Below are 143710 nucleotides of genomic sequence, written 5' to 3'. Positions count from 1 at the left end.
GGTAGAGGGTGAACCTTAAGCCAGGATCCCCTCCTGCAGCTGCTGCCTCTTGCTTGCAGTATTCCTGCATCTCCGTCTTCCATCTCTTCACTTCCTGTGCCCCAGGGAGCCTGCAGCACCAAGCTAGGTCCCTGAATAAACTGCACACCTGCCTTAGCTCATCAGCTTCCTGCTCTGAGAGAGCTTGTGCTTGGGACTGCCAGGGGCGGTTCTTGTACCATTAAGGCTAAAGCCAGGGATATACCACTATGTACAGGCAACAGTGTGCGCCCCAGCCACACACACCCAGGGCTAACTCTGAACACTCCCATAGCCATAGCTTTCCTGAGGCCCCATGTTGGTTTGGTTGTAAATGCGGTGGATTTTCAGACCTCCCTCTCAAGAGTTAACATAGCTTATAGCCAGAATTAAAAGCTTAAGGGAAGCCAAAGGGAGCTGTAGAAGAACCGGATTTTCCTTTATTTGACATTTTTTTAAGGATGCCGTCTTGAGCCGACCATGACAAATATTCCTGGAATGTTTGCCCTGGGGGCCTGGTGTGAACCGGAAAGAGCCCAGAGAAAGGCACCCGCCAGCACCTTATCGAAACAGCCCGCGCCACTATTTGTGTAAAAACAAGCATATGATCCAGTGTCTCTCCTGGAGCTACAGTCCACCCCCACCCCCTGAGGTAGGAGAATGAATGTGTGCAGAGCGTGTCGTGGAGTGCCTGAGGTCTCTTGTGCTGGAGTCAGCACATTCACCAGCCAGCAGCTGTCAGAGATGGTGGCGTCCCCGCCTCTGAACTTAAACACCAGCAACAGCTCTAGGATGCACAGCTCCAACTGGAATGCACGGGCCCCACAACACGTGGTCAGCGCCCACTGGGGCAGGGATGGAGTCCAGCTGATTGCACTGGAGAAGAAGCTCTCGGGGACCTGGAAGCTGATGAGGGGAGACACAGGCATGAAAGAGTGCCAGCAGGCCATGCAGGGAAGGAATCTGCTGAACAGCACAAGGTAGAGCCTGGGTTTGGGGGTCTCTGCATAATGACAGCAGCATCAAGTTTCCTCCAGTAGAGGTGAGAGGCAAGCACAGAAGCCAGGCCTGAAACCAGTGCAGAAGTAGTAGAAGCAGAGTTGCTCCAGTGGTAGCAGGCTGGGATATGCTTCCATCTAGGGTGGGGGTCCAAGCTGAGTGAGAGCAGGGCTTGTTTCTGCACAGGTGGTGGAGTCTGTGCTTGATGTCAGGGAGTGACCATAGTTGTGTATAGGAAAACATGTACTGCACAGAGGCACCCATGCACATAATTGTCCTGGGGGACAGCTCGCGAACCCTTCAAGCAGTGGGAGCAGATGTCTCAAACACTCAGGACAGGATACAGAACCTTTCACTCCTAAGCTCTTGGTTCAAGGCCAAGCCTTCACCACATGCTTTCTATGAAGTGACTCTGGCAATCTCAGTCTGGACTTCAGGGCAAGTCCCAGGAGTAGCATAGGCAACTGCATCTTGCATACTTTCTTGGGGCCTCTCTAGCAATTGCACTGCAAAGGGGCACCACCTGAAAGCAGACGCATGACCATCCCCCACCCAGAAGTTTGCCTTCATTGCTATGACACTCACAGCTGCTCACAATGGTTTAGAACATTGCAAATATTATATTCCCTAGGCAGTTTCCAGAGCCAGACTCTTCCACCTTGGCAGAGAGGCATTTTCATGCTGTCCTAACACTTCCTGCTCTTGCTGGAGTCCACTAGCAGCTTGTCACTGAAGCAGGCAGCCTCTTGGGTAAGAGTTTCTCTTAAATACACCTTGGGATTCATTTGGGTCCAAATGAGTCTTTCTGATCAGGTTTCCTTTCATGATTAACAGAGGCCAAAGGAATTCATGCCCCAGGTTAAATAACAGAAACAGAGGCCAAGGGGGAAGGGAAGAAGCCATACTAATGTTCTTAACTCCTTGGTGTATTGAACAAAAGCCAATATATATTGGTGTATATATATACACAAACACACACACACCAGTATACGTCCGTACACAGTTGAACACCCCTAGTCATAAAAGGCCTCAAACTCTGCCTTGCCTTGTATTAGGCCTCTTCTGGAGGCACTGCCTTCAAATGAGCTTTCTTAATGCCTACAAGCTGAAGGGCTTTTTCCATGCCTTACCTTTCTGTGGGAACTTCCTCATCTTCCCCACAGTTTTTCTGAATCTGCAGGCTATTTAGGTGCTGGACTCAACTAGGCAGATGAGTCGGGAATAGAGATCAGCAGACTGATTCCCTATTATACATTCATTAAAGTCTGATTGGCGATCCAGGCTGATAGGAGAAACACACTAATGTAGAGAGACAGAGGGGTGCTCCCTTCAGGCCTGCAAGCCATTCGGTCTTCTTAGCTATTGAACCCTGTGGGAGTCTGATGTCAGAACCACCGCCTTGCATTCTGAAGACGAAGAAGCCTCATAAATAAGCCCAGACACCAGTCAGTATAACACACAGCTCATCAGTGCCCTGTGTACATAGAGAGTATGAACCATTCCCCGTGATTCATTTCACTCTCCTCCCTCAAAAGGTACCCAGGGGCAAGCCCCCATTCATCACTGTAATTTATACCAGCATGATTAGAGCAACCGAGCTTTTCTGCACTAACAGGGGAAGGAATGGAGCAGGGAGGGAAGGTGATAGTTTTTGTTAAGCTTGGCAAGTCCATTAATCAGAGACCTGTCAGATCTCCCTAGCTCAGAGCCACATTGTTGGAATTATAAACCTAGCAATGTCTTCGTTCCAAGACAAAGTGGCAAGAAAGTTCTGTGCCATTCTCCTCTCTGAAGTGGAATAGCAAGGGGATGAAGGTCACTGAACCACAGGGCTAGAAGGGATCTTAGCAGTCAACTAGTTCACCCCCCCCGGCACAGATACAGGATGGCCAATTCTTAAACCATCCCAGATAGATGCCTATCCTTCTTCTTGAAAATCTCCAGTGAAGGAGGTTCTGCAGCTTTCCTAGGGAGCCAGAGCCTTAAGCCCAGCACCTTAAACCACTTGGTAATTCTGACACATGGGCCAGGGCCAGGACTAGGGTATAGCCGAGAGAGGGTAGGCCCAATACTGCACTGTACCATGAAATCAGATTACAACTGCAGACCTAGGCAGGGACATGTTCCATATTCTTGTGAGAGGAAGTTCATGCAGGGCTTGTCCAAGCTTTGTCAAGCCATAGATTCCCCTCAGGCCCTAGGTTCCCCTTGCAGGTTTTCACCAACATCTCCATAGGTCACTCTGCAAAAGCTTTACAAGGGAGAGGAGAAACTGGAGATCATTGCTTTGGCTTTGCACAGCTTCTAAACTCTGCAGAACTCACCATGACCATGGGGTGGATTTTCCAAGAAGATCAAGGCCAGATTTTCAAGCAATGAGTTGTAAATCAGAGGAGCTAATGACTTCATCTCAATTGAACATCCTTGCCTATGACCTGCATGTTCTCTCTACAGCTTGCCGCTGGACCTCTCCATGGAGCCTGTCCCTTCCCAGTCACGCAGGGTGTGGGGCTGCTTATCATTCAAAATGTTGCCCAGCACTATACTCAGGGCCCAGCATTTCTGCTAACCATTGTGAAGCCATGGCACTGGGAGGGGCAGTAATACCAGAGAAGAATCTGAAGAATCAAACAGCTCTTCCGAGTCAAACTGAAGAGGCAAGAATCTCAGCATTTCATCTGGACTTGGGGTCTTTCCATGTATTGCAGACAGGATGAATACAGCACTGCTCACTTCATTTCACCAGACCTGGGCTCAAAGACTCCCGAGGCTCAGGGAAGACTCTCACCCCACAGAAACCTGCTCTAACCAATATCCAGATGGAGAGTGGGCTGGAAAGTAGGTGCCAGGCACAGGTTGGTGCTGAGCCCCCATGCTGCCTGGGGCCGCCTCTGCCTCCTGACCCTGAGATGGGTGCATTTCGGCTGAGCAAGCTGTTGAGATGACAGCTGGGAGTTCCCGGGGCAGGCACACTCCAGCAAATACTCTACGAGCCCCTAGTACCTTCCACAGGCAGGGCTCAGAGAGCTTTGCAAACAGGGAGGAAAAGAGACTTGCCCAGATCACACGATGAGTCGGTAGCAGGACTGTTTTCCATCGAGGCCTCAGCTGTAGCTGCTAGTCCAGCCCCCTCTTCAGAAAGAGAAGACCTTTCCGTTCCCTTTCTCTCTACCAGTGCAGAGCTTTCTCTGCTTCCCTTTCATACCTGCATTCGCCTGCAGATTCTCTTTTCTCCCCCCCAGTTCCTTTTCCTCTGAGCCCAGCAAAATACCTCTCTCTCTGAGATGCCTTCTTTTAAATGGCAAGTTTAAAGCAGCAGGGTTCCTGGGGACTTAGGTGTCTCTGTTCTGACTAAGAAAAGAGCTCCTTCCTCCCTGACGTGCAGCTCCTGACAGCCCCGCTCTGGTCTGTGTGGAAGCAGAGCGCAGGGGGCTGAGGCCGCAACTAATTAACAGCCCTTGTTAACAATATATTGTGCTTGGCTTCGCTGAGGTTTCCCTGAGCAGGGGAATGCTGGGACTGAGAGATATGTAGCGAGGAAGGCAGTGGGGGAGGGGGCAGGGGATGACAATATTCATTTCTTTCTTTACTTCCATTTCTAAAATCAAAAAAGTGCCTCTTTAGCTCTAGGCGCCCTGGCGTCTATTAAAATACCACATAGGAAATTGTAAAATAGAGGAAAACAACCCAATCAGCCTGACCCCGTAACAAACTCCAGCCACAGTCAAAGTCACAGCATAAACAAACTGAGGCCTTGCTCCACCGCAAAGCCTGGCCCGTCCCCTCCCTGTGCCCACCCCTTCTCAATGCCTGGCAAACTGGATGGACCCTGTAGCCAGCCCTGAAGGCTAATAGCAGATCTGAGCCATTTCAGAGGGTGAGAGGTGATGGCCCTCCTCCCTGCACCTTCCTCCCACGGGAACGCAGGAAGCTCCAGCACCTCTGTTCAACGTAGCCAGTGCAGTATCACGGCACGTGGTATGTTGCATGGTGTGTATCGCACCGTGTTGTCAGCAGGTTTTAAACCCTATCACCAGAGCGTCTTCCCTAACCCTGCAAGCAGCCTCTTGTGCTCAATGAACAAATGAGACAACGCTTGTACCCACAAGAAGACACCGAAAACACCATCCGCTCCACAAGCAACTTCCTCAAATAGCCCTCTGAGTCTTCTCGATGGGAAGGGAGAGGAGCCACTCGAAAGCAGCTCAGCTCACTCCTGCCAGAGAGACTGCTGGTAACAAAGGCAGCCAATACATTTAGTGATATCAGCCTGATGCCTAATATTCATCCAGCTCCGGGAGGTCATCCACTACAGCAACCAGAGTAAGCCCGGCAACAAGAGTGCTCTGTATCCACATAAGGTTCAAGAAGCAGAGGCATCTCAATGCTGAGAGTCATCTCATTGCAAGCTCCCAAGTTCCCTTGCCCATAAAGGAAAGATTTACACTAACTCAGAAGCTGGCCAGACCTTCAAGGCCAAAGAACTAATGTTTCCTTCCAAGTCAAATGCATCCTGTGCTCCTTGATGACAATTTCAACCAACAATAGGCCCAGGACTTCCCCACCAACCTTATACCAGCCAGGAGGGACCTGACTCTGAATCACTGGTTTTGGTCCGAAGGTTACTAAACACTTCTAGTCCTTTGGTGCAGACACTGGCTGAAAGTCAGGCAGAGAAGCCCTTGTGTTTATCCCATTGCGATCTCTCTCTGTTACCCTGGACACAGATATTTCAGCTGGAGCCTCAACAATTTTCTCTGCATAATAGCTTGAAATTTCCTCGCAGCAGCAGGCACTGAAATCAGCATCCCAGCAGAGACAGCCTGGATTAATCAGGCTGGCCACAACTCAGAACAAACCTGCTGATTAAGACTTGGCAGAGGCTCCAGTGTACGCTAAGGACCTTCCCTTGCCTCCTGCACAGCCACAGCATGAGAGCTCAAGAATCTTTATGAAACAATTGAATGCATTCTCCCAGAGACTCACAGCTCTGGTCTCCAGCCTTTCTTCCCCACCCCACCCCCCACCCTCCCCCCGCTCCGCTCCTTTCATCTGCTGCAGGTCTCCTTGACAGCAAAGTGAACAAGGTGGCATAGCCATGTGCAAGAGGGCACGTAGCAGCCACGCTACCAGTCACAGAGGATGAAAGTGTGTCAAAAAGTCATTTGTAGCCATCAAGAGAGTGGTCCACTGGGATGCTCTGCATGCATGATTAGATGGATACTAAAAACCTTGTGAAGAGATAAGAGCCTGCACATCTGGGATGGAGAAGGAGAAGACAAGAGAGATGTGTAATGAGGTTTTAATTCAGGGTTTGGATTCTTTATTATATTTCCATTGAACCCTAAATTCCCCATCTGGGTCCTTTTTAGGCCTTTGTTTCTACATCCTGAGACCCGGGCAAATTCATCCTCATTTACAACAAGAGTTGGACCTTTAGCACAGTCTTCCGAAGGGAGCAGATGCACTTTTTAGCAGCATAGGACAACATTCCCAACATGTTCTGTGTTAGTAGGGGTTTGAATGATAGCACTTCTTAGTAAAAGAATTATACTGGGTGGCTAACTCTAGTCAGAATCATCCCTCCACCAGAAGGCCAGCATACCTCTGCTTGGAGAGTGAGACGACAACTCCTGGCAGGGGGTTAGAAGCAGACCCCATGGTCTCCATCTTACCCCCTGCAGCACAAAACTCTCCACATGAATTTAGCTGGTCCACACCACTCCCGTTCCCCACCCCTGCCCTGAGGTTTCCCAGTCCTGGTCCCTGCCCTTCCCACCTCTATTTCTTCCTTTATACTTTGCACTCTCCCTAACCCAGCTTCAAACTATCCTTGCCTTTAACAGCTACCCCCTGCATTCTGCCCTGACCCTCAAGCCTTGCCAGCACCAGCCACAGTCCCAAGAGCTTGGCAAGAATTCCCAAGGCATCACCCTAGTCACTGAGGTAGAAGAAGAGAAAGTGGGGTTTACCAAATCATTTGAAAAAGCTTCCAACATAACCCTGTTACTACCAATGTCTGGGAGGATGCTTAAGATGTCTCTGGGCCCAGCATATGCTTTGCTTGAACAGTGCACTCCATTTGCATATGTCTTGGATACATGTATAATTCACTTAATTACATTATAATTTTTTGCCTGTTCCTTATATTATAATAAATATGGATTATCTTCATACCTGTTAAGTACACAAACTACTGAAGTGCATAGGAACCCTTTGGCCCCATGGCCTGTTTTATAATCGAATTGTTCTCCCTTTAATTGGATAACTGATGAAAGTAGGAGCCCTCACCCTTGATTTGATGAGGCCTTGGCAATTTCAAGGGAACTGTTAGAGGCATATGGCCTTTTGAGAATCAAGGCAAGGAGCACTAATGAGGTGCACAGAACTGAGTTCCAGCTTTTCCTATAGTTAACAATAGGGCTGTGCAAAGCTTTGGGTACTGATTTGATTAAGAGGAGATTCAGCCCGATTCGGCGGCTGAATCTCCGAATCAGAATCGAATCAGGAGGCCAATTGAAAGGTCCAAATCAATTTGAAGCTCTCTGAATCAATTCGGGAAAGATTCAGAGAGCTTTGGAGATTTGGGCAGTCCCTGCTCACTGCCACAGGGAGCTAGACCCGGACTCCATGAAGGTAAGTAGGGGGCAGGGGGCAGGGGGCTGAAGGAGTGGGGAGGAGACCTTGGGGGGACCCCTGCCAGACCCCATACCCTGGCTGCTCCCCCAACCCCCCTGAGCACCCCCCGACCCCTGCCCACTCTCCCATTTCCACGCCCCCATGGCTGTCCCACTGGGCCCAGCTCCCAACTCTTAAAAAAAAAAAAAGCCCCCACTCATCAGTTGCTGCTGCAGACGTCGGGGCTTCTGGGGGCTTGTGGTGGAGCCCCCCCACATAGCGTGGGGCAGTGGGGATTGTCTTCCCCCCCCCCCACCTGGCAGGAGCTGGTGAGTTGGGGCTTTTTTTTTTTTGAAAGAGACTGGAACTAGGGGTGGGCGGGGCAGTCATTGACAGGGCTGTGAGAGTGGGTGGGGAATGGGGCCAGCTTGGAGATCCAGCTGATTCAGTGGCAGCCGAATCTCCGAATCAGATTCGGCTGAATCAGTTGGGTACAAATCACCATATCGAATCACTGTTCCCTGAATTGGCTGAACCCAAATCTGAAGCAAATACTAGCCGCTTCATACAGGCCTAGTAAACAAGTATTACATGCACTGAGTTTGGGTTAAGTGTATATCCCAAGTCTGTGCATAGACTTTTTCAGTCAGGACACTATACAGCTAACAAGAGTGTGCTGTATATCCCCACCCCCCTGGCAAGCATTACTACTGATATGCCCAGCTCCCTGCCATCAACCACCAGGGTTAAGGACAGACGTTACACATAAACCGGTTTAAGTGATCAGAAGCTGGTTTAAACCTGTAACAGAACAGATGTTCAGTGCACATAAACTAGTTTGAGGTAAACCTGGTTGAATGTATATCAGACTTAACTAATTTGGGTCAAACTGGTTTATGCAATATCTGTCCCAGACCCCTTGCTGGTTTAAGATTAACCAGACTCCCCCCGCATCCCGGCATTCTCTCTGAGCTGGGCGGGACTCTCAGTTCCCCTCTGCTCCCTGGCTGGAGCTCCGGCAAAGATTGCAGGCACATCAGGGTCTGCCTGGCCTCCCCCTGCCCTACCCCCCTACCCACACTGCTCACTGCTCAAGCAGGAATTCCCCCCCCCCACTTCCATCTCCCACAGCACAGACTCCAGCGCCATGGACCCTAGGCTTGTGGTATGCTAGCTAATGCCAAGAGGGTGGGTACGCGCGCACGCACGCATGTGTGTGTATGTGCGCGCGCGCACGTGCGCAATTCCACTGGGACAGGTAGATAGAACAGTGACTGCTTAAGGCTTTTTGGAGCTAATCAACAGGTCAGCTGGTAAGCTGTTTAAGAGTTTGAACTAATAAAGAGAGGCTATTGTTTTGCTGATGAGGTGATAAACAGTTATCAGCCCCCTGCTAGCTTGCTTGCCTGTCAGCTTGCTGCAGACAGTATAAAAAAGCAGGGAGGGAGATTGAAAAGCTGCATTTCATCAACAGATGCATGCACTGCACATACACACCCCTTGCCTCAGAGTGCTAGCCGGGGGCTGGGGGCTGGCAACACTCCCACCCCTTGAGCAGCAAGCGGGGAAAAGCCTGGGATGATGCGGGCAGACCACCCTAATCAGAGCATCCTGTCAGGGCCTGGCCATGCTCCCCTCAGCTCAGGACTGTAGAAGGGAAGGGAGGGCTGCTCTAGTACCCTAGGCTTCTAGCTTGAGGCACTGCAGGCATGTGTCTGAATTTTTTCAGTCCAGAGAGAATATCTGTCCGGTTACAAACCCGTGCAACCTAGGCAAGTTAGATTAACCTGCAAAGATTGAATCAATTCAGGCTCAGGCTTTTCAAATGTCTGTCCCTAGCCCAGATATCTCCCAGCTGACACCATGCCTCAGAGGTATCAGCATCTCTCAGTAAGTGCTGAATGTTACCAGCAGATGTTGGCAGGAGGGGCTGAGTGTCACCAGCACTGACTGTATATTACCAGCAGTACAGTCAGTGGGTACTGAGGATTGTTAACTAGTACAGCCATCAGATAATGAATATCACCAGCAGGAACGGTCAGTGAGTACTGGGTACTGCCAGCTGGTACAGTCAGAAGAGACTGAGTATTGGCAGCAATAACAGTCTTACCTGGTGAGTTGCCAGACTGCTTCTGACCAGGGAATTAGAGAAGTCCATGTCCTACACTCTAGGCAGGACTTGGCTGGGAGCTGTGGCACTGTCCCCCCATGTTGTCCAAGCAGCAGGTACTTGCTGTGCAATGGGACTTGCCAAGCGTGTTGTGAACTGTATCATATGCACTTGACAACAGGCCTTGGAGGCATTGAAAGGAACAGGCCTCACTGGCCTGCAGCACAGAGACTGAGGCACAGAGAAGCTTTACTCCTCTGCAGCCCCTGTGGCAGGCTTTGCTGATGTTTACCTTGCTCAGTTACAGGAACCCCTCGCTATTCGTGGGTTCAGCATTCGCAGTTTCAAATATTCGTGAATGCTGAACCTGCATCTTAAATACGCTTACAGGAGCTCCTCGGGAGCTCCGCGCTTACCACCGCTGGACTCCCGCCACTGGGCTCTCGCTGTCGCCAGGGCAGCCATGCCCCCCCACCCTCCCAGCCTCTGGGGGCACTGCATTCATAAGCGCAGGCGACGTTCATGAACGCAGAGCCGTATCGCGGATTTCGCTATTCGTGGGGATCTCCAGAACATATGCCCTTCGAATGGCAAGGGTTGCCTCTATTTCCTTCCAGGTTCCTGGCTGCCTGACACTGCTGGGTAGGAGCATCCTTCCCCTCAACACACCCCCTGTACATAGTGTCAGTCACCAGCACCTGCACTAAGCACAGGTGAGAAGTTGTTAGTGAACGGCTCTGGGCTCATCTTTAGCAGATCCCATGGAGAATGCAGATTCCACTGAGCCTGTTATAGCAGGATTGTGTTCATGCCTCAAACCCACTCCTCCAGGCCCTGCAGCTCACATGTTCCAGAGTCTGTCTCTTGCCACCACCAGGGTCAGACTTGGGAAGAGGACGATTCCACACCTGTAGGGACATTGGGGCTCTCAGGGTGGGAAACCCATCCCCGCTCCTGTTGCTTGGCCACAAGCTGCAGTGCACGCATGTGAATGCACACGTGTGTATGTGTACACTATGAGAGGAAGCAGCCTCGTGAAGAGGAAGAGAGCAGGAGGATGCTCCCTCCACCACAGCGCTCTCTTCTCCTTGCTCGGCTTACAGGATGTTTACACGAACATTTCTGGCTGGTGAGGGACACACGGAGCCTCTGAAAAAAAACCTTCTGTTGTTCAATCACCAGATGGAAAGTAAACACAGCTGCTCCTCTAGCACAGCACAGCACAGCCCCCACTTCTCATCAGTCCGCCCACCACCCTGCCCCCTGCCTCGCTCCACTGGTGGGTCCCCAGTAAGGAGCACATGTTCTTTGGCTTTTGCTGCCAAGTGTGAGAGAGACTTCCAGAAACATGTATCATCACTTCCTACCTAGTATGCATAGCCCTTAGGTCATTGGCTGGCTTGAAGTAGATGTTCACATCCAACCTTCATCCTTTGCCCGCTGTCATCCAAGCTCCTAGGTCATGTCCTACTCCAGTATCCCTTACATAGCTAGTACTAGCTAAGCAGCTGGAGCCCTCGTGGGCTAAGGAGAGGCTGCTGCCCTCTCATAGCAGGCCTCAGGTAGGAGATCCAAAGTCCTGAGCAGAAAGCCAGACCTAGAAGCAGCCACAGAATGAAGAGCAAGGAGAACACAGCCAACCTCAGCAGCTCTGGAAGGATGAAGTTGGGGAGAGGCTTGACCGGCACGCTCCTGAAAGATGGATTTGTGGAGATTTCAATTTCTAACCTGGCCACAAAAGCAATTTTAAGCATCAGCCTGTAGGGACAGAGGCCTGAGCATAACCATTGCCTACACCTCACAAACCACATCAGAGCCCAGAGAACAAATACAGGTTTCCCTTAATTTATGCAGGTTCTGTATATGCAAATTCACTCATGCAATAAACCTTTTTATACCCAAAATTTGTAATATGTGAGGTAAATTCACTCTTATGCAATTGGCATAGGTGCCCCCCAAACAGGTAAGTTTGTGGGGGGAGGGGAAAGGGCCATGGGGCCGGGGACCCACTCACCCCAGCCCCTGTTGCAGCTGCTCTGGCAGTGGCTGACGCCAGCTACCTGCGGCCACTGGGCTGCTATGTGCCTCAAACTCCCAGGGGTTTCACTTGTCCCCACTCACCCCAGCTCCTGGGCTGTGCCATGCCATTGTGCAGGCAGGTGGCGTCTGCTGCTCCTGGGGACATGGCAGCAGGGGCTGGGGTGAGTGGGGAGAAGCAGAGGCCCAGGGTTGCAGCAGGGAGTAAAGCAGAGGGAACTGTAAGCAGGTGTGGGGCACAGAATGGGGGGGTGCAGCTCTTGATGCTAGGCACAACCCAGAAGGGCTGCAGGCTGGGAGGCAGTGCCGGGCGCTTACCAGGGCATGCATGCCCCCGGATCTGTGCATGGGATGAGAGCAGGCTGCTGCTGCAGGCTGGGGCCAGCAATGGCATTGGGCTCTTCCCGGTGCTCAGCGGCGGTACTGGAAAGGCAGGTTGGGGAGGGGGGGCTATGGTGAATTTTGGGGTGGCAGCAGCCCCCCTCCCAGCACCACCACCCACCCCGAATGCCAGGAAGAACCTGGTGTCACTCGTGGCCCCAGCCTTCAGCGGCAGTCTGCTCTTGTCCTGCACGCACATCCAGGGGCACATGCCCCCCAGAAAAAACCCAGTGCGGACCCCCAGCCTGCAGTCCTCTTGGGGTGCGCATAGCAGTAAGAGCCGCGCTCTCCCCTCTCCCCCCACTCCGTGCCCTGCACCCACTTACAGTTCCCTCCGCTTTGCTTCCTGCTGCAGCCCCAGGAACAGCCAATGGGCTACACTGCATCCCTACCCCCTCCCTTCCCTAGTCCCAGCTTTACTCCCTCCCTCCCTCCCTCACCGCTGTGGGAACGTATCCTTATTTCTTACATTATAAACTGGGTTCCCTTTATGCGAATTCGATGTGTAGTTTTCTGGGAACTCATGTACCGCATAAATCGAGGGAAACCTGTAACTTAGGGAAGGACATGCTTAATGTCCACAAATGCAGGAAAGCTATTCCAACACTGCCTAGGGTGATGGATTCCCATAGGTTCCCAGACACAGTAGCTGCAATGGGCTGCACCTGCAATGTGGCAAGTTGGGGTTAAATGCTGGGAAACATTTCCAAACTTAACCAAGAGTCTGGACAACAGAACCAGCTCCTTTGATTAACTACGAAACTGCCTTTGCTAGAGGCATCGTCTGCTGATGGTGGCTTGGGGAGAATGACATGAGCCCTGCTCTGAAGTAGGAATAATGGCCTGAAAGGGCCTCTAGAAATCTGCCCAATTTTAGTATTTTTCTGAAATAAATTTAGCAGCCTGGGTTCACCACTACCAGGTCATCCAGGCAGGAGTGTTCTCAGGACTGTAGGCCTGGCTCTGGGGAACAGCTTTTCCTAGTGTAAGGTGAATACTTTTAATTATGCAGAGTTGGTATTTTTAAGCATATTATATTCAAAGCCCTCTTTTACTATCTTTTTCTTCATTCCTTCTTTCTCCCTGAGCCCCTCCACAGGCAGCAGGAGATGGTTCCCTTAACATCATCTTCCCAGACTTGGTCACAGCTGGCCCTGTCCCCTCAGGGTTATACTCCACCCAGACACGTGAGAGCCAGCCCATGGGTTTGAGTGTGCACATGTGCTTTGTTGATACAGCTCAGAGACCTGAGGCAATCAGAAAGAAGCTCCAGCCATCCTACTGCCTCTGGGATTTTCCCAGCATCCTTTCTTCCCTACCTCATCCCAGACTGATGAGCAGCACCTGGCATGGGGGGGCTGGCAATGTGCTTTTCTTCTCCAGTCTCCTAGCCAGGGATGTGTTGCCAAGGTCCCACATCCAGCCTGGCTCCAGGCTCAAGGGAAATGAAGCATTTCCCTCCTTTAACAGGCCATCTCATCAGTGGCATAGCACAGCCACTAATGAGAATACTCAATGCTGTTTAAACTATTCCCCATGGATACAGCCAGGATTTGGGGTTCAAATAAACCTCAAATTTACAAACAAAGCACAAAGAAAACCACCCCATTTTTCCGACTAAATATAATGAATGTTGCCTGATTTCAGTGTGTTATCCAAGGCTGTCCTATCTCCAGATCCAGGAGCCTCTGAGCCCTTCCCTTTCACTGGGGCTGGGCTCTCGTTTAGTAGAAAGCTCCAAAGCAGGTGAGTTGCACAATGCACATGGCCTTGTGTTTTGTTCGGTGCATCTCACTCCAGCGCAGCTGGGGAGCCAAGGCTGTTTGAGTGGAGCTCTAGTGCCCTCGAGTGGGCCGTGCACTTCATTTCAGCTCTACAAACTAGAAGGACACATCCAAGTAGGCAACTACACAAGTCAATTCCTTTCACTGCTTCCCAGACAGATTTTACAGCAGCTCATGGTCACTCCGGCTGTTCTCTCAGCTGCTAGTAAGAGCCCTAGAGGCTTGTGCTCCGTGGATGATCAGCCCAGGAGAACAACTGCTGACAGGAGCCTCGGACTTCCTCTCTGGATCCTGACAGGGTTATGTAAGGCCAGGAAGTGCTCTGAAGTTCCCCCTGTCATTTAATCCAGTGTTATGTGACTGCCTGGCATGGCCAGAGCATCGCATCTCACTCAAATGCTCCAAAATCTATGGTGTCTCAGTGGGGAGGGATCTGGAAGACATCACATTTTTGGATCAAGTCATTTGCAGTAGAGTTTCTTTCCTTCCCTCCCTGGTTGGACTTTGCATCTCCACTGGAGTTTCTTGCTTCTGGTTGCTAGCAGGAATCAGAACTGGGCAGCATCTTAAGTCCCAGACTGGCACAGGGCTCCTGTCCCAGCCTCCTCTCATCAGAAACCGCAGTGACTCTCTATGTCCACAGAGCACCTCTGTGTCCCCACAGCAGCTGGACATGTCAGAAGGTGCTTTGGAGGGAGTTGGGGTTTGGGCACCCCTTCTGTGCTCCAGCACACAGTGCAGCCCACAACGGGGGGTTGGAGTGATGGCAGGATACAAGGGCACTTCCAGAAAGGAGGGGGTGGATGAAAAGACGTAACCCCCTAAGCTATAGCAATTGAAGGCAGCTGGCTGGGGAGAAGCTGAGCGTTTCAGCCCTGTGGGAGCCCCAGGGTAAAGTGTGCCAAAAGGACGTGTAGCAGGACATATCAGCTTAGCTCAAGTGCTCTACATCAGAAAATACCAGCCCAGCAGGGCCATGGCTCGGGGCACCCCTGCAGCACCAAGCAGCCCTCCCAAAGCACTCTGTGGTCCTAGGGTAGTGTGTGGTACCTGGCTGACAGGGACAGGGCAGCCACCACAAAGCCTGCAGGCAGGACACCAATGCACAGCAAGAGACCCCTGCTTCCTGTCACAGGGCACTAGGGTGTCCTGCTCTTTTTAAGGGCTGGAACTACTAGGGAGAGAGCCCTAGCAGTCAGTTGGGAGCCCCAGCTGCTGGTTATCAGGGCAGCCAGAAGGAGTTAGTTGGCCCACACCTGCCAGCAGTCAGCTGACCAGAAGGGGCAGGGCCTGGCTCATCTATAAACCCCAGGGCTGAGGCTAAGCAATCAGTTCCCTGCTAGCAGATAGAGGGGAAGGAGTCTCTAGGGAGGAAGTGCCCAGTGATGCTACAGCTGCCTGATATACTGCATCTAGGGCTAAGGGGGCTCTATGAGCTCCACAGGTACCCTTGCGTACTAGTCACTTAGTGCTAGGGCTGAAATCTGATTCTCTGAAAGAGTCAGAGCACACCCTGATCTTTGTATTAAGTTATAGCCCAGGGGCTTATGTTTTGTTTGCTTTTGTATAACACCAGTGGTTTGGGAGAGGCTGTTGGGGAAGGAGGCGGCCTCAATGGGGCCCTGCTATAGTGTGGGGGTCCCAGCACTAGTGAGGACGCTGTTCAGGGGTGCACAGATCCCAGTGCCAGTGTGGGCACCCTGAGAGACAGGGCTGCAGTGGCAGCCTGAGATCAAGGGAAACCAAGGCCTCGGAGGGATGCTGTGGAAGTACCACGCCCCAGACCTTGCAGATGGTAAAGGGGTGGTTTGGAGCCATGCATATAGCCCATAAGGCTGGGGTGTCCCATGACATCTACCTTGGAACAGGACCCACAAGGGGTCCAGGAACCCACGGGGTTCAAGAAAATCCATCATGGGATGTGAAAGCAGCCTCCCTGTATCATAAATCCATGAAGACATGGTGGGCAAGAATAGAGGGTGCCCATTGTGCCGAATTGGCAGGCTCAAGGGGCCTTAGGGGTAACATGGCCATCCTTAGGGACCCTATCCTGTGACACTTCCAAGCTGGTGGGCTGAGCTCCATGCCTGTGAGTGACCCTGCAGAGGGAATGATCCTGCTGGGATGCAGAACCATCACTTCAACAATATAACTTCAGTACACAGAACAGCCTTGAGAGGATCTCGCTGTGCCCAGGGTGCATAGGCAAAGGGAGAAAAAATTTATTTTGGGGGGCTGAGCACATGAATGCTCCCCTCTTCTCCCCCCCCCCAAATGGGGTGTGGGACAGAGCTGTGAGTGGCTTGTCAGGGGGGTGCCTGGCATGGGGAAGGGGTGGTGGCTCCTGCTGCTGTGTGCACCCTGGGTGGCATAGGGGTGTGTGCCCCTGGATCTGCGTGTGGGGAGGCGGACTGCAGCTGTGGGCTGGGGTAGGGGCTGTGCCAGTCTCTTCCCGGTGGGCAGGTGGGCTGCACTGCACTCAGGGTGAGCAGCACCGGCACTGGGAGGAGGGAATCAGAGGTGCTATGGTGAATTTTGGGGTGGCTGAATCCCTACCTATAGTCCCACTCCCAGTGCTGCTTCTGCTGCCTGCCCCAAGCATAGCCCAGCCCAGCCCCCTTGCTGCTGGGAAGAGCCCAGCTTGGCCCCAGCCTGCAGCTGCAGCCTGGCTTGCCCTGCGCAGATCCAAGGGCATACATGCACCCCCTCCCCACACTGGGCACTGCTGGACAAGCTGCTCTCAGCTCTGTCCCACAGTCCAGCCCAAGCCCCACTCTCTCCCCACCCCTGTTGGGCTGCCTTGAGGCCCTACCACTGCCCCACTGCTAAGCCCTGTTAGCCCCCCCCCCCCCTTCCACTGCCTATGCCAGGGCCTGTTCCTGACATCCCCACTGCAGCATCTGCTGGCCCTTCACACATGGGAGCCAAGAGGGTGAAATTGCCTGAGGTAGTGTATCACAGGCAAGGCACAGGCCCATGACATGTCACCAGGGTAACGTTAGCTTTGCAGCCCTTTCTCTTTCCCTGCTCTTTGAGCCAGAGGCTAAGCTCCCCATCCCACTGGTTATCAATTCATAGAAACAAACAAGGCGAGGCCAAGAGGGGAGCTGGGGCTGAGGGCTTAGATTTGGGTTTGATAAGAGTAACTAATTGTATACAGCACTCCATGAATGAGCCAGACCTGCCCCAGGTGAGTGTACATGGGGTGAAATATTAACCTAGAACTGCTCTGCTGAAAGAAGGGGGTAGCTTTACCAGGTCAGGGTTGTTTTACAAGCTCTTTCAGTCTCTCAGGACAAGAGGGGTCTGATCTTCTCCCTATACCTGTGCTCTCATACCAGCTTCTTCTGGGGTAGTTAATTCCCCTTTGAATCCAGAATGTGCACACATCTATACTATGGTTGTGTTAGTGATGTTGTAACCATGATGATCCAGGAATTATGTGAGAAGCTAGGATTTTTTAAGGGGTGATATCTTCTATTGGACACCCTGCATGGTTGGAATAACAAGTATTAATTACTCCCCTCCTTTTTGATGGGTCTTGATCTCTCAGTAATCAACCTGTTTTCTTCTGCTAATTGTTTGTCTGCTACCCCTGGGAATTTCCCTCCCTCTCCATTTTCACAGCTATACTCTCTGATATTAACATTCACTGTGCTTGCTTGCTTCCCTCTTCAAACCTGATGAAGGATGTCTTGCATTGGAAAGCTTATCTAACTTTTTTTCAGCCATGCTGTTGGTCCAATAGAGAAGATATCACACCAAAAGGATCTTTGCCTCTCACACCTCCATATGCAGGCACATGCATACACCCAGGTGCTTGCATACACCGTGTGCTTGTCCTTGCTCCAATCCATTTCCTGCCCCCGCACCCCTGCATTCGCCATGTGGCCAGCTTGGCCTTACCTCCCCACTGCTGTAGCTGGGGCAATACTTGGAGTAGCGGTGTGAGCATGGCATGGTGAAGGGAGCTCATTAGAGTGGCTTCCTACTGCACACAGCTTAACCCATTAGCTGTGGGGTTAAGACAAATCAGTGCTTGGGGTGAGGCCCTAGGGAGAAAAAACTCATTGAGGGGGTCTGCAGTTGCCACCGTCACACAGAGAGGACAGGAGTTTGGTATCCTTCTTCTTTGACAATCCCTTGCAGTTAAGGGTGATTGCCTTCCATGATTGTCTTATTTGTGGGTCCAAAGGTGGCTGACAAGGCCAATCTTGGATCAACAGACTCTGCTATAACTTGGGCATGTGCTTCCATGTGAGGTGGGTGGCTCTGGATTCTTGATTCAGTCTGCAATACATGGTTTCTGCTGCTTCTGCTTTCTTACAACAACAGGAGATAGAAAGGTTTCAAAGTACTGAGATCCTTGCAGTAGACACTTTCTCCATTTGGGGTGGCCCTGGATGATAATCTCCCACAAATTGATGCTGATACACATTTTTTCAAGTTGGTCTTGGGGTCCTTGAAGTGCTTTCTCTGCCCTTCTCTTGAGCATATGCCTTGACTGGGCTGGGAGAATAAAACTTCTTCATGAGTCTGGAATCAGATATCTGAATGACATGGCCAGCCCAGTGAAGTTGGGTGATGTTGGATGATCAGCACCTCAGTGCTCCTGGTGTTTGCTTGTGAGAGGAGGCTAATGTTGGTGTATCTTTCTTCCCACTGGATTCAAGGGATCTTCCTCAGGCAGTGTTGATGGTACTTTTCCAATGACTTGAGGTGTCTCCTGTATATTGTCCACATCTCAGCTCCTTACAGGAAAGTGAGGATCACAACTGCTTGATAAATCATGAGCTTGGTTTCAGATCTGATGTTGCAAATGTCAAACACCAGTTTTTTCAAGTGTGCAAAGGCTGCATTTGCATAATTGAGGCAATGCTGGATTTCTTCATCACTGTCAGCCTTCTGTGAGAGATGGCTTCTGAGGTCCAGGAAATGCTCAACATTTTCCAGAGTCTCACCCTGAATCAGAATTAGAGCTGGGGACTGCTTATTAAGGGCTTATTAATGGAGGATCTTCTGGGGCATCTTTACAGGTGCTCCAGGAGTTGGGAGGAGCACTTTAATTAGAGTGGTGCTCAAGAGCTGTTCCAACTAAAGTGCCTGAAGCATCTTGTATATTCAGCATCCCATGCTTCAAAACGGTGGCACAGGTGCTTTAGCTAAAATTTGTTTGATGAGCTTTAGTTAAAGTACCTCCACCACCATTTTGAAGCATGGAGACCCTGAATATGTGAGATGCTGAGGCTGCCAGAGCATGCTAATTAACACACTCCAGCAGACTCAATTGATCAAGTCTGCTCCAACACTCTGTAATTACAGCGTGTCAAAGCAGGCGTCCCACATACATCTACAGGCTCCCCTGAGCGTTAAGCGTCAGTCCTATTTTCTTGTATTCCTCGGTAAAGATGAAGGTTTGCTTCTGAGTGAGCACAGATTAAAGCATTATCAGCGTACTGGAGCTCAATGACTGAGATTGGGGTGGTCTTAGTTTTGGCTCAGAGTCGGCCAAGATTAAACAGTTTACCATCCTTTCAGTAATTTAGCTCCACTCTGACTGGAAGCTTGTTGGTGGTCAGATGTAGCAACACAGTAATGAATATCGAGGAGAGTGTTGGAGCAATGGCACAGCCTTGCTTAACTCCTGTCTTAACCTCAAAGAGATCTGTAATAGGTCCATTCCTGAGAACCACTGCTCGCATACTGTCATGGAGCAGGCAAAGAACGGAGACAAACTTCAGTGGGCATCCATACTTCAGAAAGATCCTCCACAGCACTCCTTGGTTGACAGAATTGAAGGCTTTTGTGTGGTCAAAGAAGGCCGCATAGAGAGGTTTATGTTGTTCCCTGGCATTTTTCCTGCAGCTGGCAATCTGTGAAAATCATGTCAGTTGTGCCTCAGTTGCACAGCACCTGAGAGAAGGACCTCTTAGAGATGGAGTTGCCTTGATGGGCCTCCTATATCCACCATTTCATGGGTGAGGTCAGGACCATTCCCTTTGGCAGATATTCATGGGGGTTTTTAACACCAATACTAGAGTCATGTAAAAACTGGTGAGTGTACTCTATGCATGCCTCAGAGCAGGCCCTGTTTCCTTCAGGCGGTTTATGCTCAAATGTTTTCTTTTTCCAATTCTTTTTTACTTCTCTGGAGTGATTGTGACATTCTCTGTGAGCATTCACAATCTGTGCCATCCTGCTTGGCTCTTACGGATCAGGAGACGCACACATTGGTGTTTCTGTTTTTTAACGGGGTTTTGAGGCAAGTAGTTGCACCACAGGAGTTCACCCAAATACAGTTTCTGTGTATAGTGACATTATTCTGTGCACATTTTCTCCCACATCACACAGCTGGGTATAGAAAGCAAGCCCAACCTAAGCCAACCCACTGAGAACCTCTAAACAACTACAAGTAGGAGATGAAGAGTGGTGCTGCTGGCCAAGCTATGACATCCAATTTCCTTCCTTAGCCATTTCCATCTCTGGTATGCCAAGCTGATGACATACTCCAAGCCCCCAGACAGGTAGGATAGCATTCTCATCCTGCAGAGAAGGAATATCCATCATGGATGGGTAGGAAACATTTTTCTCATCCCAGAAAATGTTCAAGGTTTTGAAGGTTTTTCCATTCTGCACTGAGACAAATGCAAAACTTTAAGCAAGAGAGCGAAAGTTGGCCTCATCTGTTCCCAAACATCCAGTGGCCTGGTATGAAAGGCACTTGCCTAAGCTAAGGGTGATCCCACTTCAGAAGAGGTGACTGCTTTACCTACCAAGCTATTGGCTCTTTCAGGGGTGGAACTCTTATGGTCTTTCCCATTGGAGCATTTCCATCACAAATACCCAATTAAATACACATTGGGCATGTCTACATGTGTGCTCGGGTGCACAGTAGCCTATTTAACTGCACATTAAAAGCATCACATAAAAAATGTGCAATTATGCTAATGTGCAGTATAATAGACTACTGTACATTAAGTATCACTTAAACACTGTGCACATTTGTTACTGCACATTAAGGCAGCCTAAGGCACATTTCCTTAGTACCTCACACTGGAGGTACTAAATTTGATGCACATTAGAAAAAGCACCCTAATGCGCATGTACACGTGCCCACTGTATTACCAAAAACCCAATAAGTACCATTTAGCCTTTTCAGAGACGAGACTAAAGCCCATCTATGATCGAGACTTCTTTGCAAGTTTAGATGCAGAATTAAGGGACAGTTACAAATGCCTTAATGATTACCCTTTTTGTACACCAAATTAAGATACAATTATATTTCCCAATAATCCTCCATTTCCTCATAACAGGTAAGATATTACTACCAGTGAAATCAGAAAAAGAGGCAAGACAGGTCTATAACACAACCTTTTATTGCTTAAACTGCAAAGCAGCCTCCTTGGCTCTGCAGGGAACTAGCGGACCTCCTGCGTCTAAAAAGAAAGGCCTACAAAGGATGGAGGACGGGATCAACCTCCAAGAAGGAATGTTCTGCACTGGTCCGAACCTGCAGAGAGACAGAGAGCGAACCAGAAAAGCTAAGGCTACAACTGAACTCCAACTAGCTACAAGGACAATAAAAAGTCCTTTTTTAGATATGTGGGGAGCTGGAGGAAAAGCAAGGGCAACATTAGACCCTTGCTAAACCACATGGGATAGTTGACTACTGACGCCCAGGAAAAAGCCAACTTGCTAAACAGGCATTTTGTGTCAGTCTTTCACCAGTCCCATGGGATGTCCCTGCTCATTATGAGATGGGAAGGCCCGGGTGAGGGAGATTCCTTACCCTCCATCAATGCTGACCTTGTGAAGGAACACCTTGAGAGGCTGGACACCTTCAAGTCAGCCAGCCCTGACACCTTACACCCCAGGGTACTCAAGGAGCTGGATAGTATCATAGCTCAGCCCCTGGCATGGATCTTTGAGAACTCTTGGTGCTCTGGTGAAGTGCCGGAAGATTAGAAGAAGGTCAATGTGGTGCCTATCTTCAAGAAAGGGAGGAAAGTGGATCTGGCAAACTACAGGCCCATCAGCCTGACCTCTATCCTGGGGAAGATCCTAGAAAAGATTATCAAAGAGACCATTCTTAACAGACTGGCCAATGGCAAAATCCTGAGGGATAGCCAGCATGGGTTTGTCATGGATAGGTCTTGTTTGACCAGTCTTATTTCCTTTTACTACCAGGTGACCTATCACCTGGACAAGGGGGAAGAGATTGATGTCATATATCTTAACTTCAAAAAAGCCTTTGATCTGGTATCCCATGATCATCTTTTAGCAAAACTGGCCAACTGCGGCCTCGGCTTCACTATGGTCCGCTGGCTGGGGAATTGACTCCGTGGTCGGACCCAGCAGGTGCTAGTTGATGGAAGTCAATCGTCGTGGTGCACTGTGACCAGTGGGGTCCCTCAAGGCTCTGTCCTTGGGCCTATATTATTCAACATCTTCATTAATGGTGTGGACATTGGTGTCAGAAGCAGACTGGCCAAGTTCGCTGATGACACCAAACTTTGGGGTAAAGCATCCACACCTGAGGACAGGAGGGTGAGCCAGGCTGACCTTGACAGGCTCAGGAAACAGGCAGATGAGAACCTGATGGTGTGTAACACCAAAAAATGCAAGGTTCTCCACCTTGGGAAGAAAAACCCACATCATGCTTATAGGCTCGACAGCGCTACGCTGGCTAGCACTACAGACGAAAGGGACTTGGGGGTCATGATTGACCACAAGATGAGCATGAGCCTTCAGTGTGATGCTGCGGCTAGAAAAGTGAGCAAAATGCTGGCTTGCATCCATAGATGCTTCTCAAGCAAATCCCAGGACGTCATTCTCCCCTTGTACTCGGCCTTGGTGAGGCCGCAGCAGGAGTACTGCGTCCAGTTTTGGGCCCCACAATTAAAAAAGGATGTGGAGAAGCTTGAAAGAGTTTGGGGAAGAGCCACGCACATGATCAGAGGTCAGGAAAACAGTCCTTACGACAACAGGCTGAGAACTATGGGGCTCTTCAGCCTGGAAAAGTGCAGGCTCAGGGGTGATCTGGTGGCCACCTTTAAGTTTATCAGGGGTGACCACCAGGATCTGGGGGAATGTCTGTTCACCAGAGCACCCCAAGGGATGACAAGATCGAATGGTCACAAACTCCTCCATGACTGTTTCAGGCTGGGCATAAGGAACAACTTCTTTATTGTCCGACCCCCCAAGGTTTGGAATAGACTGCCACCCAAGGGCAGTTCAAACACCTACTTTGAATGCCTTCAAGAGGCATTTGGATGTTTATCTTGCTGGGATCCTATGATCCCTACTAAGTTCCCACCCCTGGGGAAGGGGGTGGACTCAAAGATCTTCCAAGGTCCCTTCCAGCCCTAATGTCTATGAAATGTATGTGTCAATGTGTCCTCCCTTGGGACCTGCTTTTCCCGCGATTCTCGCCTGCCACGACTTTTGATCTTCGCTAATTTCTGGGGAGGAAGAGTTATTAAGCGCCAGTACACGCGGGAAGGAACATGCTGGCCTGATATCCGGTTAATGAGCCTTTATTGTTTGCAGCCGGTTCTACTTTGACTCTGAATACCCAGCACGAGGGCCAATTACAGGGATCCACCAAGGAATTCCTTGGGAATGGTCACAGGCCGCACGTTGGCTCTTAATTGACCATCTGCCGCTAATTATCCTATTAGTGGTCAATTAGCGCCAGAACCAGGAATTCCCCCTGGCCACGGCTTGAGTTCGCGAGCAGAGAGTCTTTCTCTTGAGCTCTCCACTAGCTCCGCTTATCTCTCTCCCTCTCTCTCTCTCTCTCTGTGCCAATCTTGACCACCTCAGGACCGCCGTCTATCGCCTCTTCCCTCCTTCGTCCCCGTGACTCACCACTGGAGTGGGTTCTTCAGGTATGTGGCAACCTGCTGAGTTGTGGTGATCCTGGCGTCCTGTCATTGGAGGGGATAGGAGTCTCTATCCCTGTCGGTGCCTCTCAGTCTCCCCTGAGAAAACTCCTCGGTCTGACTTCACTCTCAGTCTGTGCCTGCAGGCAAATCTGGGCAATCTTCTCCCGCCTCTTATTCTTCCTTCTGGGTCCTTATTGGTTTACCAGGGTACGGTGTTTCCTGTTTCCCAGCTGCGTTACCCCTCCTCAGCTGTTACTCTTTCTAAGTAACAGAGTCACAGCCGGGACTCTGTTACACTGTGAAATGTATAAGAATAAGCACTTGTATCTGCCTAGCTACCTGCAACAGCACAGTATAGAGTCTCACTTTATACCAGCTGGGTGAGACATAGGAGGGAGGAGGAAAGTGGCATGCAGACTGGCAGCATGTTGTCTTGAATTTGCTGAGGTCTTCCCCCTATTTACACCCCATTTACATGTGTAGCTTATTTTAATCAACGTTCTGATTGGTGCTATTCAAATGTATTTGTTTCACTGAAACTTCAGGAACTGGACTGAACCAGTCTTCCTGTGGACTTGGCAGATGCCAATTAGCTGGGGTCTGTGTCCTTGTGAAAAGTACATTTCTGGGAGAGAGGACTTCTTATCTCTCTCCCTCACCATTGGGGAATGCTACTTCCCATGTTCTGTTTCTTTTACTTTGCTGACTAGGCCAGTTGTAACATCTGCAAACGGTTCTTCTGAAACAGGCTTTGGGGCCTGCTTTAGCCACACTTTTGCAAATTGTGGGGAGCAACCAAGGACAACACCAGTGTAGCAACGATTCTAGCTGACTACACACAGCTCAGTTGTTATCAAAAGGCAAAACATCAGTCGTTACTTTTAGCTGCTTGGTACGCACTTTTCTGCAAAAACAGTTACTGAATTTTGGCCTAGTCTAATATTAGTGACTTCATAGATTCATAGATTTGATACACAGATATTTTATTCTACTTTCCCAGGCTACTCCTTATGATTTTAGTGCAAACTTATAAATTAATGATGGTATAGCAGCTTAAGCACGTATCATTCATAACTCAGGCTGTTGCTAGGCCCAACTGCACTGGTCAGTGTGGTCTGTCAGTCATTGATCATGTTCACAACCTGAAATTGGGCCACAGAGGAAGTGACTGAATATAGACCAGCAGTCAGGAAGATAGCAGCTCAAGTCCCTATTCCAGTAAACTTTTAATTATTTGTACAAAGTGGAGAAGCTCCAGCAGGAGAGAGCCTCATCCCACCACAGCCACCAGCCTGCTAACTCTGCCTCTGGGGAGGGAGGGTCAAATCTCTTTTTTGAGCAAAGCAGAGCAAGCTTGAACCTGGGTCTCCAGCATCCTTTGAGAATGTCCTAAACGCTGGGCTCTTCTGTGATGGGATGAAGGTTTCTCCCTTTCTAGTTCTGATCATAAATTCCAGCCTGGGTCTCAAGCCCCTTTCCTGTCAACACTGGTAGGCACGTTCTCAGGAAAAAGACTGATTTTTGACAAATCAGGTTTTCCGGTGAAAAACTGTGTTGAGAAATTCCTGGTGAGCTCTGCCCCAGGAGCACAGATGGAAAGCGACCTGTCCTAGGTCACAGAGGCAGCACGTGTCAGAATCGGAGTCAGACTCTGCAGTTCCTCCCTTCCCTGCTCTGCCCTTCAGACTACACCACCTCCCCTACACAAGCTGGGCACATTGTGTGCTTTATAGAGGGAAACAAGCCCAAAGCAACATCCAGTGCTAAGGTCCTACCCCTGAAGAACTGGCACATCAGCACAAGGATCAGGGTGTCTGGGCTATTTAGAGCCACTGGGTGGCAATAGCAGCGAGGTGGTGCCCGGCAGGAAGGGAGTGGGCAAAGGATGGTGAAGTCAGGGAGGCCTGGGCAAAGCAGGATGTGCTGGGGGGGAATCAGGGCAGAAGGGTGAAATGGAAAACTTGAGCTGAGAGCTAAACAAACTGAGGCCCCAAGCTTTTGTGCCTGCAGTTCCCTTCCCCCATCTCCCTTCTCTTTGCTTATACCTCCCCCGCAAATCCTTTCACTCCCTGACCCACTCTGACACAGCCCTTCCTGGCTGTATTAGCTCCCATTGCCTGCACCGCTGTTTGAGTGATGGTTTGTTTGACAATCTGTCTCCTACCTATTTAAAAATGGCCCTGGCTGGCAAGCTCTGGTGTGCAACCCACAGGGAAGGTGGTGCCTTATCAGTGCAGGGTGGGGTGCTCAGCACCAGCTTTCATGGTTGCTAATCCTCAAGTCTGACGGTTTATTTGGAAAAGGGAATGAAGGAGAAGAAAGTTCCCATATTCTCTTCTCCTCACCTGCTAATGCACCTGTCCAAACAGCCACACCCCTTGCAGAGCCCCTTCAGTCCCAGCTACAGGGCTTTTATCAGTCTCAAGATTGATTTTGGATGTTTGAGGATAAGATCTGGAGAACAAATTTTAAAGTGACCCTAAGGAGCCCTGCACATATCTGACTCCTTCCCCCTCCCCTCCTCCTGACACACACAACTTTCTCTTCCTGGTGACTGGTATTGCACTACCAGAGTCTGGACCATTTCCAGAGCCTGTTCCAGGGTGTGAAGCCCCCACTGCCACTGTGGGTATGAGTGCAGCATGGGCCAAGGCTGCATCTCCATCTGATCTACTCAGACATGGCCACTGCTTCCTGGGTATGGTATCTGGACACTGGGTGGAGGAGTGCGTTGCCTGGTCACACTCATGACTGTTGTCGGACAACTTTACACAGCCCCTGACCCAGCCAGTGCCACATCAGAGGCCCTTGCACAAGATATCTTTGCTGAGAGGATCCGTTCAACGTTCCCAGCTCCTTATGAGGCAGCACTGGGGGACTGTGCTCTAGTCTAACCCATTCCTCTAGTCTCTCCCATTCAGACTAGGGACAGACATTACACATTAACTGGTTTAAGTGATCAGAAACTAGTTTTAACCTGTAACAGAACAGGTGTTCAGTGCACATAAACCAGTGTGAAAATGGCTGAAACCGGTTTGAGACATGTCACAACCCAAAGTTGTGGTTTTTGTTTGTGTGCTCTTCGGCACCGCTAAATTATTGTTCCCGCCCAAATTGTAGCTTTCTTTGCACGGTAGAGTTCTCTGCTGCGGGAGAGAACTCTGGTGCAATGGGGGATTTCCCGCCAATTTACAGCTTCTTTGCAGGGTGCATTTCTTTTGCATACTAGTGATGCACGTTGCAAAGGAGTTCCTGCCATTTGTATTTATATTCGCACCACATTATTGGCCGATTCTAAATGTAGGCACACGTGGCGGCTAGCTATTGGCTTGCTAGCTGTATAAAAGGCTTGAGTGGTTTCCGCTCAAGTTGGAGGACTCCACGAACACCAGGAGGAGGAGACTTCACGCTGTGTGAAGATCTCTAAGCGCTGCGGATCCTTACGGACCCAACGCTTTTTTCAAGCAGGCAATAGAGGCTTAACAACCGAACCCACGGAGCTTTAATTACTCCGGAGGGGAAACAAAAGAACGAATCGCCTCTAGCCTCTCCCCGTCACCGATCGCAATCCAAGACGTATCCCTTTCCTGTAAACCCAATTTTCGAACCCACAGAGCCTTAACGACTCCGGGGGACCAGGGAACCTAACCGGACCCGCGGAGCCTAAACAACTCCATGGGAAAGAATTACCGGACCCGCGGAGCCTAAACAACTCCATGGGAAAGAATTTGTCGTAGTCCTCCAGTGAGGATTTAAGCAGAGCTGCACCTGGAAAACTGTCCAGCCTACACCACTACCATCTTTGGGTGTAAGTAAATAATCTTTTCAATCAACCACTACGCGTTTGTGACTAATTCTAGCTTGCCACCGGTTTTCTCTGACCCCGCGTGCCCGGGCTGCTGGCCACAGCCCACGTGCTCAAAGACGGGCTGCGAATCGCCCCTCCCGACTCGCACTTGGCGGCGGGATCGGGGCCCGGCCCGCACATGGCGACGAGGATGGGATCAGGAGAGAACACGCTAGAGTTGGTTCAGAACTGCCCTTGGCACGATAACCAACACCAAGTGAAAAGCTTTGAGGAACTGGAGGTGCATATTGCTTACCACCAGGCAGGCAGAACGGGTGAAAGGTTTGTGAGCGGACGTCTGTCACTAAAGGGAGAAGAGGGAATCTCCGAAGACGGAGCCCCGAGAGAGAGGGAAGTGTACTTGCTCCCCACGGCATTCGGGTGTATAATGAGAGATAAGCGGGTCCTGTTTAGGCCCCTCGATACTGTGTCCCTCGCCGGACCCAAGCTGGCGGGCGAAACGAACCCGACTTTCACCCGGGAGTGTGTCCAATGCCTACGATATGCTCGGGAGAGTGAAGAACCGGAGCCAATCGGCCGGTTCTCCCCGTGTATGGTAATGCCCAGTTTACGGGGTCGCGAGCTTCCATCTGAGCTACGCGAAGCTCTGGAGATGGAGGAACGTGCCGCGGATGAAAGAGTGGCCTTGCGGTACGACAAGGGGGGAGAATGTGGTACAACTTTTCGTACTGTGATGAACCTAATGCAAAAGAACTTAAGTTTGAAAACCCAGCTGCAGATGGCGATCCAAGCGGTCAAAGAAGCGGCTGAGAGAAAGGAGCTTGAAACGCCGATCCAAGATGGCGCCGAGCATCAGGGAGACTGCGTGGAAGAACCGGAAAAGAAGGGTGGAGCTTCTGAAGAACCCGCGAGAGTTCGGTCAGCGACTCCGCCCATCGACGCAGCGTCGTCTCCAGCAACCCCGCCTAGCGACGCAGCGACGCCCCTACCGACCACGCCTTCCTGCCGACGGAGAGAGTCAAGCGGAGGAGTGCATCTGCCCCTCCTGCCTGAAGCAATAACAGCAGCAGTAACCCCCGCGGCAGCAATTCAGCCTTTAACAGCATCATCTCCCGAAGGAGCAGCTTATTCTACAACAACAACTAACCGAGTTGCTACTACCTATTATGCTCGCACCAGAACTGAGTTGCAGGATTTATGTAGAGCATCAAGAATTCAACCTGAAGAGACTCTAGCTGTATGGTTAGGATGTTTAGTCATAGAACTTGGATCCGACCTGCTGAACCAAGAAGAAGCAAGCTTCTTAGTCAGACAAGCTTTGTGGAGTAGAGGACATGTCACCGACATTGACATGATAACATGTAATACTCACTGGCCTATTCCACTGCCAGCGCTTGTTGCAGGACTGATTAGTCAAAAGGCCCACGTGTGGCATGCAGGACAGCCAGAATATACCGGCGCAGAGCATCTTATGCTAGCAATTATCGGCGTCTCGTATTGTGCTTGGAACCCGAGAGCATGTGCGCTGGGACTGACATCACTCCAGCGAATAAGACCATGGCCTCAGCGTCACTTATGAGATCCTGGAACCATTCCACTAACCTCTCACAGCCTAGACAGTTGCCTCGAAATTTATGGGCAAAAGAACATCGTCGTCCTTCGGATTCTGCTCAGTCCAATGGTAAATCAACCTGTGAGTAATCTTCTTTGTCAGTTGCCGAGACTGCATATCCTGATGGAGCCAAGATTGTCTCTTGATCGGGACTGTCAACACCCAACCAGACCTCAAGGCACCAGACGTCGTGGATCCGATCTTCCACCACTGCCACTGAGAACCCTAGAGGAGCGATACATGTTTGGATTTCTCCTACAGCGTTCCAGACTTAACAAGCGGCAGCTTTGGATTTTAGGAGACGCAGGCCAATGGCAGTTAGCTTATGAGTTAGGTTTCCGTTATTTAGAAGAGCCAGATGATGAATCCTCAATGATTTCATCTAATTGAGCCATAAAATTTGTTTAAGTTTGTTGAATAAGATCATTAATCTGTTTTTTTGAGAGTTTTCTGTTTACAGATCCGGGATTCAGAACGCGTGGAAAAGAGGAGCCCTGAGAGGGATGACATCACCGAGAGAAGTGAGGGCCTGACGTATGACTTCGCCACGACGCCCACTGAAACCCTGATCGTGCAATTTTGTTATGAATCAGATTATAGATTCATAGATGTTGGGGTCGGAAGGGACCTCAATAGATCATCGAGTCCGACCCCCTACATAAGCAAGAAAGAGTGCTGGGTCTAGATGACCCCAGCTAGATACTCATCTAACCTCCTCTTGAAGACCCCTAGGGTAGGGGAGAGCACCATCTCCCTTGGGAGCCTGTTCCAGACCTTGGCCACTCGAACTGTGAAGAAGTTCCTCCTAATGTCCAATCTAAATCTGCTCTCTGCTAGCTTGTGGCCATTGTTTCTTGTAACCCCCGGGGGTGCCTTGGTGATTAAATACTCACCAATTCCCTTCTGTGCCCCCATGATGAACTTAAAGGCAGCCACAAGGTCGCCTCTCAACCTTCTCTTGCGGAGGCTGAAAAGGTCCAGTTTCTCTAGTCTCTCCTCGTAGGGCTTGGTCTGCATGCCCTTAACCATACGAGTGGCCCTTCTCTGGACCCTCTCCAGGTTATCCGCATCCTTCTTGAAGTGTGGCGCCCAGAATTGCACGCAGTACTCTAACTGCAGTCTGACCAGCACCCGATAGAGGGGAAGTGTGGAGCCTGCGCCTCACTCCGCCTGGCCTATCGGGGTGTTGCCCCTCCCCTCAACTCACCTGCCACGACTTGGATGTACTCAATTACCTTCAGAGGGGTCTCCAGTGGAGATCTTTATCCTGGGTGGGGCCTCCCGATAGACGGTGTTACTCAGGGTTATCGGACGTGGTGATCCATGGGGCTCTGCCTCCCCTACACCCCGTCCACACGCCTACCGCTGGGCGATGTCTTCCAGATGTTGCCAGGCCCAGTATGATGGCCTCTGACCGGTTCCCCGGTTCCCGGTCATCCTCCCTCCTGCTGGGAGGGGTTTCTCCTTTCTCCTCCCTTATAGATAATACTCCTCCGAACCAGGGGGAGCTGGTGGGTGCTTCCCCTGGTTCCAGCCCCCTCCTGGGGCCTCCGCTGTCTCCCCTTTCCTCCCATCCGCAGGGCGCTCCCCTGCCTCCTGGGCGTCTGACGCTTCAGGATGCAGAGAGAGTGCCTCGGCGTGCACTCTCTGACTGCCTCTCGCTTGGCTGCTTGCGAAAGGCTTCCAGCTCTTGCCTAAACTGCCTGCTTGAGACCCGCAGGTGGGGTCCTCGCCGCTCCGTGCGAGAGCCTGCAGCACAGGCAGCACACCCGTACTCTCTCTCCCTGGCTCTCCCCCCTTCCCTGTCCTGCCAGCATTTTTAAATCTTCCCACAGCGGCTGCTCCGGCCGCTGGGATTGGCTCAGCTGTTCGCCGCGTGGGGAACAGCTGTTGCCAGAGCCGGCGTAATGGCGGCTCACGCGGCTGCAGCCGCGGATGCGGCTCTTCCTCCCGCTGCCCCTCTGCCGGTACGTATGCCCTTCTGGGGGCTTGCTCTCGGGGTCTGGGGTCTGTGGGTCCCCTCTTCTCTCCCTCACTCGCCTGTGGGGGCGCTTCACCGCCACAGACCTCCCCCCTTAAGTTGCCTTGTGGTGGCTGATTTTCTCTCATGACGGCATGTGTCACCTGCGGCTCCTCCCTATGGATGTGGCCCATACCTTCCTCTGCGTCGTCTGCGCCTCCCCACCTGGACAAGAAGTCAGCCACAAAGTTATCTCGGCCCGGACGGTGTATCACCGTGAATTTGAATGGCTGTAAAGCCAAAGCCCAGCGGGTGATCCTGGTGTTCATGCTCTGTTTCTGTGTTAACCACTGTAGTGGTGCGTGGTCTGTTACTACCACGAATTCCCTCCCCATCAGGTAGTACTTAAAATATTCTATTGCCCAGCGTATTGCCAGGCACTCCCTCTCGATGGTGGCATACCTGGTTTCTGCATGACTGAGTTTCCTTCTGGCAAAGGCAATTGGGCGCTCCTCCTGCCCGTGTTTCTGCAGTAACACTGCTCCCAGCGCCCGTCCTGATGCATCCGTCTGTAAAATGAAAGGGGCGTTAAAGTTAGGCGTGTGCACAACAACGTCATGGCGCATTGCTTCTTTCAAATTCTGGAAGCTCTTTCGCATCCTCGGTGTCCATTTCAGTGGCGTCACAGATTTCCCAGCTAACGCGTCTGTAAGTGGTGTGGCGAGCGTCGCGAAGCAGGGTATAAATCACCGATAATAGTTAACGAGTCCCAAGAAGGAACGCAGTTGTTTGCAGGTTCTCGGTTCCTGGAACTGCCTTATAGCCTCAATCTTATCTGTGAGTGGCCGAACTGTCCCTTGGCCTACTCGAAATCCTAGGTATGCTGTTTCTTTCCCCGCCAGTTTACATTTCTTCGGGTTGGCGGTCAGCCCTGCTGCTCGGAGTTCCCCCAGGACTGCTCTGAGGTCTTGGAGGTGTTGTCGCCAGCTGGCAGAAAATATAATGATGTCATCAATGTATGCCGCCATGTATGCTGCGTGGGGTGCCAATAGGTTGTCCATCAACCTCTGAAACGTTGCAGCTGCTCCGTTGAGGCCGAAGGGCATCCGCGTGAATTCGAATAGGCCCCATGGGGTCCCGAAGGCTGTTTTGGCACAATCCGTGGGTCGCATCGGGATCTGCCAATATCCCTTTGCCAAATCAAGCGTGGTTATATACTGTGCTTCACTAATTTTCTCAACGAGGTGAGTGACATGTGGCATCGGAAATGCATCAAACGTAGTCAGGGCATTGAGCTTCCTGTAGTCTATACATATGCGCAATGACCCATCCAGTTTGACGACGGGGACTATGGGGCTCCGCCATGGACTGTGGGACGGTTGTATAATCCCTTGTTCTTGCATTCTCATGATCTCTTGCCGTATTTCCTGTTGCCACCGCTGTGGTATCGGCCTCCATCTCTCCCTCACCAGTGCTCCCTGAGGGGTCCTGATTTCATGTTCTACTCCCGTTACTCGCCCCGAGATCTCTTGGAACACTGCCCTAAATTCCTCTATCAAAGCTAGTAATTCCTGCTGTTGGTGATGGCCCAACTCCTTGCCCATCTGTACTGACCCCTCCTTCCCAGGTCTCCCTAACCCGGGACACATCGGTCCCAGGTCCTCCTTTGTATCCTCGTCTAGGGCCAACCAGCCCTGAGGAGTTTTCCACTCCTTGAGCAGATTTACATGGTAAATCTGTCGTTCCCAGCGGTGACCTGGTTTAAGCAATTCGTAATCCACGGGCCCTACTTGTCTCACCACGGTAAATGGCCCCTGCCACATAGCCAGCTGTTTGCTGGAGGAGGTTGGCAGCGATACCAAAACTTTGTCCCCCGACTGGAACGTCCGTATTTTCGCCTTCTGATTGTAATGCCTTTCCTGTATGCCTTGGGCGTCCCTCAGGTTTTGCCTGGCAATCCGTTGGGCCGTGGAGATTCGGTCTTGTAGCTCCTCCCGGTACCTCTCCACCGACATCCCCAAGCCTATTGGCTTCTCCCATTCTTCCCTTACGATTTGTAGCAGTCCCCGAGGGCTATGGCCATACACCAACTGAAATGGGGAGTACTGGGTTGACTCTTGCGGCGCGTCCCTTATGGCGAACAGCAAGGGTGTCAAGATAGTATCCCACCTCCGCGGGTCTTCCTGGGCACACCGCCTGAGCATCCGCTTAACCCATTTAACCTTTCTACCAAACCGTTAGTTTGGGGATGGTAGACCGAGGTCTTTAGCTGGGTGATGCCGAGGGTTTTACATAAAGCCTTCATTACCCCAGACATAAAGTTTGTTCCCTGGTCTGTGAGCATCTCCCAAGGTATGCCCACCCGTGCTATCCACTTAAGAAGTTCTTCCGCTACTCGAGTGGCAGTTATGGACCTTAGGGGCACGGCGTCTGGGAAACGGGTGGCATAATCTACCATCACCAGGATATATTGGTATCCGTTATGAGACCTGGGGAGGGGTCCTACTATATCCAGGGCGACCCGCGAGAACGGTGTCTCTACTATTGGCATGGGCTTCAGGGGTGCCCTTGGGGGCTTCCATTCCTGGGCCCTCTGACACTCTGGGCATGCGGCCCCCCACCTTTCCACATCCTCTTGGAGACGAGGCCAAAAGAATTCTTGGGCCAGCCTCGCCCGGGTCTTGTTACGTCCCAGATGGCCACCCAGGGGTGAGTCATGGGCCAGTCTCCACACCACTTGGCGAAGTGAGGTCAGGACCACTAATTGTCTCCCCCGTATGGTACCCTCCTCACCCCGTTGGACCCGATATAATAGCCCCCCTGTTACCTCAAAGCCGGGACGCCCCTGTGAGGGTCCTTCCCCGGGGTCGGCGTCCCACATCCGCTGCAGTTCCGGGTCCTCATGTTGTGCCCTACGAAATTGGGCCGCGCTCACGAACTGTTCTAGGTCGATGTCGCCTGTCATTGTTTCGTTGCGACGGGCTGGGCCCTCGCCTGCCCATCCGTCGCCCCTCTTGATCTGGTTCCTCGCCTCCTGCATAGCCCTCACTCGCTCAAGGACTGTATAGAATGGGCCCCATTCTCGGCCTAGTATCATCTCACATGCCAGGGTCGGGGCAATTCCAACTAGGAGCTCTCCGCTAAACTCCATTACCCTAAGCGGGACATAGCAAGTCTGGAACCGCATCTCCCCCCCTAGTATGCAGGTCATCGTCAGGGGCCCCTCACTCTTCCGTTCCCTCTGCGGAGCGAGGTCTGCCCGAAGTAGGGAGTGGGAACACCCCGTGTCCAATGTGGCCTTAACCACCCTGTCTCCAACCCATGCGGTTACTACGGGCCGGTTCCATCCCTCGTTCTGGGTTGCCGACCCGAAACTGCAATCCATGGGTTCCCCTCTCTCCGCCTCTTTGCCTCTATCCCGGGAGGGTGGATATCCTGTAGGGGTGCGACTCAGCTCGCTCAGGCCTTCCCCACATTCACGGGAGATGTGTCCGGTTTGCCCACAGCGGTAACACACCACCCCTTTCGGTGGCCCTCGTTTGGAGACCGCTCGCCTTTCCCCTTCGCTTTTGGGTCCCTCTTTCGTGCCTTGGGAGCCTCGTCCGTATCCCCGTTCCTTTTCCGAATTCGCAAAGGCCTCCGCCAAGCGAAGTGCCTCCTTGCTAGTTTGCGGCTGGTGTCTGTGTACCCACCTCTGGGCATCCTCTTCCAAATCCCATAGGAATTGTTCTAACAGGATCTGGTCCATCACGCCCGCCCGGTCGAACTTGCCAGCTGGCAACCATTTGTTGAGTGAGTCCCTTAAAGCTTGCAACAACCCCCGGGGTTGCCTGGCCTCCTTGGACTTTCGGGCTCTAAAGGCCTGGCGATGACTTTCTGGTGAAATCTCAAGCCTGTAGAGGATTGCCGCTTTCACTGTCTCGTAATCACGAGCTTCGTCCCTTGATAGCGCTTGGTAGGCCGCTTGGGCCTGATCTATCACCAGCGCCCCCAGGTGGTGGCCCCACTGACCACGGTCTAACCCTGTCTGGATGGCTGTCCTCTCGAATGCCTCGATATAAGCTTCTGGGTCATCCTCCCTAGTCATCCGGGGCATTTTAAATAAAGCAGCATTTCACTGTATCCACTCCTGCTGGTGTGCGCCCTGTTGTTGCTGCACTGCCAGCACCTGCCCTATGGCCTGGATAGCCTGTGTAAGCAGCTCCGTGGGCGCGAGGGCTGGCTGCTGCATCGCTATCAGGTCCCGGGTCGGGACACTGTCCCTTTACTACCGTACGAGAATGATGTCTTTCCCGGCCAATGCACCACTGTGGAGCCTGCGCCTCGCTCCGCCTGGCCTATCGGGGTGTTGCCCCTCCCCTCAACTCGCCTGCCACGACTTGGATGTACTCAATTACCTTCAGAGGGGTCTCCAGTGGAGATCTTTATCCTGGGTGGGGCCTCCTGATAGACAGTGTTACTCATGGTTATCGGACGCGGTGATCCACGGGGCTCCGCCTCCCCTACACCCCGTCCACACGCCAACCGCTGGGCGATGTCTTCCAGATGTTGCCAGGCCCAGTATGATGGCCTCTGACCGGTTCCCCGGTTCCCGGTCGTCCTCCCTCCTGGTGCACATCCTGGGGTGTTTCTGAGGGGGTTAGATAAAGCATGGGTGTTCTGCAGGACCAGGGCTTTATACTGCATTAGCCCTACTGCTTGGGCCTCTTGCCTGCTTTCCACTTTGATCCCTGCTTCCAGGTTAGGGCCAGAAAATGTCCCTCTGCCCTGGAGAGCTATCTCCCTGAATGAACCGGCGTTATGTCTCTCCTGAGTTTCCCTGTCACATAGCAGACAGGTCTTCATCTTGCCTCTCCCCCTACAGCTTGATGCAGTCTTCTCCTATTGCAGCTCACCAGCAAACTCTCCCAGTCCCAGGGGCACAAAATCCCAGCAATCACCAGCTCCCAATACAATTCATGCCCCAGTCCAGGTGCTTCCGGAGCATTGCATGCCAGCTGTTCTACTTCTCTCCAAACATCCCTGTGTCCAGGGTTCACATGTTAGTAGCCACTCCAATGCTAACCCCTTTGCCACCATGCTGACTTCTTCTGTGCCAACCCTGCACAACTCCCAGCCCCCATAGACAGGCCCAGATGAACAGGAGTTTCTTTCCTTGGGTTATTAAAGGAAGGGGAGGAAAGGCCCCAGCAGAGTTTGGAGAGAGCTGTCAGGCCAGGCTTAGGAGTGAAATATTGCTGCTTGGGCTTTATCAGCTTGCTAATCTCCTTGGGCTGAAAGGCAAGACGTGATAAAGGGCCTGGCAGTTCCAGCAGGCCCTGGATGTTCTTCAGCAGCCCTGGGAACAATGGAAACTCTGTTCCTGCTGCTATTGCTGGGTAAATATAGGGAGATCCCAGCCCAGCAGACAGGGAGAGCTGGAACTGTGACAAGGGGCTGAGTCTGCACCCAGGGGAAGGAAGGCAGGAATAGGGCCTGCTGCCCATGGGAGATGTGACAGGAAAGGAAGCTCCTTTTTCCCCCCCAAGAACCATTTCAGGTAGTCTTTACCCCTATGCTGCAGCAGGGTGATGGATGTGTTATATGGGTTTCCTTTCAGATGCCAACACACGTCACATCTTTGTTTGAGAGACAGGCTATAGATCACCCACCCGACTAGCCCAGTCCGAGGGATGTTTTACCCCCACGCTCAGTGAAATAAGTCTGCTCCTGTTCTGGGGCTGGGCTGTTCCAAATTGCCAAATCCCAGCTCCCTGAGCAAGGTGTGGGAAGGGGGCATGGCAGAGTGGCAGGGGGCGGCATCAAGTAACTACTGGTTCCCTGCCCTTTGTGTGCACTCTATACTTATCTCTGGAGTTCATACAACAAACTGGGCCCCAAATCTGCCCCAATCTGCTGGTGATTCATGTTGGCTTTTCAAAGAGGCTGTTTATTTTAGCAGAAGCCCTAACCAGGAAGCACCAGGTGCTGTTTACATGGGGCTTTGGCTGGAGGCTGCACCCAGGTTTCTGCAGAACAGAAAGGGGCCAACCGGGCAGAAGAAAAGCAGCCTAATTTATCACATGGACTGAATGGAGAATTAACCCTCTGAGGCCTGGATTACTGCAGGAGAAAGAGACTATTAGCTGCAGAGCGGGGAAGCCTGTCACCCAGAAAAGCCCTATTGGTGAAGTTCCCTGGGAAGTCCTGCCTTTTCAGTATCCCAGCTCCATACTCACAGTGCAGTGCTGGGGCTTCTCTGTCTGCCCCTTCTCCCTGCTCTGAGCTCTGTCCCCAGCCCAGTGCTTGCCAGGCCATCACAAGAGAGCTCTTCTCTTCCACAGACCTAGGCTTTTCTCCTTGCCCGGGCCCTGCCCTTGAGGTACAGGAGTTGTTCTGTGTCCTGTGGACACTTCTCTAATGGCACTAGTGTTTTATTCCTCAGCACTCTAGGCAAGAAGAACCTCCTCAGAGTAAGCCCCAGTTCTTGTGGGAAGTCACAGGACCAGAGAGGAGGTGCCAGATGAGTGATGCAAAGGGCCATTGAAGAGAAATCCCTGCCATGGCCATGTAGCAGGGAGAGTGCAGGAACAGAGGGGAAAAAGCCCAGAACGAGCTGTGAGTGGGAGTCAGAGAAAGACGTGTGGGAAGCAGGCAGCAACATCCAAGGTAGGAGAAAGGCACAGAGAGAGGAAAACTCCTAGTGTGGAGATGATGCAAACAGGTATGCGTGCATGTGTGTCTGCCACTGTGCATGTGCAGATATCACTCTGAGCACCTGTCTGTGTGCACGCGGTGTGCATGTGTGGGAACAGCACGTGTGCATGCAAATGGACTCTGAGTGCATCTCTCTGTCCATATGCCTGCTTTGTGTGAACAGTAAGGGTGCATGCCTCTGTGCATTGTGTATGCATGTGTACTTGTATTACTCCATATGTCTGCTGTGTCACTCCATATGCCTGCTGTTTGTGTGCATGCCTTCAGTATGTGTGTGGGTGCTGCATATGCTACACATGCATAAATGGGCACATGTGCTGTGTGTGCATATAGGTACTGTGTGCACACATCTGCAGGTACACTTATTTTCAGGGGTAGTATAAAATAAAAAGGAAAATTGCTGAAAGCAACTGGAGACAATATCAGTGAGGATTTAGGTACATAAGGAAGATGCAATGAGGATTGAAGACAGCTGGGCCCCGGCCTCTCCTGCCTCTGCCTTCCACCATGCCACACCACACTGGGGACAGTCCCACAAGGAACATCACTTAGCAGCAGCATGAAGCTCTGACTTGGGGGCAGGGGTGTAGGTTGTACCCGTGCTGGTCTAAGGACATAGGCAGACGAGGTTCTTTGGGTGGATCTGATATCTTTTATTAGACCAACTTAAATAGTTGGGAAAAAATTCCAAGACTTAGGGGCAGGCACTTGTGCTGGTCTGGGAAGCCCACAAGAGGGCAGCAGAGTGTAAGAAACGTCTCCCTGTGTCCATCCTGCACAGGGTGGGAGAAGACAGGAGATTTCTGCAGTGGCTCCAGAATTTGCCTCTGCACCAGCTTCAGCAGCACTGCAGGGCAGGTCCAGCTCAAACCTCCAGCTCTTTTCTGTTACTAAAGACAGTCTCTCTTCACACATTTCCACTCTCCCTTTCTAAACCACCTTTGTTTTGCTGTTGAGTTTTACTTTTAATTTAGCAATGTCGGTGCAAATTCTTGTTTATAATCCCAGAGAAATGTCTGTGCTTTGCATGGGAGGGGAAAGGCCTTGGAAGCACACAGGGAGGTTCGGGAGCCAACTGTTCTATCTCTAGGCAGCTCTCCTGCCTGCTGCATCCCCAGAGCCCCAAGATGGGTAAGTCTGTGCCATCTCCACCCTCAGAGTGCAGCGTTCCTTGCTGGGGGGATTTTCTACCTAATTCTCAGCCTAGAGGGACTGTATTTGGGCTAGATTGTCTGCCTCCCTGATGCTGTTGCCGATCAGCACTGAGAGGAAGCAAACACATCTCCTCCACTTGCTGGTCACACAGCCGTGTTCACAGAGGAGGTGGAGATGGGAGGAAAGTAGTTGGCTTTGCACTTTGAGTCCAGGTTCCTCATGGGCGAGAAGATCTAACAGGTAGATGCTAGTTCTGCTGTTCGCTGAGCTTGATGGCACGTTCCTCGGGCAAGCAGACAGCTTCACAGCAGAATCCAGCTGCTACTTGAGCCCTGGCTGTATGCAGAGACAGTCTTGCTAGCTGAAAAGATTGTGTCAGGGTAATGTGGGTGCAACCCAGAGGCCTTGGGATCTGTCACTTGAAACCCTTGTCAGTGGGTTTCAGCTCCATCCATGATGCCAGGACAGTGCTGGGCTCCTGCTGCCAGTGGCTAGCAGGAAGGTGTCTGGGCTGGGCCTTTATGATCTCTTAGCAGCCCACCCTGTGAGAAGGCTATAGACTTAGCCAGAAGGACCTGGTATGGATCCTGTTGTGCTCCTGCTTTCTGTCCAGGAGCCCCCAAAGGGGAGTGCTGTGCTGCTCCTTCATCCCAAGGGCCCTTTTGGGCAGGGGGTGCTGGGCTCCGTCACCTGCCCTCTTGTCCCACACAGGCAGACAGTGGAGCAGGACACATCACCCCATCAAGTCCAAAGACGCTGGGCTTCCTCAGTTCCTGCTTAAGACATGGGCCTCGGTGAGAGTTCAATTGAGGTGGAGGTGAGCTTTACTGCATATGGAAAATATATGGAAAGAGGCTGGAGGCTAGATCTGCTCCTCATGAGATTGACTCACCTGCTGGGATCAGTCCATCAGAGAAGCAACCTATGATGCTCCCATTTACCTGAGTGGAGAGAAGTGTGGGAGCTCCTTCCATCCGCAGGGGCATTTCCTAGTAACTTAGCGAGCTCCATCTCCCCCTAAGCAGCAACACATTCATCAAACTCAGCATATTTCTATCACTTCTGGACAAAATGTCCCTCCTTCCTGGCCTGGACCATCACCCACCTGCTGGGTCCGGGCAGGGGTAGGAATAGCCAAAGGAACATTGCTCACGAAGGATACCAGGTAAATTGCTAGCACATAGTCTTTTACCCTCCCCAAGTGGTTCCTTTCAGCTGATCCCTGTGCTATCTATAGCAGTCCTAACGCATTACCTCAGAGTCTCACAGCATGGTCAAATGGGCAAGCAGAAAAATCCCCTCAGATAAGCCTAGCCGATTCAAGGGGTCAGTACTCAGCAATTGTATACAATCATAACAGGTTGTATGATTGTGTACATCATACAACCTGCTGGGGTCAATGGTCCAGAGCCTGGTGGAAAAAAGAAGAAAATCCTTGAGTCCAACACCTAAGAAGCTTCTCAAACTAATGACAACAGACCCTGCCCAACCTGCAGGCCAGCAAGAAAGGAGCACTACAACAAAAGTATCACTATGAAAAGACTATGTAACAGTGACTCCAGCTCCAATTCAAAAGGGTGTTTGGTTCCAGCAGAAAGCGTGTGGCAACCTGCTGCAGTGGCACCAAGGTAAACAGCAGACCTCGGGGAGAAATAGAGCCTTTCTTCCCAAAGCCAGGACAGGCAATGATTCTCTTTCTTGGGAACAACAGGGTGCTATGGCAGGCCACTGCAGGAGGAACTGTTTTCAGATGGAGAAGTGACTGTGTGTAGAAAGCTGGGGAGGCCAGGAACAGCAGCTGCTGGCCAATTTTTAGGAAAATACAGAATACACTTCTGATCAGTTGGAAGATGTGGCTTGTGTCCCCTGATCTCCATTCCCAAGGTCTCCAGTGGTGAGTTTTGGCTACTGGCTGTAGTGATCTGGGGTGGCTAGGAGTGATTGGTGCTAGGGCTGATAAGCATTTGGTTGTAGAAGAACATTAAAAAGGAAGCTGGGATAGTCACTAGAGTCCAAGACCATGACACTGTCACATGGTGGCATCGACTTGCTTGTAACCCTCATCCTGTACAGTGACTAAGCTCAGGACATACAAATCAGTCTCTTGCCAATGCTCCCCTGACACAGAGGGGAAAAATTCACAGCCTCCTCATGGCCTGCTGGTGCAAGCAGAGGAGGATGTTGGTTCTGTCAGTTTAGTTGCAGTCCCAAATGCCAAACTGAATATGCACGTGTGGTTTCCCCCCCCCAGCAGCCCTTTCTCCCACCAGATCTTCAAAGCCAGAGACCTGGCAGCCATTCTGAAACCCAGGCAGGGCTTCTATGGCATAGCTTGGCATAGAGTGCAAAGGCTTGATTAGCAACATCTGCTTTGTAGGATATAAAACTTGCTCCCTTGTCCCTTCCCTCCCTTCTGAGCACTCACAGCTGGAAGCAGCATGGTGCATCAGCTAGCAGTATTGAGGAAGGCCCATTAGCCCATAGCAAATTTCCCTGATACCAGGCAGAAGAGGAGAGAAGGAAAATTCAGATGCTTCCTGGAGGAGAAGCAGTCTCACAGAGGGATCCCCAGGTCCCACAGAGTTGAGGCCCATAATTCCAAGTGAAAGATCATTTAGAAGAAGGAGAAGTAGTCAGGGACCAGGGCAGTTGGAGAAATACTGCTCCAGGGGCCTGGAGAGCAGCCCAGATGGGCTGCCATATTGTAGCACAGAGGCCAGGCCTGTAACTGGGCTGAGAGAGTCTGTGCTCGGGGAAGGCAGTCTTGTGGGGCTCTGCAGAGGTCTCCAGCCTGACTGAGTCTGGAGAAACAGGCCCCAAGCCTTCCTCAGCCAAGTCGGGGTGGTAGGTCTGCAAGGAGGCAGGGTCTGGGGAGAAACCCCTGGAAACTACAGAACAAAGCAGGGTGGGGGCTTGAAAGCAGAATTTGGAGACCAGGGAGCAAACATGCCAGGCACTAGCTGGCTGTTTGCTGCCTGGCTTGGGAAAAACTAATGTCCCTCCATCCCAGAGCTCTATAAGGTGAATTCCAGAGGCCACTTTTTTCCCCTGTTCCCCTCCAGGAGGCGGGTCATTATTTTTATCACCAGGAAGAGAGGGGAAGTGGCTTGCCCAGGTCACACAGTCAGTCAGTGGCGGAGCTGGGATGCACAGATGGCAGTTCTTCCTCCCCCACAACGCTGGGATATAGTAGGACACAGCAGAGATGAAGCAAAGCAGAAATCCCTTTTTGGGGTGGGTGAGGATGTTACTGCCCCCCTCCAGCCTCCTGGGCAGGAGAACTTATGGGAAGAAGCCCTTCTCTCTGCCCCTAAAGCAGGAGACATAGGCCTCATGAACATGGTCCTTTCAGGTCACCCTGCTTAGGTACAATCTGTGATTGACTGTGTTCCATCCACCTTCATTGCATCCCCTTTAAGTAGGATTCCCAAGGCCTTTTAATAACAGCTCCCTAAACTATGCCCAGATTGCCTCTGGGTGTGACAGAAAAGCAGAACAGCTGTGACTGGGACAACAATAGTGTCCTTCATTTCCCTAGGACATAGTGTTGCCCCTGTTGGTGGTCTCCTTCCCCCTCTGAGGGGGTCTCAGGAGCAGCAGGCAGAGCCCAGCCCAGCCCTGGTAATCTCCATGGAGAGGTGCCAAGGCAAATTGCTTGGTCACATCCCAGGTTTGACCTGAAATCAAAGCAGAAAAGCTGTTGCAGGCTGGGGAGGGGAAATCCTTCTCCTTAATCAACAGTGATTAGGAGCCTTTGCTGAAGGAAATCCTTGAAGTATGCTGCTAGGCATCAGGCACATTGACTCCCATCAAAGAAATGAAGTTATGGGGGGGGGAGCAGAGAGGAGAACCAGCTTTTCTCATGCAAATATAAAACAGAAATTGAAATGAAAGCCTCCCTCATCAATAATACAATAAAGGGAGAGGGAGAGATAACAGGAAACCAGCCAGATAACAGGCAGCAAGCAAAGCCCTAGAGAGCTTAGCCACACCCTGCTCTTGAACCCAGCACAGCTCAGCTCTGGGGTGACAAGAGCTTGTAAGGCCTCTCTCAACCAGTGTCCTCCTCCTACCATGTGGGCAGGCTCCTCCTGTCACTCATAGCATGAGCATTGCTGCCTTGTTCTGCTGGAGGGCGGTCAAGAAAGCTCTTACCCTGCTTCAGTCGGGATCCCAGGGGCTCCTCCCTGCCCTCCCCTTTCCTGCACCCATTCTGCAAGTCCACCATAGCTGCAGCCAGATTGGGAGACCTGTTGACCAGCTGTTCCACTCTGTGTTCTAGGTGGGGCACGTTCCCAGCTCCTATTAATGTCTAAGATAGCTGAGACATCAGCTTAGTCCTGGATTCCTGTTAACAGCTGGTCCCAGCTCCATCACAAGACAGCCATGTTGTAACCAACTCCTTGATGCCGTAGCAGAGAGTTCCTAAGAGGAAGACTTGGGAATGTCAGTCCAACATCTACAGAAATCAGATCCAAACCCTAAGGCAAGTGCTACAAATATCAGAGGTCACAATTGCAAAATGATGCGAAGCCACAGAGATGACAGGGAGTGCCAGCAAATGCAAAAGAAAAAGTGAGAGTTCAAGGGTTCAGGGACCTCTGGCCATTCAGATAGCCCAGTGAGGAACACAGTATTGCTATATTGTAAGGTATTAATGTTGGCTATCTCTCCCAGACCAGTAAAAGTCAATGCATGCCCTTTAGACTGAATGACAGAGCATTTCCTTTGTTTAGTAGTGTTAGAGTGATGTAGCCATGATGGTCCAGAAATTACGCAAGAGCCAAGGATTTATGTGGGTGATATCTTTTACTAGACGAGTCGCACAGCTGGGATAGTTAGACAAGCTTTCAAATGTGAGACATTCTTCTTCAGACTTGAAGAATGCCTTGCATTCAAAAGCTTGTCTAACTCTATCCCAACTATGCAGTTGGTCCAAGAAAGTATATCACCCCAAGAAATCCTTGCCCCTTTTTTATAACAGCTGAAACAACAGAAGCTTTCACCAGAGGAATAGGTCAGCAAGTTAAAGCTTGGATAGAAGCTATGCCATGTAGCCTAAGGGGTTTCCCTGGAGACTGATTGCAAAAGCAGGGGCATGGATTGGTTGCAGCTGCAGGTGTCTGTGTGAGAAAGGAACAGGAAAACCAGCAAAGAGCAGTCAGGGGAGCTAGGTGAATAATGGCGTCGGTCTGCCAGCCAAACCAAAACATGAAAGTAAATATTTTCAGATCAGCCCAAGATGAAAAGACTTGGGTTTTTTTTATAAAAACATGAAAAAAACAAACCCCAAAACAGAAAAATGTGCTTTGGATTAACCAAAATGTCTTGTTTGAACCATACATTTCCCTCCCATTCAGGATGTAAAAAAAAATTTTTTTTTCATTAAGTCTTAAATTCAGGCAAACTTTGTCTTGAAATATCATTTGAAAACAAAAATTCTATATCCATGCAGGGCAAAAATAAATTCCGTATCCAGGTGCCCCCCCTCCCGTTTTTTTCCAGCCCCACCAAAACATGATTTTAGGCATATACCCTCACACGTTCCTTTTTCCTGCATCTGATCTACTCTTTCCAAAGAACATGACATTCTCCCTAAGCCTAGGTAGAAGTCAGGTGTGTTCTGACCTCAGACGTCAGCAAGGCTCTGCCTTTTAGGAGCGAGCTATTTGGAAGTTCTCCTCTCCTTGGACCGTAACCATGTTGTGGTAGAGACTCTTGTGTGTTCCAGTGACCCTCGGGGCTATGTTATTTGGAGTTTTGTACTCCTGGTAGGGTCTCCCTTGGTGAACAGATTTGAGGCAAGGTCCCAGTTTAAGCATGGTCCAAACTCCTGAAGACCCCAAAGGTGGAACAGGCATGCTTAAGGACCTGCTGGTTCTCTGTGGCTGTGAAGACAGACAAGGGCTGCAGCAGGATGGAGATCTTCAGTTGTCTTGGACATCCTTGTCACTGGGTTCAGGGCTCCTTGTCAAACATGTGTAGTTGTCACTTGCGCACTGGCTTCCCCATGTTAAAAGATGTCATGCACAGGCCTCTACCAAGGATGTTAACATCTCCCACAAACCAAGTCCTGTGGCAATGGATGAGTGGTGGTGGGAACAGGAACAGTGATCTCTGGGAGTCCCTAGTCACAAATCGTCATGTAAGCAGCAGTCGTGTGTCATTTTGTACTTACCAGGACAGAAGTACAATTCGGCAGCTGCGGCCATGACTGAACAGTCCTCTTTAGGATTCCCTCTGTTCACTTTGAATGGGGAAGGGGTTAGAAAAGGTGCCCTAAACATAGTCTATCTCAAACCTTCCTGGCTGGATTGCCGCATCCAGTGGTGTCACTCTACCTGCAGCTAAACCCAACAAAATAAAGTACTGAAATTCGCACATTGAATCTCCACACTCTCATGGACTCCCCAAACAGTGAGTGTCCTGAAAGAACCACCAGAGCAGCTAGAGAACTGGCAAGGTATGACATCAATATTGCTGCCCTAAATGAGACTTGCTGGGCAGATGAAGGCCAACTGAAAGAAGAAGGAGGTGGCTATACCTCCTTTTAGAAAAAAAAGTTACCTAAAGAGAGGTGCATTCACGAGGTTGGCTTTGCCATCGAGAACAAGATTGTTAGTCAGCTTTCAGAACTCCCTGTGAGAATTATCGAACACCTTATGACTCTTCACTAGGCCTGTGTGAAGTGGCTACTATTCGCTTCGGATTCGGATTGGCCGATTCGGGGGGACAGTGATTCGATTCAGTAATTTGAATCACTGTCCCAAATCGATTCAGCCTAATCGGATTCAGAGATTCAGCTGCTGCCGAATCTCCAAATCAGCTAGGCCCATCCCCACCTGCCCCGCCTGCCCCAGCTCCCTGCACTTGTTAAAAAAAAGCCTCAACTCAGCGGGTGCTGCCAGGCAGGGGGGTGGGGGGGTGATGCCTGCTGCCCCCCGCTACCCCATGCTGCATGGGGGGGGGCTCTGCATGAGCCCCCTGACTCCTCCCTCCACTGTCCCAGCCCCCCCCACCCCATGGCTGCCCCGCCCACCTCGGCTCCAGCCCTTTAAAAAAAAAAATGAAAAAACCCTGGACTCGCCACTCCTGCTGGCGGGGGGTGATCCCCCCTGCCATGTGGGGGGCTCTTCATGAGCCCCCTGAAGCCCCTGGCTGCTGCAGGAGTGGTGAGTGCAGGACTTTCCTTGGGTTTTTTTTCCTTAAAGGGCCAAAGCTGGCCCAGGCCACCTGTGGGTGTGAGTGAGGGGTTGAGGAGCCCCTGAAGAGACCCCCATTCAGTGTGGGGCAGTGGGGGGGGGCAGCAGGGATCACCCCCCACCTGGCAGCACCCAGTGAGCACCAGGTCTTTTTTTAAAATGATAGGAGTTGAGCGGCTGGGGCACTCGTGGGGGGCTGGAGGAGTGGGTGGGGATCAGGGAGGCCGGGGGGGCAGGCAGGGGATGGGGCTTGGCAGGGATCCCCCCCATGGTCCCCTCCCACAGCCCCCCTGCCCCTCCGACCCTAGTACCAGCTTGGAGTCAGCTGCAGCTCCCTACTGCAGCCGACAAGGACTGCCTTAATCATCAAAGCTCTCCGAATCTTTTCCAAAGATTCAGATAGGTTTGAATCAATTCACACCTTTTGATTGGTCCCCTGATTCAATTCGGATTCAGGGATTTGGCCACCGAATTGGACTGAATCTCGTCTGAATCAAATCAGCACCTGAAGCTTCACATAGGCCTACTCTCCACCTCAAGCGCAGTAACAAACATTATGCAACAGTCATCAATGCATATGGCCCCACATTTGACAATGAAGTCAACAAGGAACAGTTCTACTGTACTCTTGACACAGTCCTGACTGCCACTGCCAAGGAAGACAAGCTCATCTTCATGTGTAACTTCAACACAAGAGCTGAGCAACACTCTGAACCCTGGAGTGGCACCAATGGGGAAGGAGGGGGTGGGGAAAGTCTATTCCAATGGTATCCTTCTTCTCAGCAAATGTGTAGAGCATGACTTGCTCATCATGAATACTGTCTTTAGACAGAGTGATAACTATAAGACCACTTGGAAACACTCACACTCCAATCACTGGCACCTTCTTAACTATATCATTGCCAGAGCCCATGATCATACTGATGTCTGTATCACCCAAGTCCTGAGAGGTGCAAATGACTGTTGGATGGACCAGCATTTAGTCAGAGCAATCATGGACATGCAGCTTGCACCACACTACCACAAACAACCGAAAAGAATGCGAAAGAGATTTAACATCAGGGTACTCCAGGACCAAGTTAGGTATGAGGCTATTCAGCAATGCCTTACTGAGAAGCTCTCTGACCTATCTGATGATATCAAGGACATCCAGGCACAGTGGGAGGAACTTAAGAACATTATTCACCAGGCCTGGGCTGAATCAATTGGATACTCCCAAAATAGGTTTGATGAGAATAATGAAGAAATCCTAGCACCTATCCATCAGAAGAAAACCTTATTCTGCAGCTGGCAAAATGAACCTTCCAGCCAGCAAAAATGAGAGGCTTACCACCAGCTTAAAGCAGTAGTTCAGAGGAGGCTACGAAACATCAAGAACTAGTGGTGGCAAGCGAAGGCCATGGAGATCCAGAGTTTCACTGGTCAACACAGTGCTTCTTTCGAGCAATAAAAGCCATCCACAAGCCACATTCCAATGGCCCAACCCCCTTGTGATCACAGGACAGCTCCATGCTTCTCATAAGTAGTGTATTCATCAAACAATGCTGGCAGAAGCACGCCAAGATTCTGAAGAATCTGAGGTCTCAGCTGCCACCATTGAGTCCATCCCTCAACACCCAGTAGTAGAATCTCTTGCTGATCCCCCATTCTTCAAGGAAATCTGGTGTGCCATCACTCAGACCAAGAACAATAAGGCACCAGAACCAGATGGCATTCCCTCAGAGGTCATCAAAGCTGGTGGAACAGTGCTAATGCAAAAACTTCACCAACTTCTCATCAAAATACGGGTTAACGAGGAAGCTCCACCTGACTTAAAGAATGTCAATATTGTGACCATCTTCAAGAAAGTCAGTGCATGGGAACTACCAAGGCATTGCCCTCCTCTCTGTTGGCAGGAAGATTTTTACTCACATCCTTCTGAATCGTCTCCTCCCCCTTGCCGAAGATTTCCTTCCAGAATCTCAGTGTGGCTTTAGACCATCATGGGGTACCACCAACATGATTTTTGTTGCATGACAAATCCAGAAGAAGTATAGAGAGCAACACCAGAAGCTGTTTATGGCATTCATAGACCTAATCAAGGCCTTTGACTCCATCAATTGTGAAGCCTTAGGGAAGATGCTGGCTAGGTTTCATTGTCCACTGAAGTTCTTCAGCATCCTCAGGCTACTCCATGATGGGATGACTGCCATGGTCCTTTTCAGTGGATCAGAGACAGGCCCATTTACCACCCATACTGGTGTTAAGCAGGGCTGAATCATCACCCCAACCCTTTTCTCCATCTATCTTGGTGTAATTTTGAGTCTCATACGTAACCACCTTCCTCCCAGAATTGTTACCAAGACTGGCATGACCAATTTTCAGTACACTGATGACTTTGTTATCCTTGCACACACTAAGACCGATCTGCAGTTCACCCTTGACCTTTTTTTCGGGTGCCTATCATAGCTTGGGACTCTCTCCTAATATTGGGAAGACCAAGGTGCTCCCTCAGCCTGCCCCAGCACAAGCTGTCCCCCTCCCCACACAAATTACCATTGGTGGAGAACCCCTGGAAAACGTTGAGCATTTCCCACACCTTAGCAGCCACCTCTCCCAGTCAGTCTTGATGTAAAAATTGAACATATGATTCACTGTGCCAGCACACTCTTCAGAAAGCTGTTTTGCCATGTCTTTACCGACCAAGATCTGCAAATGGAAACTAAGATCCTGGTTTACCATGCAGTGGTTATCTACTGGTGTGAGATGTGGGTGACATATTGAGACCATCTTAAGCTCATGGAATTGTTCCATCAGTGTTGCCTCAGGAATATCTTTTGCATTCAATGGAATGACCACTGCACCAATGCCAGCATCCTCTCTGCAGCTAACGTAACCAGCATTCAGGCAAAGATCATGCAACATCAACTCTTTTGGGCTGGAGACTGTGTGGATAACTGACATTCATCTCCCAAAGAAAGTCTTCTCTCAGCTCAGTCATGGTAAGAGGGCTTGTGGAGGACAGAGGAAGAGCTACAAGGACACCCTGAAAGCATACCTTAAGAAGGGTGGCATTAACCTTACAGACTGGGAAGTGCTAGCTGGTAACTGGTCTCAGTGGTGCTGCACTATACATCAAGTTATAGTCAAGAAATGGCAGATGAGGAAGAAAAGTACACAACATCCTGGCTGTGGCCCCCCAACGTACCACCTGTCATATCTGTAGAAAAACTCGCCAAGCATAGATTGGACTCTTCACCCATCTTAAAACTCATCAATGATTCCGCCCCTGCCCCACCCCCCAGCAGACATCATCCTCGTATTGAGGGATAGCCAAAGCAGATTTGGAAGCTCTAGCCATTTCCAATCCTCAACTTTGTCTAGCTCCACCAGAAGAAGAATTCTTTGATTCTTTCCTGGCCAGAAGCTGCTGAGCAGGGAGATTTGTATTCCAGTTTATTACCCAGTCATGTCCCAGAAGGGTAAGACTCAGCCCCAGCAGTGTGGTAATATCCATCCCAAACCTCCATGCAAGTGGCAGAGGACTTCACTGCTAGTTCAGCCTGGAGTCTCCTGGCCATGGTAGCTAACTGTAGCTGAGGCTTGAAGGTCTGTGCTTTAGTATTATTTGTTTTAATGGGGTGGGTTTTGAGACAGGGAGAGATACCAGCCCACTCCCGACATTTGCTACTTTTGTTTGCACACCTGAGTCTTGTTGTGGGTCCAGAAGAGAATTCAAATGATTTATTAAGGTGCTAGGCAGACAAGGTTCCTTGGGTGAATTTGATATCTTTTATTAGACCAACCTAAATGGTTGGAGAATAGTTATTAAGCAAGCTTTTGGGTTCAAAAACCCTTCGTCAGGCTAAGGAAGCTTTAGCAGTTGGTATGTGCTCTTCCTGGATGGAATGAAAAGTAAAGAAGCCAGGGGCTGGGCTGGGCTGGGGAGTCAGGTGCCAGGCAGATTGTAATGTATCAAAAATCCAGTGTCTATGTTTAGTCCCTGATCTCTAGTATCCAGCAGGTTGATGAAATGGAGCTCATAGGCTCGTCTCTGGGAAGTGTTGTGTAAGTTTCCCTTGAGGATCAGGACTGAGAGATTGGAGAGAGAGTAGTTTTCTTGTGAGAAATGTGCCCCCACCTGTAATTGGGTGTTTCTGTTTTTGATGGATTTCCGGTGTGCGTTCATTCTAGTGCGCAGTTGTTGTCTGGTCTCTCCTACATATCTTCCATCAGGGCATTTGGTGCATTGGATGAGGTATATTACATTTCTGGAGGTGCAGCTGTAAGATCTTGGGATGCTGATGGCTCTGTTGTGGGGTGTAGTAATAGTGGAGGTGGTGGAGATGTGGGGGCAGGTTTTGCATTTCTTGTCCTGGCACGGTCTGGATCCTTTTGGTGTGTTCTGGGGTTGAGGAAGTTTGCTTCTGGGGATGAGGTTGGCGAGGTTCGGTGCTTGTCTGAAGGCTAGGATGGGTGGCTCTGGGAAGATCTTTTTAAGAATAGGGTCTTTTTCTAATAAGGGTTGCAATTTTTTGAGGATTTTCCGTACAGGTTCAAGGGATGGGTGATACGTCATAACCAGCGGTGTGCGATTTGTGGGTGTTTTTCTTCTGTACTGCAGCAGTTCTTCACATGGTATCCAGGTGGCACTTTCAAACGTGCGATCTACCTCTCTGGAGGAGTGTCCTTGCTGGGTGAAAACCTTTTTAAGATTGGTGAGGTGGCAATCCCGGGTGTTCTCTTCAGTACAGATGCGGTGGTATCTGAGGGCTTGGCTGTATATCACAGCTTTTTTGGTGTGTTTCGGGTGATTGCTGGTTCTGTGCAGATATGTATGTTGGTCTGTGGGTTTCTTGTATACTGTGGTCTGTATTTTACCCTTCTGGATACTGATCATCATGTCTAAAAAGGGGATGTTGGTGCTGGAGTATTCTAAAGAAAGTCGGATGGAGGGATGGTGACTGTTGAATTTCTGGTGGAACTCAATCAGAGATTGCAGGTTCTCACTCCAAATGATGAAGATGTCATCGATGTATCTTAGGTATAGTAAGGGTTTGATGGTGCAGTTCTTGAGGAAGTCTTCTTCCAGGTGGCTCATAAAAAGGTTGGCATACTGTGGGGCCATTTTAGTGCCCATAGCTTTTCCCATCATCTGGAGGAAGTGTGCTAGCATTTGAAAATCAGCCCTGCCCTGAGCACAAGAGAATTGCCTGTACAGGATGCGGCCCCCTCTATGCCTGTGACTGTGTAAAACTGGGGACGTGTGTTTCCTCACTGCTACCCATGGATGCAACTCTCCCAGCCCAATTTCATTATGTTTGTACACCACTACAGTTGTTCTGTGCCAGTCTTCTCTCCAGCTTTTCCCCTTCTCTTGCCCTGGAAAGGGCCAGACAATGGCCTATCCCCTCTTCTGTTCTATCCAGACAGTGGATCAACAGCCTTGATGACAAGAGAGACTGCCATTTGACAAGGGTGTCTGCAGTGAGATAAGCAGCAATCAGAGAGGGATCATGAGCAGCTGCACAACCAGTTGCAGAACACAATGGGGGGGACAGGCAGAGAAGACACACACGCACACACACACACTCTCTCTCTCTCATTCTCTCTCTCTCTCTCTCTCTTTGTAGTGATAGAAGTTGTAATTTAAAGATACCCCTAACTAAGGAGACTGAGGACATTTGTAATTGGGAAATGGTCCCTTAGTTAAGTAACTAGTCAGAGAAACCAAGAGATTGCAGAGGTTTGTCTACAGCTCCACAAATAAAGGTTATTATTAATTCTTCTCATTTGTGTATGCTTGTGCTCATTGAACCTGGTGATCACTATGCATCACTACATACTCTCTCAGCCCTTCAAGAAGACAGGTGTTCAGGATGCAAAATGGTCCCCTGTAACTCCCTGGCAGAGCTGCAGGGCCAAAAGAAGGCAGTCAGCCCAGACTGCTCCCCACTGCAATAGATGTCTCAGAGAAATCCTGCCACAGTTACTTTGGCAATGAAAGGAGCTACTTTTGAAAGCCTCAAAGCCTTGTGATAAGTTATTCTCACTTTTCACCCCCTCTCCCACCTTTTCTGAGGGTGCTCGTCATCAGCTTGTTTTTTACATAAATTATATGATTTTTAAGGTAAAATCCTAAAAGGGTGGTCCAGGGGGAAATTGTCGTATGTACTGGGACAAGTGATCCTGAGCTGCTGGGTCTCCAGAGAGGAGTGGAGGGTGGATGTTTGCACAGTGGAAAGAACCTCCCAATACGAGAGCCCTCTCTGCATGGTCTCTACTATGCTGGTTTCCTACCCAGTCTGCAGGGAAAGAGCAACCCCCTGGGCTGTTGTGAGTCAAAGGGGCTAGACTGGCTGGGATGCACTGCCCAGGTCAAGCAAGCTCCAAGCTTCCTCCTCCTCACGTTTGAGTTTGCTGGGTTTTGTCTGCCTTATACTGTTCCCCCCTGAAAAGTGGCTTCGTGCCATGGTGTGGTGAGGTGCCCAGCTTATTGTGCTGTACTGGTTTCCAGAACAAATGGGTTCATTTTACTAGTAACAACATGAGATAAATATTTTTCAACCTGCCAGAAATTCTGGGTCCAGGTTTGCCCAAGGCTGCCCCACACAATGCCAAAGCCTTCACTGAGGTTGCACAGGTGTAACTGAGGGAGCCTGGGCTAGATCTCCGCTGGTATAAATCAGCACAGCTCCATGTATGTCAGCAGAGCTTGGCTGATTTCCAGCAGAGAAGCTGGCCCAAGGGTTTACATGGGTGGAACTGCCATTAGAACTTGGCTAGCATCCACATTGTGTGAGCCAGAAAAAAATCTGGCTCTCCCCCACCCACTTTCACTGCATTGGCCTTTCAGAGCAAACAAGAATGCAAAGCAGTGCATTCCTCCTGCCTTGACTCTGATAAACTGGAGGGGAAGCAGGGACCACTTGTAAGTACAGAAGCAATCTTTAAGGAGCCTTTTTTTTTTCTTTGAAGCCCATCCCCAGAGCAGGGAGTTCAGCTCCCCTTGGTACCCTTGCATGCCAGGAGCCAGACTGGTCAGTTAGCCTGTATCTCTTCTCCAGCTATACTAACCATATAAATTAAAAGTTTCCCTGCATTACAGTCAAGGCTTTAATGCGCTTAGAGGTCCCATTGCAGAGAGTCAGTACAATAAATCAGCATTCTGAATTTAAACCTTTCTACACCTTTCAAGTGCTTGGATTTGCCGGCTTTAACTGCACAGGCTGCTGCCAAGTATTGTTTACTGTGCCAGCAGCAAGAGACATGTGCTGTCTGGGCCATAACATAGACTGAGGTCAGAGCAGATGATGGAGAGGAAACAATGTTCTAGGGCTTAGCAGTGAACAGCAAGGTGCTCACACCAGTGTGAGGTGTCAACCCCACCCTGGCATTTTGTGTGGGGAGAGCTTCCCTCACAAGCAGGAATCACCCCATTTCCACTGCTGTGAGTTCCATCAGCTTAGCACAGAGCAGCAGAAACATCCCCTGTATGGGATCAACCCCAGAACTTGGCACTTAATTAGGCTGGCATACTTCCATGGAGGCTTCTTCCTGTCCAGGCTTTTCTGGGTGGCAGTGCACCAGGATCCTGAGGGCTAAGCTAGGATATTGTTTAGGGATGGTGTTGCTCTACAGGTTGTGATTATACTCCTTGGCTTGCATAATATATTTGTTTTTTTTCTGTTTTGTTCGCTTTTTGTAAGTTACTTTGCTCTCTTCTGTAAGCCACCTGAAGCCCCCTAGTGAAATGTCAATAGTACTTCACTTCCACGTAACCCCAATCCAGCTCTGCCAAGCAAAGCATCCCTGGGGAGTGATACATTGACCATGGTGCCATGGAGCAAGCACTGATCTGGGAATCCCTGTGAGAACAAAGACTATCACCTACCTGGGCACTGCTGCCTCTGTCATTCCTTGATGGTCAGCCTGTCAGTGTGTTTCCAGAGCATCTCATCCCCATAGTAGAGAGGTATCATTAGTCCAGAATGAAGGGATGCTCTGCATGATTCTTGCTTTCTACCCACCCATGATTCAGGCACTTCCTTGACTGTAATACTTTTATAGACATCTCCTCCCCAAGAGAGATCACACACAGCTCTCAAACTCCACATCCAGGCTGCTGAAGAGCCATCTCAAGAATGGTCTGGGTCATTACTGAGGTTGCTTGGAACTGAACTAGGGACCTGTGCTATACTCATTATTCATCTGTGGATCCTCTCAGTGTCCCTTCTCATTCCCTCTCTGTGGTCCCTTCTGTCTTGTTTGTAATTGTATTCATTTGTAAGGTACTCCTTGGTACAGTGTCTCAGCACCATCTGAAAACACATCATCCACAGTTCCACAGAAAAAGGCACCAGGCCACCCCTTGTCATGTAGATGCAGCACCTTGGGAGAAAATGCTGTCATCACCTCCCTCATTTGATTTCCTCTATAGAATTCCCACTGGCAGTGATTAGAGTCTGGCACGGATGGAAAGGCCAGGATCCTCAAATCTCTGTGGATCCAATTTTGAGGCTTCAGACAAAGTCAGGACTAGAACATGGGCTTCCATGATGAACAGCCATGGCTTTCTGTGCCAGCCCAGGTTTCTCTGCTTGGAGTAATAGAAATGTTAATAAACCAGATTGCTTCCTGAATAGCAGCAGCAGCAGTAAAAGGAGAGAGTGCCAGGGAGGGCAGAGCAAATGAATCAATTTGCCCATTAAGAAACATGTGTAAACCACCATTTTTTTTAATGAAAGGACTGTGAATGGGAAGAATGGGTAATGTTCTTCTGATAAAGTCCCCAGTGAAAAGAGCACAACACCCAGGAAGCAAATCTATTCCTCACACCAGGTCAGCCACACAGTATCTGCACTGGCCTCATCTTCACTGCAGCTTGGCGGCAGTGGGGCCAAAGGGGAATGATAGTAGAAGTGAGTTCTCAGCCAGAAGCCCAGCTCTGTACCCTGGGGAGTTGTGGGAAAGTTTAGACCCAGCATGGCTTGGGCCTGTGTCTAGAACACAAATGTGTAGCAAACAAGGCAGCAAGGGATAAGAACTGTGAATAATCTTCTGTATTCAGGGCTTTAGATGCAGTAAAGGCTGTGATGCCTTTGTTTTAGAGTTCTGTACATTTACAATGCTAAGCATTTGTGCGGAGGGATAGCGGAATGTTTTCCAAGTCACTGTGGCCTGTTAGAAAGGCAGCGCACACACACACACACACACACACACACACACACACACGTGTCTCCTGAGAATTTGCTTTGGTTCATTCTTGTAGCTGTTTTTTCCTTGTCCTAAAGTAACTCTTTCAGACAGAAAGTCCATGTTTTCAGCAGGTTCCTAGAAAAACGTAAAGGAGCAGACCTTGTGCTACCTACTAGGCACCTAAGTGGTACTTGGGCAGGAAGGGCGTGTCTACAACAGGGTAGGAGCATGCTGCTTCTGGGACAGTTTCCAGCATGCTCAGTTCACCCACTCCCACTGTACCGCTCCAAACCCAGAACTGTGCTGGTGAGGCTGCCCTGGGTTTGTACTCAACAGGCACTCTGAAGCACCCTGGAGACTGAGCTCTCAAGAGCAGCCATAGAGAGAGATGTGTGTGTGGCCTTGCTAGCCCACTTCTAGGTTAGGAGCATGTCAGCAGGAGCCGATGGGCAACACATGTCTTTCCCTGACATCAGAGAGAAAGGTGATACATGTGATGTATATTTGCCAAAGGAACTGGATGAGGTGGCATATCCCTTGCCCACATATCACCCTTATATCACCCACTGTGTCTTTCAGACAGTGTCTACCATCCTGCTACTAAGCGCATCAGCTAGCAGGCAAAATACTCACATACACTGCTTATCACACAAGGGAGAAAACTCCAGTGGTTACCAGGCCCCCCAGAGCTATTGTGGATGAAAGCAGAGCAGAAGTCAATGGCAGAGAAAAGGCAAAGCAGAACTTTCCTGACAGAGCCTGGCTTAAAAATTGATTTGGGAAATTGGCCTCAGCAGATTAACTGGCAGCCAATTTAGGAAATGAAGGTGACTGAGATGAAATAGATGGAGATTCAGCGGGAGACCAGGGGAGAGGAAGTGTGAAAACTAAACCAAGACACATGGCTCCTGCAAGACTACAGCATAAAGGTCTTTTCTTGCAGACACTGCTCCCAGAGGGACAGTTAATTGATCCTTTTGGAAACAACATCCAGGCATCACTAAAGGGATCTGTAATGCAGAGCCACTGGATTGACTAATTACCAAGTCTTAAGTATTCTGATCCTCTTTGGCCCCATAAATGCTGACAGATAGTCCAAAAATATTCCAGGAGAGCACACCTGACAAGCAGCTGGATGTTTTCATCATTCTATAAACTTCCATGGGAAGTAAAATAATATTAGTTCTTTAATGTTCTCTCTCCACAGGTCTCAACTGCTTCTCACTGATCTAGGCAGGAAGGAGAAACTTGGGCCAGAGAAGGAAGGAGACTTGACCAGCCATAGGGAGTCCATGTTGATGCTGTGACCAAAATTCAGCTCTCAAATTAGAACTCAGGTTTCCTGACAAGTCATGTGCTCCAAGCACCAGAAAATACCCCTTTTGAAAGAGGCTTGTTATGGCTTATGTTGTGCAGAAGAAGGCTTAAATCACTGGGGGGGCATTCAGCTAATGGCATCATTTTAAGTGTCTTGGTTTTGGGTTGGTTTTTTTACAGCCTCCAGTTAGTGTAGGCATGAGCACACACATGCCTTGACTAGCATGCAGCTGGCATCCCACGGTAGTATCCCTGGAGGTTAGTAGAGTGATTATAAATATACACGAGGGAAGAAGCAAAGCTGGGGTATCCCGCATAGCTTTGAATGTCTTCCGTTGTACCTCACATTGGCCCCCTGTAGCCCTGTGTGCTGAGTGAAGTGGTGGCTGGCACTCTATTTCTCCCATCTGTACTACAAGTAAAACTTAAACCTATTCCAGGGGCTTGTGCTAAGACTTGTTTGCACTCCAGCAGCACAGTGGAGATATAAAGTGCCCTAAATAGGCACCTGAGGATTTCCCTAGTGTAGGGGAATCCTTGGCTAGCCTGGAGCTGACTACCCTCTCTTTCAGCCTTCCCTGGTGTAGGGGTTATGTCAAAGGTACAGCAAAAGTGCTGCTGCTACTATACTCCAAACAATTCCCACACTGTGAAATGATCATTTCCAGCCAGCCCCAGTAATGGGGGACATAAATATCATATAGTAACCCTTGTCTCCATTGCAGGTATACTCAGTTCTGCTCTTGTAGAAGGATCCCAAGTGTGTGTTATTTCTGACTGGGAATCTAAATCATGCTTATCACCACGGTAACTGAGCTTCTAATAAGAAAGCAGCCACCAGAGATGGGTCTCTCTCTCTCTCTCTCTCTTTCTGCTGTCCAATAGCAGAGATGGGGTTACTCTGCTTCTGAGGGTGAGATCTGAAATCCTTTTGATCTCAGGGAGAGCATCCCCTAACAGAAGAGTCCTGGTCCCAGCAATCATGAGCCTTCACCTGCGTGTAGCTTATCTCCTTTGTTCCTGAGGGATCCACAAAAACCACTCACTTTGACCAGGTTAGGACCTGTCAGTTTCGACCATTGCCTCCAGGGGACACAGAAATGGAAGGTGCCTTTTCTAGTGCCCATCATGTAAACTAAAGTAAAAACTAGGCAATTGTTTCCTTTGGGCCATGATACTATGATCTCCCAATGTATTCAAGTGAAACTGACTCAAAGTGATAGATGGTTTTCTAATCCAAAGCAAAGCAAAGAAGTGCAGAGCCAATCTGAGTCTCTCTTTTATGCTACCCACAACCTTGAAGTTTAGGCTGTTTATTGATCGAGGTGTTTAGGATTTGTTTCCTGCTAATTTGGTGTCTGTGCCCAATGTGTGCACATTTCAGGAGTCAGAAAATATTTCATAGTAAAAATGGACAGACTGGATCAAAAGATTCTATTCATTTACAGAGTAGCTGCACTTAGTGCATTTTACATTTTTTGAGCTCACCTTTCTTTAAAAGCTGGATGCTTCTAATCCTCCTAGCCTCTGCTTCAAGACGCCGAAGCTTCATATAATCATATGCAGACATCATGGAATTTTTTTTTTTTAAGGAACACCCATGGGATACCCACTCAGGGGTGATGGGTGTTCATGTAACAAAGTTGCTCCAAAAGAAACCATGTTGGCAGAAGTCACTTGCCTGCCAGTCATGAAAGAACTGCTTTAATGCTGAGAAGGGAAAGATGGGGAGAAAAAGATTTACCTAAACCACTGGAGAAAGGAACAACTGTAAACACGGAGCTGTGGTAGGCAGGAGGTCAGCATGCCCCTGAGTAAGTGAGAGCAGTACTCTTTCCCAGAGCTCTGTGTGCTGCACTGCCTTTGCTCTGTTACTCAAGGCACTTGAGTGTCCACTTAGGAATTGAACTTCTGCTTCCCACTTTCACTGCTGTTCACCATGTGCTCTTTTCAGCTGTAAAATCACTCCTGGACAATCACCAAATCCCTCCCCTCCATAACTTCCTGGACTTGAGCAGAGCAAAGCTATAGAATGTGCTGACAGCAAAGCCACACTGGCCTTCATAATTAATAAACCTTTATTTTTGGCTCAGCTGTATGGTAGCAGAGGCAGAGCTATCATTATGATCTCAGCAAGAGATATTTATATACCCCAGACCCCAAACACTTCTGCCTACAATTTTGGCTATCTGCCTGCTCAAAGGAGTCGTCTATTTAAAAATACCAAATAAAACCAGGGTGATTTCTTACTTCACACTTGACCTTTCCTCCTCCTTATCAGTTCAATTTATTTTTAGGTTACTTTAGCTAGATTTAAGGCTCACAAGCTGCTCGATGAAAATGAGTCCCTCTCCTGGGGCAGCCTTCCACACTCCCTAATCAATGTGATAAAGGTTACCTTCTCCCCTTGCCCTCCAGGTCTTCCTGAGAGAAGAGGGCTCAGGTTGCAACATCCGTAGCTCCCCCTAGAGACTGACTGTGGAACAGCAGCTAAACATCAGCATCCCACAGGTGGAAGGGACTTAAAAGATCACCTAGTCCAGAGGTGTCAGACATACAGCACTAGTGATTTGGCCCTTCTCACCATGGCTGCCAGCAGCAAAGGTGTTAACACCCCAATCTAGTCCAACCCCTGCACGGATGCAGGAGTCGTTCCTGCACTATCCCAGACACATGTCTATCCAGCCACCAGTTAAGAATGATAAACAGCCTCCCTAGGCCACTTTTCCTTGTTCTCTGTGCTCGACAGGAAGTTTTCCAGAGAATATGAATTTGCATTACTGGACTTCAAGGGCAGTAGCACATGCCTTACTGGGTCAAACTGCAGAAACCAATGACTGTATTCCTGCAGCTGCTGTCAAGAGTCCTGGGTCTAGCACACGGCTGAGTTTAAAACCTGAGTGATAGATTGAGCACTGTGCCTGGGGAGAGTGAATGTAAGCCCCATATTTATGTGACGGGGGCTGGGAAGCTGTGATCCCCAAAGGCTGAATGCAACAGCCAGATGTACTGTTCTTATAAGGATAGCACCTAGGTGGCCCCGCCAAGACCAAAACCCTATCATGCACTGTACAAATACATAATAAGAAGGAGTCTCTCTTCCAAAGAGCTTACAGTCCTGGTGGACAAGACAAAGGATGAGGGGACGCAGGCCTGGAGTGACTCAGCCCAAGTCACACGGGTCTTCTGGGTCCCAATCCCATATCCCATTCAGTGTCCTCTTTCCCCACGCGCTATTGGCAATCTGACATGACTATAGCAAAGACTGGAGGACAAAATGCCCAGGCTACCAAGTAAGTATAACTGGCACAGCTCTGAATCCTGGGAGCGCAGAAACATCCGTTTATTCGCCCTGCTCGTGACACCTGCCAGGAAGCCGCCGGCCGGGGCCTGTTCCAAGCCTGCACCTTCCCTTGCAAGGCCCCGGGTGATGTGTTTCTATGACCGAGGGTCATCGTCCGGGTGGGATGAGACGACAAGTGCGGTTCAGCCCAACTCACGGTGGGACCCAGCTGCGTGAACGTCCCGCAGACAGGAGCGCTTCACCCCCTGCCTCTTCTTTCCCCGGCCCAGGGGATCCCCAGGGTGGGGGGCACGAAGCCGGTTCCTCGGTTCATCTCAGTCACGCTGCGGGCACAGCTCTGCTCCCCGGGGCCTCAAAACGGGTCACGGGGGGTGGGGGCGCTTCTTCCACGGGCTCCTGACTCCTTCCCGTGGGGCCGCCTGCAGCACCCTGCTCCCCGACGCCTGGCGGAGCCCAGCCGGTGCCGGAGGCGCAGAGGAGGGGCGAGGCCGGGCCGGGCCGGGCCGGGCCGGGGAGGCGGGGAAGCGGCGCGGGGGCCGGGCGCCGCGGGAGCTGTCCGTCAGCACCGGGGATGCCCCGCGCGGCAGCCGGGCGCGGGAGCAGCGCGCAGGCGCGGGGCCTCCCCCCCTCCCCACCTCCCCTCCGCCCGCCTCTCCCGGCCGCTCCTCAAGGTGTTCCTGCGCGCAGCCGAAGATGGCGACAGCTTGAGGCGGCCGGAGCGGGGCCGGGCCGGGCCGGGCGCGGGGAGGCATGGCGAGCCGGCGCCGGCGCGCCCGGAGGCCGCTGCGGGGCGGGCAGAGCGGGGCCCCCCACAAGAGGAAGAGGAAAGCCGCGTGAGGCGGCGCCGGCGGGCGCGGGCTGCCCGGCCCGGGAGCCTGCGCCGCCCGCTGCTCCCGCCGCGCCATGCTGCCGTGGCCGGAGCCGGCACCTAGCAGCCCCGGCGGCGGCGGCGGGCGAGGCGGGGACGGCGCTGCCCGGCCGCGGCCAGCCCGCAGCATGCCGCGCCGCGCCGGGGGAGGCAGGTGACATTGCTGGGGGCAGCCTCGAGCGCGGGGAGCCGCCCCCCGGAGACCGCGGCCGCGCCCCGGCCCCGAAATATGATCCGGGGCGCTTGGATGTATCCACGAGCAGACGCTGACGCGGCGGTGAGGGTGTGCTGCGCGCCCCGGCACCACGACAAGCCCTGCGCCGACTCCGAGCGGGCCCAGAAATGGCGAATGTCCCTCGCCTCCCTCCTCTTCTTCACCGTGCTCCTGGCTGACCATCTGTGGCTCTGTGCCGGCGCCAAGCTGCGGGCCAAGGAGAGGAGCCTCATGCGGGCGGCCGCGGCCGGGGCCCCGCTCCTGCTGCCCGGGGCCCGGCAGGCGCAGGAGGGCCGCTGCGAGCTGCTCTTCAGCAACCTGACCAAATGGGCTGCGCCCGTCCCCCATTGCACTGGTGCCCGGGGCAGCCTCGACCTGGACTCGGCTTGCGCCACCCTCAATTATTTGCAACGACTCTCGGGCTCTTTCCCTGCCGCCCCCTTCAGGCCCCCTCCTTCCTCCTCCTCCTCCTCCTCCTCCAAAAGGAACTTCTTACAGGCTTATTTTAGGAACTTCACCCTCTCCTTTTGTGATACTTACACGATCTGGGACCTGCTGCTGGGCATGGCTGGCCCGGACAGCTTGGATTGCAGTTTGGACAACCTGATGGTGGATTTTGTGGCTGCTGCGGCCGGGGCCCTGGACGGGGAGGCGTGTAGCAGCTGCGTGCAGGCGTATCAGAGGCTGGACCAACACGCTCAGGAAAAATATGAGGAGTTTGACCTCTTGCTGGAGAAATACTTGCAGGCAGAGGAGTATTCTGTGCGATCCTGCCTAAGAGACTGCAAGGTAAGGGCCCCCGGGGGGGCAAGCGCCTGCCACACCACACTGCAGGAGGAGTTCGGAAGCACATGGCACTGGGACGTGAGCCCCCGGCTCCCCTCTCCTGTGCCCCAGTGGCTCCTGGGTCATGGCTCTTGGACTTGCTCTTGGCTGTTGCGAGCGGGATGCTGGGGGATGCTGTGCTGGTGTCATGCTTGGAGGGGAGATGCATTGGCAGGACTCCCAGCAACAGGAGAGAAGGAGGTGCTGTGATGCAGTGTAACAGGGCTCTGATCTGGCCCTGAGGCTGGCCCCAGCAATATGCTCAGGATGCCATGGCTCCCTGAGTTGAACCACTTGCCCCCTGCCTTGCCCCACAGGCAGAAGCAGGGTATCATCCCCAGGCTGGTTCAGGTGGTGCTGGCCCCTGGGCTCAGTGTGAATCCCAGGCTGTTGCCTGCATGTGTTTCCTTCCCTCCCTCCGTGGAATTACAGCACCCCCAGATCCTCTTTCCCACAGCTGCCGGCTTGCTGCGCCCCAGCTGGGGTAGCAGAGTGGGGCAGGGGGCAGTGCTAGTGGGTGCTGAGCACTAGAGGAGAGCAGGCACAGTGTCGCCTAGGGCAAGGATTGCGACTGCCAGGACCTGTGTGTGACTTATGGTCTAAGTCTGGCCCAGTGGGAAACAGCTGCCCAAAGCACGTGCCTACCTAGGAGGTGCTCCCCTGCAGCCGGAAGCCAGCCATCGCCTTCGTCTGTCTCTAGCTGGGCCTGACTGCCCAGTGTTTTGTAGGAAGGCAAGATCCCCACAATGCACTTGGCCACTTGTTCAGTGCTGTACCAGCTATGGAGAGGAATCTATTCCTTATGGATGGATTGAGAAGAGATGATTTCCCCTCACACCAGTTGGATCAAACCTCCCAGCCCAGCATCCTTCTTTGGTTTTTAATGTCTTTCTCTTCCTGTTACCCCAAAGTTTGCCATCACTTCTCATGGCAGTGACACAAGGGGTTAATCCCCAGTGTCCTGACTCTGTACATTAACATGTTCAAGAGCAATTAGGTGACTAAGCTGAGCTCCCCTGGACTCTACCTGTGCCACCTTCCTCTGGATATTATGTCCAGGAAGTGTAATTGTCTTGCTAATTACAAACTTGCCCTTTCAGAGAGGTGTCTTGGGGCTGAGACAGTGTTCTGTGCATTACAACAAAGGGGTTGTTTCCACTTCACCTCGGAGAGGAAATGTGGCGGAATTAAAAAATGAACAGGGTTACTCTTTCTCCGCGCTTTCCTGGGAGAGCGCAAAGAAAAACTTAGTGCTGCAGTAATGGTACTGACAACTCCTTTAGCAGTGCTCTTCCATCTGAGCATATTTTGAGCTAGCACATACATCCAGAGCTGGGCACAGAGTTGTTGAGGTGACATCTTTCTGAAGTGGTAAAAAACTGGCAGATGGAGCAAACAGGCAAAGAAGCTACCAGTTTTGGGGACATACAATTGCATAGACTAGGAGTGGCTAAACTGTAGCATGAGAGCCACAAGTGGTACAGGCAGCCTCTATGTGGCAGATCAGGGAGGTGACAGGCAGCTCAGTGGCAGGTAGGGCAGAAGGCAGAGCAGTAGATCCGTCAGAGGAAGGGCATCGGGGTGGCACTCAGGGAGAGTGCAGGGCTAATTTGTGGTGCACCTGCCAAGACCATTGGCCCCCACTGGCATAGCCTAACCAGTCACCACTCAGAAGTTCAGAGTCATTTAGAACAAACAAATAAAGCAGACACCAACAATCTCTACTGGGCATCACCCTACTCATTTCCACCAGGCCTCACAAAAAGGTGGACTGAAAGAGGGGAAAGATCAGTGGCTTTACAGATTAATTCAGTGCGTGTTCCATGCATACAGGTCAGCCTCAGAAAAAAAAGCATGGAGGTGCTTGTGGGAGCAATGGGTGGATGAGCTGGCATTGTTGGTAGGGTTGACTCAGTAAGATACAAGTACTGCCAAGCAGAGAGTGGTGAATACGTGTATTTCCTGTGTGCATAATTTTACAATTTTCTGGGCTCCTTCAGTTCAAAAGGCCAGTCAGATGCTTTGTGTGTGTAATTGTAGTGGGGGAGGTTTGTATAGAATTCGGAGGCACAAGGAACCAAAATGCAGGGGATGTATATGAGGGGGAGCATTGTAGAGAGGGAATGTTGTATATGATTTAGGCCTCAGTTAAACATACACATCCCTACTGAACTTACCACATGGTTTGTGGAATGGGACTTTCTACAAAAATAGAGGTGGGGGGGAATGGTGTATTTGGAGCTTAGAAGGAAAAGTGACAGCTCTGAAAGCCAAGCACTTGGAAGCAGGGCCCTATTTAATACGTATTTTTACCATACGTGGCAGAAGGACTTAAGAAAGTAACATGTAAGAAATGTCTTGTAAAATGTAGGGGCTGAGGTAGAGACACCAATAAATATATCAAGTAGTTTATGAGATTGCTATGTGTTAATGTGCAGCGTCCTTGCATCAGTAAATTACATCAAGTTTAATCAGGTGCATTTGAAATGTAGCCTTAACTCATGGGCAGAGTACCTGACAGGTGCCCTGTTTGGGAGACCTGGCTCCTGGCCTGGGTGGCCTTCAACAGGTGACTGAGGCCAAAGTCTTCCAACTAGGGTCCCTCATTTCATATTTAGGGTCCTCCGTAGGCACCTGCTTTTCAGAGGCACTGAGCACCTGCAGCTCCTATGGATTTCAGTGTCTCCAGAAAATCAGGCCACTTATTCAAGATGTTTAAATATGTATTTAGGTGCCTTACTTTAGGCACTCAGATCTGAGAATTTTGACCTTGCCTTCTGTGTGTCTGTTCCCCATTTGTAAAATGAGGCTAAGGCATATGTCAGTTGTTGTGGTGATTAGAGAGTTATGGCCTGATTTTCAAGGTGCTGGGCACCTGCAGCTTTCACTGACTTTAGCTATGACAGGTTACACATCGCGGCTGAAAATCAGGCTGGTAATGTTTATAAAAAAACCTGGACCTGTAAAGCCCTGTTCAAATACTGGATAATATTGTATATTAAAGATGCTGCTACTGGCTGTACACTGCTCAAAGAATATCTATTTAAGCAATATCAAAGGGCTCTTATAGATGAAGAAAACAGCAAAAAATATAGGAATTGAAGATAATGTAGTGATATCAGATAAGTAAATGCATGATTTCTACATAAATGCTTTGTGAAAGTTCCCTGGCCAGGAAGAATGTAGAGTTTCAGGTAATACAAGTCCCATTTGGTGGGGGGGGAGGGGTTTCTTTATTAAAATATATTTCCTAACCTGGGTGAGTATATAATAAGGAGGAACATTTGGTTTTTCTAAGAGAGCCTTTTTGTCACCAGAGGAAAACGCTTCCTGCAAATGTTTGTAACTCCCCTTCTCTTGCTCTAGACGAGATATTCTCCACTGTGGGGTAAGGGGAATTATGAGACTTGCTCCTCTGACAGAGTTGGTAGACTCTGAAGAGAATGATATAATTGTGCCAGAGCTGAGAAGGTTGAAGCAGGGAGCAAGTAATGAACCCTAGAGAAAATATCTCCCCCTGAGAGTGAAATGTCTCAGTGTTGACTATTGTTCTGGTGTTTGTTTTAATGCTAGTGAAATGTTCGGCACTGACTAGGCTGTCTCTATAGAACAGATATGGTGCAGGCAGCAAGAGTATAGACTCCTTCCGCACGGTGCCCCTTACCATGTCCTTCAGTTTGATCAAGAAGAAGATGATATTTAGGGCTGTGAGGGTGACTCAGACTCTTGAAGAAAGGCCAGTTGATTCCAGTTCTTGCGGTACTCTTGAGCCTTGGATACCTCCTTATGGGGTACTGGACTGAGATCTGCAACTCATTTCACAAAATGGCTATTTAAAAAACAAATGTAAAAGCAATGCTGTTGAGTTTGCATTGGGACTGGTGAAAAGCTCCACACCTTGTTTGCTCTTCCTGAGCCAGGAAGCTATTCAGCACTAAATCATTTGACTCTTCCTCTAATTAAAGCCTTTCTACCTTTCATAATAAATGTTGCAAAACATAAGCCTAGAAGACAATACAGTCCCAGGTCTACTTGTACGTAATTCCCCAGAGACCAATCCATCTGCAGAAGCAGGTATCCTACTACTGTAGTAACTTCTTTTCTTCCAGGAGGAACAATGCAGTTCAATAAATATCATAAGTAGAGCTCTTGGGGTGAAAGCTGGACAGGGGGAGACCCCAGTGACTTTTAAAGTTTTTATTAGATTTGGGGAATAGCCCCTGCCCACTTCCCCCTTCAAAACAGACAGTCTGTTTTTTGCTAAAACAACTCTGGTCTTAAGCAAGCCTACAGATGTTATGGTGAAATTTGCAGACCACTGCTCCATGAGAATGGGTGATTGCTGGTGAATTTTGGGAAATCTGACCGTTTCACTTCACTCAGAAGACTGAGGACATAAGGCTTGCACAGGCTGTGGGACTGAGAAAAAGCCCTAGGGGGAGTGGGAGGGAAAGAGAGTAGCCGGAGCAAAGAGAAATGGGGCATTTTTTCTTGTCTGATCACAAAAACAGCCTCAAAGAGGCAGAAGAAGAGTCCTCCCAGGAACACACCTTGGTGCTAATGGAACCCTCCTCACTGCACCAAATCGGGTAGGTCAGTGACCTCCAAATGCCCCATGGGTGGCAGAGGGGGTAGATCATCCCTTATAGTTGTATCATTCTTGGGTGAATGGAATCCAGAACCATGGAGCGATTCAGCCGGAGCTAGCAAATGCTCCCAAGACAAGGGAGATGCACAAGGCTCTCTTCCTAGTGTAGACTGTCAGCCGATAAATAGTGTCCCACTGTAGCAGGTTTACTGTCATCTGTATTTCCTCTGCTTGCTTCCCTCAGCCCAGAATTGCTAGCCCTACTGAGCCCAGGAAGAGATGAGCTGATTGAAAAGCACATGTTTAGTTGCTTGCTGGTTTGTTTGACAAGAAGTAAGGACATACAAGTTGAGCCAAAGCTTCTTAGCAAATCAGCTTCAAACACTAGGCTGTTATCTGATCTGGTAGCACAAACTGAGCTGAGCTAGGCCAGGAAAGCCCTGGGTTGCAGGAAGTGGTATAGGTAATGTAAGGTTTTAAAGCAGGGCTGTCCAACTTCTGAAGTGGCCAGGGGTCACACATCCTGCAGACTATATCATTGGGGATTTGGGCCCCTGGGGTTCACCCTGCATGGACATTGTCCCCCACCAACACGACTGCAGCATGTACCCGTGTGGGCCCCCTCTCACCTTCCCCTTCCTGCCCCCTCCCCCCCGCATGCTGCTGCACCATGCACTGCGTAATCTTGGCCTCACCTTAAGTGTCCCATGCCATGCCACGCTGGCCCATGATGTGGGAGCCAGAGGAGGGAAGGGAAGCCGAGAGACTCCTGACTGCTGTTGCAGCTGGTGTAATAGGGTAGGTTGAGGTCTAGCGGGCTGCTGGTTGGACAGCCCTGTTCTAAAACATTGGCTGTTCATTGATGTGTTGACACCTTACGACACAGACTGTGCCCCAAGGAGCCAGGAATATAAAAGCCAAGCAACGATTAGGAAATTAAATCACAGTGGGAGTCACAAAGATGGAAACTGTATAGCATGGTTTGTTCAATGTATAAGGAATACAGCTGCTTAGATTAATCATTGCAATAACATTCATAGTGCATTTAGCCTTTTTTCTGTTTGGGAATAATTCATAGACTAATCCTAATTTCTGCAAACATTTTTGTTACTCCTAGAGGGGCACCATTCGCTTTAAATTACCCTCTGAAAATATTTTACTTATTACTGTTACAACTAACACCAAAGATCCCCATAGCTAGGAGGCATTAAAGCAGGAAGATGCATTTCTGTATTTTACTGTTCATTTCCTTTTTGCATTTAGCAGTGCTTTCTGCAGAGTCGGTTTCATGGTTGTGCCTGTGTGCTGGGTTCACGTGGGTTTTTCATACAGCACCAAGGGAATGGAAAGAAAGAAAGTGCAATTGTAAAATGACAATACTGTAAATGGCAGGGGAATATAGTGCTAGGAGCAGCATCTGAAACAACTTTTAACTCATTTGGGAAAAATGTCCAGAGTTCAGATTGACATTCCCCCTCTACTATAGTGCCTACAAGCCAGTTACTGATGCCCACTGTGGCAACAGGAGAGAACTGGGTCTTACTTTTCTGTTTATAAGAGAAAAAAATTGAATTGCCTGCTTCAATTGTATCCATTTGGTCGTTCCCCTCTGCCCTGCTGTATGCTGCTTAGGCCCTGGTGCTGCAAGGCTTGTGTGCATGCTGAACTTCACGCATGGAGCAGGTCTGTTGAAGCCAATGGATGAAGTTTTTTTCAGAAGAGTGTAGGGAGTTAAACACCCAGATTCCACTGAACTTTGCTGCCTTTGAAAATCCTGGCCAAGGGGGACTCTTCACGGTGTGTGAACAATTGTATGCATCTTTGCAAGACTGTGGTCTTGGACTGTGAGCTCCTTGAGTCAGGGACGGTCTCTTTCCAGGAGTGTATAGCACTCAGAACAACAGAGCCCTGGGCACTACTGCCACATGCATTATATTCTCAGCTGATGTAAATATATTTTGCTCCATTGAAATCAATGGATCTACACTAGTTTATACCCAGAAAGAAGCTGGGCCTAAATACTAGTCACATGGCATGAACAAAACATGTTTGAGAAGTTTTACAAAGTATTTACTTTGATTATGGGCTATTTGTTCTCCCTAGCAAATGATAGCTCTCCAAAGTTGAGCCCATGTGTGGCATTACCCCTCTTCTTACTGGAGGAATGAAATGTTTTGAGCAGAAGAACAAATAATGAATTTGCATATTCTGACACAGATTAACATGAAAATTCTCTTTTAATGCTGTGTTTCATGACACTTTTGGGAACATTTTCACAAATACCCACTAGCCACCTGAGTGCTGGCCCATCACTTCTTGTGTTGCTGAGACATCTAAGGGCCCAACCAAAGATCAGGGCTCCTTTCATTGCTCTCATGTACTTGGGGGTAGCAGCAGAGTGAAATTTAGGTTTCACGTTATTCAGTTAGTTCTAGCTCAAAAGGTGAAGGCTCAGTGCTGTGAGAATGAGGCCATAGTATAAAGGCAGGTCAGTGGCTGGAATAGGTCCTTGTCGTTTTGAGCCTGCCCTGAGCCAAAGGTCCTTCTAATGTTTGTAGGTCTGCTTGTTGTTGGGGCTCCTTTCTCCAATGAAGCAAAAAATGCTCTCTAACATAGCCACTGCAAAATTGAAGGTTTGTTTTCTTAAAGGTATAAGCACTGTAATTATGTTATTTCTCCCTAAAAATAGCTGCTACAGAGAGCTTTGTCTAATGTGCTAACTCTGAACACCAAATCCGCTAAAAGATTATAAGGGAAAATAAATAACAATGGGACAAAGTCATCTTGTGGACTTAGAACTGATTGTGTGTGGGAAACAATGCTATTGTAACTGGTTTCTTCTTCGAGCAGAGAGACGTTAACAGCAGGGAACCCTACGGTTGGTATATTAGTTAATATGTCAGTGAGATAGAGGAGGAGTTGAACAGAGAATTGGTGGCATTTGCTGATGACACTAAACAGTTTATTAAGAAAAACTGGAATGTGCTGAGGAAGCTACATTCTGTTTGCAAAGCTAAAGTCTACAGCATTTACTTCCAAGCTCCATTTTCTTCTTAACCAACAAAGGTGGGGGCAGGGCATTCAGATAAAAGGATTCCTTTTGGACACTGATGTTTAGTGAAAGAACAGAGACTAATGTGAGTTCCTGATGGACTCAAATGCATTGTTAGGCTGAACAGCCAGGTGGCAGCTAAAATTCACATTGGATAAGAACATGGTAAAGCACATGGGCAAAACCATCCAAATATCCCCTAGGTAGGAACTAACAGGTCCTGAAAACATGTCCCCTTGTGATTTTAGAGTTCTGTAGCTGGCAAGATCAATCTTAGTTTTAATTTGAAAACCAAATATGTTGTCAAGACTCCTTGTCTTCAGAAAAACTTGGAAACTGAAAGCAATACAAACGTACCTCTGTGGTGCAGGGTCTGTCATTCCAACTCAGCCAGAAACCCAGATCGTGATTTCAGGGCTGTTGGGAACAGAAACCACAGATAGGTGTAGGGCTAACACAAGTTTCCTCGTGGCTGCAAGAGACAGTCCTCTGATGAGTGGCCAGTTTGGCCAGTGGCCTCAGCTGGACAGCTCAGTCACATATGATAGCATGCCAAGCTGAAACAGAGTACAGGACTGAAATAAAGGCATCTCTTGCATTTGTGTCACTGCTGGTACTGAATACCTCTTCAGCCTTCACCAAGTCACTTAGGGCATACCCATACGGTGGTAGCTAGGAGTCTATCCCATCACTAAAGCGTTCGTGTACTTAACGCATGTGTCCCTCATGCTCAAAACCCAGGAATACAGTTCTGTGGGTACTCTACAGCCATTCCAGAGTCACTCTCAAGACCCCTATCTCCAGCACATGTGAAAGTGACCTCAGGGATTGACCCCAGAGAGGCCTTTCTGGTGTATTTCCATGTTGGGAGTGTGCACAAGCAGGTGGGTGGGGAGTATAATTGGGAGCCTTGTTCGTGGGATAGGGTGCCATTGTGGTAATGAATGACATACTCTTCATAATCTGCCCCAGGCTTTTTGATCTGTAAATGCTTTTTCATTTGGGGGTACGGGGTAAGGTTTCATTTTGAAGAGATATTTTGACAAAGTGTCCGTGGTTTTTATTGAACTGGTTTTTCTCTTGTCCAGATGTCACCTGTCCAACCTTCAGACAAAGCATATGTTTGTAATGGACATAGTGTGATGTAAACTGCACAGCTCAAGGACTGTGATGAGCCTAGACCTGCGGTGGCTGGCCAGAGACTTCACAAGCAGCCTAGGCTAAACAATAAAACAGTCTTTGGGCTGCCCATTTGATTATTCTTGTTCAACCAGAAACAACCCAAGCCATCAGAGTCTCAGGCTGTGATCTCTTGCAGCTGATCAGCCTGTGAACTCTGACCAGCATCAGAACACTGAACCCCACCCCCCTCCATCCCTACAATGGTCAGCTCATGTCCCCACAGCATGTTCCCTGTCTCTTCCTCTCATTACTAGCCCAAGTTCAGCTGCTGCTTATTGCTTCTAGTCAGGGTGTTCCCTAGTGGGGACCAGGATAACCAAACTCCCCTCTCCTACCACACTGATTTAGGAAGGCAACATGTGAAGGACACCACTGGAGTATGGTGCTGCTGGTTGGTGGTGCCCTAGGAGAACCCCAAATACAAGCTCTGTAGGCTGCCACAACGAGCAAAGGCAAAGGTCCACCCTTATATAGGTTCTCTGGACCAGATGTTAATAAGTTTGGTCAGAAACTGTGTGTTTCTAAAACTTTGCTCTTTGTTATTATTCATGTCTTTGTTAACACTTGAGCAGTGTGCTCAGCTCCCTGCAAGACATTTGCTGCCATAGAGACCTTCTATTGGAGGAGACAGATTGGTGCCAAATCCTCTTTGAGGATTGCAGAAAACATAGTTTCATTTAGATCATTTTTGAAAATCCTAAATTCTTTTCTTTTCTTGTTTTGGTGGGGTTGGGAGAAAATGTAGGTGTTGCAGAAGACAGGGGTCTTCAGATCTGAGAGAAGCAGATGAGAGTGCAGGAGACTGGGGAAGTACAGGATGGGAGCATGTAGGAAGATGGTCGTAGTCTGCTCCATGCTGAGTTGGAGTGGGAGGCAAGGCACCCCAAACAGCATGTTAGAGGGACCATCAGGTACACAGGCCTGGGCAGGGCTCAGATTTTAGTGGTATATGCCTCTTTAGGGTGGTGTGATTTTACCCGTATTCATCAGAATTAAAACCTCTCAGTTATTTCCGTGTCTGGATTTCCCAGTGCACCCCGTCTCCTTTGTGCCTCTGTCTGTCAGACTGCAAGCTCAGCAGGTCAGGGACTGTCTCTGCCTTTGTGTATTGTATGGTATCAAGGACATGGCCAGCACTAGGTAAATAAATAATAATAAGAAATTAATATTTGTAATACATTTGAGTCCATGGTAGAGGACCTTGAAGAGAAAATAGAATGCAGAGGTGAGCAACAATAGGAAGCAGTGAAGACACAGAAAACAGCAGTAAAGGAACAAATCAGAAGTGAGAAAGTACCATGGGAATGAGCGATAGAGCGGGGCAAAAACGAGGTGGGAAGAGGAGAAAGATGCTGCTGCTCAGAGAAAGAGGGAATAAAGCTGACTAAACTCGGTATAGAAATGAGACACAAGACAAAACAATCTGGAGATGGACAAAATGAGTCAGAAAGGAAGGAGAGACAGGGAATTAAGTGGTGAAGGAAGGGACTAAAGCAGAAGAGATGCATGGCTTTTAGATTAGTGAATTGTATTGGATTTGTTTACACTCCTTTGCACCTGTGGTAGCCTGGAGTCCAGGGATGGGCTCTGAGCACTGGGTTATGTTAATACCATGAGTTACTCTGGATCCCACCATTAAATTATTTTCTGTATCTTTAACACTTTTCCTGTGGGAGTTGCCCCAGTGGCTTCCAAACTCCTGTTCTGTGTGGAGAATTGTCCACTGAATGTTGCTTTCAGTATTGATAGCTGCAGGTCCTGGGTTCCAGCATTCCCCTTTCAGTTGGAAAGCAGAAAAGTGTAATAAGTTAGCCCTAAAATGTTAAGGCCAGCTTTTGCCTCAGAACATGAAGGTTTCTGTGAAGAATAAGACTTAGCAAGAGAGCTCTGTGGAATCACCTGCAGTAAAAAGCCAATAAGAGAGTTGAGGTAGAAAAAACTGAGAGTCACGTTATAGTGGCACATAGCCTAGCAAATAGTGGGATGCCATAAATTTGGCCAGTGTTTCATCTCCCTTCCCCCTCCACAAACATTGAGCTATGACTGAAAAGGTTCAGTGAGGGGTAGAAGAATTGTGGTAGGAGCGATGCATGTATAGGATAATATAGCATGGAAGGGAGATGGAAGAGGGAAGAATTGATTTGGTGAAAAATGGGTTCAGCAGGATCCACCAGTGAGATTATGCAGAAATGTTGAAAGCTCCTGCTCCCTGTACAGGGAGGGCCATGGCAGGGACCCAGGTAACCAGTTGATATCTGAAAGGTCAACCCCAAGAAGGGGGAGGGACTGTTTTTTGTGGGGCAGAACAGATGCAACTAAAAGGAACTCCAAAGAATTAACAAGGGGGAAGTTTCGCTGCCTACTGGTAAAACATTCCAGCAGGAGATAATCTCCAAAGGAAGGGTAATTTATCTGTGACTTAAAACAGGACAGCAGAATATACCAGACTGAACAGTCTTACATTAATGCCCAGGGCAAAATCCTGGCTCCTTTGATTTGGGTGGGGATGGGGGGCGGGGGGGGTTGCCTTGCTGTGATCTATGGGTCTTTTCCATCTGTGATTTCTGTCATTTTGTACACAGCTCTCTGAGGATTAGAAAAGGCTTCAGGGTTTAAGATTGCTGTCCCTTTGGTTAACATTGAGTGATACGACTGTTGGGATAGGAGCCATGGTCACGAACAACTGATAAAAGACCCCAGTTTCCCTTATTTCATAGAGGAGCAGTGCTTTCTTGGCACAGTTTTGCAAGTCCATGTAGCTTTGGGATTGCCACGGATATGGTTAGTAATAAAGGCTTAGCTCTTCTTATCCATAGACCTCAAAGCATCTGACATGGGAGGGTCAGTCGTGGCTTCTTACTGTAAAAAAAGGAATTAAGGCATAGAAGTGATGTGATTTTTTTCAGGGTCATGTAGCAGGCCAGTGATGGAGCTGGAAACAAGCCCCTCTCTCCTATGTCTTAATATGGTGTTCTGTGCATTGGAGGACACAGCCCCTGTTCGGTTGGCTATTCTGGGAGTGCGATTATACGTTGTGTGTACTGAAAGCTTGTCACCCAAGTGCCATGATGAAAGGAGCAGTGAGGTTCAAGTCTAAACCTCTCCAGCTCAGACTGGCTGGATTTCAGGTATTCCTTCTCCATCCAGTTCCCACCCCGCTTACAGGTGGAAGCAGGGCATATCCAACTCTTGCCTACTCCCTGTATGGCAGCAGTTTTCCATCTCCACACACTGCATGTGTGCTGGCCTCTGCACTCAAGTCACAGATGCTGTTCTGGCTTCCACACAGGCTAGTGAGCTATCTGAACACCTTCAAAGTCCAGGCTTTTGTTTTTTCTTTTATATTTGCCCCCAGGCAAACAAATGTTTTTGGTCCCTGGTGCATCTCTTATGTCTGCGGTCCTCACTTGGTCTTGGAAGGTGAGGGGATTGCTTTCCAGGGACCTACAGTTTCATGCTACAAACCAAGTTTGCTTCAGTAGAAGACAGCGAGCAGCTCGTGTGACCCAGTTGCTTCCGAAAATGTGAAGCATGTTGTAAAATGGCTGAGACATTTAGCTTTGAAAAACAGCATGTGCCGTAACTGCTTTTCATAAGAACAGCAACTACGCACTCGGGGAGTAGATGTTTAGGAAGAGCTGCCGCAGTCTAGCAAGTAAATACCCGCTTCAGATCGCCTACATCTGAACATGACATTCTTGTGTGTCATAGTCTATCCTGCCAGCTTTTGCTGCTAGTCGGGGAGAGTTTTCTTTAAGTGCTATCCAAAAAAAAGCTACTAATGTAGTCTTCAAGGCTAACAGTGTGAGGCAAATACGAGGCAAGAAACCCAAAGGTTAGGTCAATGCACTGACCTCAGTTCATCCTGCTGGTCCCTGGTGCTTTCTTAAATCATGTTATATTTTTAGTTCATTTTGTTTAGGCTTCCATAAATAACAATTTGTTGTTCTCATCAATATTTGTGTTGAAAGGTCTGGCCTTTCTGGCACCAGCAATCAAAAGTGCATCTTTGTTGCCTTTAGATTTCATGCCTTCTGTCAGTTTGTCACAACCTGCCAGAGTAGTTTATTGATCAGGCACTGTCTAAAGTTATTTCAAACTTTAACATTCTGTCCTGTAATATATCACTGAGATTACAAGCACTCCATATAAAGCAGTCCCAAGAGTTGCCCTGAAAGACTGTATTTTAAAAAACAAAACAGTGTTACTTTTTTTTGTTGGTGGCAACATGAAGTTTTACTTACATTTCATGAGGTAAGAAAAAATTCCAGAGTAAACAATGGACTAAATACGTAAATTGCCAAACTCGACCAGAACCATATGTGTAAACCTTATTGAACACAAAAACGCAAACACAATTTCTATATAGACAGAGGTAATTTTTTTCAGCCCTCTGCAGTGATGCGATTAAGTCACATAAAGAACTTGAGCAAAAGAAATCTGCAGTTATGTCTGCGCTGTACTGAAATTATATCTTCTAATGCAGTGATAGTTGTGTGCCTTGTGTGAAACTCATCTTCAAACCTTTAAAGCAAAGAGCAAAGGTCATTTGCTATATTCAAAAAACCTCAAAGCTAGAAATGAATCATGTAGTTTTGCTTTATAATAACAAAATGGATGCAAAAAACTTATTTTCACAATAAAACCTATTTTATTTCTAACATTGCCATGGGGTGGATTGAGAGGGCTAGCAGGCCCTTACTAGGTAGGCATGGTGACTGCTTCAGCCCTATCAGATGATTTACTTCTACTTCCCATCCTGAAGAACTTGAAAGTGCTTTGCAGCTGCGTACATAGAGTAGGCTGAAACAGTGCTGCTGACTCTGGTGAGCTTTTTATCCTGAGCACTGTGATTTTTGGCCTCTTCTGGAGAAGCTGTTGTGACTATTCAGTAAGTGTCTGCCTTGACACTTGTCATGGAGAAAGAAGGGAGGGAAAGCAGACGCCCACATGTGCCTGGTAGTTTACAGGGTGATGTACTGAGCCTGAGCAAGGCAGCCAGCCATTCTATCCTGGCAGCTCAGCTGAGTGGTGCTAACATTGCCAAGCCCCTCCCAGTGCACAGTTTTAATCAAACCTTCACCTACCTTAGAGGTAACCATCAATCATTCATTTTATAGATCAGACTGTTGAGAGCCTCCACTGTGCCACTTCAGGCAGAGCTGGGAATAAAACCTGGGTCATCACTCTACAGAGCCAAGGCTCAGCCACACGTTCACAGTTTTTGGGAAGGAATAACCCAGATTGCATACTCTGACAACTCATGCTAACACAGTTTGGCTCTCTGTCATCCTTTAGAGACTGGACCACTTGTATAGGGTTGTGAGGCTGCTATGCTCCATACACTAGCATGCCAGTTTCTGTAACATAAGTGCTAGGGGATCATGCTTCTTGAATCCAGAGGGCAGCAGTTCAATCCGCACAGATTACTTGGACAGAAGCTTTATTAGATTTGGCTTTAGCAACCAGCCTACACTATGCTCCCCCAGAGCCTAGAAAAGAAACCAGAGATCCTGCAGCCTGACATTCCATTGCTGTTTCAAAGACCCGCACTGGTGAAGTACAAGCTGGACCACAGTGAAGATGACAGCTTGTTTTCTTCCCTTCTGCCTCCAGTCATTCCTGTCACTGATATCAGAGGGCTCTGTGCTATGGGCTTGAAGGCTTGAATGGATTTATGCCCAAAGTGCCTAGAATTTCCATCCCACAGATAATTTTGCATTTCTACATATTTCTCATTGTACCTTAGATAGGAAAGTCAGATATGCCTTTTAAAAATTGTCCATATCAGAAGAACTGAAAAATTTCTGGTCCAAATTCCTTGTTTATCCATGGTTCTGGAAGTTTGTGAAGCAGGTAGCCCTGGGAACCTGCTAGCCATGGGAACCTGCTAGGCAGGGCGCTTGGAAGTCTGCCTAGCAGGTTTCCAAGGGACTTGGAAGGCCAAGGAGACCAAGCCCCCAGGCTCCTCACTAGGGCTTTGCTGGTGAGTCAAGGAAAGCATATGGCTGAGCTGATGGGAAACCAGGAAAATGTTCTGATGGAATCAGCACACTTCCATGAGTTAGTTCTGTTCTGTTGGATAAGCATTTTCTGTTGAGATACCCTGACCAGCTCTGCCTACGGCCTCTGTGGGGTGAAGCATATGTGTTTGCTAATGTGAGGACCTGGAGTAATTGCTGAAATTGTTTGAGGCTTCAGACAAGGATAGCTAGAAAGAAATTTGGAAATCCTGTTTTGTTGCTGCATTTTTGTGCTTGGCTACTGGGAGCTGTCCTTTCTAAAACCAGGAGCAGAGGCTGAAAGCAATGTATTATGCCTGTGTGCCCAGAGAGTGGGAGGCCCTGTCTCGGAAATCTCCAAAAAGGTCAGAACTTGATTGATACAAACTCATTTTCCCAGGAGCCTGCCTTATCCTCAGAGCTGTAACCCAAGTAACTACTGGGGAACAGGATGCCTCAGGGAGTTGCTAATAAGCCATAGAGATTTAAATGGGGGCAAAAAACCTACTTATTTTTAAAAATGATCAAGCTCCATCTTAAAAGGGATTGGATGGATGGTGCCTGACAGAGGATTTGACCCTTTCAGTTTCATGTGCCTAATGTGATCAGTCAGTTGTTTGAATCCAGCCTGGAGATCAAAAGTTGTGCCTATCTCAGGGAAGTTTGGAAGTCCCTGAAGGAGATTCGATGGATTGATAGTCTTGCTTCTACTACTGTACAAACTTGCCACTGTGCTTTGCAACAAACTGTAAATTCTTTGAGCAGGGATCATAGCATAATATAAGGTTGTATGGGGCCTAGCACAGCAATGCCTCGGTCTCAGTTGTGTTCTCCATTGAGAGCTCCTGAAGAGACCTACATCCTCTTAAGCATGAGGCACTTGTGGGAGGTGCCAGTTCTATAATTGTCACCCAACTATTAAAGGGGGGTAAGGGGAGCTCAAAAAATGACAGCCTTTTCTTTTACTATCTCATGGTCTTTTGTACAGTCTTCTCAATGTTTGGGGCCTGACTCAAGATATTTGAATAGTTGGGCTTGTCAGTACTGCCAACATGCAGCCTCTTCTGAGGTGGATGGTAGTATCAATGAATACAGCAGACAACAACACCCCCACTTCTCTGCTGAAAAGTGCGTCTGAACCATTACTAGCTAATGCAGAGTAGGCAGGCCTTTGGTTTGTAAGGCCTTGTTCAAATGATCCAACATATCTGATATGAAGGGCCACGCTGTAGCCTGACGAGAGTCCAGTCTGTGGTTCTAGAGAGAGGATGTGCTGCAGACCAGTTGTTCAAAGTGGCAAGCCATCCTCCTAGCCTTAGAGAATTAAATGGCTTCTAGTGACGATTCCAGCTGTTTCTGCTGCACGAATCAGCTGGGCAAGTTGGTAGTTTCATTTGACATGGCAGCTTGTTAGACAGTGCATGGGAAATATCTGCAGGCTTGTCTCCCTGCTTTCTGCATTGTAGTGTCTCTTGCTATTGACGGCTCCCTGTTTATCTCGGTTCTTCTGTGCATGCCAACTAGAGAGGAACATGAGGCCCTGTCTCCTTTCCTTCCCTGTGAGTACTACATGCTCACATTTCCAGAGGTGTCAGGCATGCAATGCTTGCAGGTTCTGCCAGTCGAGAGCTTGAATCCCCAAGGACTCAGATCAAGGGCCTAAACTAAAACCCATGGAAGATGGTGGGGATCTTTCATGATTTCCAGTAGGAGCTAGATTACACTAATCAAAGTCTAGGGTTTCTCACCCATGTGTATGTTATTTTTGGGCTGCAACACAACCTAAATTGGCAGGTAATTGGGTCCCATGTGTCTACTTGTAAATGAGAGTAGGTTATTTGTCTCCAGTAAACACAAAGCCTGGTGATTTTAGATTAGAAAACAGAATGGAAATCCATGTGTGGGGGCTCTGGTCCTACATGGTATTTGAGCTTAGTGGGTCTCTGCTCTGGTGTGATGACTTACTCATCCTAGCAGCGGACTCTCTGGTGGGCAGTGCCTTTGGGGAAGCTCTCAGCTAACCCCTAAGACCAAGTTTATGTTGATGCTTCCTGGAATTAAATGAACTGCTGCTACAGTTCCCCTGGTGGCTACATAAATTTGTGGAAAAGGATAGGGTCTCACTCGGGTCCATGTACTGAGGAAAACATGACTATCCTGTCAAGCATTTAACCATTGAGAGTTTAGACAGCAGTTATACACAACTGATGAGCTGTGGTGGTTCAGTATTGTTGTCTGCTTGTCGGTGCAATCTAGTATTAAAGGGAGGGATGCTGTCAACAAAAACATTTTATATATTTTCTTTAATTCCTACCTTGTGCTACTCGCACCTTGGATCATTAAGGCTTAAAACTGTAACAGTTTCATCTCTATTCTTCCTGTAATATAAAGAGTCCATCTGTATCAGGGTACGTGAGCCACCTATATCCAGTAACAGAGAACTGGACCACCCTAAACCGGGGTCATTGGTGGCACCTAAATTGGTGCTGTAAGCCTGACTTCAGTGAAGCAAAGCCAGTTTGTACCAGGAGAAACTTGGTCTCCAAACATTTGCTTTTTGCCTTTTCCTCAGCTGGGGCAGTGGTACCACTCCATCAACTTGGCCGTACCTCAGGCCTCTAACACCTGTCTAGAGATGCTATATCTAGGCTCATGATGCCTCAGAGGGAAGGCTTCAAACTCCCCAAGTGCCATGCTCTCATTGAAATGAAAATGATGACATTCACGTAGTGTAAGGCTTCCCAACAGGGGTCAATCTCCAGAGAGTTTGACCTTTAGTTAAATAGCACTTTTACTCAGTGGATAGTTGTTGCTGATCCATGAGGTGGACATTGAAGACTTGTTTAAAAAAGTAAACCTATATTTTTGGTACAATTTTCCATTTACACTGCTCGGCAAAGCAGAGCTTCATCCTGATCTGTGTTCTTGGGGAATGCCGGGGTAGAATTTGAATGTCTTTACACTTTTTTAAACAAAGAGAACTTCAGACTTTTCAGCTAAGGTGAGTCCATTAAAAACTGGCCAGCAAACCTAGAGCCAGCTCAAGGTTACATAAAATGAGTGAACTGCAGCTGCCTCCATATTTACCATGTCAGCCTGCAGAGTCACCAGGCCCAGTGTGATTTGCCTATGTTCCACCCTTCCATTCTGATGAGGGTGGTGGGCACCACAATGTGCAGCTCTGTGGGCCAGTGCTGTCAAGTAAAATGTGCTTAAACTAATGTGACAGTAGCGCTCTATTGAGTCCGCCAGTACTGTGCAGCAGGTTTTTCTGAATTCTGTGGGCCCCAGTCTCTCCAACAGAAGTGAAGCAGAGGAGTTGCCCCTGTTACAGTGAACTCTCAACCTTTAATACCAGGTATCTGTCTCTCCTGTCTATGCAAGTCCATCACCATGGTACATACACATGGGTATGTTACATGTGCATAAGGTAGAGAAGTTTATTTGTGGATAACATTGGACCTCTGAGACACCTCCCAGTGAGGTTTTAATGGGGCTCAAATCAGAGACTGTTAGTTATTGGGAAGGAAATCTCTTATTTACTGCATCAATGTTTACAACCTGCAGCTACATTTAAAGGTAAGACCGGAGCTACTGCTGAACTGAATTCACCAGTGAGGGGTGGAACAGATTCCCTGGAGAAGCAGGCACAGCTCCAGCATAAGAGTCATGGTGCATTATTTTAGTGGATAATGATTTATTTTGGAAAGCATCCAATGTGCAATGGTCCTGTTGGGTTATAGGCAGCTTGGAGGAGTCAATGAACTCAGTTCGTCAACACTGTGACACATTATGCTGAGTTTACAGTGATGTAGCAAAGTGACTCCCATGCTGGGTGCACTGCTGCCAGAAGCATCCATGGCTTCCCTCAGCTCACCACCTCCAGAACTTGGTCTTCCACCTTTCCTGTCCCTGTTGCCTCTGCATCTTGCTAGCCCACATGCCACATTCCTCCTCACTGGGGTGGCACAGTGCTATCAGCTATATATTTTGCATTAGTGTACAGCCACCACAGTCTGAGACCCGCACAGACTTTATCATTTAGATGTGTAGTGTTAATCTCATCAGAGTCCCAAAACTGAGTGTTTCAGAGCATCCTTATTTCTCACATGCCCATTACTGAATTATCTAGGCCACTTGTCCTTCTAGGTCCCTCTCCACTTGGCAAAGACTGGAATGTGGGAAGCCAGCCTAATATAGAGGTAGCAGAGGAAGTGTAACCTTTCACACAAACAGCATTTTGACTGGATAGGGATCTGGCCTGTTTGTATTCCTTTCCCTTTTTCTAAGCAAGGGTGGGAGTGATGAAGCCAGCAGAATGGGATTCACTGTCCTAGTTATAGCATCTGCATGGAATACCCCTGCCTCAAGCAGCAACAGTTGGCCAGCCTGACCCTGAGCAGAGTCACTCCTGCTGCAGCCCTCTGGGTCTGCTTCATGGCTGTTTCAAACCCTTTGGAGAAGAAACCACCTGTCTAAAACCTGATCTATGGCTATGGGAGCTGCTTAGCAGATGGGGGAGAGGGCGGGAGCTGATCAATAATTAGCCTTACTGGCATAGCAGAGTGTAAAAGCAGAGGAGGAGTTTGTGAGGAAGCCTCCTACATGGCCCATAAATGGCCATGTCATTGGCCTGTCAGTACATTCCTTGTACATTCCCAGTACATTCCTTGTACAGGAAACAGTCTTCTGCCTCTTCACAAGGGAAGAAGGGACCTGTAGCTCTGTGGAGGGTATGGTGGTGGGCAGGAGGTCTCACACGACCTAAAGCAATGTTTCCCAACCTTTCCCTCAGCATGACCCCATTTATGGCCCCATTTCCTCAGCATGGCCCCTCACTCCCAATCCACAGCCCCCCACCCCCGCAACCCCATCCACTGATGTTGCGATCCCATTTGGAGTTGCGACCCACAGTGTGGGAATCGCTGGCCTAAAGGGCGCAGAAGGAGCATACACCCATGTGTATGTACCAGATACCTGGTATTAAAGGTTGAGAGTTCACTGTAACAGGGGCAACTCCTCTGCTTCACTTCTGTTGGAGAGACTGGGGCCCACAGAATTCAGAAAAACCTGCTGCACAGTACTGGCGGACTCAATAGAGCGCTACTGTCACATTAGTTTAAGCACATTCTTTCAGGAGACTGAACATGCCTGAGTTTACATGTACCCATGGGAGCTGCAATGAATCCATATGCAACAAGATAAAGTGATTGCTGAAGTGTGGGGCTGGGATGTCAGCTTCCCTAAAGTTACACCTAGTGTAATTGGTAGGGGCTGAGGGTCCTCTTTGTGCCCCCCTTCTTTCTTGACAATGCTGTTCACTGCTTCACCTCCCAGCTGCTGCAGCTGGATGTGGTGGGGCAATACATTTCCCTTCAGTACAAGGAAATTCTTAGCTGTCAAAGAGGATTTAGCCCAGTGTTTCCCAGATTAGTGGTCAGATCCATTTCCAGTCTTAGCCTAGCAAAGCTTCTTCATATTCACTGCCACTGCATTCTAATCTCATCAAAAACTGTTGGACCCTGCATCTGTGAGGGGTTTTATGTTAACAATGGCTGAGCCTCAAAAAGTTCCTTTTTGTTTAGTTTACTGAAGTTTACAGAATTATCTCAGTCTTTTGGGCTTGGATGTCTACACAAGAGACTTTAAAGAAAATGTTGCTGCTGAGACTCCCCCAACTTAGCTCCACCCTTGCTTTTAGAGAGAAGTAGCACAAGAGCAACCTCCAGCATTTCAGCACATCTATTTTCAGTTCTTGCCCAGAAGCAGACAAGGGAAATAACTTATTCAGATGCTCAGGCCTGGCTCTAGAAATGGTCCACAGGCTTTCTCTCTCCTGAAACAGTTGGCCTATCTTTGTACATGCCTTCCTACAGGGTGCTCCTCACCATTTGGACTTTGTTGATTGGCTGTGGCATCAGGGGTGTGCAGCCCAGCCCAGAGAGGCAGGTGGGTGAGGATCTAGCTCAGTCTGCCACTGGCTATCCTTGCTGTCGCTCAGAGGCCATTAAAATGCAACTCATGCCCAATGCTGCACAGAGAGAGCTAAGCTCAGCTGTCATTTGAAGGGCAGTGACTCAGGGACAGCAAATCTGTGAATGAGACACATGCTGGTTGGGCAAGAAATATTTCCTCATCTACACTGTCTATAGCCCTAGACCCCTCTCCAGCTTCCAGGAATATGCACAGTCCAAAGCGTGACATGCCAACAACAGAGCTCAGCCAGTGAAAGGCCCACACGTGCTTGACAGGCTAGATGCAGCAAGTTGTTCCATGCTATGCTCAGCCAACCCAACAGGCATATGTTAACCTACAATGAAGTCACTGTAGAAGGAATCTGGTAGCATTCCCCTGCTCTGCCACTTTCTCCTCTGTTCTGCTTTTCCTTCCTATTCCTCCTGTGTGGGTGGCATCATTCACGTGTGCCTGGCTCTAAACCAACATGCAGGAGATGTATGGGAAAGAAGCGTGGGAAACGCTGTAGGGGGTAATACTCCATCCCATGGCTCAAAGATCTTCAAGTGACAAGTGTTACTATTGAAAAAGCAGCTGGGATATGTTATCATCGGACCATTTTTATAGTAAAAAGAGCACTGTATGAACTAGATACATATCCCCCTGCCTCCTCTAGCAGGAAGGCTGCACAGGGAAGGAAAAATGGAGTCACTGAAATGTTCCCTGCTGTGCTAAGTCTTAAAAGAGTAAGAGACTCAGATTTTTGGCATTTTAGCTGACATCAGATTCCTGCGTAACAGCATCTGCAAAGCTTCTAGTAAGGGGAGGGAGAATGGGAAAGCAGAAACAGCACAAGTTCCCCCTTTGCCAGTATGCTTGTAGTGGGGAGAAGAGGAATTAGTGTCTCTCAAACTGGCCCACGCAAAGGGTCCAGTTCATGTCAGGGAAGAATCCAACCTGCAGTTTACCACTGGACCACTCAGTGCTTTCTGAAGTGGCATCCAGAACCATCACAGCAGCAAATGGGTTGGGAGGGAAACAAATTGGCAGAACAGACCTATACAGTGGGAAGAGATGAAAGAAACATGGAATGTGTATAGAGCATTTAAATAATGTGAATGTTCCCTCATATCTGCTTATCAAACATACTTTTCTGCATGTCTGTGCACAGACCTGTTGCCTCCAAATAATCACATATGCTCCATGATATGGAGGTGCAAGACTTGCCTGTAGGGAGAATGCTGCACCTCTGTCCTGAATTCTAATAATGAGGAAACTGCTGGTCCAGCTGGCCTTGCACAGGGCAAAAGGGCAGACCTTTGTTGTCGGGGTGGCAAAGCCAACACCTTGGAGATGCTCTTATCCATGCTAGATTATCAAGTGACAGAGGGAAAAGGTGGACTTTTTCCCAACGAGCAGCGCCTTTCTGTGCACGGCTCTGCAGGGCCCAGAGTTCAGTGGTAGAGCAGGGCTTTCAAGGGTGCTGGTTAGGACCACACTCTTGTGGAATGAGAGGCAGAACTGTAACCTGGGCTGTGACGGCTGCCATGCACATGCACTCTGCAGGATAGTATTGCTGACTGGGCTGTCAGTCACACCAAGACTTTACTTTTAAAGTGATGATACTGTCCACCATGGCAGCTCTGGTATAGCAATTGCAGTCAGAAATAGACTATTTTGCTCCACAAATTACTAAATTAGAAGGTTCTGGCACTTTAATCCAGGGGACATGGTGAGTAATGCACATAATGAGTTAGAAACGGATGTAACAGCCATTAGAGTTGTTCCTACCATGGCTATTAAGAAAAATGCCATGCTGTCAAGAAAGTGGGAAGTCTTGGAAAAGCCACTTTCAAAGCCAGGTTCTCCACTGGTATTTATTGGTGCAGTTCCATTGAAGTGAATGGAATGGTGTCATTTTACACAAGCAGAGATTTGGCCCTATGTTTTGAGATCTCAGGAGGTTAGGGATTGAAGAACAATGGGTATGCATGCTATTGACTGGAAGTCTCCATTTCCCAGCTCATGCTAGATATCAAACATGGCCTGCCTCTTCAGGTGGGGAAGTTTTACAGGACTCTCAGACAAGTGGCCAGCTACCTCTAGAAAGTCAGATAATCTGAAGCTGCCTAAGGAGAAGCACTGTATGTTCATAGTGAACTTTCTTCAACATAAATGTAAATAGAGTGTAAACCAGAAAAGTAGTACAGTGCTGGGGTTGTTTTTTTTTGTTTTGGGTTGGTTGCTTGTTTTTTCTTGGTTGGAGAATGCACATTTCCAGGTGTTTCTTGTTCTCTGCAGCTCAGATGACAAAGGCTTGTTTCTGCGGAGGATTATTTTGCTGAAGTTGGCTCAGAGGTGGTAGTATCCTAACCAGCTAAATTTCATATGCTTTTGGAAAGTGTTCAATAATGAGCAGGGGATTTATTGTGAGAAGCCAAAAGGGAAAAAGGATAAGGAACCAATATTGGTAGCTTCTCCCCGTGAGACTAGAAATGAATATCCTTTCTGGCCATCCTCCCTGGCTCTCTAGAGGTCCTTGGCCACTCTTACTATTTCTCCCACCTCTTTCTGACAGACACATTTTTCTCAATGCTGTTATTCATAGTAAGGGCTCTTGGGTCTTGCTCACTGATATTCTCCATCTTCTCCTTGGTCAAGCCAAAAGGCCAAACATCATAGCTAGAGTCTTCCACAAGATGCTTAGCTGATCTATTTTCTATCATCCTATGTACATGTCCTGTACTTTGAAGTCATTGGGGCTGTAACTACATGTGATATTCTTATATTTTCATAGCAGAGGTGTAACAAGACAGTTGGATGCCCAGGACAGCAGTGATTTCCAGCTGCCAGTGTGCCACTGGCACAACCATGTAGCTGCACTAGCAGCTACCATTACCCTCCCCTTTCCTTGCCAAGCCGGCTCCTGAGGCTGCTGCCTTGGTCACACTGCTGGTTCATAAACCTCCTCCAGTTCCCTATTAATTCTTTTCCTGCCCATCACTCTGCCTTACTAACCCCCTAATTAATCACAGTACTTTAAAAAGTGTTCAGATGTATTTCTTCCTTCTTAGCAAACATAGATATAAAACAACAGGCTGTACCTTGGTCTTTCTGGAACTTGGTCTTTCTCAGTAGTTGTGTGGAGCTAAAAATTCTCTGCAGAGAGAATGAATGTTTCTGCTCTGCACCCACATTTTATTTTCCTACTTCATCAAATTATAATAAGTAATTAATTGTTCCACCTAGTTAAGCTGTTCAGTGTATTGACATCTGTGGTTATCAACTGCTACATAAGCTGATGGCAAGCTCTTGGACAAGCTTAAAACTAAGGTTTGGTCTTCATTGATTTTTCAATCCCATTTTTCTTGTGGCTTTCTTCAAATCTCCGGTCATCTTTTACACTGTCTCCTACAGTAGCCAAATCATCAGTATAGCCTCAAAGGTGGAGGTGGTATGGACTATTTACATTCTTTCCACTGTGAGATTTTTGCAAGACACTTGTCACTTTTTCAGGGATTCCAAATTCTGTCATTGCAGGCCAGTGGCTATCTTTTGATATATTATTGTAAACTTTCCAAATATGCATAGTTTGCATAGATTTTATCATATCCCCATATTTTTTCTCCAGGAGTTGGTGAATGGAAAATATTTGATCCAATTAACTTGTCTTTCTGGAATTCAGACTTACACTCTGTGGAAGGAATAAACCCATGTAAAATATGCAAAATAGGATTTCAGAGGTTGTGGGGAGATACCACAGTAACTCTTGCATTCCATTTTGTCACTTTTTCAAAACTGGGCATTTGACCAACTCCTTCCATTTCTTTGGATTTTTGTCAAACCACCAAACCAGCAAAACTAGTTTATAAAGTTTTAGAGTTAGCTTCTCCCTTCTTGTTTTTAATAATTCAGCAGGAACATTATCAACACCTGGCACTTTGTTGTTTCTGAGTGTTCTAATTGCCTCTTGAATTTCTTCAAAAATTGGTTCTTCCACAAACAGTTCAGGTGTCTGGAAAATGGCTGTTTGTGGTTCACTTTTATCCAGCTCATCATTAAGGAGCTTATTAAAGTACTCCACCCACCCTTCCATAATTACACTCTTTGTATCTAAGAGTTTTCCATTTTTGTTTTCAATCAGACTTTTTCACGGTTGATATCCTTTCCTCCATATGTTGATACCCTGGTATAATACCTTCACATTATTAGTCCTCCTATTCTATCCCATCTTCTCCCTTAAGCCATGTAAATATTTTCTTCTGTGTTGCTTACCAGTTTCTTGGCCTTTTTTGGTTTTCTCATATTCCTCTGTGAGACCTGATTCTGAAGGCAAATGCTGCTTGCTGCACATCAAACACATCAATCCTCAGTTACCTTTCTACAATTTCCATTAAAGCATCCCTTATTTTTTATATTTGGAGTTCTTCCTATAGTCTTTTCTGTAGGTCTCTTTGCTCTAAAGGTCTCTCACTTAGTATCAGCATCTTGCATACTTCACACTCCCCCCCAACTTGTTTTTAAATACTAAGTAATATTTCTGCCTTTATATTCTGGATTCCTCAAAGATTCTGTGCTAGATCTGCAGCTCATCTGTTCCATTTATTTCTGTATCGTGACAAGTCTTCCCCACTCACCCATCCCATTCTCCCTCCCCCCACCCTCTTACTATTGCTATTACAAGATAGCATCTGGGTTGCAGTCTGTCTTATGCCTGGATCAACAGCTATATGGTTAATCCAGTACCCAGATATCCTCATGACTGTTCTTGTGAGGAAACAGTATTCTTCACAACTGCATCTTTAGATGTGTAAAACCAATTAATCTCATTCTCTTGTTACCTTATGAAGATTCTCATTCTCTGTCATTTGGTTTCCAAACATCTTCCTTTCCTTGGCATTGCAGTCAACCAGGACAATGTTGATGTCATACTTTGGAAGATTATTGTATGTTCATTCACAAACTACATCTCTTTTTCACTAGTCCTTCTTCAGTGACATCTACTATACTGGTAAAGTGGGTGTTGTCATCCCTTTTATTCTTAGATAAATTAGTTCAGTGATGGCTTCCAGGCCAATGGTTGCTGATAGCATAGTGTCGCTTCTCATAACATCTGTTTCCATTTATGCCTTCATCTTTCCTCCCCTGCAAAACCATGTGGATTTGTTGACTTTCAGATGCTTGTTTCCCAGCCATTATATTTCTTCCAAGGTTGTGACCTGCACGTGATTCTTCTCTATTGCTCCACAAGATTTTTGAGGTTTCCTGCTGCAGAGAAGCTCAAAATGTGTTGCCAATTTCCAGTCCTTTTTTCATAGCTGAGGTAGTTGTTATCTGTATTATCATTTGGGGGAGAAAAAGGGAGTGTAAAAGCTTATTTGAGAATTTTATAATGACTAAGTCTTTTTTTTTTTCTTTCAATGGGTTAAGGGTGTTGATCATCATGCAGTCTGAAGGACCATAGTCTGGCCTTCAGTCTGGCTTGGCAGACTCTACCGGTTGCAAAAGTACTGCTGGCATAGCTCTCACATTCAGTGCAGTGTATGCCTCAAACCAGCCACATGTGGGTCCAGTCCAAGACCCAGGGGCAGCACTGAGGGCCAGATAATGATAGGGCTCTGTGGGCCTTTTGACACCCCTACTGTAGACATTTGTCTAGCAGATCATACTGATTAAACTTTACACTGGTGTACATTTTCATCATATGCTGAAGATTAGAGGCCTGGGAAATGTGACTTATAAGGAAAGGCTGAAAGAATTGTTTTGTTTAGTATTGTTTAGGCTGGAGACTGAGGCAGGGATTGATAACAGCCTTCAAATACCTGAAGGGCAATTATAGAGGGGATAGAGATAAGCTTTTCTCTGTGGCTTAGGGACTAGGAGCAACTTCTTCAGACTGCTGCAGAAGAAATTTAGATTGGAGATTTGGGGAAACTTTCTGACTATGAGGATGGACAAGCATTGGAACTGGCTACTAAAGAAGTTGTGGAATCTCCATCCCTGGAAATGTTCAAGAGTAGTCGGGACAGACACTTGTCTGGGATGGTTTAGTCAGTGATGATCCTATATTGAGCCGGGGGCTGACCTAGATAACTTTATGAGGTCCCTTCCTAGTGGTGTAACTGTGGGGGAGAGCATGATAGGGGAAACTGCCTTGATTCCTGACTTGAAGGGGGTCTAGAGGCAAAAAAAAATAGCTGCTGCCAGCAGCCATGTGTTTGCAATAGCTGCAGCAACTGGAGGTTGTAGCTTCCACATTGCCCTGGGTGCCCAGCTGTGTTCCTACACTGCTGTCCCTTCCAGCCTACTTTCCTATAACTCTATTGGTGTTTTTTCTATCTATTCAATTTCTAGACATGGACTTAAAGTGAAAGGATTATTATTTTCTTCTGGGAAGATTTCACAGAGGCCAGTTCCTGATTTTTCAGAGGAAACGAACAGTTGTACAGCATCCCATTGTACAAGGTCAATGGGATGGGGGTCCTCAGAACCTCTGCATATCAGAGTCTTCAGAAGTTGGTAGGATTAAGAAAATATGAGCTGTTTGAAGAAATAATCTTTAGCTAGGGCATGCATTTTAAAAGGAGATAAACACTTGTGCTTCGTGGCATAAATCAGCCACTAACGCCCTGAGATTAGGCAGAAACTTTTCCTCTAGCCAGATTGTTCCATTTTTTTTTTTGATTAAGGGCTTTCTTGCATGATCCTTTGAAGCATGTGACTCCAGCCACTGTTGGAGAAGGGGTATTGGAGCAGAAGGATGGAGCGCTGCTCTGATCCAGGGTGGCAGGTGTTTTGTTCCTTAGGAGGGCAATTTCCTTTCTGTGTCAGTGCTGATCCTATTGGGGTACTGTGGTTTCTTATAGATAACGAACATCTTCCTAAGCTGCTTTCTTATAACCAGCTTGATCAGGAGCTTCTGGAACTGCTCCAGTGTGTCTGTGAGACACAAGGGGGTAGGGGAGGAGCATCACCATTAATCCAGGGTGTCTATATCTGATGTCAGTCAAGTTTCCCACTCTAAGGAGTCCTCACGTGACTTGGCAGTGAAAATACAAGCTGAGCAGTCTGCCTCCATGGTGTCAGTCAATTCGCAGGTGAACAAACAAGCTCAGTTGCTTTAGATGCTAGGATTTTGGAGCACATGACTATAACTTGGACCCTAAATTATAGCATGGGGCTGGATAGAAAATTATTTTTCTGCTCCATGTTTTGGTGGTATAGACATGATGTTGTAGCTGTGTTGGTCCAGGAAATGTGTGAAAGGATCCTAACCATGCAGTTGTTCAATGAAAGATCTCACCCTAAAAATTCTTTCCTGCCCCATAACATTTTCAAGATCTCAGTAACTGCAAGGTTTTTAGACAATTTGTAATTCTCACAGAATTGCTTTGTTCTGGGACAGACAAAGACCTCCGAGAAAAGAGATGCACCCATCTCCATAGTTGTCAGTAGGCTGGTGACTTGGGTGCTCATGGACTGTGGGTTACCCAGGCTCAAGTTCATCTGTACTTGATTCACATCAGGAACTTAAACCTCAGTCTCCCTCATCATTGCACATGAGGTCCCAGTCACCAGCCTATTAGCTGTCTGCATTGAGGTGTCATAGTTCCTCTTGTTGGAGCCATTCCACTTTGTATAAACTATTTAAATGTTTCAGAACTTCCTTTTAAGGGGACTGCTATCAGGGACATGTGGTTTGAGGCATCTTCAGCAGTTGCTCCAACCTCTTTAACCCCTGTCAATTTAGTGTTGGGCAATAGGTACAATACAGAGACTGCATTGGCAGCTTCCATTGATCTTCTCCCCCTGGCAGTGAATGTAGGTTTAGGTGTCCGTGTTGATTATTTTATATGTCAGCTATTTTCCATTCCGTATTGAGCATGAGCTGTAACTGACATGTCTGCAGCCACTAGCATGAATGAGTTGGGCTTAAATGTCTCTGCTCTTTTCTGAGGAATCCCTGAAGGTATTTCTAAACAGTTCCAGAAGGCTCCAGTATCTTGGGCTCTTGGGGAAGTTAGGTATCATGGCCGATGGTGTCTGAGTATGCCAAAGGTGTCCACCACTTTATTTCCATTACTTCAAACTCAGACGGTGCAAATGAGTGACTAACCAAGTGTTCAGTACAGAATGAGGTTTGGAGAAGAGCTAGCTGATACAGACTCAAGGGCGTACATCTACACGTGCATTTATATCACACTAAATTTACTGTGATGCAATTGACTGCACAGTAAGCAGGGGTTAGGCTGGCATCTACACATGCAGGCATTACAGCGCAGTAATGCTGTGTGTGGACCAACTTGGGACTGACGTTAGTCCCAACTCACTCCATACACACAGGGTTACTGCGCAGTAAGGCGTCTACACGTGGTGTACTGCATGAAAACTAATTGGGCATAAATGCAGGTATCAAATTTACACCCAAGTTGGCCTAAGTCACCATATTTACTGTGCCGTATGGGTGTACACATGTAGATGTGCACCCATACTGAGCAATCCTTTCTGGTTACTGTGCAGTAATTTTGGCTACTGTGCAGTCAATGTGCATGTGTAAATGTGCCCAGTGCATGCTATTCCACCCCTCTCCAGTCCCTGAAAAGCTATTAATGCCAAAGATAAGTGAGGCCTCCTTCTCCTTACCACTCCTCATGACTGTCTTCTGTTGGCTACAAAGGACCAACTCACGGGATTATAATATAATAAATTCTAGTTTATTGGACAGGATGTGAAGTTACCAATAAAATCATAAATGCAAACTTTGAGTTATGGGTGGTACTGGTCACCTTAGCGTGCACGTGCACACACACACACACACACACACACACACACACACTCACTCACTCACTCATTCAAATCCACATAGTATAGTGTGTAGTGGCTGCTGTAGTGATTGTGAGCACTGGTGGCAGTAAATCTACCTATCCGAGGGCCTGGAGTCTGCTGTTGATGGTCAGCATCCTTCAAGGTGATGTCTTCTCCAGAAGGGGGTTGCCTGCTTGTCTTTCTGTCTTTCTGTAGGTCAGGTGCTAGTTGAGAGGGCACCACTGAGGGTCACACTTCACTGCCTTTTATCCCTTTCTGGCAGACTTGTGTAATCCCCCAGCATCATCTTGGCTACCCAGTCCGGAGGTTGCTTGTCCCATGTGGGTCTTGAGTAGTACCTGACAGCTGTTAGTGACAGGGGTCTCTGCCTGCTGGTACCTGAAGTTTCGGGAGTCCACTTATTGACTTAATGGCTGTATTGTCACGGGTTACAGGAATAGTCCATGTGGTGAGTGCTCAAGTTCCAAGAATCAGTTCTTTAGCTTGATTAGCTTAAAATGGAGTTCCCTTGGCTAGGCTATTGTCTACTGATGATCATTATTCACTCGCATTCACTCAACAGATTTTATCACTTTACTATTACAATTTCAATGCAGTTTTAACAATGGTCCAGGGTGTAACTTAATTCTACAGGGAGTACATTCCTTAAGAGTTTAAAAGTATAAAGTATAAAATATAAAATACAAAATGCCGTGGTAAAGATGAAACAGATGAAATATGAAAATGCACTGTGAGAAATATATAAAAATGCAATGTGAGGTAGTCAGGATCAAAAGCTACTGGGGACAATAAGTGAGTTAGGTTATCACAGGATATATTTACAGTCTTGGCAGTGGATATTTTAGTTCTTTTGTTTTCTTTAGTGACACTGAACTTAACTGATATGTAGATGTAGTTTCTAAGTTTCTCCTACAGAAAGCCACTTCAGCTTTCTGGCTGGCTCTGAGTCATGCCACACCCATGCAATGAGTGTGCTAGGTCTCTGCCAATACTTAGAAGGAAAAGAAGTGCACAAAATGTGGGGGGAGGGAGTGCAGGCAAGAAGGAGCTTCTGTTATATCCATGTCCAGAAGGGAAATGTACAGAGGGGGCTTTCTGCTACACTTCTAGCTAAAGTGAGGGCCTGTTGCAAACGTTAACACTTAACAGCTTTCCAGAGACCTGAGCAGGGTAGAATAGGATTGTATGTAGAGATCTTGATGTCCAGTATATGACATAGGATCTGGCCTTCAGTCTGGATAAAAGGTATAACTAGGGAAGCAGCTGGAAAAAGAAGCAGGTGTTAGATTGGTGACCTGATTTAGTCCTTTGTCCTGCTGGGGAGCATTTTGTTTTGTTTTTGTTTGTTTAGTTTGGTTTTTGATTTTGAATTCATAAACACAATTTGAAGATCATATTTGCTCCGCAGCTACTTCAGGATCTCCAGGAAGCAGCAGTTAACAGAAATCCTGTGTGTCATTTACACTTGGGAAAGACACCATATACTTTCCAGTTTGTACCTTACCCCCACTAGCCAGGCCATTGTTAACTTAAAGCTAGAAAACTGTACTGCTCTCTGCAGGAGGCTGGACCTTAAGAGCAGTGGAAATTGCTGCTTATTAAACATCACCTAGCACAGAACAGATATGACCCCACTGGTCTATGAGTTTTACTGTCTGCCAGTTAATTTCCAGGTGAAGTTCCAAGTGCTGATTTTGGTCTCACTCTCACGGAAATGACACACACTTTAGACATGCTGATTAGTTCAGTAAATTTTAACCAGGCACATTAGCTGTGTTTTCTTCAGGACTAATCTCATTTATTTCTTGCCCATATGTTTAACCTCCCTGGGTTCCTTTATATTATTTCTCAGTCCATCCTGATGTTCACAACACCTTGCTAATTACATCTGCGGATAATACCAAATAACATGCTGTTTACCTTCTCTTCTAAATAATTAATGAAATAAAACTAGACCTGATATCCATCCCTGGCATCTCACTGGACATCGTGCCCCCCTTGGATGGGATAAATTACCATCTATCATTAATCAGAATAATTAAGTAATGTTTGCTCAATGCTCTGGAAATGTAAATCTCTGTGTAAATCCTAGCACATAGAAAACACTTGTTAGTGCCCACAGGCCTGCCAAGATTGTTCCCACTTGTGTATTTACTCATGTGTCCAGTTTAATTGAATCATCCCGAGCACTGGAGTTTCTGCCCTTTCCCTGCAATAGCCTTTTAACTCCCGATTCTGGGACTGAAGAGTATTAATATTGTTAGCACTTTCCAGTTAGGCTCCTTCAGCCAGTTTTCCACAGTGGTGACTGTGTCCTCTGCTGTGTGGTGGCACAGTGCTTGTGTCCATTTTGAATTATTTAGTCAAATTCTCTCACATATATCTAAGCAGGTTAAACTGCCTGGACTGGTCTTTGGGACCATCATATGTCTTCCTCCCACCCTAGTGCTGCTCTCTGATATGGGCATCTGGACAGGCTGAATTCTTTAGCGCTGAGCTCCCTTGGGAACTTTTTTGTTTGAACGAGAGCCAGGAAGCAGAATCCTTATTTCTGTGAGGTCCAGAAGACACTGATGTGTGCACCTACTTCTGTGAGGTGGTGCCCTCATCCTTCAGGGATTTCAAACCTTTTTTCATTTTTGGCTGTGAAGAGGACTGACTAAAGGTGTGTGTGAATTAATTTACACCTGCATATATGATGATTGTTACAGATTAATCCACTATTATTTCTGTTTCTTTTTTTTCTGGTGGTTGGATAGTGTGGTGTTGAGGACTGTGCCTTTATTGGCTGAACATCCCAGAGCGAGAATCTAGAAGTGTGGCTACATAGCATAGTGTAGCTTCATGCAGGTCCTGAGATCTGAGATCTGCCTGAATGAGCTGGCTCAGATACTGGAAACACTGCGGCTGCGTTAGCAAGGCATACTGTCTGGGCTAATCAGCTTGGCCATGCAGGCAAACCTGACACGGGGCATTGTGAGTATCCTGTTTCTCTGCCCAGCTTGTTTAAATGGGATGCAAAATAAAGCAGAGCTCTTGTAAGCACCTTCAAGTCCAAGTGCTCCCCGAACACACCAAGCTGTTTTAGGAAAAGAAAAGCAGACATATTATGTCTGCAGCCTGCTGGTTGGCCTGTTGCTTTGGTTATTTTTATATGGCACTTAAATTGGTGCACGGATCTGCAGCAAGTGTAAGGCATCCCAGCGTAGCTCTTTGTGAAAGTCTATTTAAATGTAAGATGAGTGAAAATCTTGTGGCAAACAGCAAATTTGCTGAAAATGTAGTTTCAAAGGGGAAGGTAATTGGTCTTGATCTCAGGTCAAATTTGGCAGATAGTTTCATGTGAAAAAGGTCCCTAATCCCCAGCCCTCTAGGTCCATATGCTTCCTTGCTGACTCTCACCATCCTTTTTCTCCCCATGGCATATTTCCTGCATTGATGGTAATTCAGATTTAAGAGCTTTTGCATCCTGTTCACTGTTATCTCTCCATCATCTCCTTAGGACAACTATAAAGACAGGTACAATATTGGGCCTTCCAAAAGATGCTTAGCTAGTCTGTTTTCTGTGTTCCTAAACACATGCCCTGCCCCTGAGGTCATTGGGAATCCATGCACTTACTATATTGTGCTCTTCATAGACCTCCCACAATACCCTAGTAGTTGTTTTCCCTTATGCCTGATATTTGACACAATACTTTACTTTTCAAGGTATTTTTATTTTTCTTCCTTCTCAGCAAGTGTCTACATTTTGCATCTATATAAAATGATAGGCCTTAGTATGAACTTGCATTTTATTTGCAGCTTGCTTTTTTTTCCCCTTCATAGCTGTTTGGATCCAAAAAAAATGTGCAGTAAAAATAATAAGACATTCCTGCTTTGTATGTGCCTATACTTTAATTTGCTCCCTTGTCATACAGTCATTTGTAATTTAATGCTTTTAGGTATTTTTATGCATAAAAATGGGTGTCGGGGAAATAAGGAAATGTCAAAATATTTTTCTTGCAACATTTTTTAAATCAGCTATTTTGATTTTTTTTATTTTGAAAAGGTGGTTTTGTTTTGAAATTGTCCTGTATTCTTTAAACCTGGGATTATAACATAGGCTAAATAAATTTAAAATTAAATTTCCTTTTGTGGCCAAACAGTTTTGGTTTGGGCTGCCTGTGTGAAATTTTCAGTATTTTCGTTTCACTGGTGGAAGGGGGAGGGGGTGGAATTTGATTTGCACCCTTTTTTTTTCTAGTTCACCCACAAAGAAACAAAAAAATCTATTATTTGCATGGCTTTAATTTGCGAAGGTGCACCCATTATTTAGTCATACCTGTGTACACAAGGCTTTGGAGTCTAACTCCTTATGTGGACGCATAGTGAGAACTGCATATGAAGTAACTTACTTTCCTGTTTAGTGGAGTACGCTGCTTTACACAGAAGCACTGAGAGTATCCATACGGGGATGGAGTTAAACTGCTGCAAATTCAAATTCTGGTTTACTGCATGCTTGTTTCCCCATGTAGACAACCTATTGTCCCCGGTCACATTAATAATTGGGCTGTTGCTGGTTATTTTTCTGGTGCATAAATATTTCTCACTTGCCTGCCTGGATTTGCCTAATAACATTTGTGAGCTTGGCCTCCAGTGAAATCTGTAATATGTGAAGTGTCACTGGGCGGTGTGGAGTGAAAGTAGTATGACTCTTGACCCAGCTCCACAGAGGTGACCTTGTGGACTAACCTGCTAAGGTCTGAGGGCTGTGGGTGCCATGCCTACACTCTCTCTTAGATGCTAGGGGGCATCTTCTGCCCCTGCCAGCCACATGCTTGTATTGTGCTGTTCATGCCACAGAAAGAGATGTCTTTGTAGATATCCTACCCTGTCACAGAGGGTCTGGGGATGTCTCTTGGGATGTCCTGCCCCTTTCATAGTGTATTTAGAGGAACTCCGTAGGGTGCTTTGGCCGCACCATAGCATGTTGGGATGGGAGGGCTGCACTCGCTGCAGCTGGAAAGATCTGATTTGTTTCTATTCTCTTTTGCCTGTTCTGTTGAGCTAGTTTCTCCCTCTGCCTGGGGACAGGGAACAGCAGCAGCAACAGCAGCAGCTCCTCACTGAGCTCTCCTAGCACAAACAGGGCTTCCCCCTCCAGACTCTGCAGAGAAGCTCATTTCTCTGCACTTGTCTGCAGCCTTCAGTAGGGAGATGCTGGTCTGGATGTCTCTCACTTCCTGCTGGTCACCATGGCAACGAAGAGGGATCCTGGATTCCTCCCGACCTTTCATTCTCACACAGCCTGCAGTATCGGTGGGGGTTGAAGCCCCACGTACAAGGCAGAGAATAGGATGTTCCCAAGCTGTGTGCCTCAAAGGATAAAAAAAGATTTTCCAGATCTGCTCTGGTTCTGACCTGGGCCAGATCTGAACCAGTTGTTTCCATCAACTGAAGCTGCCAGGAGTGTCACACTGTTTAGAAAGTTACCAGTTCCCCTCACAATTCTGGTTTCCACTGTTTCCACACACAAGTCCTGCATGGGAACAAGCATCGCTAGACCCCTGTGTGCCCAGCTGTCTCTGCCCCCACTCCAAAGTGACAGAGAGTGTCCCATCTGTCTGTCAACTGTAATTGTATAGGACCAGTGGCTGTGCTCTCAGGATGGGACATTCTCATCCTCCATGATACGGTGTGTTAAGAGGAAGGATTTCAAAAGCTGCCTCGCTCATTTGCATTCAGCTAAAATCCAGGATCTGCCATAGGACAAAAGTCTGCTTAGAATCTACTCTTTGAGGCTGTGAAGCTGGGTTTTTAAATATCAGTAAACAACGCCTAGCTCAGGGATGCACAATGTGAAGTCTGCCAGGGCAATCCCAGAGGGCTTGCACAATTCTTTATTAAGCCAATTTATTAAACAAAAAAAAATTGAGCTCAAGTCCCATGTTCTTACTAGCAGTGATTCATTCATCCACATACTCACCTACACCTGTAGTCATTTCCCACTTGCAAACATGCTGAGGGCTCATGTCTGATCAGAGGGGACCCAGCAGTGGCAACTCTCCAGCAGCTTTGCATTGGCCCTGCCATTCATGAGACCTGATTCTGGAAGGCATGGTGCACCTTCACCACTCATGTGTTGTTATGAGTTGGGGGGAGGTGAAAGGAAGAGAGGTCCTCAGGAGTTCACAGCAGGTATTCCTGGATTTGTGGAATCAGCCCCTAACTTTGCATGTCACCTGGGTCATGAGCAAGCCAAAGCTTGCTCCTCCCATTGCTTTGCTTTAAACTCTATGCAACACAGGTATTGCTATACTAAACTAGTGGTCCTTCTAGACCACTGTCCTCTATCTGGCCATGGTCAATACCTCCTCCTTTAGAGGAAGGTGGAAGACACTGTGTCCATAGGAAAAGCATCTTCCTAAGTCCCAGCAGCTAATGGCTGATTTATGCCTTATGGCACAAGAGTTCGTATCCTTTTGTAATCCTATCTAATATAATTGGATAGCCTCATTATCCTTATACATTTTTAATCCACTTTTGAATACTGCTTAGCTTTTGGCCTCGGTGATAGCTAATGAGAATGGGGACTTCAAGCAATCCTAACAGATTGGAGAGACCTGACTTTCCTGCACAAAAGGTCCGTCTTGACTCTGTCAGCTCCATCTGGATAGTTCATAACATTTCAGTTATTGTGTAAACAGTTTTACTTGTTTCAGTGGTTGGTAATTCCCAAGATCACTCTGGTACTTTTTTAATGATGGGGAAACATTTGCAGCTCTACAGAATCTTGGAACAATATCAGGGATCACATTGTTTTCTCAACAGCTGTTACTTGGTGCAACTAAAGCAAAAAAAGGATCACTTGGTTCTCAGCAACATTCTTATCCTCTGTAATTGCCCTCTGGCTCCAGCAGACCAACTGATTATCTTCTGGCTTCATGCAAATGATATTCTTAAAAGCAAATAAATTGTTGTGTGTCAATGTTAGCTAACTGCTCTTCAGATTCCTTGTAATCTTCATTTACATTTGACCTCTCACAGCTTTGCTTTAGTCTGTCACCTTCCGATGAGGCGGATTTATAGTTTCTGAAGGGTGGTTTCTGAAGGATGCTCGTTTGCATCTGCCCTCTAACAATACTGGCTTTTCTGTTGCTATGATCCGTTCAGGTGTCTTCAGATGTTTATGATTGCTTACATAGCCTCCATACTAGGACTAATAGTCTTTAGCTCTGACTTTTTTTACTAGCTCTGTAATTTCTGAGAATCCCCTTCTCTAAAATTTAGCATCATGATATTTAGTTTTTAGTATGATTCCTTCCCCAAAGATGTTTAGTTTTAAGAGTTGTTGTTGTTGCTGAATGATTAACTGGAGTTACTTCTTGAACCAACCGAATGTTACGTGGACCTGAATCAAGCCTGGACCATTTTGTGCTCTAGAACTGGCTGTTCTGAGAATCAGTTGTGTACAGTGTTGGAAAATTTAATCTCTGAACCTTGTCCTGATTAGACATTTGACCAGTTTATACGTGGGTAGTTGAAGTCTTTCATCCATTATTATTGTTTATTAGATTTTGTTGCCTCTTTCATCTCTTTCAACATTGTGCACTTAATATCTCTTCCTGCTCAGAGGCTGGCAGTGTAACCCTCCTTGCAGATTTTGTATTCTTATTGCTTGGGATTTGTATCTTTACAGACTCCTCTATGGAGTCCCTCCCCACTCAAAAACAGTTTCATTGGATTCTTTGAAATGGTTTATTTCCACCTCTGCAACCTAACCTTTCCTTCCTGCCTGCTGGTGATGTGCCAAAGGAAGCTTTGTTTTGCTTTGCACTAGCTCTTCCCACCTCGCTTCCTAAAAGTTGGCTGAGCCTGGGTTGCCCAAAGATTGGGGTGATTGGTGATGATTGCAATAGCTAACTTTACCAACTCAGGTATTGCTACTGTGTCATTTTGTAACTCCAGTTTGAACTGTCCCTCTGCTAAGAAAGGTTTTCTTTCCATGCATCTCACCTGAAAGAATAGTGGCCACTACGCTGGGCATTAGAACAGGAGTAAGAATTGGGGAAGATTATTGTGGCTTTGACATAAACCCAGGATCTCTTTCTCCTTCCTTAGAAATGAAACAGCTTTAGCTCAGTCCCTGGTGTTCTGCTGTAGATATCAAAGAAAATTAAATTTATTTCAAATACACAAGCAGGTTATTCATTATTAATGTTGTTGTTTTAATGCAGACTCAGAACCAGTATATGAATTCATTCAGGCTGCAGGAAAATTACCACTATTTTCCAAGGGGTTTCCCCATGTCTGACTGTTTCTGACTGTGGTGTTAAATTCTGATTTGAAAAGAAAGCAATCAATCCATGAGCCAGGGGGAAGATGAAGTGCAAAATCCTTCAGTGTGGTCAGCTGTGTGCAGTCTTGCAGCCCCTTCAGTGCAGATGAAGGGCTTGCAAATTCTTACCTGCTGCTGTGATTTATTGAAAGAGTCTGCAGGTGGTCCAGAAGCAAAGAAGAGGGAGATGCTGGTTCCAGGAAGAATGAGGAAAGGGGGCTTGGAAGGCACTGAGCCTAAGCTGGGTGAAAGATGCTAGGTGCAGGGAAAGTATAAATAAGGAGAACAGAGCTTATTGCTGAAGAAAGATAAGTCTCAACAAAGATGTTGTGTTTGTACGAGCAGGCGGCCAAGCAATACTAAATGGGATGAATGTGGCTGGTCGGGTTCTGCACACAGCTTACAGGTCTAAGGCCTGAGGAGTGAAGATACGGGAAGGTGCACAGCCTCTGGGGAGCCCTCTGTGTCTGAATCCTGCCCCTAATGCCAAGTGGTAGGCCATCCTGAGGGAGGCAGGGAAATACAGTGGATTAAAGAGATTGCTCATGCTGGGAGAAGAGCAGGAATCAGGAACTGTGCTGAAATTCGGTCCAGAAGGGAGTGAGTGACAGACAATCCCAGCACACGTTAAACAAAGGCTCCCACATACACTTTGTGAATTAATTTCAATCAGACGCTTATTGTGTGTTACCTAAAATACCATCTGATTGGTCAAAACATTTATCAAGATGAATGCACTTGTAATAGTGACATCTCTTCCTTGCTTTGGGAATTGGCAGGGCTGCTTTTCTCCTGTGGACAGGAGGCAGGCACTGGCAGAGCCTTGCATTAGCTCAGAACAGTGCACGCTGCACCCTGACTTGCGCAGAACATGAGGTAAACTACAAATAGGGATATCAGAGCCTGGGGTGCAACTTGGGCACAGCACAGCACAGAGCAGGTCAGAGCTCTGCTAACTAAACAAGGAGGTCTAGCTTTGCTATTCACTGGACATGACAGCCAGGGTGGGAGGTGTCCTTCATGATGGTGAGGGCAAGTGGCAGTGCCAAAGAGGCCAGGACTAGAGAAAACTCTGGGAAGTACCAGAGTGGTGGGAATGGGTGGGTGCATATGTGTGCATGATGGGGTGCTGAGTGTTCAACAGCAGAGAACTTTTTTTTCTGTCAGGTCTGCCCAGAGTCACACACATCCCACCGTGAGGTCTGCTTGGTTGATGGCACCAGAGGTGAGAGCTCAAGGAGCTGCACCCACACTTCTTTCTAGTCAAAACAAACCCACAACTTTGTGATGCCCAAGCTGCATTTCTCAGGATGTTTCTTTTCAGAGGGGGAAATTCATAACTTCCCATTTCCTTAGACAAAAGTGAAGGCACCCAGTAATCATCCGCTCAAACCGGCTAGGGCTTGAAACAAAGGGGTCTGGCCATAACTGCTCCCTGCTCCACTTCCCTTCTGTGGTGCTGTTTTTCCCACTTTGGGCGAGGTGCTGGGGGGAGTCTGGTTTTATATAGTTGTGCTGATTGAAGTAACTTTGCTATAGGTGCTTGCCCATTGTTTTCTGTTGGGTTCTGAGGTAACAATGAGGATGCTTTTTTTTTTTTAATCCAATGTTTACATTTTGTGGGCATCAAGAATCAGCAGGTCCATATGTCCAGAATTTGTGTGTCCTTCAATCTAAACTGCAAGCTGCCTGCTAACATTTAGCACTGATGAATAGATAACTTGCAGGTACCCACAAAGGAAGCCCCACACAGGCAGCAAGGTGAGCATCCCTTATGTCTTAGTCCTACAGGAGACCACTACAGTTGTTATTGCTAGGATTTTTAGTTTCTCTTGGACAAAGATGTTTATGCCACAAGTTCTTATATGCAGCACTAGCATCCCTGTGACACCCACTTCCTCATGCCCACACACATGCGGAAAGAGGCTGCAGAAAGGAACCCTCTAGACAGTGAAGCTGACACAACAACAGCTTAAGTATGGAGCATAGGACAAAAAGGATACCTGGAAAGTGTGTTTTGCATTTCTGAATGGATATTCTGTGCCCTGTACTGGTTGGCTATTTTGCTGTAGGCCACTCTCTCACAGTCTATTCACCTCAGCTTCATGCCTCTCCCACTGCTCCTGTATCTTTCTCCTCTCTGTCTTCTCTTCCCTGTCTCATCATGCCTTTATTTAGCTAATACAGTATACTCCTCACAAAAACCTACCATGTAGAAAAGAAGGGAAAGAATGTTTGCCCCCTCAGTCCATTCATACTGCCTGTGCATCCTCTTCCTTCTGCATTGCTCTGAGCTTCTCTGATCTTTTTAGACTGTGAGCTGTTTGAGGAAGGGACTGTCTCTTACTCTGTTTATCTGTACAGTACCTTGCATATTGGAGCCTCATTCTTGGTTCGCCCCAGAGCAAACCATAATAATGAAAATAAATAACACTAACAATGTGGCACTAATTATTAATGTGTTCTATAATAATGCCCACAGGTCCCCACCGGGATTAGGACTGCATTGTGTTAGGCACTATAAAGGCACAGAGTAAGTATCCCTGGCCAGAGAAAATTAGTTAGAGATGACCCAGGGCTGGGATAAGGGATATAACAAGAACAGTTGAAATTGTGTGCGTTGACATCACTGCACAAATATGAACATCAGGTTCTTCACAAAGTTCACCCGGCAAGATAGAAGAGTTTTATATTAGGCAGCTATCCCACAAAAAAAAGAAGTGGTCATTCAAAGATATTAATAGCTAGGAAATGTAGAACAAACACCCTGAAATTCTGCATTCTCCAGCATCTCCTGCTGTCGATTATGTAGAATTTCCAGCTGCAAGAGGTCAGCAAGCAAAATGCCAGGGCTGGGTTTGATAAAGGCTGGCTACTTCTATGAGCAGGAGCCCTTCTGCCTGTTGGGACCACAGCCATGGAATCATTGTGCTTCAAGGTGTGTGCCTTGCTTTCCAAAATGTGTGAAAGAGAAACAGGCTTTTTCTATGTTTAAGTGAGCAAGTAATTCTCAGTTGCAGGAGCAATCTGCCTGCCCCAAGACAATGTTTAATAATTAAACCTAATATGATATTCCCTGCAAGCTAGAAAGCATATTCTGAAACATTGATATGGCATCAAAAACTGCTGTAGCTGGTCCACTGCACATAATGCAACTGGCCCAGATCTGCAGAAGAAGTCATAGGAGAAGGATTAGCAAAGGGAGCACCAGAGGCATCCAGACATAAGTCTGGACCCTGCCCTCACATAGCACCATACAGTCAGCTAAGTGTAGGGATCTGTGTCTATGCCTTCCAGTGAAGTGTCTCGTACCAACAAGAGGAGGCCGAAACTGGTGGAACAGCAATACTGATTTACTTGGGCAAATCCCTATTTCGCATTTACCATCCAGCCTGGTTGCACTCCCACGCTGCCTCTGTCCCACTTGCTGAGGTAGGAAGGCATCTGGATAATTCCCTAGAAATATCTCCCACACTGCAGCTCACTCACTGTCCCCAGGGCCGAGAGTTTTGTGCTCCTCTTCCCTCTCGCCTTGTTCATTCCCAAAGAAAGTCCTGTGGGAATGTCCATGACTAGAGCCTTCCCCCGCACACTGCCTGGCATGTTAACAAATCTCATCAAGGTTATTGGGCTGTTCTGTTCCTTTGCTTTCGGGGTGTTGTGCAGTTGAGGGGAGGGTGGGAAGCTGTTTGTTCGTTCAACCAGGCAGCTCTCAACAAAGCCACGAAGCGCAGGGAGCACAGCAGCTGCAGCAACACAGAGGCCTTTGGGCTGCCTCTTAAAGGTTCCTCTTTTCACAGCACACTGCCTGCCTGGGTAAAGCGCTCAAAGCTCTGCCTTGTTGATTTCTGGTCTAATTGTTGCTTCCTTCTTCCTCTCTGCTCCCCGCCCCCCTCTCTTCACCACTGGAAACCAACATCCACAGGTTCCCATGGCAACCAGGCTGCAATGGCAAATGTTGCATTGGACTAAGTGGGAGATTATGTGTGGTGTGAGTGACAATGGGGAGGGGGAGATAAAGGGGCCTCCCGGAGCCCAACAGGCTCTGTGGGCTAGAATATAATCAGATAGAATAAGATTGATGGATCACTGGAGCTGCAGCTCTCCCCTCACCCCCCAGTATAGAGCACAGGGCCTGAGCAGAGCCTCCCCCCACCCCCCAACCTGTGCTTGTGCACACAGCTCTCACTCCAGGATGAGACTTTGCTCTGTGTGGGTCAGAGGGCGAGGGTGAGTTCTGCGCACTGCAGCACAGGCAGAAGTTAGCACTGGTTAGAGACAAATATAGTGGGGTATGTGCATGGGCAGTGCCCTGCCTGCCAGCCCTGCAGCATTCTCACCTGCCCTTTCCTTGGCATTTTGCATGTTCAGCAATGCACCTTGCTGACAGCTGCCTCTGCTCTTCGGGGTAGAGGCTGCTGGGTTCTCACACATCTCTCCTCTCCCGAGGCACCTGCTTGTACCCTGTAGGAGAACTGAGAGACACCTCCATGGGAGTCGCACTTGGGCTCTGAAGCGTCTGTTGCTCACACTGACTGGAAGAGGCACTGTTTGCACAGGGCACTGTGGAGGTCCCATAAGCATGCATGCCAGTGCAGGATGAGGATGCACCAGAGCTTCCCAGGGAGCTGTCAGTAATTCTGTTTGTCTGGTTGTGGATGTTGTTGGAGTTGCATTGTTTGTTCTTCAGGAACAAGAGCAAAAGAAAGGAGCTGGACAGTCAGTGGGGTTCATACAACTAACTGTATGCAGTATGGGAGGCCTTTGCGCTGCTCCTCTGGAAGGGTTCTGGGAGCTTCTGAAACAAAAGGCAGTGAGGGTCACTAAGGGGTGCTTCTTGCTATTTCTAAGAAGATACTTTAAATTCCCTATAAACTACAGTTAGGGTCCTGCCATCTCTCTTGTTTGTAGTTGTGTCAGTAGTGTCACAGTGGGTGGGCAAATGGGGCACAGGCCCTGGGTGCTGCTTAAGGGGAGAAGGGGCTCACCTGCCTGTTCCTTGCCCCCACACACACACATACGCCACCCTGAACTTTCCCTACAGTGGCTCTGGCTCCAGCAGCAGTACCAGGGCACAGTATAGCAGCAGCAGTTCCCTGATGCAGGGAGGAGAGGGGTGGTGGAGATGTCCTCTCCTTTTTTTGCTGCCGGAAATCAGTGTTTAAATGGCTACTTGACATGTATGTTGGCTGCAAAAATAAAAGGTGACATCACCCTGCAGCACCAAACCTCCAGCTGCTGTTCCTAGCCAGTTGTGCTTTTGAGTTGCACATTCTGGGTACGGAGATGAATTTACTTTAAAGAGGAGACCAAACTTGGTCTTGCCTCTCCCCTAATGCAAGCTCAGAGCAGATCTGGATCACACTGAATGAGTGAGTGAGGAGACAAAACTATTGTATAAGATTTGGTTTCACTCATTTCTTGATCCTTAGGCATCATCAGAAACTCACCACTGAGAACTGTCAACGTTAATAAGAGCCTGGGTAGCCCCATGACAGTAGAGGGACTTGGATCCCTACCAGCGCTGCTGCATGCTGCTTTCAGAGTATACAGAAGCTTCAAAGCCAGCTTGGCTGGCGACCTGAGGAGTCTCCTGCAGCAGAAGATGAGTGGGGTGAGTGCACTTAGGGAGCACTGCACGGAGCTCTGTGGAGGGCATGGCAAGGAAAAACTGAGTGGAGCCATTAGCAGTCAAAAGTAAGAGACAGCAGCTCTGACTGTTCTGTTTTGCATCAAGGTGTTGGAGTAGTGCTCAGCAGCTCCAGAATCAGGGCAAGGCAAAGGAAATGTACAGCTGTCTCTGCCCCTGCCTCTGGAGCTGTGTTGGGTGCAGTACAGCCAATCCCCAGGTTTGGGCTTGGTGCATAGACACAATTCCCTGACTCTTACAGTCCAGAGAACACACTATAATAGGGGCCTCAGCCTTTGAACTATCTGACAGATTTACAGAATATATAGTTAAAAAATGTTCTTTGCTTTTCCACTGAAACATAATTGAATTGATGATTATTGCAGGCTGTGCAACAGTGCCTCATCCCTGTGGCAGACCTTCACGCCGTCAGTGTCTGCTGAGATCCCAGATATAACCATAATGTCCTGTTCTGGGCCCTCCCATAGCTGCTGCTCGCTTTCTATGCCTTTGATGCACCCTCACAGATTGATCATGCTTGTGCCATATGTCTGGTTCTGAGCACCAGGGGGCAGATTCTATTTTACCTGTTAAGTATATAAGTGGATTTAGGCACCTAGGTGCAATCTAGTCCCTGAAAACCAGTTAATGCAAAAGACGAGTGGGTTATCCCTCTACGCTGCTCTTTTTGACTCAGTCTTAAGGGTCTGATGATGGTTTCTTACAAACCTAGATGCATTTAATGGATTCTCAGGATGGAACAGAATTGCACTTAGGCATCTAAGTCCACTTAGATCCCCAGTCAGTAAAAAATAATCCGGCCTTAGTTTGGTATTGTCTCCCATGTCATTTCTGAGCCTTTGGAGTTCACTTGGGTTGTATTTTTCAAGCTTCATTCCATAAACATGAGGGACAGAAACTTACTAGTGCTGTGAACACTGAGATTTTTCAAGTAATCACTTGATCCCAGCAGCTGGGGGTTAAGAAATAGGTTTATCACAAAATTCTGAATGAAATCACAGAGACTGCGGCTGCGGCTACTGCTCTTTGGGCTAGAGTCTGAGCTCTATTGCAGGTCACGAGGGTAAACCCAGAGTGATGTCACTGAAGTCACTAGAATTACATCAGCCTAACAGAGATCCAACTGTGAGTCCCTGTGTGACAAATCTGAGGAAACAGATTGAGCATAATTTAGATGCTCTTCCCAATTGGGAATTTTTCCCAGATCCCTCTCATAGACATCATTTTGCCCTCATGGGAAAACCAGGTTTTCTTTCCTGGATGCTCACAGAGCAAGACTCTTTCCTTTCACTGCATTGTTTCTGCTGTGTGTGGTTGACCATTCCCCATCCTACACAAGCTCAAGGGCCTCCCCTCCTCTGCATACACACTGGGTACATAAATTCTGCCCTCACAGAGAGAACAAATAAAGTTACTGAAAAAACAGAAGGCCCAGGTGGGAGTAAGGGCCAGAGCACTCCCCTTCTGCCTGAGCACACATAACTGAGACCATGGGCTTTCACACACAAGAGCTCCAGAAAGGAGGGGGACACTGGTGACTACATCTCACTGCAGTACCACCCACTGACAAACAAGGCACAAGGACAGCATGTGGCATTCCCATGCCCCTTCAAATGTGCTGCTATCGCCAAACATTTTCTCTTTAAGAAAGTGTACTTTCAGAAATTCAGATGAGTCTGAATGCCTCAGGAGGCCTGATACATTAGGGTGCCCTTAACTGCTAGGTCACCTGTCTGAATCCAGCCCAGGCAAGTTCAGAATTAAATCCGTTTCCCTGAGTCATTTGGTAGTATGTATGAGATAAGCCTAGTGTTTGTCAGCCCCATGGCTAGTGTCCAAGTGTCCACATCACATAGCCCAGTGACGCGCAGTGTTTATTGTCGACTACCTAGGCTTGAAAGACCCCCACACCTCTCCTCTCTGTTTTGGAGGTAGCCCCTTAACCTTAGGCTCAAGGCACATTGCTGAGGCAGCACGAGGAAACTTAAACTGCTGTAGTTCGCTCCCTTGCCCTCACTCTGGAATCCTCCATTTCACAATAGTCTCCAGCGCTGTCAGCATCTGACAAAATTCAATTAAAAAAAAAACCCACAACATATTTTCCAAGCCAAAGAATCTGAATGTGGCAAATACACAGCCAAGATCAGAATAACACAGCCAAGATGCAACTCTAGAATATCAAAGGAGCCACCAAAAAAGCAGCTGTTACAGATTGATGCTAAAACAGCAAGGCCAATCAACAAACCCTGTGAAAAAGTTCAATGTTGTTAATGTCAAAATTTCAGGCGGCTGTAATTGTATACAGTGCTAATTGGACTTTGTAGCTTGTGTTTGTGATTCCTTCTGGACAGCAACATAATGTTATCCATTCCCTTGAATTCTCCTCCATTAGGGGGGGAGGGGGGACTCTTCTTCCTCTCTTAGTAATCCTGTTTCCTCCTGCACTGCATCCTGATGTGCCAGGGCTTGGAGAGATGCCCAAGCATCTCATTAGCAGCACTCATTTCCCTACGTCCGAGATTAATGAGGCGCAGCCACTCCAGATGCTCATCTCAGGCCATGATGGAAGAGCAAGTCCCAGGAACTATGCCTTCAAAGAACCAGAGGAGGAACCAGGGGCAGTTGTGGGGAAGAGCTATGCTATACAAGAGCTACCTGTGAAGTTCCTGTAAGAGCTCTCTTCCCCATTTCCTATACAGAACAGGTTTCCCTCACCAGTCACGGTTTTGCCAGCCATGGTTTTCCATGGCCATGCATCAGCGCACGCAACCCTCTGGCCCTGCTCATGCCTCTCCTTCTCCTGGCCCCAGCCCTGCCAGAGATGCGCGCGGTGGCAGAGAGCTGCCGTACCCGCAGTGGCAGGGAATAGCAGGCCCACTCGTCACTGTTCCCTGATGCCCTGCTTCCCTCCCCTGTGACCCAGCATGGCAGGGAGCTGAGAAGCCACACGGGGATCTCCTTGCCTGCCACTGCGCACCCCATGCTGCCCTGGCCATGCACCTCCTGTGCCTGCTGCTGGTTTGAGGGACACAGCCCCATGCTGCTGGCCTCAGTGCAGCCCCACGTGCAGGAGGCACATCACCAGGGCAACATGGGGTGAGCAGCGGTGGGCAAGGAGATACCCACATGGCTTCTCTGCTCCCTGCTGTCATGGGGGAGGGAAGCAGGGTGGCAAGGAACAGCAGCCCCAGCCAGGCTGTCGTGGGACAATCTGAGCCCAGCGGTTCATCCAGGCGTGCAGGCGGGCAGCTCCTGTTACCCCCGGGCTCAGATTGCCCCATGACCCGGCCCAGTCAGGGCCCCATCCGTGGCCTGCTGACTGGCCAATCATGCACTGCCGGAGGGGAGCACAAAACTTCCACACTGTGCCATTCAGATGGGTGGGGGCAGGGAAGTGCTGCAGTCTGCTGCATGGAGCCAGCCAACATGTAATTCCTCTCCCCTTCCCTTCCCCCTCTGCCTTCCCTCCTCTGGGTCAGAGATGAATGCGCAGGAAAGACACTGCCACTGCACCCTAGGTGCGCTCCATCCCTGCCTGCCGGCGCGTACCCCCTATAACTTGCCTGAGTACCCTTAGAGGTATGCCTATGCCCAATTGACCACCCCATATATTAAAGGTGAGTACAGATGATTTTTATACACTATACTGTACAGTATTCAAGTCCCTAACCCCATTTTTCCCATAAGCCTTTAGTTTTACCAACTGTGGTTTTGCCAACCAAGGGAACTTTCCGGAAACTAACCCCCGCGGTTTGCAAGGAAAACCTGTACACCTGAAAATTTACATTCACTGTAAACAAGATCTCTAACAATACAGAGGAAACTAAACCTGAATGCAGGGCTAACAAGAATTCGTCCAAGAAGAATTCATAAGGAAGAATTCATTTGGATTCCCAAGTACACGGAGGTGTTTGAAAAAGACAGCAAATGGAAAATTAGTATGGGAACAAAAATTTCAACAGTGGAATTTGGGTGCAAAATAGGGCAGTTGCCCAGCACATTGAGCAGGAACAAGTGCTGGAGCTTGTGAGGAAATCAGTTGAATTACCAGTCCAGAGCACAGCTGAAGGGGGGAAAAAAACAAGGACACAATGAGGGATTGAATACAAAACCAGAGGCTCCTGCCATGATGCCTAGTGTTGTATCATGGTAAAGCAAAGCTAGGCCAAGGCAGGAGACCCTCCAGGGTGTCCAGGTATTGTGGGATGTGATGTTCCACTAACAGTGGCTCTTCCTTTGAGTCACAGAATGGAATGTATAAAACTAGACATAATAAAACATTGGTAAATATACTGGGCCGATCATTAGATCATCATTATTTCAATATCCTGTGACGAAGCTCATACAGGGTGCATCTACACATGCAGTTAGGACAATGCAATAAACTCTGGCACAGTGTGCCCAGCACCACAGCATTTTGAGCTGGGTCAGAGCGGGCTAGGGTGTCAGCCTGCCAGCCGGGACTGCTCCGACGTGCTGTGGAGGGGCTGGCTGGGACATGAGGGTGCTCCAGTGCAAGGCCAGCCGGCAGGCAGCCCCTGAGCTGAAGCACCCTTTTGTATTGCAGCACACTAATTTACGCAGAGTTAATTAGTTTACTGCAGCCTTATAGGGTCGCACGTGTAGACACTGAGACTTTACTGTAGAGCTAATTAGGCAATTCCACAGTAAACATCTTGTGTAGATGCACCCACTGTCTGATGATCCCAATGGTAGCCAACTGGTAGCTAGTTTATGGCCTCTGACATGGAGCCTACCATAGGATGTTGCTAACAGGAAGTTTCAAAACACCATTTGTATCATCTTAAATACACTATAAGTGCATCTACACATTCATTAATGTGCCTTTGCTACTGCGCATTATGTTTAGAACCTCTAATATAAGGTACTAGATAAAGGTGCAGTAGCTGCATAGTGCATGGACTAATTCTACTGCACATTAGCCCATTAACACATATTTTGCCGTGAGGGTGCCCTTAATCATTAATGCATAGCAGAACACATTTGGGCTAGGGACAGACATTCAAAAAACCTGGGCCTGAACTGATTCAGTCTTTGCAGGTTAGTCTAAACTGCAAAGTCTGAATCAATTTGGAGGTGGGTAGACATTCCCTTTTCAGTCCAGAAATGCAGGCATATACCTGCAGTGGCTCAACCTAGAAGTCAGAGGGTGCTAGAGCAGCCCTCCCTGCTTCCATAGGGCTGAGCTGAGGGGGGTGTGGCTCGGCTCTGGCAGGATGTTCTTATTATTCCCCCCTCCTAAGCAGCCCAGCAAGGAATGTTTATCACCCCTAACTCAGTGTTTATCAACCCATTAAAAAAACAAAGCCTTTCTTCATTAACTAATGGAGCTCTTCTTAAACAGTTTTTCCAAGGAAGGACATTAAGCTACCTGCTGATTAGCTCCAAGAAGCCTGTCTGTCTTTGTCCTTTCCCACAGCAGGGACCATAGCCAGCATGTGGTTTGCTAGCTAATGCAATGTTTACATAAAACAGAGGGGTGGGAGGAATAATTCCTGCTTAGCAGGGGGAAGCCAGGCAGATGCTCTGTACCTGCAGTCTCTGCCGGAGCTTCAGCCAGGGAGCAGAGGGGAGGGGTCAGCCCTGCTGTGGAGCAGAGAGCCCCACCCAGCCCAGAGAGCATGCCGGGATGCTGGGGGAATCTGGTTTATCTTAAAGCAGTAAGGGGTCTGGGACAGATATTGCATAAACTGGTTTGACCCAAATCAGTTAAGTCTGATTCTATATTCAACCAGGTTTATCCTAAACTGGTTTCAGCCATTTTCAAACTGGTTTATGTGCACTGAACATCTGTTCTGTTACAGGTTTAAACCAGTTTCTGATCACTTAAACTGGTTTATGTGTAATGTCTGTCCCTAGCCTAAGGCATCTCTTATATGCGCCCTATGGCTTGTATTTGTAGTGCAGAGGCTGCACTTAGGAGGAGCGCCTGATGGATAGCTGGTGGGTTTGGGTCACTTGCAGCTCAGTTCTTCTTATTTTGAAGTTCAAATTGGTGAAATAAATGCTTCCATTTAGATACTATGTTATTGGAAGAGGAAGCAGCAGGATCTTACCTTTCTGAACTGAATGGGATTAATTTGAAAGTTTCTTCACTTCCCCCTCTCCCTTCATTATCTTTTACCGTGTCCCTGGCTACCTGTCCCTTCTGTTATATGCCCAACCCTTGTATCTTCCCGATTCAATTTGCAAATCCTATTTCCTCAATAAGCAGATGAGAGGCCCATAGTTGCCATGGCAGCCATGACCAGAGCCCCCATCTCTAATTAAAGAGAAGGGTTTTGTTCCAGCTGGGCCAGCCCCCTCCCCCCCCCCCCCCCGATGATTAGCCACAATCAGGATTTCCCAGAGGAAATTTCCCAGGCCTTACTTCCTGTTTTAATGGGAAAACAGCAGCTTGTTAACTTAATTACAGATGATCCTCCCTGTGGGCATCTAGTTTATCCCAGGCTCTGCATCCTCTTTAAGGTACTAAAGGGGCTTGTTGGGATGAATCCCAAAGATGTATTTCCGTCCCAATCCATGATCAGTGCTCTCTGAATCTGACTGGAGTAGTTTAAAGGAAAACACCAATGTTTCCAAAGCATCAGCATCAACTGGGGCTGTATCAAAAATTACCAAATTGCTTTAAAAAGACATTAGTATGATATTTACTCTAAATGAAAGTTATAACACATCTCCTGGGGGCTGCCATTTCTTTGTTAACAGGCAGGTCATGAGAGAAATTCAAATAGGATGAGGTAGGCCTGGACTCTGAATGCAGATTTAGGTGTTGTTGAACCAGTAGGCAGATAGCTAGATGGATATTGATAATCTGAGGAATTTAGTTTCAATGTAACATAATTTATATTATTGCCAGACAGTGTCTGGAAAATTCAAGTGCAAATAGATAACCTGACCCTCCCTCCCTCCTCCCAAATAAATAATGCATCTTTGTGGTCTCTCCCTCTTCCCAGCAGCAAGACAGAGTACGGTCTGAGGGAGTTGTCTAGTCAGACTTCTGAGCTGTTAAATCAAGGAATGGGGTCAGAGATCTTAGGTGCACAACTATTCAGGGTTGAAGGCTATTTTTCTGTACCTGGTATTCCTGAAAACTATCTGACAATGACAATAAAGAACTATTAGTTAAAACCTGGCTTCACTTACCTGAAGGAAATGTAAAACAACGATGTCAAATCAGTATACATAGCTATGTCTTTCTCACTGATTTCACTGGAGAATTAGTTTCTTTCTGTCCCGATTTCTTTCCCATCTTGCCTGATAGTGAAAGAATGGCAGTCTCTATGGAGTATATAAGTTCAGAGATAACCAGAGCAATAGAAAAGCTGAAGTCACAAGAGTCATTACTTTAAATAATCTTTGCAGCTTTTTTTTTCCTTGTACATAATGTTGTGGCGTGGAGATATTTTTCAGACTATATGGTGTTTGGTAGGAAAACACTGGTGTTTCCCTGTGTGTTTTAGTCCTAGAAAGCTGGCTGCATGACAGTCATGTTGGCTCAAGAGAGGGGAAGCCACAAGCTGTATTTAGCCAGTGGCCCTTTGCCATCTTTATTTTTTGACCAAGAACAGGAGATGTTCATCACATGTTGCACCAGGCATGTCCAACTAAACACCCACAGAAATCATAGCTGGGTTCTCCTCCTTCAAATACGTGCAGGTGAGAAAGTATCAGACTCAGAGAGCATAAGGGAGAGGAGTGCCCTTGGGGTGTGATGGCGTTTATACAGTACGTACTTCATAGCCACAGGGAACTGGAAGACAGAAAGGAGAACCATGATTCTCCATCATCAGGGAGGATCATCAGCATTAAGTATCCTATGAAGTTAGCCCTGGAAGCACTCATTCACATTAGCAGGCTATGTTTTGGCTAGGATTTGGTTTGTATTTGTGAGTTTGGAGCATTCAATGCGAGATGAGCCTTTTGAAGAAAGAAAAGAGCTCTTCTCTGTACCTCAAAAGTAGAGGGGGAGAAAGCAAATAGATGTCTCCATTGCTAATGCCCAGAGGAGCCTCAGCTCTCTTTGAGAGAAAATGTCTCCTTCCTATGAGATTCAGGTTGCTTCACCTGCTACCACAACCAGGAAATGATTCTGGTTCCTGCTGGAAGCTCTAGATGTATTGTTATCCCCAAACTCTGAGACTGCAGGTGCTGTGTTTTTGTGAGTCACAGGAACAGGTGTTAGTCATCAAGAGGCTTCAGTTGCATTTCAGATAGGAAGTCTAACCGGAAGATTCATAGAGGAAGGTTACTTTAGGTCCCACTTCCCATAGATTTCTCCCTTGGAGTTTTATAAGGGTGAACTTAGTCTTAAGATCCTGCTTTTTCCTGTCTTTGTTCACAAGTGGGATATGGAGACTCTCTTGCCACCAGCACCAAATGGTCTTCCATAAATATTCCTGCCCCAGCAGGGTCTAGTTGATATCTTTTATTAGACCAACTTGGAGGTCCTAGAAGCATCAACCCACCTCCAAGTTGGTCTAATAAAAGATATCAACTTGAACCGAAAGACTCTGTCTATCATATAGCCACAGACCAATACGGCTAACCCCAAAAGAAAACTCCAGCAGGGTCTAGGGTATTTCTGTGGCATTAACGTCTGTTAAGGAAAAGGTTGCTCTGTAGAAAGTTATTAGTTGCCACAATTCCAATGACGATTTCATATGGACTTAGGCAGCAAGCACTAACTGAGAGTAGGAGACAAAGTCTGGCAAAGAACCTGGATGTGACTGCAAGGAGACCAAAAACTGGCCAGTTCAGCTGTAGTGCAGAGGAAACAGACTTCACCTGTGTTATGCCCTTGCTAGCATACATTGGTCCCTACATCCTGTCAGCTCCTGCCAGTGGTTAGGGTGCTTTAATAATAGAAAGTGACCAACTGAAGGAAGTTCAGAAAAGAACCGTGAATGATTAAAGGGCTGGGAAAGGTGAAAGGATCAATATAGCTTCACCAAGTTATGACTAAATGGGGAATACAAAGCATCTACAAATATTAAATATGTGTAAACATCGAGAGGAAGAACGATTTATGGTAATTTATGGAGATGAACTTATGGACAGGAAAATATAGGTTAAATATCAGGGAGAGACTCCAGACAGTAAGATATACTGTTCTCAGCTATGAAATAGTCTCAGGGGAAGGTGAGAAAGTCTTATTGCTTGGGACATTTAATACTAGGCTAAACAAAGTCCTAGTAAACAGACTGTCGAGAACAATCCTGCCCAGATTGTGAGGGCTGAATTGGATATAGCCTAAATGGCCCTGTTCATCTCTTCCTTCTCAGTCAAACCCTTCAGCATGATAGGCAGGAGTAGGCCTAGCTCAGGGCTGTGTATGCCTAGGATCTTGGATCCTTGAATCTCTCAAGACTATTTTAAGCTTTGCAGCAGCAGGATGTTGACCACCATGGTGCCTCTGCTTTATCTGTGGCAGATTAGGGTGTTATGTCTTGTGGTTGCATTCAGGTTCACTCTGTAGTTTTGCTAATAGGTTAGACCAGGGGTGCTCAATGCTGGGCCTGATCCAGCCTGCAGAGCCTCATAATCTGGTCCTTGGGTCTCCACACCAATCTGGAAATTTGGCAATAGGGGAGCAATGGCAATTAACACTGCCATTGCTCCCCTACTGCCACATTTCCAAGCTCCATGGGACTGGATCAGCCCTGGATGGGTCCTGCATGGAGGGATAGGACCCCATTCCCATGTGACTTCATCAGGCCCCAGCCAGGTCCTTCTGGTCCAACTGCATTTTTCCTGGCCAGGCCATACCTAAACTGTTGCATCAGAGCCAGGCTGGGCCAGCACCAGCCACCAGATCAGGGCCATGGATGAGTTCCGATTCACGGATGGACCTGGGACCACTCATCTGGTCTGCAGACCAAAAAGGTTGGCCACTGCTGGGTTAGACAATTTGTATAGAATCGTTTGGAAACGGATGATCCTGCCTCAGGCAGGGAGTTGGACTAGATGACCTCTGGAGGTCCCTTCCAGCCCACCTTTTCTATGACTCTATGATAGGGTAGGCCATCCAGATTTCAAGGGCTCTATGTCCTGTCTGGGGTATTTGGCCACCACAGGGTCTGTCTTTCCCATAAAGGTATATGAGAAGGCCTTGCTGCTGCTGCTGCTGGGGCTGCAGGTGATGCCTGCTGGGTTGCTTAGGTCCTTGTGGAATATTTACGTTGCAGCATTTGTTTCATTTGCCTAAGAATCCGCATGCAGCTTTTCTGTCGGTCTTCAGCACGAAGCCATGGTAGAGCCCCAAAGGGAAACAGAATGCAACAAAGCCTCGACTTGCTGTTGAGCTGTTTACTGCCTCTGTACACTCTCTCAGAGGTTAACATTATAGGCCTTCTGCCTGTGACTCTCAGGCCCTGCAGCAGCTGTTTCTGCTTATGGTGGGAGAGACACCTTGTACTAGAGCTAGTCAGATTACTCATAGTGAACACAGCGAATGATATTCATTGCAAATTTAACCCCTTTTTCCTGGTCATGAATCATTCATAAGCAGATCCTGATTTTTGCCAGTGGGTGCACTATTAGATAGAGTTCATGTGAACAAATGTAATACTATGACTGTTCACCTATTCACTACTTCCTGCACCCCCAACTTTGAGCCACCAAAACATTTCCTACATTCTCCAGCCACGTGCTGCTCTGTGCACAGGGAACAGCTGTGTTCTAATGAGTATGCATGCTCATGGGCGCCGCATGCATAACACACACGCACATTCACACACTCACACATGCGCGTGCGCACACACAGTACAGGCTGAGGAAGACACAACCAGAAAGCTTCCTAAGCAACAACAATGCTAAAGTCATATAGTTGGAGCTTTTATTAACATCTAGACCTGTCTGTTATTTCTAGTTGTTGCTTCAGGGCATGTTCAAGGCAAAAAGGTTAAATCTGCTCCCACTATCAGATCAAGCAGCCTGGTACTAGCCGTGGGCTCTCTATTGTAATTTCTCTCCCACCTCTTCAGTAGATGTAATGCAGCTTCTAATGGCAATAAATGGATTAATGAAGCAAGAACACTACTAGTTTCCCATGTCATCTTACACAAGAGAGAGTTTACAAGATTAAGATAAGACTATCACACTTAACAAACAAAAAAATCCCATATAATTTAGTAGGATTAAAACCCATCATACCTTATAGTAGTTAGTGGAAAAACATAAAGAACAGAACTGAGAAAGAAAGTCTCCCTGTATGTTTTTTTTTAAATTTGTGGAGTCACTTACCAGAAATATAAATCTTTAAATCATTTTACACCAAAAGGAACCTCTTTGATATTTTAGTCTGACTTCCATCAAAATAGGGACTATACAATTATTCCTGCAACTAACTCAGTAACTTTGGGTTGAATTAGAACATATTTTTAGAAAGACACCCAGTGTGTAATGCTTAAGGCTCCATTCCTTGAATATTAAGGACTCTGGGATGGCTGAAAAATGCTGTAGGAATGTAATAGAAAACAACTTCTCTAAGGCAGGGACAGATTTTTTTTTCCTGTGACCTAGTCAGGATTTGAACCCTGACGTCTGAGCAATAGTGTACAGTAATAGCCCTTCATCCTCCTTGTCTACTTTGGTTTGTATGTTTGGGGGGGGGGGGGGGGGGTCTTCTTCCCCGGCTTTAATAATAGAATTGAAGGCCCCTATAGAGTCTTGCTGGAGCAAGATACAGTGGGATGAATGCGCCCTCTAATGGAAAAAATGGGGAAAACATCTTTCCTTAGCATCAGAGTAATGAAATTGCATTTAGATTCCTAACAGCACACGATATTTTATTTTAAAAAAGCTCCACTGAGAAAGCTCTTTTATTGTCTGAGGATTTTGTTTATGATCCATCTCCAGAGTCTGTTGCTATCTCATATTCTGCCAAGATGCCCAGTTTTTCCATGTATTCCTTGGCTGGTTATTACTTCCCAACACCTCCCTGTGACATCATTTTGGATACTGTCCCTAAACTTTATTACACTACGTTTTTAAGGAGAGAGGTGGTAACATGTCTATGTGACTATCAGTGTATCTCATTGTTGGCCTTTCAGCACTGGAACCATTTCTTTCCTTCAGCCTTGTCTTTCAGTTGTTGTTATATATTTTATAACTGAGATAACAGCCTCCTTGGGACAGAGACCTGCCACTTAATCATTCCATAAAGCATCATGCACCCTTAGAGCACTTTAGGGATGCCAAAGGAATTGCCAAACTTGACCAGAGCAGCAGTGGATCAAACCTGGCACTCTGTCTTTGGTGAGATAGGACTAGATGAAGCAAAAGAAGGCACAAATGTCTCCATCATAGATTATTACAGGATAAAATGCAACTAGAGAAAGTTTCTTCTTACCCCTACAGTGCAGTAGATGGCACTTAAAATGGTATTCTCTCTGTCTTTTTCACCCAATCCCTCATCTCATACCTAACACAATGGTATATGTTTTCATTGTCCCTAGAAATGGCTAATCCTTGCTGCCAGTGGTGGAAATTGAGATGATCTCAATAGAAAAAGTAATCACACTTACTATAGTTTCTCCTGCTGACTGCCTTCCTTTACACCCATTGGTGTGAACGGTCCATCCTCAAGCTGCAACACCCTCCTGTTTCCCTGTCAGTCCTCAAGCTGTCCCCTTTAGAGAATAGACATTATCAGGGAAATGTTTGTGTTAACGCTCACTTTGCTGCCACTCATGTTGTGTTTGTAAGGAAAGACACTGCTTCCAGAGCTGCCCAGCTAGTGCCTCATCCTCACCTGCAGTACAAATTTTCCCTAGCCAAAGGAAAATCAATTAAAATATCAAATTGCATCCTACCAGGGCTTGGGAGCAAAGGTAAAACCAGGCATATGAGGTTAGCAGACCTTTTGGGTGTTGTCAGTAGCAGTGGTGCAGGTAAAGTCCAGCATAGACTGGGCTTCTGGCTACTTTCAGACAAACTCAAGGTTATACTTCTGCCGGTGATTCTGGCTGTTCTGCCATAGTGAAGCATTTAGGCTGTCATTAGTCACGTCAACTACCAAGTTCAACAGCCCCAATAATGTGGAAAACTTTTGTATTTGGGATGTGTAGGACTTTTGTGCCCTTTTGTATTACATATCTGTTGCTGCCTCTTGCTCATTCACAACAAAAAGGATAATGCAGCCTCTGGCACAGCCCAGGGCTCCAAACTAATAGAGTTTGTGCATTGCCGTGGGAGCTCTTATTGCTGCTGGAGCCTGTGCTAATGTGGAAGGTTGGTAGGAGCCTAGTCTAAATCTTTCCTCAGGGAAACCTCCAACACATTGTAAATGCTGACCCTGGGGTCACTCAACAGCCAGTCGCTGAAGCACTTTCTACTAGCAGAGGCAGGAAATGTCCCTCTGAGCTAGCTTGTCAGGGCCATGATTTCTTACCATGGCTCTTGGCCAGGTTTAACCGTGCCTGCCGGCTTGCCTGCCGGTAACTGCTCCACTCTGCTCTGCGAAGCCTCACTCACGCAGGCTCTGAAAGCTGTGGAGAAATGATAAGGCAGATATCCCCCACACTGCAGAATAAGACAAGGAATTTCACTCAGATATAGCTATGTTGGGTTGCCACTGAAGACATTTGTGCCTTCTGCAGACACTTCTGCTTTGCACTGAAATTAATTATACCATCTCTTTAAGGTTCTGCCTAAACAACAGGATATTAAGAACCAGAAAGCAGGGCTATAGAATGGGATGGACTCCACAAAAATGGGGTACTCCCTGGCCTGCCCATCTCCAGACATCTCTAACTCAGAGTTGCTTTGGTTTGTGTGGTAAAACCAACATGAACTTGACCTTCTTGTGCCTTCCAGATAACTATCCCCATAGAGCTGGTTCTCAGCTCTCAATCTCACATAATGTACTTGTTCCACTTAGTATAAATACAGTGGATTCCTCTTCTTGGAATCACTTTGAGAAATGGTGATTTGTTTCTGTTAACCAGCTGATTCCATTAAAGAAGAGCGTTTTTTTTTAAGAACACAGATGCTCACTCCTCCCCGACAGCCCCCCAGACCTACTCATGCCTCTCCCCCCTACCCCCAGCCTTGCTGGTGCCCCTCGCCCCTCACCCATAGCCCCCTGGCCCCCCAGCCCTGCCAAAGGGGACCCCCAGCTGCCAGGGCTATGGGGCCAAGGACCCACGAAGAGGAATTTATGCCCCCCAACTGCATGAGAACCTTTTGATTTGACATCACTGAATAAGTTGGATGTGGTCCTTCACTTGAGTTTTAATTTTGTAACTGGTGCCTCAGAACCGCAATGTATGTTGGAAGTGTGTCAGAGATGCTGTATTCTCGCTCTGTTCTTGTTATGAATTTCTTTAAAATAGGAGATTAACTATTTGTTGTGAAAAATATAGGATGTCTGTTTCCAAAAATGTGAGGAACAGACTCTGCTAATTTTCTGCTCGTGGTGCTTATGCCTGAGAAAGAGGGATGGGACAGAGTAAGTGAGGAGGCAGGCAGAGATGGAGTCTTAACTGAAACCGAAAGGCCTGCTGAAGGCTGCTGTCTGGCTGTGTCTGACTGCCCAAATCACTGAGAGCTCTGGGCAAGAGAAAACGGAGTGATGCTCAGATGAAAAGAGACCAGCCCTCCCTCCATTTCACAAAGAGAAAAGCTATATTAACAAATCTTTCTGTTTTCTCATAGTGGGTAGGCTTACCCCCTTGGCCAGTTTTTAAGTTTTTCCCCCACTGCTGAATGGTTTAGTCTTCCTTGGAGCAAGCAGGCCCTGGTTATACTTCTCAGGCTTGTTGACAGCAGCAACTCCTCTTGGAAAAAATTTTTGAAAGCCAGAGCTTATGGCACACCATTTGAGGCAGGCACAAGCACAATCTAAGTTACAAGCTAGCCTTTGAATCAGGGGATTTTGCAAAGTACAGCTGTAACCAACTACAGGTGAGTGTAAATGTTTTATTTGAGTATATACATGAACACTTACGGGCAAAGCACTGTTTACTTATTTGCAAGGAAAATGTTTGTGGAATGCAGTGTTGTGCATGAAAGCTGTCCATTTGAACCACATGAAATAGCACTGTTGTTGTGAATACTGATACTGGCACCATTTTGGTGGTGGGGCAATTAAATAGCATTTTGGTGTTTGGGGGATTTTGAGGCATCTAGCAGTAGTTGGGTTGCAACTACATTGGCAGCAATTTGGTGCCAGGGAGAAGCAAAGATGGCCAGGTTGGAAGCATCCTCCCACCTTGAACCAAGCTGAATTATTTCAGCCTGTGCTCTGAAAAGGTCGCCAAACCCTGCTGCAGAAGTTGAAGCAGATTTAATACCGAGGCAGAAAAGGAGAAATCAGAGGCAAGTCTAACAGCGCAGGAGCTCTCATTAAAATATAAGGCAAGATTGGTAGTATCCACATGTCCCAACTGGGTGGAGCTAGTGCAGCTTTTCCAGTAGTTGTCTATATATTGGTATTCTCAAAGTAAATGACCCCAAATATCCAACAAGCCTGGTATCAAGTCTCTGACAGCAGCTAAAATTGCATGCTTTAGAGGAAAGTATAAAACCCCAACAAGGACTCTCATTGTCCAGCAGTGTTAGAGACGTAAATTCTTTCCTGATCCAGTTAGTGATTATTTTTTACCATGAAGCATGAGGATCAAAATTCCTGATAACTTTATCTGGAACTGGGGAAGTTATTCAGATCTACACAAATACATGTGCCTTTCAATTACATTATCAAGCATTGCTTTGTTGTGAGGTTGCTCATAAGTGCTAGATTGCATACCCTGGTTTTATTACAGCTCGCCTTCCTTGCTGGTTAGTTGTACTCCCCACCACTAGGCTACATGTTCATTATTGTAGGGCTGGGTACCAAGCTAACATAGTGTTTTATTGTAGGATTATCTCCAACAGCTACTCCAGCCTATTTTGCAATCCTCCATTCTTTCAAATCCTTGTTCATAAAATGAACATGTGAACAATTTAATACATTTTGCAAGCAGTAGCAAGTGAAATTCTGTACCCACCAACCTTCTCCAGGTCACTATGGCCTGTTATGTTGGCTTGGGATCTATCAGTAGAGGACAGTTGTGTGTATGGTAATTTGTTTTACTTATGTGATTTTTTTAGGTTCTTAGTTGAATTCTACAATCTTTAACACCTTCAAATTTGCTTTCAATGAACCAGTTAATTCAGTAAATAAGCATGATGTACTGACAGAACATTTTTGAGGTTTAACAGTAAGCTAAGAGATCTTCTCATCTCTCTTTCACCTCACTGAAAAAAACAAAACAACAAGATTATCAAGTGACTGCTCAGATGTTTTGCTGATGTGATGTTGCCTCTTCTGGTGTCTTCCCTTAGGCTGTCTACAAGGCCTGGCTCTGCTCCGAGTTTTTCAATGTGACACAACAGCAGTGCCAACACCGGATTCCATGCAAGCAATACTGCCTGGAGGTGCAGACCAGGTGCCCCTTTGTGTTACCTGACAATGATGAGCTGATCTATGGAGGGTTGCCTGGCTTCATCTGTACGGGTAAGAAGGACATGGGAGCAGGACAGGCATCCCCAAAATAGTGTCTTCTCACCTATACTTCATAGGAAACAAAGAAAATACAGACAAATGGGTAGGCAACCATGTGGGGTACAAGGGAAGATTTTGAACTCATGCTGGAATAGCGCATTCAGTTTTTCTAGAGTCTTCTGCCCAGAAGGATCCTATAGTATTTTGCAAGCCATGAACCAAATATGGAAGTCTTCACGTGTTCATAAAGAGTTGAGGATTTGATCCAGTATATGAAGATAGGAAGCACTTTGCTCACTACTGAAATATAGCTGTCCCTGGAATTAAATATTGCTGTTTAGCAGCCACACTTTAGTCCTACATAGGTGTGGACAGAGGTAACATTTGGTACACTTCAAATGCCTTTGAAACACTTCAGGGGACAAGCAGATAGGCATACACCCCCTTTGAAGTGCTCTGAAAATGGCAGAAGTGTTCCAAAAATAACCCTGGGAAAACAGCTACTATTTGGAAGTGCTTCAAAATGAAGCAGTTCCTGTTGCATGCACATGTACTATGGAGTGTGTCAGGGGAGGGCTTGGTCCTCCAGCATCCCACGGAGGAGATTCTTGCTCTCTCGCCTTCTGCGGAGGTCAGAAGTAGAGCAGAGCAGGCTGTCAATGAGTGCTTTTCTGTGTACTCCACCTCCACTCTTCAGGAGTGCCCCTTGCTAGAACCAGGAGACTTCATGTCCCCCTCAGAGAACCAGGATCCCCAGAGCTGGGAGACTGAGGGTCTCCACACACCCCAATAGAAGTGGGAGACTGGAGGCCTCACTCTCTCCCACTTCCAGGGGTGGCACTCTGGGAGAACAGAGGCAGAGTACATAGGACTGTTCACTCACTAACAGCTGGCTCCAGTGCAGAGCAGGGGCAGAGAGTGCTTGTCGATAGCCAGCCCCACTCCCCTCACTCTGCACTTCAGATACTCCATCCATCTGTACTGCATGGCAGTTTAGGACAAAAAATGAAAAAAAATCCTACCTCCTACTGTACATCAAGGGGTAATTTGGTGAGGCAATGGGATTAAAGTTTGATGGGGTTATTGATGCTAACTGACATTAAAGGATGTCATGGGATTTCCTTTTTTAACATTTGTTTAGTCCTGGTGGAAGGTGCTCAGAGACTGGAATCTTCTATTCATCCATCCATGCAACAGGGAAGAGCAAAGGTAGGGTAGAGCAAATCTTTCGTCCACCATTCCACAACCTGCTAACAGCACTAAGTTTTCCTGACAGTTTTTCTGTGCCTGACTGACCTGATCTGATATGCAGCCTGGGGTACCCACAGTTGTCCCCCCAGAGTATCACTACACTTGGTTGTTTGTCCTGGGGTGAAGTGGCCCTGGATCTCTGTTGCTTTTTTCTGTGTGGGAACATGGTCTGTGGTCTTGGTCCCAGGAGAAACCAATCTACAGGAAGGTTGCACAGGGTCCTACTTAGGGTGAAAGTCACCCAGTACAAGGCAGCCAAGCAGAACTGCTCTGGGTGGACTTTCTAGCAGACCCTGGGGCTTTGCTTTCTATATACCTTTTAATTTGCCCTACACCCTCACTGATTCCCATCATTTGCTGTTATGTCTTGCCAGGGTTGCTAGAGAACCAATTATCCAATGAGGAAGCAAAATGCTGCGATGTGCAATGGGACTCCTGTGACCACCCACCAGACAGCAACTACAACACATCCCCCAAATCCACGGAGTCAGAGTCGCTCCATTACCACCGCCACGACCCCCACCTTCATCACCAGCAGCAGCATCATTATCACCTCTACCACCATCACCACCATCAGTACCACCAACCCCACCCACCATCTTTGCTGCCAGTGTCTGCAGGGTCTCGCCTCAGCAACAGCAAAATCAGACTTTGCGTCCTGGTCCTTATGCTTCTCCACACCATGGTGTCCTTCTCAAGCGTGCACAGCGGTGGGGGGGCTGCCAGCAGGGGGCTGAGTTTGGAGGCCCTGCCTGCCATGGATGAGAGCATAACAAGAGATGAGTGACCCAGAGGGAAAAGGAGACCTCCAAGAAGAATGCCGGATCTTTTCCTACTAAGGGGGGCACATGCTATTCCTCCAATGGGAGGCACAGGATTGGGGGTGACATGCGCACACACACCCTCATCCACCCCCCAAGAGCTGCTCGCCGCGGGGCATCCCCGTGATGATGAGGCTCTAATGCGCACAGGGCTGCGGGACTCAGCTTTGAGAAGGGTTCGGTTAGCAGCAGCCTGTCAGTGATGTGCATCCTGCCTCATAGAGGCACTGGGAGCTAGCGCAAAGGAGGTATGGCAAGGGGAAAGGGACAGGGAAGGGAGAAGGGTCCCTTTGGAAGAATTCCCTTTGGAATGCTGGCAGTCTCCCTGCCACCTGAGAGGTGTTTCATGAGGCACCCAGGCTTTACCCACCCACTGGATACTTTGGTGCAAAGCATAGAAGAAACTGGTTTCTCTAGGATTCCTTTTTCTCCTCAGCTTTTAAGCTTCATTATCCTCTATTCCCAAAGCTTCTAGGGTGATGTATGCAGTAACAGCTCCCCAAACACTTGCATCTCACCCCAAAACAAATACAAGTTAATTCTCAACCACCCCCCACCTCCCGACCTCCTTCTTTCTGTGGGACAGTTTTGGGTCCTTAATGTGCCATTCCTCTGTCTGGGCAGCCCTGGTGTGTAAGGCTCACTCTGTTGCCTACAGATAGGATCCATTGCTAAAGCTCAGTTCCTGGGCTGTAGGTGGATTACGCTGCACTGTGTGCACCATTCGTGATTCACCTAATTAGCTTTCTTACCTCAGTCAACCCTCCTTCTGTGCCTGACCCTGTCCCCCTCTTGCCCTAATATTCTGAGCATGAAGAAAGTCCCCTGTGGATGTTGCCAGAGGTGGTGGGGAGGGATGGGGCATGGTATGGAACAGGACACAGTATCCTCAGGCTTCCTAGTGTTGCACTTTGCTGCTTTTTTTTCTCTTGTTTGACCCTGAAGAGGGCAGCGCAGGCCACCTGTTTGGTGCATAAGCTGATGGAGACTTGTGTCAGGTCACAGTGGGCAGTTGTCCACAGTGGGTGGCACTGCGATTGCATTCATTTGCGGTGGGGTCAAGGCTAGTAATGACTAGATAAAAGGTAGAAGCAGCTTTCTTACAAGTTTCCCACTGACAAACTCCTACATGATATGGGGCAGGGATTGGAGAAATCCAGTCCATAGAGAATAGGTCTCTCACACAGAGCATCATCTGCTAATAAAGCACAGGTATGGGAGACTGAGTTTATAGCACTGCACCCAGCACTTCCTACCCACAGATAACCCTAGAGCAGCTGATTCTGGGAGTCCTGCTCAGTCAGCACAACTCAGCCTGGGTTGCAATTTGGGATATTGGGCAGCCCCATTCTTTGTCCCTTCCTAGCTGGGAGTTCCTCTAGGTTTGCTTTAGATTTGCTGGGTTTTGCCCCAGACCTGAACTACAATAAAGTAGGGCCCATCTCCAGAGTGGTTCTTTTCATGCTATATGGTGGTGTTCCTGTAACAAGCTGATGCAAGAACGAATAACGTTAGGAAGGAATATGTGAGGGCCTGGATGGAAACAGAAAAATAAATTAATCAGGGTTGAAAGAAGGTCAGGGCTCAACATGAACGAGACCAAATCTCCCTCTGAAAGGGGAGCTCACCATTTAACACTGGCAATGTGAAGCAGAAAACCATTCTGTATTCAGTTACATGCTGTCTTTCTCTCTAGGTCACAGTGACCTGGAGGGTTTTAATATGTATCTAAAATGGTTCATTTGCAGCAGAAGGAAAAGTTTAAAGCCTTTCAACTGGTTCTAGATCCCACTCAGCTACCATGTACCATACTACAGTTTACTATGTTTAGTGGCCCAATGGATTTTAACCTTCAGATGAAGTAACCCAACTAAAATCAGAATCAGATTGAATCTTCTGCCAAGCCCAGACTTCTGTGAGGGTCAGAGAAATGCTTAACATTCAAGATTTGTAATCTTTTTGTATGTTCTGAGTTCTGCTGGATTGAAGCAGAAATAAGCAAAATGCTGAGAGAAAAGCTACTTCCTATCTGGCTGGAAGAGGGAAATATTAGAAGTTGCATGGAAAAGCCTGATTTTTCTGACATTTCGGAGTCCATTTCTAGACCAAGGAGGCTCTGAAAAAAGCAGAACATTTGGACTCTTATTTGACTTGAATCTCAGTTTTCTAGCATGATTTCAAATATTATAAGTTTTCATGTGTTACCAATCCTGAAAGTATCCAGCCTGTGAACACAGTTTCCCCGCTGGTTATCAGGCACTATGTCATAAAGCTAACATAACTACTTTTCTGGGCAGGTGAAGGAGGCTGAAGAACAGATTCGATTGTCATTGGAATCCACAGTAGGTAGGACAGGCTATTAGGTATCTGCAATGGCATATAAGTATTTGCACATTTGTGTACTCTGATCTGAGAACTAGTATGTGCAGCAGGTTGGCAAGTCTGCATTGGACATCTTTGTTTGCTTTGGTATTTGAAACCAGGCTATGTGGCTGCTGTGATGCATAACTAGGGCAGACAGTTCAGCCACAGGAAGCAGTAGAGCCACATTGCTGTCTCAGGACAAAAGACTCTAATACATGTCTAAGGAAAGTAGGCTTTTCTTACCAGATAGCTACCGGATTCCCAGTGCCTGATGCAGGGATGGGATGAGTGCAGTTTTTTAACAATAAAATGGGACAGGGCAGAGTACGTCAGTACAGCATATCAGCCCTGGTCCTGAGCCACCAAACTTGCTCTTTGTTTGTTCTGAGTTCTGCCAGGGCAGACAGCAGCATTCTGGCTATGGTTCAGTTACTGGCAACTTAGCATAGTGACCTCTTTTTTTTATCATACTTTTTTGTGCATGAAGGGCCTCTTCATGCAAGAAGCAGCAGACAGTAATCTTCTTGAATCTTTTTTACATAAAGGCAGGGTAAAGGAACCTGAATACATGTCAAAGTAATGATGCCTACCTGAAGCACTCGCAGCACTACCAGAGCAGTGGAAAAGGGTATAAGGATAAATGAGACTCAGGAATCTTAGACATGTCATATGATAACAGGATTCCATGTAATGACACACGGTGAGTTTTTGTGCAGTCCTGTATATTATGTGATCCAGTTGCAGACCCCCCTATTTGGGGTACTTGGCCCATCATAGCCTGAAGGTCCAACCTGAAGTTGAGAGAGAGAATTTGACAGAGGCTGCCAGCATTTTTTAGGACAGGTGTTTATTAGATCCAAGCTCAGTGCTCTAAAACTGAGAATAGAGTAGGTAGTGTTTTGTGGCCATGGGATGGGCACAAGGAAGCTGTGGAGGACTTTGCTGGAATAGATTCTGCACTTCAGGACATGTAGTTGCCTCATGAAGTATCAGAGGATAAGCTTTACCCCTTCCCCAAAAACAAAATAGGCTCCTGTTTCAGGATACCTATAACCTAACCATTGTCCTTTTGTCATTTGCTCTATTCCTTCCACATATCACTATACCTGACATGAGAGTGCTTTCTAGCTTCAAGGTGGCAAAGCTGTGGTGAGAAGTGCCATCCCATGTGAGAACAGAATGGGATGCTATTCTCAAGGATTCCTGCTTTGATCTCCATCCCAGTCTAAATCAGGGCCCAGTCCTGCAGAGAAACCCACTTTTTCAGAGAAGTGGGGCAGGGTGCACACTGCAATGTGAGTGGTCAGCCTTCTCATTCTTTCAGTTTCAGGATGTACAAACATTCCTTCCTTATTTGGTAGGTGGTAATGGACTGCTTGTCTGGAGTGGATGGGTCACTAACTACATCCCAGCAAGTTATTTGAGAGCAGTGGGAGCAGATTGGGGTGAAGCTCTTTTGAAAATCTGGGCCTAACTATAGCAAGAGACAAAATTGCAGGCACATGAAGCTACCATGTGTAGATGGGCAGTTTTAGTGAGCTGAATGCTAGGCAACTACATGATAAATAAAGAAGCTTTATAGAATAGTTCTGGTGTGGAATTATAATAGGATCCAAATATTTGTCCAATTTACAGCCTCCTGTAAGATTCATAGGTCAGAGCCTATTATTAAGTCAACATGCAGGCCATCCCATGTGCCTGGCATAAAGGATGGTGTGATTTAAGCCTGGTCCAGAATTGTTATTGGCATAACGGAGTCAGGACTGTCCGTTGTACTTAGTGTGATTGGGAGAACAGACTTTGGAATGCATTCTTCTATCTAACAAGTCTAGCCTGTCATCAGTAAATTCTGCGGTGTAAGGACACTATATGCTGTATTCAAAACTTTGCCAGCCTAGTTAAATCAATCCAGTGTGAGCAGTTTTCAGGACAGAATTGAGCAGCTGGAAGGTATGTTTATTACACTCCATCATTATAAAGCAGGCTGATAACATTTTCTCTTTGTTTTCGTATTACCATCATCAGAAACCTTTGTGCTAATTTTCTCTCTAATGGGAATGGATGCATCCTCTCAGTAGAAGTCTAGAGAGGAGACTGTAATCTTGCCCTAGTAAAGCCTGCCTACATCATTTTCATTATAACAATGCTGTCTATAGCCCTGGAATTTAGTCTATAAGACAAGCATATGGAGCTCTACAGAATGCATTCATATACATCCTCCCGCAATAGGACTGAACATGGACTTCAAAGGCAGGGTCACTTCCGCAAGCAGATTACAACACTGCTAAATCTATTTGAGTGGACTTCCTTTGCTATGAGTGCAGAACCAAGGGGCTGTTTACTTATCTTTTTGATCCAGTGTCTTGGACTCGCTACCCCAGAAAAAGACTTCAAACACTGGTATCAATGTGTAAAATCAACTTTTCCCCTTCAGAGACCAAAACAATCTCTTCTCCACTGATAAAGAGCCTGTTTCTGCAGCAGTAATACCTTGCTGACCTTCTGGTACCAAGAGCTTCCTCTTCCCTGCAGTGTCTGTCCGGGTCAGTGTGGGGAGCTCTTCACTAGGATGTTTTTACCTTGCTAAGGAATATACAGTGCTTAGTGGACAGTCATTCACATTACATGGCCTCCACCACATAATTTGACATGGTTGCCAGGCTCTACTTGGGAGACACTCAGGCCTGAAACAGCAGAAGAGCATGGTAGGTCAGACTGGGTGGGGAGAAAGGTGCTGAGAGAGCTGTGAGGTGGAAGCTACTTATTTTCTCCCTGACATGGGTATTTGTTTTGTGGTGTGTACTTTAAAGTAAGTATAAGTTGCATAACTTCTCTAAAAATAAGGGAAGGAACTTCTCCTTCCACTTTCCCAAAAAAGGCTGTGTCCTCCAGTGGGAATCAATCACTAGTTGAACCTCTTTCCTCTGAAAATACAAATCTACTGCAGCCCCCAGCAAAAAGTTCCCATGGAGACTTCTCTCTATCCAGGCTCTGCTCTGGGTAAATCATTTTGAAGGAGTCTGAAGCCTGACAACTACAGCAGACCATGTTGAATAACTTGGCAACATTCAGAAAGCATCTTGAAGTGGTTTTTGTTGAATGCGTTTTTGCTCTGCTTCAGTGGGAGATGTCACGACAGCTCTGTCATCACCACTCAGCACCCAGAAAACATCTCCCTTTGTCCCCTGCACCCTCAAAAAGCCCTTCGCTAATGGGACTGATCACATTCCAGAGCTTCTAGTTAATAAATATGGTGCCTCATTGTCAGCAACATAGTGACACAGCTGGGCTCTCCAGACAGAGTGTGATCACCAGCAACGCAGGGTTTTTTTGCTCTCACCCTCACTGCCCCCCCCCTTGCCCCAGCTGGCACCTGGGACAGTTGCCCCAGTCACCCAGCCCTAGTTACACCACTGCTCGCTGGCACAACAGTGACACCTTTCATTTTGAAATACCCCTCGTTTCCTTTCCTCATCCTGGTCTTCTTGTGCTGCATTTGAGCTAGAGATTAGTGATTTAGATCAAATTATTGTGGCTGTTTTTACTGACTGGGGAACATTCTATTATGCTTTCTGTCAAGAACAGTCACTCAGAGGTTTTCTGACTTCTTTTTTGCTTTCTTACATATTTTTACACAGACACAGAAGAACTTAGTAACTGGTAACAAATTACAATCTGACACCTAGCTGCCACCCCTCTATCTAGCTGGAAGGAAAGCTTTATTAGAATTTATTAGGGGTAAAACCAACAGAATTCTACAGAAATTTAAAAGGATTGTATGGAAATCTATGCAATATAAAAGGAAATAAGATCCTTTTGTAGACTTTCTGAGCCATTCTGCTGTAATCTAAAAACAAGAATATAAATCTCTGTTGAATTTTTATTCCATAGGGGTTAAGAAGGACAGCCACCTTCACATGGCCAAGACATTACAATCTTTTAGCCTACCAAAAGGAATCTAATGCATATCAGTAGGAAGATAACAATAGCTAATTAACACAAGCTAAAATTATTATTTTCCTTTCAAATGGTCCTGATTTATAGCCTTCAATTATTGGCATCTCATGTGAGGAATGTTAGGGTCCCACTCTTTCCAGGTGAGTGTTGCCTGACTGTGTATTTCAGGGGTGCAGGTTCTTAGCAGCTCTTAATCATTAAGTCCTTTTTGCTCCCTGGACATTGCCCCTGTTTGGTACGTCTTGACAATTACTGAGGGTCTGTACCATGCTAAGGGAGGATCTGAATGTGAAAGGAGACACTAGCTGACAAATGGAAAGTGGATAAATGGCACCTCCTCATCTTATATGGACGATTCTCTGCATCATCATTCTGATCTTACTTAGTCTTTCAGAGGAAGAACCTGATCTAGGATGTAAGACAGGAGTGGTTTCTGCCCATTTCAGGCCTCATTCTCTATTCATTCACACTGCTTTTATTCTGATACTTCTGCACGACTGCAGTGCAGTTACCCCTACAGCTAACCTGAACTTATAGTGCTGTGAGTGGGTGAAGGAGAAAGACCATGGGCTTGAGGCTGACTCTAATTTCTCACAAAAACATCTTAGAAGGTTTACACCATTCCTACAGCTCCAACCCAAGTCCTGCCAGCTCCTGCCAGAAAGCAGCAGCCAAAGTCTGAAGTGTACAGCTGAGGAAGCCCATCACTGACCCTTTTACCCCAGGGCTAACTGAAGAAGAACTGAACTTTTGTAACCTGAGGGTTTGATGGTGGGTGTGTCTCAGGCTTATTACACTACATTTGCTTTTGCATTTTAGAGAGGATTCCTGCAGGATCTCTAGCCAGATTTTCCCTTGGGTAGGCCCTATGTCACATGTCAGTTCTGGACATTTATCCTTCTAACCACCTGCTGATTTGCATAGTGCAGAATCTGCCCATAGTAGTACACAGTGCAGCTCTCTGTTGTCAAACTAATGCTGGTGCTATGATAAAGGGAAAAGGTCTCCTCCAGACTTAAAGGGTTCCCCTCCCCTCTGCAGTAAAAGGAAACAACTGTGGTGGCCATGTGCAGTGTAAATTATCTTGATTCCTTTAAAACATGTTTTGAATTGTAGTTTGTTTAGATTTCTAACCTGTCCCATCACACACCTCCTGGGATCATAGACATGTTTTATAAACCATCCTTAGAATTTACTGCCTGAAGGCAGTTGCCACTAAGGCCCTCCCAGAGGAGAGCAAAAATACTTGGGTATGCATGTTGTTGGGATTTTTGAAGGTTCTTTGTATGTGAAACAAAGGAAATGATCCTTACTCTTCCTGAGCAGGGAACCCAGTGGGTCAGCCAAACAATTACAAATAAGCACAAGTCTCTCCTCAGCTTTCAGTGAACAAGGCAGCAGGGTCTGCACATGGAAAAATTCAGATTATGGTATTTTTCCAAGACATTTTTTTGCCACATTATAAGTTCCTGTTGCTGCCTTTTTCCTAGGCATGCCAACTAACTTTATCCTATACATCCTAAGTTAAGGGGCTAAATACCTGTTGGTCTTTCAGTTGCTCCCTTAGGACATAAGATGCATTTAATTCAGTGACCTCCCCAGACACCTGACTAAATACAGCCTGTAAAGAGCTTCTTTGTCTAACTGAACATGTAACTACAGATCTTCTAATGATCTTCCTTCAAATCTCAATGCAGTGCAATAATAGCACTACTCCCAAGTCCTGGGCATAGGATGAGCTGAATGACTACATAGGATTTTTGCCTGTTAAGGTTCATGTACATCTGAAATATTAAATATTTAATTAAAACTAGAGCTGGGGAACAAGTGGTTTTCTTGTCTTTGAAAATGTGAGGCTTTGGAGTTTTTTTTCTATCTGGATTTAGGAGGAAAAATAAAAGTCTTCAAAATTTGTTATGAACTGAAAATCCAATCTTGGTTTCAGTCAATCAGAATGTTTTGTTCTGACCAATTTTTTTTTTTATAGTACTATTATAATTATTCTAAATTACAAAACAAAAAGTTGTTTGCAACCAGAAAACTTAAATTCTCATTTTGAAATTCCTTTCAAATACCATTTCAACTTGAGAAATTTGTTGGAATAAACATTTTTCATGGAAAGTGTTCCTTTTAACAAATTTCATGTTTTTTTCAAACTTTAGGAGCGATGGCAGCCTGTTCAAGGAGCAATTTCACACAGCTCTAACAAAAAAAAAATCATCTATCCAAGTTACCAGGGTTCTTGCTGACGTTGAGTTAGAAAGTTTCCTGGTTTTGCAGTGATTATAGAATCAGAAAACATAGGGCTAAAAGGGACCTCAAGAGTTCATCTAATCCAAGGCTGTTCAACTTCCAAGGGGCCAGGGGCTGCATGCCCTGCAGATTACAGCAGTTCAAGCCATGGCCCCCCAGGCCATGTGGAAACCCCCACTGCTACACAGCACTCCATTCCACTCATGCGCGATTTCCACCCCCAGCCACTGTACTGTGTGCCCACACAGCCCTAAACTCACCTTTCACTCCCTACACCATGCTGCGTTGTCCTGCCACCTGGGGCAGGGCAGGGGCAAGAAGCAGCAGCCAGAGGAGGAAGCAGGAGTTTGGAGTCCTCAGCTGCTGTTGCAGCCAGAGCAATAGGGGGAGCAGCAGCTGAGCAGGAGCCCAAAGACCACAACTTAATCCCTTGTAAACCACATGTGGCCCATGAACCACTTGTTAAACAGCCCAGCTCTAGTCCTACCCCTGCTCAGGGTAGGAATATCTCTGCCTCAGCACCCCAAACAAATATTTGTCTAACCTGCATTTAAAAACTTCCAGCAAAGGGGATTCCACAACCTCTCTAGGTCCTCTGTTCCAATACTTAACCATCTTCAGAGTTAGAACATTCTTCCTAATAGCTAACCTAAATCTTCCTTATTGCAATTTATTCCCATTGCTTGTCCTGTCCATGGTGGACAAAGACAACAACTGAGCATCATCTTCTTAGTAACAATCCTTTTTGTATTTCAGGACTCTTATCGGATCCCTGTTATTTTATAGTCACTTAATCCAAATTAACACACTTGGGGAATTGTTTTTGCATGTTCTTGACTGGAGAAACTGTAGGCAAAATGCTGTCATTGTCAAGAAGATGCCAGTCCCCCAGAACCTCACCTCGTGCTGAATGCGGCTACCAACTCTACTAAACAAACTTACTTTTGTTCTACAAAGTAAAATGAATCTCATCCTTGCCACCCCATGCATTCAAATAGCACACTGATGAGCAGACTTTTGAAAACCAGAGATTCCTTTATATATTATGGGGAGTTTAAACAGGGAAGAAGCCAAATGGATTGTGCCAATGGGGAAACCACAAGGCTAGGTTCTTAGAAATGGGAAGTGCAGGAACCATGCTTTTCAGTAGAAGTTTTCAAGGAGGTGGGGTAGAGAAAGACATTTCTTCTTCAGTCCTCCTGACTCTTCCATCCAAAGCACGGAGATGGTGCTTCTGCCAGTGACAGACCATACGCGTTCCTGCCAACCCTTTGCTGTTGACTAGGGACAAATATCAGATAAACATCCGTCAGAGAAGAGAATACAGCTCTGTATGTAGAGGTGCAGGGGAGCCTCACTGGGGATTGTGTGAACCCTGGTGGGATGGGTTGTGTGTATTTGAAAAAGGCTGTTTGTGACCGAACCCTTCTCAAGTGCTTGTGATATATTGGTGGTTACTGAGCTCAGACCTGCAAAAGGTCCTTTTACAGTACATGGTGGCGAGGTGAAAAAACCATCCTGCTGAAATCAAAATATTCTTTCTATTCCCCCTGCCCAGTTTCTCTTTCTTTCCAGCTTTCTTCTCCCTCTGCCTTCCCCTCCTTTCTCTCTCCCCACCTCTGTTTCTCTCTTCTCTCCTCTGTCATAAGAAAGTGACTGTGTCCTTTGAAGGAACAGTTTTCTTATGCCATTTTATACACTGTGCTTCATGTTTAGAACTTTTTTGCACTAGTTCCTATTACATTTATTTTCCAAGATGGTTTGACAAAAAAAAACAACACAAAACCATGCTATAATTCAGTTGTATTAAAAATATTATCCTACTACTCTCTGTGTTCAATAGTCTCTGTACCTGTAATGCTTTCAGTTCTGTTGTATTTTGGGGCAGAGGTTTTCTCCGCTCCTTGTTTAACCCAGTAAAGAAATAAAATGTTAAGATTGATGATAACTTCCCTCTCCCTTTCTCTGTTGTTTTCTTTGGCACTATTAGGTTACACCTTGTGTCTTGTATTCTAGAGCAACCAGCTGGAATTGTACCTCACCCTGTTAGAATGTCCCAGTGCTTCATACCCCTGCATGTGTAGTAGAAGCTTTCCTGCCAGCCACAGCAGAGAACGGCAAGTGTCCTTCAGATAATTGGTTTGGGAAAGTGATGCATCCTGCCTGATGGATCCTGTGGACTTGGTATATCTGTCCTTTTTTGGTTTCCTACAGAATTTAAAATCAAAGGAAGAAAAGGAGCAGGAAGAATGAAGGCTCAATAACCCTTTCCTATTAAGTTTATTTTCACAACCTTTTACTTAACTTCCTTTTTATGTTTTTTCCTTCATATTTTTTGCCGTGGGTTTTACCTCGGGACCAGTGTGGGCAAACACCAGTTATCCATCTTCCACTAGGGAATATAGGTCCACCATGGTAAGTAACTGGTCAGGAGCCTGACAGATGCATATAATATAGAATTATTTGCAAATGGTCAAAAAGTCCCTGCAATGAGGCTTGGGCACTTGGCTACATGCTGGGACCTAGAGGCCAATATTAGAGTTCCGAAGGTTACACTTTGGCCATGCCTGCACTGAGCTGAAGTTAACAGTTTTGAGAGAAAAAAGCGTAAAAAGAAAGTAGAAGGGGAATGAAAAGGAGAGAGGGGCAGAAAAAAAGAAGTAACTACAAACAGCGCAAATGAAAGAAGGAAAAAGAGGAAGGAGTTCGTGGAATGGAGATACATGCAGATGCACCATAAGCAATGCCAAGGGAGATGGAGTACGGCTTATTTTGTAAAATGTATGAAAGGAGAAGTTCAGTGTTGAGATGTCAAGTACCTGCTTATGTAGCTTGATTCTGTAGGCAATAGAAAGAGTTTATCATAGTTAGAAGTGAAGGATTTCCTGGCCTTTCATGATATTCAACTCCCACCCCCCACCCCACCCCCATGATTAAAGCTAAATCATTCCTACCAAGGTGATTTTTGTCCATGGCCCAGGGAGATGCTTCAGAAATGTAAATACATAATTATGTGCGATGCATCAGAGTTCACCAATAGCAGAGATTTTACGAAACTACACACAGGCAAGGGGACCCCTGGAATCCTTCCCCTACAACGTTTACATTTCCTGCAAGAAATTACTAAGGCAGAAATCCTATAAGCAAAATGCTCACTGAAGGAAGGCCAAAGTTAGTCCCAGACGTTTGATGAGGTGGTCAACTGATGTTGCCTAAGCTGCTTGTACCTACTAATCCAGCCCCAATTATGTATTTGCACCCCCACTGAGTGATAAATTAATAGCTGGCCCACTACATACTGCTCACCCATTTTTCTAATCAACATACACACTGTTTATGTCACTGGCAAACAGCCTTTTACATTTCAAATGAGAAAGTGAATTACTTTTAGTGTCCTAGTCTCCTGTGATAACAGAAGATCCACTTGCAGTTTAACGCTGAGTTGGTTAGCACCCTCCCAGACTCTCACATGAGACAATAACACTCACTCATCCAACCTGAACAGACACTTTCACCTCTTCCTGTCTGTCCTATATTCAGTCCTTCAGCCAATCTCTATTCTGCTCTGCAGTCATAGTGTGAATCTGAACCATTTACAGGGCTGTTGCAGGATTCTTGCCAACTGTTTCCTTACACACATGTTCTTCCCCCGGACTCCCAGTCTGGTAGTGTTCTTCAGTCTGGTTCCCTCATCATGAAGCTGGCATCTAATTTGCATCTCTATTTGGCCCCAGGGAGCCACCAGCTGTGCAAATCACATGAACAGTCCCTTGAATGAAGCTGGTTTGTTTAAAATTAACAATTTGGTTGCCTTCCTATGCACCTCCCCAAGATGCAGAGGCTAGGGGTACAAAGGGATCTATGTAGAATCCTATCCCATCATGCAGGTAAGATGTCTGTGGTTTCCCTCTGCTGGTAACTCAAGAGCAAGGTGTCCCAGAAAGCTTGAGACTGGAACAGCTCAACCCATTTATTTGTTAAGTTATTGGCTTTGCATCAAGCAGAGTTCAGAAGCTGCTTAGAGACAGAAAGCTCAGGCAACTCACTAGCAGAACCGGGAACAAGAGACATGCAGTAGTGTTCTCTTAAGGATTATCCTAAGGTTATTAGACCCTTGGGCCCAGATCCAGCGGCACACCAATAACTCCACTCTCTTGTCCCACCTGCAGCAGCTGAACTCTTTTCCCCCTGAAAACTGGTATGCATTGTCAAGGCTTTATTTTACATGTTTCCTGGCTAACTAAGCCCAGGGGGGTGGGAAAGGAAGATGCAGCCTTCACCCCTTGGAGAGGTAGACCTGCTATATCTGGGCTATCTCTCATGTTCACTTAAGTTATGACTCTCCCTTCCCTAGCTGCTTACACTAGGATTCCTGACATCTTGCTTTTGCTGCTAGTCTAATTGGCAAAGTGCAAGCACAGCTGGCTTTCCTGTTGTAGGAAGAGAGCTGAAAAACAAGACATCTGCAAAAAGGGCCATGAGCTCAGCTGGGACATCCAAAAAAGCTCTGTGGGGTTGGGGCTCAAGAGAGTACTGGAGTTCCTACGTCTCTACTTAAAGGCTTAGAACATAAGGCTGTTGCCCGGCCCCCTACTGTAACTAAAACTGCTTCTTCTAAACTTGGAGTCATCCAGTCAGAAGCAGAGAGGACAGTAAGAAGGACCAAGATTGCTCTGTGTAATGGGCTGCTTGTCATGACAGGAAGCTCATCTTGTCAGGTAAGCCTGCCTAACCCAATTACAATACCTGTGTACTAGTAGTGTAAGTAGGGCAGGACAACCAGGGCAGCCATTCTGGGCACCAACTTGGGGGATGGAAAAAAACTAGCTGCTGCTGTATCACTGGCGTGATTGTGCGGCTGTTGTAGCAGCAGAAATTGCCACCAGCCCCTTGTTGCAGCTGCCCCAGGCACTCAGCTGCATTGTTATGGCTCTGCTGCTTAGTGCCTCACTTGAATATAAAATCCTCCCAGGCACACACTATGTATGGATCCTGATAGCAATAATTATACAGATCTCCAGTGCAAATCTCAGCTTTCCCTAGAGCCCAGTTCTGCTTTTCTGGAGCTCTTCTCTGCCCCAGAGACAACAGCTGTAAGTGAATCAGGGCTGTAGTAGAAAATAAATACAAAGAGAGGTGCTCTTTATGCCTCTGTGGAGAGAGGAGTCTGGAAATGGGCGCACACTCTCCTGTGGATGCTAGTATTGGAAATGTATCTAGGAAAGGGGGACCTGCTGAAGGTAAGGAGGTCTCAGAGGGACCTGCCCCTTTAAGATCAATTTGTCTTGCCTTGCTTGATGTCTTTGGTTTTGATTTTTATAACAAGCCTGGAAAATCCTATTGACATAAATGAAAAATTGTAATTAGCAGTTAATTTGGCAAGATGATATAAGGAGCTCCACCCAATCCAACTGGAGCTGAAACTGCTCTATTCTTGGCAGAGCTCATTTGTGAGGGAAATTTGATTGGGAATTGACCTAGCCTGCTGGGAGGATGTTCAGCTTAGGTGCTCAGCCTCTATAGTGCTGGGGCTGGGCAGGAGCACAGAAGAAAGATCCAGCTAACTCTCCTTTCCAATGAAACAGCAAGGTAATCATTGGTAAAGGCAAACTTCTTATTTTGGATTAATTAGGATGACTCGCAATTGACTGTAGGGCTTGAAAGCCTGTTTTTTAAAAAGAAAAATCAATTTCTGGATTTGAGACGCCACCATCTGTTTCAAATAACTCAGTGATTTAGGAAAAGAACCAACCTTTTACTTCTTGCATGTGTGAGATTTTGCTCAGGTTTTACTGGATTAGATGAGGGTCCATGCAGAACAGGCTTCTTACTCCGTCTTGAAAAGCCTCATTCCCCCAGAACTTTTGACCTACTACAGATTACCACAACTGTCTTCCTGCAGGCCAGTCCACCAAAGGTTACCCAAGCATATGAGCAGAGGGAAGTCCAGATGGTTTCCAATAAAGGCAATCTGAGCTTGAGCTTCTTTTGTGGGATCAGCAGTGAGCTGAAAAGAGGAGCTTCTTCTCGGCCTCCTGTTTTGTTCAGTGAAAGAATTCTTAGCCCCACAGACTAACACAAGTGCACATGAAAGGCTAGATCTAGTAAAGAACCTGGGTGCCCAAAGGAGGGTTTAGGCAGAAAAAAATTGAGATCCGTCTCACTGGTATCTAATGCCTCCCCCCTCCCCTTCCTCCAGCTGCTACCTAGACTCATTAGGCAGCTCCTAACTGATTCTGAAGTCTTTTAGGCATTTACACTTCTTCTGTGCATGCCAGAACTGCTCCAGAGTAAGCAAACTGGCACCTCTCTCTCACCTAAGCACAGCTGAAATTTAGAATCCGGGAGTTCCTCCACCTGAGGGGCTTGATAGGGGGGATGTTTTTGGAGTATACCCAAGCACAGTGAAAGGATTGGGCACCTCACACACTGCATCTGTAGCTACTCCCTTTTGTCATAATGTGCTCCAAGGGGGCTGCCAGCACCCACCTGTCACATCATAACCTAGTGGAAAGTGCATCCATTTAGAAAGTGGAAGACTCGAGTTTAATTTTCTCCTCAACTTGAGGGGGTTCAAACCCATCTCTGCCTCCCAGGAAAGTGCTCTAACTACGGGCTATTTGGAGTTGGAGAGTACTTCAGCTCTCCCCACTCCTTCTGTTGAAGCTGGGTTTTATAAAGAATTCAGGATTCACTGGGCTAGAAAGAGGACATATGGTTCTGTAGACTTGTGGCTGCGGCACTCATTTAGGAAAGGGGTGTTGCTCCCAGGGCAGTTTCTGTATTCTACCCAATGACTGCCTAATGTAAAAAATAGAAATAGTCCTAGCTGCAAAGACTGGACTATGTGCTCTAGCCACTAGGTTATAGTCAGGCTGACTCTAAGCCTTGGGTCTTTGTGGCCCAGTAACTCTTGAATTATTTTCTGAACAGCAGCACAGCTTCAACGAGAGGGCTGGAGACTGCCCGTGCCTGACCCTAGCCTAGGAAATGGGGGCTGTGTTGTCATCCTGATGAGAAAACTGAAGCCGACTCTCCCACTTTCTAGGGAAGTAGTCTAACTGTTATGCCTCAGGCATCACCTCTTTCTGGCACCCTTAGTCCTCAGTGAGTAGATGCTGGGAATGAGTTAGAAGCTCTCATTGGAGAACTTCCAGGTCTGGAGTATGCTGAGTTTTTTACCACTGCTGCAGAGGTACAAATCCCAGATGACAGGTTTCTTACAACCTGTCTATCTTCACTTAACCTCTCTTCCATTCTGTGTTTGATTTGGAGTCTGCTCTTAGTGCTACCAAGAATGTTACCCCTAGGCCGAAATTGGTTCTGTTGGGTACATTCACTCAAATTTAAATATCCAAGTGAATCTTAGATCTTTTGTTCCTTAGATCAACATAGGCTGGAAGTGCTGGATGATTAAAAAGAGCACTGGGCCTGTGGAGCTGGGAACACATCAGCAATCTGAAGAAAGTCAGTCCCCCTCCTATTGCAGGGTCACGCAGAAGGAAAAGGGTCTGTGGCATAAGCACCATACCATTCTGTCTGTACTTCAGAGGATAAGTTCTTTCAGGCAAGGACTGTCTATTTGTTCTGGTTTGGTCCTGCATATCATGGCTAAAGCTATTTTGCATTTTCAAAATTCAAATAATAAAAAATAGTTGTGCTGAAGAAAAAAGCTTCTTAATGTTAAACACACCTGTTTATGTTTTAGGATGAATTTGGGTGTCCAAGGAGGTGAGGAACTAATAGCCTTGAGAAGAACCAGGCTCAAGCACTAGCAGATTCTGTGCTAGCTTGCCGCTTGGCTCTCTTTCTCCCAGTGCTGACCTGAAGCCGCTCCTGCTGAGCCCTTCTTATGCAGCTGTTCCAGTGTACCTCAAGGAATGCCAATGCCGTTTTGTGCTATTGCAGCTGTAAGCCACCTTGCATGTAAAGCAGTGAGAGTCAATTCTCCAGACCACTTCTGAGCAAAACACTATGCAGAAAGAGTTGAATATACAACTAAAAGCTACCCAGCTCCTTTCACATGTTGCCTTGTCAAGGTTGAAAACCAAGTCTAAAGAAGACCATTCATCTTGCTAGGAGAGCCCTGAAAGAGATTGGATTAAAAACCAGAAGAACTTTCCCCCCTGCCCCCTCCCTTTTTTTTTTTTTTTTTTTTTTTTTAAACCAGACTATTTTGTGGTGGTGTTCATATACTGTCTGAACTCCTGAGTCCTTAGGGTCAACTTGAGTCTCATTTTCAAGCTTTCCTATTTAAGCACAGGGGATTAAAATGGAAGTTGAGATTCTCATGGGCATCCAGGATATGAGGCCTTAAAACAAACAAACAAAACTAGAATGAATAGGCCTCTAAATAAAATTGCAAGATTGTATTTGGTGATACTTCCCCTTTCCCCCTCCTGCCCATCCCACAAACATTGTTAATGAATATCTCGCTGCTATCTGATTGTTTTGCTTCCCCCTCACATTTTATATTGCTCTGCTCTGTCAATTCAGAACTCGGTCATCTCATTTATTGGACATCCTGCTTTACAAAATCTCCGCCAGATCAAGAATCCTACAAACAAGCAGGAGCTGGTCCTGTCATAAATGTCGACAGTCATCCAGAAGGGACATGCTAAAAGCAAGGAACCATGGCTGGGACATGGCTCCCAAGACAACACTTAACCAATCGTTTATCTATGGTTCATCTACTTGCCATTCTTGCAAGTGACCATGGGATGTCAGTAGTGTTCCTCACAAAGGTTTCAAAAGAAGCTGCTCGGGGAACTAGCGAACCTCTGGAAAATGCTAAAGAAAGCTGATGTTAGGAGCTGAGCTACGGTGCCGGGAGGTGACTATCTGTACCCCTGAATTTTGCTGACAGCCTGTCAGCAGCCCATCTGTATGCATTTAACTTGTTCATACAGTTTATTAACTTGTCCGTGTAGTTTGACCCACAAATGTCAAAATATTTGCTGGGACTTGTATTTTCATGGGCTATAAATTGCTTGTGATCGCATTCTGTAGCAATAAAAACCCTGTTATACATGTACATTATCCTCATCTTATGAAACACCAGCCTCTCACAATTAAGTACCTGTGCATCAAGATTTTTCCTTAACTTTGTCTAAGCCTGCTAATGTCCCACTCAGCACAGCTGCAAAATGTTAACCTTCTCAGGTTTTCAGACCTCATCTTCTGCCAGTTCCTGCCTGTGTGTTGGGTTTTTTTTAAAGACAATTGTACCAGAAGTGAGTGATGTGCAGCCTACGCAAAAAAAATGCTGGAAACCCAGCAGCAGCCAGCACTGACTGAAGCAGTTAGACATTTAGAGAAGTGCAGAGTTGAAAGGGGACCTCAAGGCACCTAGTCTGACACCCAGTAGTCCAATTCCTTTACAATCCTAGACAAATGCCAATCCAGCCTCTTCTTGCAAACCTCTACAGAAGGAGATTCCACAACTTTCCCAGGTAGCTTGTTCCACTGTCCTGCTATTCTAACAGTAAGGAATTTAAACCCCCCAGCATGGAGATTCTACCACATCTCTAGGTAACATGTTCCACCATCCTCCTAGCAAGAACTTTTTTCCTAATATCCAACCTAAACCTCTCTTGCTCCAGCTTGAGCCCATTGCTCCTTGTTCTGAGATCTGCCACTATTGAGAACTGTCCAGCTCCATCTTCTTTGGAACCACCCTTCAGGTAGTTGAAGGCTGCTATCAAATCCTCCCCTCAGTCTTCTCTTCCGCAGACTAAATAAACCCAGTTCTCTCAGCCTCTTGTCATAAGTCATGTGCTCCAGGCCCCTAACCATTTTCATTACTCTCTGCTGGACTCTTTCCATCTTGTCCACATCCAGAGCTGGACACAGGCATGGGTGAGCCAGGCAGCTGCCTGGGGCCCGGATAGAAAGGGGGCCCAAAAATAGTATTTTTAAAATTATTATCATCATCTCTGGCAAAAGGGGGCCCAATTCTAAAAGTTCACCCAGGGCCACCAGGAGTTCAGGTATGGTGCTGTCCACATCCTTTCTATAGTGGGAGGCCCAAAACTGGACACAGTACTCCAGACGTGGCCTTACCAGTGCAGAATAGAGTAGAATAATTACTTCCCTTCATCTGCTGGCAACTCTCCTACTAATGCAGCCCAGTATGCTGTTAGCCTTCTTGGCAACAACGGCACAAGGCTGACTCGTATCCATTTTACTGCCCACTGTAACCCGCAGGTCCTTTTCTGCAGAGCTGCTGCTTAGCCAGTCAGCCCCCAGCCTGTACCAGTGCATGGGATTCTTCTGTCCTAAGTGCAGAACTTTGCACATGTCCTTGTTGAACTTCATGAGATTTATTTTGGCCTAATCCTCCAAGTCTAGGTCACTCTGAATCCTAGCTCTACCCTCCTGTGTATCTACCACAGCTCCCATCTTAGTGTCATCCATGAACTTGCTGAGGGTGCAATCCATTCCATCTTCCAGATCATTAATGAAGATACTGGATTAATTGCATCTCAATGTGAATTGTGAAATTAATTTTAAAGATGATCCACATTATATTCATGCAACTTCTGTATGCAGGTGAGTCCACAGATGTCAGAGCTGGAAGACAAGGGGGATAAAACTGGAATAGCTCTAAATTTGCTACTACTCTAAACTCTAAATCAATTTTGTGAATTCATAAAAACTGAAATGGACAGTCTCAAAATATTTCTGCTATAATGATCAATGTAAATGGGTTGCTAGAAAAAAACAATAAAACTAACCAAGCCAAAACTGAAACTTTGAAAACATTAGAAGAGAAATGGAAGGGTTCTGTGGAAGATGAGATGATGGATGAGGTTGGAGATCTGAATCAATATGGATATGAACTCTAACGTTCTTTTTTTTAAAGATTAACAGATCACAGACAAAATTTTAGATTCTCCTTGTGTTTCTGGAGAACAAAAAGCCATCATTTTCAAAGTCACGTACCTAAAGTTTAGGAACTAAATGCACACACTCCCCTACCCACGTCACTCCCCACTCTCCCAAGGTGAT

General features: G+C 47.4%; 1 protein-coding gene and 2 long non-coding RNA genes across 4 annotated transcripts; all 3 read left to right on the top strand.

The window, feature by feature from the left end:
• Window positions 1–665: 665 nt before the first annotated feature.
• LOC109283262 (uncharacterized) lies at window positions 666–7191 on the top strand. Its single transcript, XR_002090364.2, has 3 exons — window positions 666–998; window positions 1649–1767; window positions 3472–7191. It is a non-coding gene; the product is annotated as an uncharacterized LOC109283262 (long non-coding RNA).
• A 53594-nt stretch (window positions 7192–60785) lies between these two features.
• Window positions 60786–134648, top strand: NALF2 (NALCN channel auxiliary factor 2). 2 transcript variants are annotated; one of them, XM_006277587.3, is made up of 4 exons: window positions 60786–61936; window positions 121895–122066; window positions 123196–123263; window positions 123680–123770. In XM_006277587.3, the coding sequence occupies exons 1-4, from the start codon at window positions 61163–61165 to the stop codon at window positions 123686–123688; spliced, it is 1023 nt and encodes a 340-aa protein (XP_006277649.1). In that variant the 5' UTR covers window positions 60786–61162; the 3' UTR covers window positions 123689–123770. The 2 variants fall into 2 exon arrangements, with proteins under 2 accessions (XP_006277649.1, XP_006277648.1); XM_006277586.4 differs by lacking the exon at window positions 123196–123263 and having other exon boundaries at window positions 60964–61936; window positions 123680–134648.
• A 2346-nt stretch (window positions 134649–136994) lies between these two features.
• Window positions 136995–141734, top strand: LOC132252158 (uncharacterized). Its single transcript, XR_009463977.1, has 2 exons — window positions 136995–137418; window positions 140409–141734. It is a non-coding gene; the product is annotated as an uncharacterized LOC132252158 (long non-coding RNA).
• The last annotated feature ends 1976 nt before the right edge of the window (window positions 141735–143710 follow it).

The sequence above is a fragment of the Alligator mississippiensis genome, chromosome 8 (genome assembly GCF_030867095.1).
Source record: "Alligator mississippiensis isolate rAllMis1 chromosome 8, rAllMis1, whole genome shotgun sequence".
In the NCBI taxonomy this organism is placed as follows: Eukaryota; Metazoa; Chordata; order Crocodylia; family Alligatoridae; genus Alligator; species Alligator mississippiensis.
This window is presented reverse-complemented; position numbering and strand designations above follow the sequence as displayed.

What these genes read in the sequence shown, in the direction of transcription:
- NALF2 (XM_006277586.4), top strand. Translation starts at nt 61,163, where the DNA reads ATGATCCGGGGCGCTTGGATGTATCCACGAGCAGACGCTGACGCGGCG. An exon ending in CCTGCCTAAGAGACTGCAAG is followed by an intron (nt 61,937 to 121,894) that starts GTAAGGGCCCCC and finishes GTCTTCCCTTAG; the next exon opens with GCTGTCTACAAGGCCTGGCT. An exon ending in GCCTGGCTTCATCTGTACGG is followed by an intron (nt 122,067 to 123,679) that starts GTAAGAAGGACA and finishes ATGTCTTGCCAG; the next exon opens with GGTTGCTAGAGAACCAATTA.